Source organism: Sciurus vulgaris (genome assembly GCF_902686455.1).
Source record: "Sciurus vulgaris genome assembly, chromosome: 3".
NCBI classification, from domain to species: domain Eukaryota; kingdom Metazoa; phylum Chordata; class Mammalia; order Rodentia; family Sciuridae; genus Sciurus; species Sciurus vulgaris.
In genome coordinates this window covers 20,271,489-20,407,215 of record NC_136463.1, presented here as the reverse complement: position 1 = coordinate 20,407,215, position 135,727 = coordinate 20,271,489, and the positions used below count along the sequence as shown (strand labels likewise).

General features: G+C 41.5%; 4 protein-coding genes across 16 annotated transcripts; 3 read left to right on the top strand and 1 right to left on the bottom strand.

Moving 5' to 3' along the window:
* The first annotated feature begins 1,130 nt into the window (after window positions 1–1,130).
* Window positions 1,131–6,280, top strand: RND2 (Rho family GTPase 2). Of its 2 annotated transcripts, XM_079135222.1 has the most exons (6): window positions 1,131–1,328; window positions 1,817–1,904; window positions 2,990–3,099; window positions 3,780–3,914; window positions 4,126–4,370; window positions 4,792–6,280. In XM_079135222.1, the coding sequence occupies exons 1-6, from the start codon at window positions 1,227–1,229 to the stop codon at window positions 4,808–4,810; spliced, it is 699 nt and encodes a 232-aa protein (XP_078991348.1). In that variant the 5' UTR covers window positions 1,131–1,226; the 3' UTR covers window positions 4,811–6,280. The 2 variants fall into 2 exon arrangements, with proteins under 2 accessions (XP_078991348.1, XP_078991349.1); XM_079135223.1 differs by having other exon boundaries at window positions 1,133–1,328; window positions 4,126–6,280.
* A 9,884-nt stretch (window positions 6,281–16,164) lies between these two features.
* On the bottom strand, window positions 16,165–82,879 carry BRCA1 (BRCA1 DNA repair associated). Its single transcript, XM_079133471.1, is given in 25 exon segments — window positions 16,165–17,580; window positions 17,582–17,691; window positions 19,285–19,345; window positions 19,907–19,980; window positions 21,724–21,778; window positions 25,831–25,914; window positions 29,440–29,480; window positions 29,973–30,050; window positions 31,893–31,980; window positions 34,479–34,789; window positions 36,345–36,523; window positions 38,587–38,710; window positions 46,312–46,483; window positions 51,919–52,007; window positions 55,717–55,833; window positions 56,961–57,040; window positions 58,853–58,898; window positions 59,838–59,943; window positions 61,750–61,889; window positions 62,838–62,926; window positions 63,936–64,013; window positions 72,512–72,565; window positions 80,594–80,692; window positions 81,085–81,176; window positions 82,054–82,879. Coding segments are annotated over 23 exon segments (2,307 nt in total). The 5' UTR covers window positions 80,689–80,692; window positions 81,085–81,176; window positions 82,054–82,879; the 3' UTR covers window positions 16,165–17,544.
* Window positions 82,880–87,055: 4,176 nt separating this feature from the next.
* On the top strand, window positions 87,056–110,180 carry NBR1 (NBR1 autophagy cargo receptor). The gene is given in 20 exon segments (XM_079133488.1): window positions 87,056–87,166; window positions 89,054–89,092; window positions 89,094–89,116; window positions 92,828–93,065; window positions 93,598–93,675; window positions 94,466–94,680; window positions 95,300–95,467; window positions 96,322–96,531; window positions 97,937–98,096; window positions 98,200–98,490; window positions 99,264–99,407; window positions 99,888–99,963; window positions 100,481–100,591; window positions 100,832–100,996; window positions 101,441–101,518; window positions 102,842–103,241; window positions 104,022–104,113; window positions 105,172–105,227; window positions 105,840–105,947; window positions 108,648–110,180. Coding segments are annotated over 20 exon segments (2,928 nt in total). The 5' UTR covers window positions 87,056–87,064; the 3' UTR covers window positions 108,822–110,180.
* A 372-nt stretch (window positions 110,181–110,552) lies between these two features.
* On the top strand, window positions 110,553–129,386 carry TMEM106A (transmembrane protein 106A). Of its 12 annotated transcripts, none has more exons than XM_079134705.1 (10): window positions 110,571–110,688; window positions 110,815–110,958; window positions 112,649–112,877; window positions 113,387–113,450; window positions 115,529–115,682; window positions 116,910–117,050; window positions 117,158–117,201; window positions 117,625–117,678; window positions 126,754–126,911; window positions 128,585–129,374. In XM_079134705.1, the coding sequence occupies exons 3-10, from the start codon at window positions 112,670–112,672 to the stop codon at window positions 128,623–128,625; spliced, it is 864 nt and encodes a 287-aa protein (XP_078990831.1). In that variant the 5' UTR covers window positions 110,571–110,688; window positions 110,815–110,958; window positions 112,649–112,669; the 3' UTR covers window positions 128,626–129,374. The 12 variants fall into 12 exon arrangements, 10 of the variants coding, with proteins under 10 accessions (XP_078990830.1, XP_078990831.1, XP_078990834.1 ...); XR_013762947.1 differs by lacking the exon at window positions 110,571–110,688 and adding an exon at window positions 124,341–124,395 and having other exon boundaries at window positions 110,695–110,958; window positions 126,766–126,911; window positions 127,166–129,386; XM_079134704.1 differs by lacking the exon at window positions 110,815–110,958 and having other exon boundaries at window positions 110,553–110,688.
* Window positions 129,387–135,727: the final 6,341 nt, after the last annotated feature.

Here is a 135,727-nt window from a genome sequence, read left to right as displayed (position 1 = left end):
GTACCAAACTTTTAAAACTTCCTGACTTTCGGGCTAGGGATATGGCTCAGTTGGTAGAGTGCTTGCCTAGCATGCATAAGGCCCTGCGTTCTAAATCCCGGCACCAAAAGGGGGAAAAAACAAACAAACAAAAAAAAAAAAACAACAACTTTCTGACTTCGGTGGTTAACACTGTAACACTGTGCATTTCCCCTTCTGTAAAATGGTGATGGTGCCGCGTGGTCTAATTATATTTATAGGGTTATTTAGAACAAGTAAAATTAAATCGAGTATCCTCGATTTAAGGAAGCACTTTTAAAAGATAAACGATGACATGCAGATGCAAAACAGGGGCTTGATTATTGTTAGAATTTGAGTCAAGGCTGAATTGACGTTTGGGCTTGGCTCTAGCCCCAGCAGTTCACTCTGGTAGTTCATTTTCCTCTTCTTCCTCCCTTTCTCCTTCTCCCCAAGCATCCACCAGAGGACGCAGCTTCCCCAAAACTTTCCACTTAGCGCTTGGCTTGAGGAACTCAGTCCACGTTTCCCTGCTAGTCCAGGTCCGCCGTTAAGTCACTACAGCCCCAGACCCGGCCACCCGTCGCCATGGGGACGGAAAGCTATGATGTCACTACCATCGGGTGGGTGTGTAGGAGTCTATACTCCCATTTCTCCCAAATTCCCTGCCAGGACACCAGTGGAGGAGGGAGACGAAACTAGACTTTTTCCTTCCCCTGTCATCTCGCGCCCCCAGTGTTCAGGAAGTGGATGGCTGCCACCGCGCGTATCCGCACTGGCACACCTGCGTGCACGCGTGGGTCCCAGCCTCGTGCGTGTGACGCTCTCACCCTACCCCTCAGAACTTCGCTCGAACTCCGCACCGCCCCCATGCCCAGGGACGTCAAATAAGCGGTGTCTCGGCCAGCCTCAAACCCTCAGGGGCCTCTTAGACCACACCAGCGCTCCAGAATCTAACTCTGGGACCCGGGTTCCCCAGGCTCCTCCCAGATCCTCTGGGCCCCGCCCCTCGAATGCGCGGGCGGGAGGCGGGGCTGGGGGCGCGGCCCCCAGGCTAGGGGCGGGGCGGAGGGGGCCGCAGCCCCGGGCGGGGGCTCCGCGCGGGCCCGCGAGATGCCGGTGTCGGCGGCCCGGGCGGCTGCAGCTGCAGCGGCGGGGGAGGTGGCGGTAGAGGCGGCGGCGCGGCCCAAGAGGGGGGCGGCGTGGGGGGCCGGCGCGTAGCCGGGACTATGGAGGGGCAGAGCGGCCGCTGCAAGATCGTGGTGGTGGGGGACGCAGAGTGCGGCAAGACGGCGCTGCTGCAGGTGTTCGCCAAGGACGCCTACCCTGGGGTAAGGAATCTGGCTTTTTGAGAGGGGGGCTCTAAGGCCGCCGGGGATGGATGACAGGGGCCCGAGGGACGGATGAAAACGGGTGCCAAGGTAACCAGGGACAAGAGAGAGGGACTTGGAGAGGGGGAGGAGACGTTGGGGGCTCTGAAAGGACTGCAGAGGATTGGAATGGAAGGAATTAGGGATCATAGCGAGATGGATGGGGTTTGGGAGAACCAGAGGATCCGTGAGGGCGCGCAGTGGTGGTGGGGGGATGTCAGGGTTCTGGGTATCTGAGAAGAGAACTAAGGGCTGAAGGGATCCGGAAGGGGTCTGGAAGCCTACCAGAGATTCGGTAGCGACAGCAGCTCCCGGGATTTCCCCTTTGCCCAACCCCAGACCAACTTCTGTCCAGGGACTGGGCTGGAGCCGGTGTGAAAGGGAGGAGGGCATTTGTCTGGGGTGAGGATTGGAGAGAGAATTTCATCTTGACCCATCCGTATCTGCAGAGTTATGTCCCCACCGTGTTTGAGAACTACACCGCCAGCTTCGAGATCGACAAACGCCGCATTGAGCTCAACATGTGGGATACTTCAGGTAGCCAAGTCCCTCGGGTCACCCTGACTTCTGAGGCCCCCACCCTGACCTCTCCCTTGAATAGATCCTTAGATTCCAGGTCATCCCAGCCCATCCATCCAATTCTAGGAGAAAGGAATATCAAATTTCTGCTTAAAGTCAGGGAAACTGAGACACAGCTTGCCCAGCCTAACAGAAACGGTGTCCTGAAGGAGAAAGCCTAATATCCAAGTCTCTTAGCTACCTTCTGCCTACCTAGGAAAGTTGGCTCTTATTTTGGAACAAGTGTTCTTAGGAACTAAGCATAGGAGATATGCTTAGAATTTCTTCTGGGGATAAAGGGAAGTGATTTCTCTGAGCTGAACTAGAGAAATTTGAGATCCATTCCCAAGAGAATGGAAGAGCCCTTTCCCTGCCCCTGCTCCTCACCTTCCCCACAAAATGGGAACGGTTTTTATTTTAGCACAGTTCCCTGGAAGGCTTTAGAAGATGACTGTCAAGGGTTAATGTATAGCTCAGTGGTAGAGCACTTGCCTAGCATGTGGGAGGCCCTGGGTTCCACTGCAAAAAAAAAAAAGTGTGACAAAACAAGCCTAGAAAGTACATTGAGAATTTTGTGAGAATGCTGATAGGTTTCCTGAGCTTCTCAAAGGGGTCTGAAACTCAAAACGATTAAGAATTATTACTGTTAGATGGGTGCAGTGGCACATGCCTATAATCCCAGCTACTCAGGAGCTTGAGACAGGAAGATAACAAATTTGAGGCCAGCCTTGGTAACTTAGACCTTGTCTCAAAATAAAAAGGGCTGAGGATCAAGCCCCATAGTAGAGCACCCCTGGGTTCAGTTCCCAGTAATTAGGGGTGGGTGGAAGGAAAAGAATTATTACTCTTAGAGAAACCCAGAGATGTTTCCCACCATCTCACTTCCCCTCTGCTTGCTACCCTCCTTGGAGAAATACCAGAATTCTGTGATGGATATTAATGATTGCTGTTTTCCATTTTCTGCTCCCAGTATCCTTTAACCAAAATTTCTCAAGTCTCCCATTCCCTCCCAGGCCTGCCACTCACCTAGGCCCCTTGTCTGTCCCTTCACTGTCTTCCCTCAGGTTCCTCTTACTATGATAACGTGCGGCCTCTGGCCTATCCTGATTCCGATGCTGTGCTCATCTGCTTTGACATTAGTCGGCCAGAAACACTGGACAGTGTCCTTAAGAAGGTGGGAGCCTGGGGAAGCAGCGTAGCTAGACTGAGGGGACTAGACAGTATGGTCCTGAGGAAGAAGTGATAGCTAGGGCTTGGCCATCACCTGGATAGTGGGTGAAGCTCTCACCCCTCTCTACTCTCCTACCCTGTCCCTTCCTGAAAATCAGTCCTCACAGCTGAGAACAATAGCTGGAGAATATGGGGAGAGCAGAGAGAAGTAGTCAGGGATTCCCTACCTGCTTTCCCCACCTTCTTGGGTTTGGGAGCCCCAGATGAAGGTAATGGGAACGCTGATCCTGAAGCTCAGGATAGCTCTGAGGCCTCTTCTTCAGGCTCCAAATTCCATGAGAAAAGCCCATGGTGAATGAACTGAAGTCAGCTAGCAGCACCAGGTCCCAGTCAAGGGAGGGTGGGGTTGGTAAGGTTCCAGGCTGGCAGACGCTTCTTGGCCCTTGAGGGCAGAGGAGGGCCCCATCCCCACAGCCCCATCCAGCCCTCTTCACTCTCTCCTTCCATGATACTAATTGTGCTATCAACCCAAGCCCAACATTCCCAGGTCCTTTCTCACATGGGGGAGTCCAGAGGGATACCTGGTTTTTGCATGCTGTGAGGAAGGGCATCCACCGGTGTGGAGCAGGGGTTCTCCCTGTGCCTTCCTTTATCCCTTCATAACTATTTTCTTCTTCAAAATAGTGGCAGGGGGAGACTCAGGAGTTTTGCCCCAATGCCAAGGTTGTACTGGTTGGCTGTAAACTGGACATGCGGACGGACCTGGCCACACTGAGGGAGCTGTCCAAGCAGAGACTTATCCCTGTTACACATGAGCAGGTGGGACTTCGACCTCTAACCTAATCCTAAACCTCTCACCTCTGCCCCTTTCTGCCTCTGAAACATCCTACCTGGCTCATCATTTTGCCCTGGCCTCTGACCCTTGACCCTCCCCCCAGCACTGACCTGCAACCTCAGCCCACAGCATCCATGCCCTTTGCTGAGCTGCAGTCTAAGTCCTATAACTTTCCTCTCTGCACTTCTTTTCCAGGGCACTGTGCTGGCCAAGCAGGTGGGGGCTGTGTCCTACGTTGAGTGTTCCTCCCGGTCCTCTGAGCGCAGCGTCAGGGATGTCTTCCATGTGGCCACAGTGGCCTCCCTTGGCCGTGGCCATAGGCAGCTACGCCGTACTGACTCACGCCGGGGACTGCAGCGGTCCACTCAGCTGTCAGGACGGCCAGACCGAGGGAATGAGGGCGAGATACACAAAGATCGTGCCAAGAGCTGCAACCTCATGTGAGGGGCTGTGATGGGGAGTGTGAGGAGGGGTGGTGAGGGGCACAATTGTTCCCCTGCCTGCACCCGGGCTTCCTGACCTCCTGACCCTGGCTGGGAGGTCAGGACAGGTAGACTGAGACGTTTTCCTGGTCAAGAGAGCTGGAGGGCAGAAGGATGTTACCATTCCCCACATCTTTATCCCCCCTCCTTTCCTCTGGAAGTTGAGGGAGCTAACAGGATGGGCATGTGGGGCATGAACTGGGATAGGGCAGGTGGGCATTAGGGAAGATGGCATCAAGCAATGAGTTTGGTTGAGACCCTATATAAAGGGTACCTTCCCTCCCCACCCCTGGTCCTTATATCCTCCTAGTCCTGTCTTTCTTCCCTAAGGAAAGTGTCCATTTTATGATTTTTTTTTTCTCTCCTCTCACTTCTACAGCTGTTCTCACACATTCTAACCTCCAGGCAACATGCACTACATTATAAAGCGAGGAGAAGCCCTTCCCCCATCAGCCCACTGATCCTAGCTCCCACCCACCTTCCCTCAACAGTCCCCAAATAAAGCCCATGTCCATGGAAAACGGCTGTGGCTTTAGTTTCGTTGCTTTCTCAAAAAACAATCTCCTAGTCTCTAGCAGCAAAGAGGGAAAGTCAATCACTGCGGGGGACTTTCCTGTCCATGCCCATAGGTGGAGCAGAGGAAAAGGTCATTGAGTTGAATCAGATGTGTCCTTTTAGGAGCCAGAGGTCGGGGAATGAGGTATCTCGGGACTCTTTATTCCAGTTAATGAGGCAGACAATCCTCGGGCCATTGGGGGGGTGTCTTGGAGTGGACTTGTGCAATTACTTAGCATTACTTAGCCCAGTTGGGGCTGCCACTAACATGGAGGGGGTCCTACTAAGTGGTGCAGGCCTCTTGCTCACCATCTCCACCCATGACTTGGAGCCTATGATGGGGGTCACAGGGTTGGGAGGGCATCAAGAGCCTCCATGTTACGTAAGTTGACCCTGTATAAAGTTTCCCTAAAAGTTACTTATTTGATTCTGGGGTCTCCCTAAAGGCAGGGATTCTACATTCCATCCTGACCTCCTTAATGTTTATAGGGGAGCATCAGCTGTGAGTTTGGGGTCACCCCCACACTATCCACTAGAGAAGGAACACCAGTGGAGAGAATGGCCAGAGCACTTGTTGTCCGGAAGGACAGTGCTGGTCTGTTTTCTCTGGAGTCTGGTTTCAGATTGTCCTGTATTCCTTCCCTGGCTCTGGTCCCACTGGCCTCTTTTCAGTGACATTATCCCCCAGAAACCATCCCTGACCTCCCCTCCTCCCCCAGCCCTAATCCCAGCCAATTCTCCCAGACATATTGGGAAAGAACACAGACCTTACCCTCCCAATCTGCCGGAATCCTACCTTCATTCATAGCCCATTCCTCTCTAGGCATTAAGCAAATGCACATGACACCCCATGGGTCACGTGGACTTAGGAAGACTGAACCAGTCTTTGAGTTTCTGAAGGCCAGTCCAGTGGGGAGGAGAGGAACCTTAGGTGTGAAAGTGCCTTGGTGAAGGGGGAAGGGACGTCTATGTAAGAACTGGTTGCTGCAAGAGGTCCTCGTCCTGAGCCAGGTCTTCAGGGTTGAAGTTTGCCAGGTGGGGAAGGGTTAGGAAAGTCTCTGGGCAGAGGGAACAGCAGGTGCAAATGTGGAGAAGAGAATGAGCATGGCATGGTGAGGCTCCCCTGACAGCAAGAGCAAAAGACAAGCCTGGAAAGGTCCATGAGGTGGCTGCACAGCCAAGGGAACCAGGACTACACTCTGAGGATGTGAGGAGCTGCCAGGGATTTGAAGCAGAGTGAAGTGATCAGACTTGTTTTTTTGGATAGATGGTTATCTGGATGAGATGGTGAGGGTTAGGGGTTTGGGCTCTGAGGAAGGTCCCAGACTTAGGAAGGGAAATCCCTACCGACTCCCTGGCTCACCAGACCCTCCTGTTGGACTCCTGTTCTAATTCACCTCAGCCAATTTCAAGGATTCTAGGATAACTTCAAGGGCACTGGACATCCCACCCCCTGAACTGAGATCCGGTTAGGGGCTGACTTTGAGAACCTCCTCAAGGACTCCAAGTCCTGGGCTGAGGGTGCTGGAGAAGGCCGGGGCTCTCAGGCCTAGCTAGGTGGGTCTCTGTCTGTTCCAGAGGACTGAACCCTTCGCCTTATGGGACCAGCCATAAAAATCAATTGGGAGTTTTGACTGGTCCTTCTCCACTTTGGACTGCTCAGTACAAAGCAGGCTCAAGCCTGCGGCTGCCAGAGTACAGTGTTGTAACCCCCCTTTTCCCCAGCCTCCCTCCCCTGCCATTTGCGCTCAGGGAATGCAAATGCATTTCAATATCCGCCTAAAGCAAACATAATTAGGAAGATAAATCAGTTGGAGGAGCCCCCAAAGTTTAATACATTTCCAATACCACCCAGAATGGATTTTGGTCCCCTCTTCAGGTCTGGGTTGACAGATGTTTTATTTCCGGGGAGGAGGTTGTACCTCTGGGCTGGGGAGCCCAGTGGAAGGGAGGAGGGAATGGGGCTATTCCTTGATCCTCAAAGGCCCCCACCGGCTGGGAAGGGGACCTTATAGCCACCCCCACCTCAGAGGCAGGAGTCAGACTCAGCTTCCTCCTCTGCAGCTGTTTCCCCCACAAATTAGACACCCATTTGAGAAACAATGTAGCCTCGTTAATCATTTAATGAAATAAACAACTAATCATGCTGTGATGCAGCCAATGTTTTTTAACCTCAGCAATCAGCTTGCTCAGGGGAGGCGGGGAAGGGAAGAGGTGGGGAAACTCAGGCTAACCTCCACACACTGCAACTGGTAAGGCAGCACCTGTCTGCACCTCAGATTTCATATTTAGAAAGGGGGCTGATCACATCTACTTCATTGTGCTGTTGAAGAAGATTCCAGAGAGGAGAAAGAATGAGAGAAAAGCTTTGACCTTTTGACAGAACCTGAGCTGTTGTTAACCTTTATAACCAAGATGGTTGTGCAGGTTTGAATTGGGCCTAAGGGAGTGAGGAAAGGCTCTCTTCCCATACTCTACTCTTTTCCCCAGGAAGGGGTTCAATTCTTTGTTCTAGTAGTTTCTGTACAACTTTGGCTCCTCTCCTGCCTCTATACTTCCAGCCAGGTTCCCAGGTCTCCCTTCATCTCTAGTCAAACCCTTCCTGCTTTCCTCAAGGCTGAGGTTAAAGCTAAGAGAGAGAAGGTTCCAGGTCTGGAGGAGTGGAGTGATTCCCAAGCAGCTCTCCCCCAGTAGCCAGAGACAAGAAAGTCATGTACACAAGTGCTCCTCCCCCAAAGAAAATGCCTCTGCTGTTGACTCCTAAATAACAGATGTCTGTCTGCATATTAATGAGATTGGACGAATAATTGGTGAGTTTTTCATTCAGTGTCAGAGTGAACCCGGAGGCCTTATGTTCATGCACAGACACCCACTCACCCCCCCCCCCCCAAACACACACACTCTCCTCTTCCCCCAGAGCACAATGAAACAGACTCAGACGCTGGCAGCCTTGACCCACAAAGGGGAGGGGCAGATGGGAACAGGGAGGGGGTGTTATCAGGAGGGAGACACCCAAGGTCTGTCAGGTTTCTGTCTTGATCACTGCCTCCCCACTGAACCCCAGGGGTGAAAACTTACATTTGTGAGGTTTCATCACTCTAGAAAAGGGGCCCAGGGGAAGGTAGGAGTCAGAGTAGGAGAGGGTTTGGGGGAAGGCAGTCACTGCCTAGAGAACAACACAGCAGTGGCCTCCTTTACAAGATTCTGCCTCACTTAAGCCCTGGAATCAACAGATCCCTTACACTGCCTTAGACCTGTGCTAGGGTGTGAGAAGGTGAAAGAACAGAGGTTTGGAAGTCAGTTAACATTTATTAGCTGGGTGCCTTTGCAAAAGTTAGTCAACCTCTCTGAGCCTCATTCTCCTTGTTTCTAAGAACATCTACCTTACATTGAAAGGATGAAATGAAATGTGCCACATGCCTGGTTTACAATAGGCTCCAACCATACTTGTTCTTTCCCCACCTATCCCCAACAAAACAGATCCAAGACAGTTTCCAAATCGCTGCCTCTCCTGCCAGACCCACCCTTGTTAGGGCAGAGATTAATTAGGAGTTTAGTAATTATTCTGGCTGCCTGGACAACAGACAGAGGCAGGAACAGATAGATTAGATAGGGAGACAGCAGAGAGGAAGATGGAAACCAATGCACAGAACAGAAAAGACCACAGATGTAGAACCAGCAGACGGGAAGAGGGGATGTACTGCAGCAGTAAAGGGAGCCTTGGAGTCTAGAATCTGGACTCTGGAAGCCCCAGTTCTGCTATGAACTTGCTGTTTGACCTTAGGCAAGTCTTATATCCCCTCTTAGCACCTCAGTTCCCTCTTCTGTCAAATGTCTGGTTTGGTTTACTCTCCAAGGTTCCCTCTCATTGTGTGAGAACAAGAGTCCCAGTGGCCTGGGAAGGGCAGGAGGTGACTGCCCACCCCCCACCAACACTATGGCCCATCAGTCACTTGTGCTCTGTCTCCTCTCTCCCTTGGTAAATGATCTGCTGCGCCAGCAAACAACTGTCCATTGTGTCCTAATGAGGGACAAGCAGGGAAAACCAATCACTTATGATGCAAATGAGCTGACGGCTGTGGCCTCCTCACATTCACTGAGTGCCTCTCTTCTGCCCAGAGCCCAGCGCTGCCCCAGTGTGGCCTTTCTCCAGAGCCCCAGTTCCCATCTGGACCTGGTGGAGGAGGGGGAAGCCCAGCCTGGACCTTGCATTGTTGCTCATTGTCACTCCCTGCAAAGAGCTCTGACCCTCAAAGCCTCAGAGGGAGGTTCGGTGCCCCTGTTTTTTTTTTTTTCTTCAATTGGGTGAGGGCTGGAAGTGTAGCTCAGTAGTAAGCAATTGCCTACCATGCACAAGGCCCTGGGCTTGAACCCTAGCACACACACACACGCCCTCAAAATACTGAATAAATAAAATGTATTAGTTTTTAAAAATTTGGGTGCAATGGAGCACATCTGTAATCCCAGTTACTTGGCAGACTGAGGCAGGATTGCAAGTTCGAGGCCAGTCTGAGCAATTTAGTGAGACCCTGTCTTAAAATAAAAATTGAAAAAAAGGGACTGGGGATTGTAGCCCAGTGACTCAGCCCTTCCAAGTCACTGGGTTCAATCCTCGGTACTGCAAAATAAGTAAAAATAAATAAAAATTTGAATGAAATTCATATAATGCATTGTTAAGTTATATACAATTCATTGGTGTTTAGTGCATTCACAAAGTGGTGAGACCAATACCTCTGGACTCAGGTTTTATGACCCTCTGGCTCCTGTAGGACAGGAAAGCTAGAGGCCTCAGCAGAGTAAAGGAGTAATAGAGGCTGGTGGTGGGGTAAAGGTGGAGAAAAGCCCAGAGCTGGCCTGAGTTGGAGGATGATTCCCTGTGTTCTAGGATGCCACAAGCTAGGGAAAGTTTGGCCTTTGGTGGGAGGTGGAGATCACACCCTTGGTCAGCACTGCCCTGAGGTCACATCTTTAGGAAATGAATTTCTAGGAGGATCATTTCCCTCTCAATTTCCTTGGCATTTAGTTGGATACCAAAGGTAGCTTCTGCACAGATCTTGGTTTCCATAGCTTTGGGAACTTCTGAGAGGTTTGGGATGATCCCATCAACAGGCCTCTCATTAGGGCTGTGGAGGACCCTGAGCCCCACAAACCCTATGTCTCCAGAGAAACCCCACTCCCTCACCAGGCTCCAGGGCTTGCCAAGGGAAGATTTTCTACTTATGTGGCATGTGTACTAGCTTATCTGTGTCCTACAGCCTAACACCTGGGAAGACCCTTCTAAATTGTAACTTGAGTTTCTTTTGCTAATATACACTACCATTTGCTTTTATGTAGTTTTCAAGAAAAGATGGCAAAACATCTGCTTACCTTTGGATTCATTCCCTTTCCCCTCATGTAGGATGTGTGAAATGCTTTAAAAAACCTTTCTAGAATTATCGAGCGCCAAGTACTACAGGATTGCAAAGAAAAGCTTTCTTTGACCCTCTCTAGCCTCCCCTCTTTCCCTGCTGGAGTCCCAGACATAGTCCAGACAATGTAATGAGGGCATTTCCATCTGTAGTCTGATGAATAGGGACTCCAGGGCTGGTTACTTCCAGGTCTGCCACCAACTCATAAACTGACCCTTTTGACAAAGCCCTGGGCCTCAGTTTTATCATCTGTAAAGTAGGGATAGCAATCTACCCTAGTGAGGAGAGATGATGACTGTGTTAGTGATGGCAGCAGTAGTCTGTCTGCTTTGAGTGTCCAGCCTGGAGAAGGCCTCACTGATGTGTAGGGGAAGTCGATGTTCTGTCTGGGTAGGTGTTGATTTGATTAATTAAAGAGGTCAGGTTTCATCACAGTCAAAAAACAAACAAAAAACAGGTCAAAAAAATCAGAGGAAATTCATAGGCATGGGTTTGGAAGAGGAAGACATTTCAATTCCTTACATTTTTTGTGGGCCAGGAGCCAAGGTACAAACCTGTAATCCCAGTGACTCCAGAGGCTGAGATTGAAGGATTGCAAATTCAAGGCCAGACCCAGCAATTTAATGAGGCCCTAAGCAATTTAGTGAGACACTGTCTCAAAATAAAAAAATAAAAATGGCTGGGACTTAGTTCAGTAGTAAAGCACCCTGAGTTCAATTCCCAGTACCAAAATAAATAAATAATATTGGAGTGAATCACGGTCCTAAAAAATTGGTGGGAAGGATTGAAAAGAATTAGCATTCCCAATGGTAAAACTGGCTTTCCAAAATTCTTAGGGCTGAGGAGATAGCTCAGTGGGTAGAGTGTTTGCCTCGCAAGCACAAGGCCCTGGGTTCAATCCCCAGCACCGCAAAGGAAAAAAAAAAAAAAAAAAAAAATTCTTGAGGGTGGGTCTTGCAGTTGGGTAAGTCCTTCAGTTCATGGAGCCCATTCATTCATTCTTTAACTCATCCCCTTAACAAATACTCATTGAGTGCTTAATAATATCTGCCAGGTACAGAGCTGGGTTATGATAAAGACAAAATGGTACTAACTTGTTGATAAGGAATTATCAAGGAAAGCATCTCAAAGTAAAACTTCTGAGGTATTCTAAATGTGGGGGAAAACCTGGGGAAGGTTTTTGGAAGAGGGGTTGGGCAGGTATTGATTGGCAGAGATGACAGATCAGTACTTACCTAGTAGAAAATATAAGAAAAAAATTCTTAAATTTATTTTACGGTACAGGGGATTGAACAATGATGCTTTTACCAAGCCGCCCCCGCCCCCGCTTTTTTTTGGGGTGCTGGGGATCGAACCCAGGGCTTTATGCTTGCAAGGCAAGCACTCTACCGACTGAGCTATCTCCCCAGCTCCCAAGCCCTTTTTAAGACAGAGTCTCTCTAAGTTGTCCAGGCTGGCCTCAAACTTGTGACCCTTCTTCCTCAGCCTCCTGAGTTGTGTGGGTTATAGGCAGGTGCCACCACATCTGGCAGTAAGAGTAAAATCTATGGGTTGCTACATGTAGAGGCCACCATGTCTAAAAGGGACATCAAAAAGGGAGAGGCTGGTTTTGGGATGGAAGATTGGGTAGGTAGAAAGAGTTCAAGAAAGGTACCTTAGAGGACATTCCCATCCCTTCTTTGGATTAGTTTCTCCTTCCTCCAACTCTGGCAGCTCAGAGTTCTTCTATGGTCCTTCATCATCTCCTGGCTTCTTTTTCACTTGGCCAAATCCTACCCTACCCAAGCCTTAAGGTGAAAGATATGCTTAATAAAGAAAGCTTGCTGATTCACTGAGGTCTGTTCCCCACTTCGGTTATTTTTGCTTTCATAAGGCCCAGTTGAGAGACCTCCTCCTAAAGTTCACCTAGAGTGGCCAAAGTCATTACACAATCCTCAAGGATTTTTCGTTCGTTTGTTTTTTGGTGGTACTGGGAGCTGGACTCCAAAGAGCCTCTTACCAGAACTCTGCAAAGGTCTTCCGTTGCTTTCTAGGCACATTTATTGAATAGCAAGCAACTTCGAAGTCAGAAATTAATCTTTTCTACAACGAAGTGCACATACATAAACACAGAGGCTACCACAGAACCAGGCACATAGTCTTCCTCAATCATTGACCTGTTATTCACTGCCTCCAGCTTCCTAGCACAAGGCACTGGAAAGAGCAAGGACCTCAGCTTCACATATCTTTATTTGAATCTATCCCTTCCTTTTTTTGTGACCTTAAGCAAGTTGCTTGACCCCTTTTCTTTTTAAAAATATTTTTAGTTGTAGATGAACACAATACTTTTATTTTTTAATGTGGTGTTGAGAATTGAACCCAGTGCCTCACATGAGTTAGGCAAGTGCTCTCCACTGAACCCCAACCCCAATCCTTGCTTGACCTCTTGAAGCTTCATTTCCCTCATTTATATGTGGGGAATAGGTGCATGGCACTTAGTAGGAGTGTGGCAATTTTTCTGTGGTGCTGGGGATCAAACCCAGGATTTACATTTCCAGTCTACAAATGATAATTATCAATGATTCTCATTGCTGTTGCTCCTGTGATTGGATGGTCCACAGGATTTCCATTTTCCTTTTAAGTCAGTCACCGTTCCCTCCTATTGACCTCCTTGTGTTTTGTCTTCCCTGGGTCTTTGCTGTCACCAGTCTAGAGTTTGCTTGCATTTCTCCCTCTGGGTGGGCTTTCTCTACTCTTGGAGAGCTGAGCTGCTGCTGACTCTCACAGGGTATGAGCTCCCCATGCCTCGGCACCATCAGTCAATAAAGATAAATTACAAAATCATTTGTTTTATTTGTTCTTATTACCTTGAGGGCTGTCTGAAATTGCCTTGCTTTTGAAAGCCACATTTGCATATCTCTATGCTAGAGTCAAAGGCTGCAGCTGTGGTTTCACTGCAATTTAAATATTAATAAAACCTCATAAACCTCTAGCTGTTTTTTTTTTTTTTTTTTTTAAAGTAGTCAGGCCCTTCTGCTCCTAAGTTGCTAATATAATTTAATCTTTGTCCTTTGCTTTGTATTTGCTTAAAGGGCCATTTTGGAGTTAACTGAAGCCAGCTGCTGTAACCTTGTAGATAAGAACCACTTACCATTCTCAACAGACCCAAGATTCACCACTTCTGGAGACAAAAGAAGGGACCACAAACATTTTATGCCAACTGCCCGTGCCTTACACTCAGTCCAAAGTTCTGAGACTTGAGTCTGCTACAGAATCATAGGTTGGCTGGGTCCCATCCCCAGTTTCTAATTCAGCAGGTCTGGGTGAGGCCAGGAAACTGGCACACTTAACAAGTTACTAGGTGAGGCTATTGCTCACATGGAGGAGCATAGAGGCCATGCTTTGGGAACTACGGCACTCAGCTGCATTTTTAGCTACCATATCATTTTGGGTCCTGGAAACTAGGTCTTCAAAGTTCATGTTCCCAGGTACCGCAATGTTGGGGAAATGTTTAGATCTTAATTCCTTCCAGCCCTTTGAATCATGGCTTAGATTCCCCTCATCATCCTGATGCACAGGATCAGCACCTTCTATACTTCGCCAACCCCTGCTCTCTGCAGGAGCTGGCTGTTTCCAGCTCTCCTTAATTTTCTATTTGCCCAGATTCATTTCTTTAATTTTCTCCTTGTTAAAGGCAAATTTACAGACTGTTAATAGGAGTGAGGCCTCACTGAAGTATGGTGAAGAGGTCCCCAGCTCAGCCATTTATAAGTGAGCCCCCACATTCCCTGGGTAGCAGGCCCTTTTCTCTCAGGCTTCTTTCATCAGATCTGTAGTCCCCCCTCACCCTGCTCTTCTCTGTGCCATCTGCTTCTGGGGCTGTCCTTATCAGTTCCTCACAGCCCTTGCAAGATACATTGTGGGCAGCTTGGCTCCTTCCACTGACCACCCTAACACTGATTCTTTTCTTTTTCTCTTGCATGTTTTTGAGCTGATACTTTGTTGATGATGCTGGTTGCATTTTTTTTAGGAAGGAGATAATCTGCTGGAGCTCTTCTCCAGCCCCCCTCCCTGTGCCTGCGCGATAATCCTCCTCCTTCCTTTTCAGCTTCTTTGCAGTTCATTTTGTGAAATGAGATAAAAGGCAGCATAGGAACTAGTTCCCAAGTGCTGCTGTGCCCAGAGAGGGCTAGAGATTGTGGGGTGGAAACACAGAAGGACATCTTACAGTCAGAAGTCAAAGGAACAAGATTTATTCCAGCATCAGATAGGACTCAAACTGGGCCAGGCATTCTGAGGACAGGGCCAGAAGTTGAATTCTGGGAAAGATTTTGCAGAGCATGAATCAGATAGGGTATACAGTTGTTAGAAAACCTTGAGAGATAATTATAAAAGACTTAAATGTTTTAGTCAAATCTGCTTTCATTCAGTATTCCTGGAAAGGCAGGAATGTACAAGATGGATGTTGCTTTTTCTATTAACCCATCAGGTGATGGGGGCAGCAAGCTGAGGCCTTAGCTCATCTCCAAGGCTCAGTGAGTCATGACTAGTCCCTGGAAATGAGACATGGTGGGATAGAAGACTGGACCAATTGTACTTCTGCTTGCTTCTCAACTGCCTTTACTGCTAACCCTGAGAACCATCAATTCCCTGAGAGGAAGACAGGGAGCTGGCACTGGTCCAGGGAAGTCGTGCTGTAGGTGAGGCTAAATTGGAAGGCTTTGATAACTGAAAAATATAGTCAGAAGCTGGGAGGCTGAATGGGAGTAGAAATGGTAGCCACGATCCAATCCCATAAGTCTCTGCCTGACATGGGGTTGCTTTTACTGTTTCCCACTATGGCCCCCAAATGAAGCAAGTGCCAATTCCCTGTACAACCTGCTCCTTTTCCAAAATTTCCTTAAGACTTGTACCAATGTCTTCTGTCTTGGGATCCTGACTAATGCAGGTGGAAAGCTAAATGATAGGATGGAAAGGCAAGTTCAAATCTCCATAGTCATTTACTAGCTGTGTGAACTTTTGAGCAAATCTTATAAATAAGGAGCTTGAACCTCGGTTCCCATTTTTCAAAAGAGGTGATAAATATCCACTTTACAAGGCTGTGAAGAGGACGAACAGCTAAAATATAATAATGGCAGTTAGCTCCATTTTTTTTTTTTCTTTCCTCACCCTCCCAAAACAGCAGTATTGAATTGTGTGGTGACTTTATTTTCTTTGCTTCAAAGAGGATTCCAATCTCTGAATAGTGTAAGGGCCAGGAAATGATGAACAGTGTTATCTGTGGATTAAGCATGTTAAATAGAAGTGGTAGGCAGAATTCTAAAGATGTCCTCTCTCAATTGCTGTCTCCTGGTTATTTAATCCAACACTCACCTAGATAATGCTGTGAAAGGACTTTGTAGCTACTAAAGTAATGGACATCAAGACAGAGAGATCACCCTGGATTACCTAGTGGGTGCAACTTAATCACTCGAGCCTTTAAAAACAGAGAACCATCTTCAGCAGGAGTCAGAAACATGGAATAGTCAAAGAGATACAGTATAGAATAACTTGCACAGCCAAGGCTGGTTTTGAAGATGGAGGCATGTGGTTAGGAGCCTAGGAATAAGGATGGCCTCCAGAAGCGAAGAATGACCCTTGGTCATCAGTTAGCAAGGTAATAAGGATCTCAGTCCTGCACCCACAAGGAACAATTTGGCCAACAACATGAGTGAGCAGACTCAACCCCAGAGCCACTAGAAAGGAACACAGTTTTGCCAATACCTTGGTTTTGGATTGAACCAAGAGTCTTATACACATGAAGCTTGTACTCTGCTACTGAGCTAAATCTCCAGCCTTCTGACTTACAGAACTGTGAAATAATAAAACAGAGGTTGTTCTGATGTGGTGGCTGAGGCAAGAGGATCACAAGTTTAAGGTCAGCCTTGGCAACTCAGCAAGACCCTGTGTAAACACACACACACACACACACACACACACACACACACACACTTACATAAACAGATATTATTGTAAGCTACTGCATTTGTGACAATTTGTTGTGGCAGCAACAGAAAAATACAAAAGGCCCTTTAGCTGCCCCAAGATGCTGAAGCACAGTGAAAAGACTAAGAAAGCCTGCAGGTGTAAGCCCCAAGAACACTCTTGGTGTTTGTAACCAAGTTTATTTGCAGTGTTAACAGCACAACATTTACAAAACATATTTTGTATAATCAAGTCTGCACTGCCCTTGCACACTGGGGGGCAAGGGAAGACCTAGTCCTTCCAACAGATATAAACAGTTTTGGATAATGAGTATATGAAAAACACTTTCTTTTCCTTCAGCAAGCAAAATTATTTATGAAGTTGTATGGTTCAGCAATAGAGAGGAAAGGGAAAAAAATTACCTCAAAGAAAGCAACAGCTCCTTTCCTGGTGGGATCCGTCATTTTACAGATATGAAATATTCATATCAAAGATCTTATATTTTAAGAGGAATGGATTATATACTGGAGCAATAACAATGAACTTTTTTTTATTGCTAATGGGGAATTAGTGGACTTTCTCTGGACACTGGTGCTTGAAAATATTGTTTCAAAGCACATTCTTTATAAATCTAGCAACTTATACTCTAGACTTTTGGAGATCTCCTCTAATTGACTCCCAAATTTCATATTCATATTCATTATCTGCCTCTGAATTTCTTCCCCAATGCTCCACTCCAACATTTAAGAGCTACTCAAGGACTGTTCTGATTTTAAGTTGTATCACAGATTCCAAGAACTCTCCTTCCAGTGAAGGGCCTAATTCTTGGCCTTTATGATCATAGGGTTTTAGAGAAACAAACTTGGGGTGACCAGCTATCCTCTTGAGGCCAAGCCACTCTATGCCTCCAGTTCTAAGTCAACAAGTCTAGTACTAGGAACTGGCTGATTAAAAATGAATCAGTATCATGCCTAACTGATGGAATTTAAATGGTTTTAAATTCTCAGGTCAAAATCTGCTACAATTTGGTGCTCATGACAGATTTCAAAGGGACACTAGAAACAGAAAATCTTTAAGAGAACCTCACATAGCCAGAAGTTCTTTTCAGGCTGACGTACATAAATATTTCATAATCAGGACTGTGGAAAGACTCAAGAGTAAGAGGAGTTCCTTGGGTCTAAAGTGGAAAGGCCATTTCTTAAGCTTATCTTTGGGGTCCTGTGGTTCTAGACACATGGTTGGCTGCAGTCAGCAGTGGCTGGGTGGGATCTGTGGTATCAGGTAGGTATCCAGCTCCTGGCACTGGTAGAGGGCTACACTGTCCAACACCCACTCTCGGGTCACCACAGGTGCCTTACACATCTGCCCAATCGCTGGGGACAGAACACAAGTAGATTAGTGTCAATTCATTCTCTCAGAGCAAATTTTAATCAATCTACTCTGGAGACTTGGTTATATGAGTTCGTAGGGTTAATCATGTAGGAGCCAACTGCTGCACACAAGCAGTGCTTCAGGACATACCTCCTTGTTCAGAAACCTGAGGAATGACTGCTGGTGAAAGCCAGCCTCTGGCAATTCTATTAGCATGGGCTACAATCTGGTAAAGGAAAAGTCACCAGAAAGAGCAAAACAGTATTGCAATTTAAAGATTAGAAAAATGTCTTTTGTTTTAATTTTATTTATTTATTTAGGTACTGGGGATAGAACCCAGAGGTGCTTTACCACTAAGCTACATTCCCAGAACTTTAAGTATTTTTAAAATATTTTGAGATATGGCCTAAGTTGCAGGCCTCAAACTTGTGATCCTCCTGTCTCAGCCTCCCAAGTCACTGGGATTATAGGCATCTGCTACCACCTGACATAATGTGAAAAAATATCTTAAGTAAAAAAACAAAATATGATGATGCACATGATCAGATTTGTGTGAAGTGTATACATGTACATGGGCCTGAAAGAATTTTGTGGTGATCAACTTCAAGTGCTGGGTTTTGTGGTGATCGACTTCAAGTGCTAATTATTTTGTTTTTGTGCTAGATTATGTTTTCTGTGAGGAACACTGATATTTAACCCTGCCCAACCCTTCAACACTGGGTCCAGAAATGTATGCCTATAATCCCAGCAACACAGGAAGCTAAGGCAGGAGGATCACAAGTTCAAGGCCAGCTTGGGCAATGTAGTGAGACCCCTGTCTCAAAATAATAATGCCCCCTCCCTGAAAATACCCTGTCCCTCATGCAAAAAGTTCATATATTACTTTTCTTTTTTTTTGGGTGCTGGGGATTGAACCCAGGGCCTTGTGCTTGCAAGGCAAGCACTCTACCGACTGAGCTATCTCCCCATCCCCTTACTTTTCTAATATAGAACTAAACAAGAACAATGTTAAAAAGACATTTATTTATTTATTTACAGTACTGGGGATTTGAAACCAGTGCTGCCAAAAAAAAAAAAAAAAAAAAAGTGCTCTTTAAATGAGCTACATCCCCAACCCTTTTATTTTTTATTTTCAGACAGGGTCTTGCTAAGTTTCTAAGGCTGGTTTTGAACTTTTGCCTCAGTTTCCCAAGTCACTGGGATTATAGGCATGTACCACTACACCTGGCTAAAGACATTTTAACTATTCATTCTTTCAATAATTTGTTTTTTTTTTTTTTGGTACTGGACATTGAACTCAGGGGCACTTGACCACTGAGTCACACCCCCAGCCCTATTTTCTATTTTATTTAGAGACAGGGTCTCACTGAGTTGCTTTGCACAGTGCTTTTGCTGAGGCTGGCTTTGAACTCGAGATCTTCCTGCTTTAGCCTTCCAAGTCACTGGGATTATAGCTGGGATTATAGGTGTGGGCCACGGAGCCTTGCTCTTTCAATAAATATTTAAAGTGTGTGAGTACTATGCTACTCAAGCACCAAGTGAACCAAACCCATTCAACAAACCCCATATAACATAGGAACATGCAGACACCTTACCATGAAAGCCACTGTCCTCTGTCCAGGCATCTGGCTGCACAACCACAATTGGCTGAGCATCCTGCATCCCCAGGAAGAAAAAAAGTGTTGAGGGTGTCAGAGCAGGGCTTTTAAAATAGTCAATGTTACCTTTTTTTTTTTTTTTTCTGTCTTGGTACTAGGGATTGAACTGATAGGAGCTTAACCATTAAACCATATCCCCAGTCCTTTTTATTTTTTGAGATAGGGTCTCACTAAGTTGCTGAGGCTGGCCTTGAACTCATGATCCTCCTGCCTCAGCTCCTGAGTCACAGGGATCACAGATGTGTGCTGTCACTGCCACTTCACCATTTCTTAATTTCTGAAGCAGAATACATTGGAGGCAGCCACAAAAAAGAGGGGGAAGGGCCCATGGCAAAAAGGGGAGGGATGACGCCTCCTCTCAGTGTATTATTAAATACTCGTAGTTCCCAAGTCCTTACTTGGGTCTCACAGATGGAGTCTTTTGGCACAGGCACCTGGTCAGAGAAGGCTCCTGAGGCTACATTTTAGGGAATTATGGGACTGCTGGGTACCGGACTTGCTCAATTGCAAGACAGAATGAAGACTGTGTCCTCCCTCTGACTGGGCTTCAAATACTTACTGTGCCAAGGGTGAGTGATGAAAGTTCCTTTACCACAGAAGCCCCACACAATTGCACCATCCACTCCAGTTGATCTAAACAGGGAAGTTAATCTAAAATTACCATGATGATCTGCATATATAACCCTCTACCACACATCCCTGGAGGAAGGTTTACAGCAAGACATTTTAGTGGGAGATTTCCAATCTCTGCCCCAAAGAACAGAAAGACTGTAAAGGATTCTAAGTTCATTTGCCACTGATATGCTGCCACCTACTCTGGCTATCCATTTCTATAAGGCCACTTGGTAGATAAAGTTTTATAATCTTTCAAAAAAAAAAAAATGCTTTGAAAGAAAAGAAGAATCCAAGACCTAATTTCCATTAATTTGCTAAATTGCTAGATAAGATACTGTGTGAAAAAATATCCACCTTTCTTCCATTCCTGCATCCTAATTCTGCGTTGGTAATTGATAATCACGGCCACTGAGAGAACCATACTTGGTGGTAATTACTGTAAATGTCAAGAGACAGGAAAATAATTCATCCAGTGAAAAAAATATACGTCATCTTGGTCAGGGACTCAGTGTATCAGTGGGGAAAGGCTACAAGCTGAGCTGGAATCAACATACTCAGGGCAACAGAAATTAGAAGAGATTGCAGAGATGTTCCACTTGCACCTGGAGAATCAGTAAACCAATGGGTGTCTTCTGGGTCCCCTTGGACTTGCTTTGCACAAGTCACCCATGGAGGAGTTCTTCCCCACCAGCTGATTTCTGAGAACTGCTGAGGTATTTCTGCCTATCTTACTGAACTGAAGCTAACTAACTCAACCCCCAAATAATACCTGCTAGAGACACCTGCTTTTCACTATACCAAAGTAAAAAAATATGCCTTCAACAAACACTTGGAAATTTCATAAAAATCCAAGCAATAATCCAAGAAGGAAGCAAAATTACACGGCCAGTATCCCTTGTAGCCACTCATCTGCCAGTCACCAAATGCTAAAGACTTCTCACGAGCAAGAGGACCTGAACTCCCGGGGCAGAAATGGGGCATAGGAAGCAAAGGTGAGTAGTCTTTGTTTTGAAAAGAAAGAACAAAATCTATATATACACAAGGGCCTTGGTGTCATAGAATACCAGATTTGAGCCCCACAGCAGTCCTAATCATAACATCACATTCAATGTCAAATGTAATTAGAAAATACTCATCAAGAGTCTGCCCCGGCTCTGGGCCTGTGCATCGCCCCAGATCCACAGGGCTTATGCAACTGCTGTGCTTTCTTCTCTGTACTAAATGAAGATGGTTTAGGAAGAGTGGAACTCTTCCTTGACATTTACAAGCCCAAAGTATCTTTTTCCTAACATATTATCTCTACCTTTTTCTTAGTGCCTTTTTCTTTGTGCCTTTTTTAATGGGCAAAAACAGCAACTTTACCCCATTTTTGTGTCCTAAATTCTAACTTCTCACTGCCCTTATGTTCTTGAAAAGGGGCACAAGGCCTAGCTGTTTGCCCTAAGATGACATTTAGGGGCTCTTTTGCTTGGAGCAGGGCAAACAGAATAAACTCCAGAATATCTCAACGATCTGAAGGACTCCCATAGTGTGATCTTTTTACAAAAATTTATATGTATTTTTAGTTGTTGATGGATCTTTAATTTTATTCATCTACCTATATGTGGTGCTGAGAATTGAACCCAGTGCCTCACACATGCTAGGCAAGCACTCTACCGCTGAGCCACAATCCCAGGCCCCACAGTGTGATCTTGCCTGTAGTATCCCACTATGTAAGAAAGAAGCTGGAGCTGGAGGTCTGTATTTCTTCTAAGCTCTCACCTGTGGGCATGTTAGTAAAAGGTCCATAGCAACAGATTTCTAGGCCCCTGAAGATCTGCAAGGAGAGAAAGAGGGATAAGGGATGGAGAGAAACATGGTTATAACTGAGTACAGGCTTTTATAAAAAACCCTGACTTGGGCTGGGGAGATAGCTCAGTTGGTAAAGTGCTTGCCTTACAAGCACAGGGCCCTGGGTTCAATCCCCAGCACCGCAAAAAAAAAAAAAAAAAGAAAGAAAGAAAAAACAAAACAAAAAAAACCACACTAACTCAAAAAAGTAGTTTTCTTTTCTTTACTACCAGACAACTTCTTCATTTTTGTGGGTGATAATGGGGATCAAACCCAGGACCTTGTGCATGCTAGGCAATTGTTCTACCACTGAGTTATATCCCTGGCCCTTATTTTGACACAGGATCTTGTTAAGTCGCTCAGGCTGGCCTCAAATTTGCAATCCTTCTGCCTCAGTCTCCTGAGTAACTAGGATTACAGTAAGAGCCACCAAGTCTGGCAATACCTGAGAATTTCTGCTGCTATGTCTCAGAGACAATCAGTCCAATGTTCTGAACACTGATAGATTTAAGTCTTTTTTGATGTATATATGTAGTTGGTATACATTCTATATAATCACTCTTTGTCATTCCAGGGCTAAAGCATCTCACCTTGTTACCAATCAGGCCCAGGCTTTTCCTTGATGAACTTTGCTGAGGATCTTACTTCTTTTAAGAGATTGAGCAGAAAAAGAAAAACATTTTTCTTTCTTTCTTTTTTTGGGGTGGAACTGGAGTTTGCACCCAGGGGTGCTTTACCACTGAGCTACATCCCCAAGTCTTTTTATTTTTTTGAGACAGGGTCTTGCTAAGTTGCCCAGGCTGGTCTGGAACCTGTGATCCTCTTGCTTTAGCCTCCCAAGTATCTAGGATTATAAACATCATATGATATCATGCCTGGCCTAGTACTTTTTAAATATATATATATATATTTTAATTATTTGTTCTTTTTAGATATACATGACAGTAGAGTATATTCCTTCCTTATATTTAATAAGACCTGGATGGTAACAGACTCAAAGCTATTGGTTGAAGTTTGACATTTATCTGGAGTGGTACAGCACTAACCATGAAACCAGTCAGCATAGAGGTCTTTATGTTTACATGCTTCTTTTCTCCTGACTTTCTTCTGATCCCCAAACATCTCTTCCTCCTTAACTCTCCTCTGAGAATGGTCATTGCATCTTATTTAGTCTATGCAGTTCTTAATCTGGAAGTGAGGACTGGTTTTGTTCTCCTCGCTGAGCTGGTCACACTGCCTGGTTTTCTGAAGACAAACCACACACTTCTCCTAGGGGTACTTTCACTTACAAGTGCTTGGCAGTGCTAACCAAAGAACTTTCAACATTCAGGAAATGTTCTACATCTGTGCTAATAAGGTAGCCACAAGTCATGTGATTGCTAAGCACTTAAAATGTGGTTAGGGTGAGTGAGCACCTGAATTTCATATTTCAGTTTTAATCTAAACAGTGCTATGTGGCTGGTGGCAACTATGTTGGACAGTATAAATTCATGGGCACAGGTTCTTAGAAAAGGACTTGGGTAATGTTTAAAGGAAACCTAGAGTTTGGGGAATAAGTGAGTGGTAGTACGTTTGCCTACCACGTGTGAGGCCTCAAGTCTGATCCTCAGCACCGCACACAGAAAAACAAAAGAAAACAAAGAAAACCCCCCATAAATCTGTGTTAGTTGGATGGATAAATACACATTCTTTATTTTATTTTTTGCAATGCTAAGAGAGGAACTCAGGGCTTCTTGCATGTTAGGGAAGTGCCCTACCACCACTGAGTTACATTCCCAGACTGTATTTGTGTGTGTGTGTGTGTGTGTGTATTTTTTTTTTTTTTTTTTTTTTTTTTTTTTTGGACAGGGGTCTCACTATGTTGCCCAGGATGTTCACAAACCCTTGGGCTCAAGTGATTTTCCAGCCTCAGCCTGCCCAGGAGCTGGGACTTCAGAAATGTACCACTATGCCCAGCAGGTGGATATTTTTTTAAAACATATTATTTTGGACAAGTCTCATTGTCTTGACCCTCTTCCTATCTCCCATTCCACTAAAAAAGAAAATTGCCTAGGCCTCAAATTTACCTGGCCTCTAAGGGACAGGGATAGAGAAAAATCAGGAAGCTATAAACATAGAAATGTGCCCCCTTTCCCATGCACACACTTTACAGTCAGAGGAAAAAGAAAAGACAGCAGGACAAGTCTGTTTCTGTTTTAAGTGACAGCTTCCATCTGTACCATTCTTCCTATCTGCATGAATAAAATGCATCCCCAACCTGTTGATAGGACATAGATGCTCATAATGCTAAGAGTTCTCTCCAGGCAGCCAGTTGGAGCCAAATACTACCATGAAAAGTACAAAAAATTAGGAATTTTTACATCCAAGCTGACACTGATGAGAACGCTTAGTTATGAGATAAGGGATTTGAAGCTTTACCTCTACAAATACATTTCTCTTCTAGAGGAAAATACTAGATGACATTTAGTATCTTTAGAATGTCATTACTGTGGACAGGCATCCCCCCCCAGCCCTACAGTGGTTCCAGGGGCACTGTACCACTGAGCTATATCGCGGACCTTTTTGAGACAATGTCTTGCTAACTTGCCTAGGGTGGTCTAGAACTTGGGATCCTCCTGCCACCCAAGTTAGTCGGATTACAGCAACGAACTGCCAAGCCCAGCCATGGCATCTCAAAGGCAAGAAAATTCTCAAAGTACTAGAATTTCCTTTGAAGGTGGGTGGAATCTGGTGCTAATTCTGCCTTGAATCAAATGGAGTAAAAACAAATGGCTGGCTCTCACAGCACTCCCCTGGGGGGAAGGCAGAGGCAGAAGTAGGGCAAGTGCTTTTCCTGGCATCTGCAACAGTTACTTGATAGGCTCTGAGGGTGACGATGGACTGATCCCAAGGGTTCAGAACTACAGGTTTGATTTATGATCGTCTCCCAAAGCAGTTTTCCTTAGAAAACTATCTCTACTGGTTGTTGCTTAAGTTTCTATAAAAGGATAGAAGGTACTCCTAACAGGAATGTTCTGAAATGCCCTGTGGTATTTTTTTCCTTGAGAAAAGAAGAAAAGAACACCAGGAACACAGCACTTAGTCAGGAACCTGAGAAAGCAGCTGGCTCTGGTCGGGCAGACAAGCATGAGATCTTGCTTAGACTTCTCCCCTGGCTACATCATCTGCTACAATATTATCTGGAGAAAGCTACTTAGTCTCCCTGGGCCTCACTTGCACTATGGTTTGAATAATCTATTTTTCTCCTCTATGAAGCCTACTATAACTTTCCAAGAAGCCATGGCATTGTCGTCTAGACTTGGAACTAGAATGATTGGGTTCAATTTCCAGTTTCATTACTAACTAACTAGCTGTGTGACCTTGGACTACCTACTCAAACTCTCCGAGCTCTTCTCATAGGTAAAATAGGTAATAGTAGAACATATTTCATAAGGTTGTTGTAAAATTGTTAATTAGTCAAAATGTAGTTGAGGATTTAGAGCAGTCCCTTACATATGGTGAATATTATATAAATGTCAGCTGTTGTTGATTCTTAACCACTTCCTCTTCTGTGCTTCAGTAGAGGGTCCTCTGTAACCCCTGCTCATAGTACTTACTACACTGCTTTAAGAAAGACACCAAGGGGCTGGGGAGATAGCTCAGTCGGTAGAGTGCTTGCCTTGCATGCATAAGGCCCTGGTTTCGATCCCCAGCACCGCCAAAAAAAAAAAAAAAAAAAAGATACCAAGGTAGAGTGGAAAGATTCACACCTCTATAAAATCCTAGCTCTGCCATATATAAGCTGGAATTTGAAGCCCAGGTTGGGATCTAAATTATACAGCCTCCCTAAGCCTTTGTGTTCTGTCATTTGTACAATAGAAACAACATATTTGCCTTGTTGGGCTGGGAGAACTAAGAAGAGCCTGTGTGAAACAGCTGAGCTAGCGCTCCAGCAGTGTTATGCAAGGTGCCTAACCAGATGAAGACCACCACCACCACGCTGGCTGGAATGCAGAGCTGTGGGGTGGGGTTTTGTCAACAGGAGGCAAGGGGCTTTACCTTTCTGCCTTGGGATTCTCTTGCTCGCTTTGGACCTTGGTGGTTTCTTCCATTGACTACATCTCCTCTGACTTCAAAATCATGCTGAAAGAAACCAAACACAAACCATCAAGATCAGAGAAAGAGAAGCCTCCTTCAGTGGAAATGAAATGAACATGAACATGACTGTTTAAGGAATTCAGAACTGCCAGAGTTTTGACCAAAAATAAATAAGTAAAGTCATTCTTTTTGGTGGATTCGATGAAATGACCAGGATCTCAGCTGCTGAAATCAATTCATTGAAGCAAATCTTTATATGCAGAAATTAACAATTGGCTTTTCACCTCACTGGGACTTAAAGTATTTTAATTTTCAACATCTATCTCCTCTTAAAACATTCACTTAGCATTTAGATTAAGCTGCTAAAATAAGTTGTTACAAAGATAACTGGAGAATTCCTAATCTCTTAAATCAATTGTATATTACCATCTAAAGAAATAAGGGCTTTTCAGATTTCCATTGAGAGATTTAAACGGTTAATGAAGCTAAAATGATAAAGTATATATTTAATAGAGTGAAGAAAGTTACAGGTTTTTCATAATCATTATTTTGGTTGGTCAAGGAAGCGAGAATAAAGAATAATGGGTTTGGGGAGTTTAGAATTATGGGGAGAAATCTGGGAGGAATGCTTAGAAATAATTCTGGGGCTAGGGAATAAAGGACAGTGGTAGAGTACTTGCCTAGCATGCATGAGGCCCTGGTTCCATCCCCAGAACCACACATGCATGCTCAACACACAAATTCTGACTGAAACTCAGATTATGGGGAAGACTGAATGTATTGCTGAGAGTATTACAAAGAAAAATAAAGGCAAGATTGTAATCACAGGCTATTACTAAGAGAAACATTTAAGGGAAATGACATTTCCTAGTCATTTGAATAAGAATCTAGTGATGAATTTGTCATTTATTTGAGGATAACTACCATGTTTATTATAATTATAAACAGAACATGTTTATAGTTCTGATTGCACCCCTGAGCTTCTTATAATGAGTCCGACTGCTTACTTAACCACTCTTTCCAGATGTCTAGTATAAATCTCAAAAATCTACTCATTTAAAAGAATTCTTGATCCCATGCCTGTCCTCCCTCTTCCCAATGTGCTCCTCCCTCATGTCTTTTCAACTATAATATTACTAACATCCACTCTGGTATTCAGGCCCCAAACCCAAGAATTACCTCATTGCTTCCTCTTTACTTCATCTTCTAAATTTAATCCATTAGCAGGTCCTAGGCTTTATACATATCCCAAACCAGATTTTTCTTACCTTCTCATTATTCTTCCTTCTTTATTTATTTATTTTAAAATTCATTTTTATTGTAAACAAATGGGATACATCTTGTTTCTCTGTTTGTACATGAAGTAGAGGCATACCATTTGTGTAATCATACATTTACCTAGGGTAATAGTTTTTGATTCATTGTTATTTTTTTCCCTCCCCCCCACCCCTCCCACCCCTCCCACCCCTCTATAGAGTCCCTCCTTCCTCCATTCTTGCCCCCTTCCCACCCCCTATATGTGTCATCATCCGCTTATCAGATCATTCGTCCTTTGGTTTTTGGAGATTGGCTTATCTCACTTAATATATTCTCCAACTGCATCCATTTGCCTGTGAATGCCATAATTTTATTATTTTTTATGGCTGAGTAATATTCCATGATGTGTGTGTGTGTGTGTGTGTGTGTGTGTGTATATATACACACCACAGTTTCTTTATACATTCATCAATTGAGGGGCACCTTCTCATTATTCTTTTTTTTTTTTTTTTGCAGTGCTGGGGATCGAACCCAGGGCTTTGTGCTTGCAAGACAAGCACTCTACCAACTGAGCTATCTCCCCAGCCCACCTTCTCGTTATTCTAAGAATAAAATTAAAATTCCTTACCATGGCTTGTACCCAAATTTACCTGATCTGGTCCTTGTCTAACCTCTGACCTGTACATGTAATTCACTAATTATTACTCTCCAGTGACACTGGTTTTCTCTTTTTTTTTCCTCCCTCCCTCCCTCTCCTGCCTGCCCTCTTTCTTTCTTTTTTTTTTTTTTTTTTTTTTCAGTGTTAGGGATTGAACCCAGAGCCTTGTGCTTGCAAGGCAAGTACTCTACCAACTGACCTATATCCCCAGCCCCTTTCTTTCTTGTTTGTGGTGCTGGCCACTGAACTTAGGGCCTTGTACATGCTAGGTAAGTGCTCTACCACTGAGCCACATTCCCAGTCCATGGTGTATTTTTCTTTTCTTTAATAAACTCAGTTCATGCCTACCTCAAGACCTTTATGTTTTCTGTTCCTCTGCCTTTAACAGTTGTCCTCTTTATTTTTTCAAAGATAATTCTTACTTTTCATTTAGGGCTCAGCTCAATCTTTTCAGAAAGGGTTTCCCTGGCCCTATCCCCAGCTAACTGGTAGTCTATAGTTCTTCAGAGCATTTCTTACGTCCCACCACCCCTACCCAGGGTACTGGGGATTGAACCCAGGGTGTTATTTATCATTGAACTACATCCCCAAACCCTCTTTTTTTATTTTTTTTATTTTTTTTTATTTTGAGACAAGGTCTTGGTAGGTGGTTAAGGTTGGCTTTGAACTTGTGATCCTCCTGCCTCAGCTTCCCAAGTAACTGGGATTACAGGTGTGTGCCACCTTAAATTCATCTTTATTGAGTATCTTCCTTCAATAGAACATAAATCATACCAGAGCAGGAAACTTGGCTGGTTTTATTTACTGCTGTATTCCTAGTGCTTGGCACATAGTAGGCTCCCAATTACTATTTACTGAATGAAAGTTAAAGCCAACAAAAATGTCACTTAATTAATTATAAATATACTGAATAGCACATAATACCTTAAAACTGCTTTTGCTAATTTTATTTTGCCTGATCTATTGTCACCAACAGCTCTTGGCTGTTCTAAAATTATTCCTCCTCCTGCACTTTATCTTATTTACCTCTCACTATTCTCAGTATCATAAACAGCAACATCTCTTTGAAGAAATCTGATTTCTAAGGAGACACATTTGCATATTAATACAAAGTCTTTCTTTAACAATGGTGAAGAACTAGTTTTCTAGAAAGGTATACACATAAAAGACCTATCCCCACCTTGTTCCTATGAATCCTTTCTTTGTTTTATAAATTCCTTTCCCTTTCCCTCAAAGAAATGACTATTTCTTTTGAAATCTAAAATAAATGAGTGAGAACACAGAATTTCCTGGTTTGTTCTAGGTCTCTCTTTTTGTGTGATACTGGAATGAACCCAGGGCCTCACATACACTAGGCAAGTGCTCTACCACAGCTACATGCCCCAGACAGTTTCATTTTTTGTTTTGAGACAGTCTTGCTAAAGTGTCCAGGTTGCCCTTGAACTTGAGATCCTCCTGCCTCAGCCTCCTGAGTAGCTGGGATTATAGGGATGCATCACCACACAGGCTTCTGCATCACTCCTGATGATCTCCATTGTCAAGGAAAATCTATGGAAAGTGCTGCACTAATGGAAGGAAGCAAATAAATTTTTCTTAACTGTGTGACTCAATGGCATCAAATGTCTCTTAATTAGTTTGTAACATCAAATACATACCTCATCTAGCATCCTTCTTTCTTTAATAGACTGGGTCACCCCTAAAGAGATCACAGAAAAAACAGGTTACATAGAGAAGAACACCATCCTTTTGTGAAGGCAGAGAGTTAAACGAATCACAAAAGAGCACAGGAAGAAGGTTCTCTTGCTCTGAAGCCATAGTCCTTTAATGAGGTTTATGGTGGAAATTTCCTCCTGGAGACACAGTTGATGCTTAATTTAAACATTGAAAAAGTACCTGCTGCACATGGAGTTCTGCCCACTATTAAATAAATCCCTACTTCATATGCCAACATTGCTAGGAGCAGATTAGGTCCTATTAGTTATAAAAGAAATCCAATTTCCCAACATCCCCAGCTTATCTGGACAAAGCAATATGCATTAAAGATAAAGCTAGTTTTGTGTTACCATTAAAGAGCTTTTTGGTAAGTCAGACGCAGCAACAGCAAAAACCTCAGGTGTTAAAATGTTAGTTGTAAAAATGCAATTCTGAAGTGTTAAAGGAAGGAGGGGAGAAGTTGTATTGTACTTACAGAAATAGCTAACTACCCATTTTCCTCCTGCAATTCCAAGAAAATATTTCAGTGTCCGTTCACACACAAACTCAGCATCTGCAAAAAGAAAAACCTCTGTAGGATTAGAAGAAAACAAAATCAGAAAGTACACCTAAGAAGTGAAAGAGCCCAGCTCCTGCTCTCAAGATCAATCTGGATTGATGGTTCCCACACCCCAGGAGATAGCATCAAAGGCTGGAAGCATCACTAATTATCACCAGTAGATGTGGATCTTTGGAGGCCTGAAGAAGAAGATAGGTAAGACCAGAGGAAATATCTGTCCATCTTCTAGATGCCAAGGTTAGCTAAAGAGCTCCACTGTTGTGTTCAGGGAATTATCCATGTCAGCAGGTGGTGATTAATGTAGATAGAGAAAATCTACTTTACTGGATGGTACTGGATGGTAATATGTGAAAGAAGAAAACATTGTTGAAATCCTAACTTTGAAATGTCAATTTCAATTGCTGTTCCAGTACTCTAACGGGCTGAAATTGAAGTAGCTTTTGTGAGAAAGTTTCACGAATGGATTTCAATGAAACTTTGCCTATCATCTGCCCTCCTCATACCCACTTTGCTACCCAGATGTGGTAGTTCCACCATGCACAGTTCGTCTGTTATAACAAACTGTTTCGATTTCCATGAATTGAGCTGTCCCTATGCACGCAGTGTTAGGCTGCAACTGAATTGCCTTTTCTGAGCAAATGCATGACTGGATTTCCAAATGTCAATGTGACAAATTTTCACCCACATAACTTTTAACTGGGGAATCCTAGTCCCCTTGTATTCCCCTGAGAGGGACAGAAAAATATAGTCTCTTCATAGCTTTTCTATTTCCTATATAAGTATTTCTGAAAGCAATAACAGAAAAATCACTTCTATTTATTTCCTAGTGTTTAAAAGACCCTTTATGGGCTGGGGATATAGCTCAGTTGGTAGAGTTCTTGCCTCACAAGCATAAGGTCCTGGGTTCAATCCCTAGCACTGCAAAAACAAACAAAAAGAAAAGACCCTTTTGAAGAACTAAAAAAACAAGAAAAAGTCATTTAGTTTTAAACAAGCAAAATGTATTTGACTAAATGCTAAACACAGCAGGCCATCTTCAAGTGGTAGCAGTGGCCATTCTCCCTCACAGAATTCCTCATTATTTTTGAAGACTTCTGTTTTCATTTTTCCTTTTCTTTTCTCTTTTTTTTTTTTTTTTGTTTATGATGTGGGGATCAAACCCAAGGGTGCTCCACTTCTGAGATACATCACCAGCTGTGCTTTTACATTTTATTTTTGAGATAGGGTCTTGCCATGTTGCTCTTACTAGACTTGAATTTGTGATCCTCCTGCCTCAGCCTCCCACATGCTAGAATTACAGGCATGTACCACTGCACCTTGTTGGAAGCTTCTTCTTCTTCTTCTTCTTTTTTTTAAACTCCCGTGGGAATGAACCCAGGTGCACTTTACCACTGAAGTACACCCCAGCTCTTAAAATGCCCTGGCTGGCCTTGAATTTGTCATCCTTCTGGCTCCAGTCTTGTAACTAGGATTACAAGTGTGTGCTACCATGGCCTGGTTCTTATTCCTGTTGCTTCATGTGGTTTATGTAGCAGATGCAACATATTCTGTAAAGGTTCTTAGGACAGCACAGTGGTGCACACCCGTAATTCCATATACTTGTGTTGGAGGCTAGGGCAGGAGAATTGCAAGTTCAAGGTAAGCCTCAGCAACTTAGTGAGATCCTGTCTCAAAACAAAAATAAATAAATAAAAAGGGCTAGAGATGTAGCTTAACAGTGGAAGGGTTAACAGCTTAACAGTGGAAGCTACTAGGTTCAATCCCCAGTATCACACAATGAAAAGAAGGAAAGAAGGAAGAAAGGAGGGAAGGAAGATAGGTTGGTTCTTGGTATACCTGTTTTCATAACAACATGAGTAGTCTCTTCAGTAATTAGATTAGTTAAAATGATATGGTGTTTTCTGGCAAACTTGTGTACAAGCATCTGAAATCAAATCAAATAAAATCAAATGCTGTTTTATAATAAATTACATCCAGTACATGAATTAGAGTATTAATTATCTTAGCTTTGAATCTCCATTTTTCTCAGACATTTTTAAAAATCGTAACATGAAGTACTGAAATGAATAATTTAATAAACATTATGTACACAACAGAGCAAAACATTCTAATATAGTATAACAGTGCTAGCAGACATGGAATTAAACCAAAAATTCAAAATAATATAAATTTTATCATTACTAGTAGATATCATTTGATTTCCTAAGGTAGTTTCTTTATATAGTGACACTCTACTATAATTTAGATTTATTATTTATTATTATTTAGATTTATTTATAATTTAGCTTTTGCTTTATGAACTGAGTGGTAACTAGCCTATAGAGAAAGTTATGCTACAGATAAATGTAGCTAAAAACTAAAGAGTTGATTCTGATAGCTAAAAACCACTCAGTGAAGATGTTTCTAAAGGTCAGTACAAAAACCATCAATTCTCTCTAAGGAGGATTAGAAGGGATTCATTCTTTCCAAAAGAAATTTGGAGTCCTCTAGCTATTATCTATCAACCAAATAAAAATCAATAGGCAGTGAAAGAAATTAACCAGAACCATCATGAGAGCAGCTGACATAATTAGTAGCTACTGTTTGGCAAATAACTTTGTTTACCAAGGGCCATCATTTACTAGCCATCACCACCCACTCCAATATTTATGTGCTGTACAATAGTGTAACGGAGGTTAGGCCATCTTTCTTCCATGCTGCCTCACTCCATACTGCCATGGGGCACTAAAAAAGGCAGGCTAGAGAAGTTAATGACATCCGCCTCCTTTTGCCACTGCCCTCTGCCAGGATCATTAGCAATTCTGAACTGATTAATTGCTGAAATCTCAGCCTTGAAACAGTGTTCAGTTAGAAGAGCAACTGCTGAAAAGATCATCTTAATACAGGCTTCAGAATTAATCATGTGTAATACAGTCAGTAGCTTTCATCATAAATTTATCACACTTCAGCAAGTCTGAAAAGAGCTCGAAGTTTTCCTTTTTGCTTGTTTAAAAACAGCATGTACCCGAGCCACTATAGTTTAATCTGTAGCTTAGAGTTGCCCAAGGCAAAAAAAGATTAGATCATTTTAGGCATCTCTGAAAATCTGAACTCTCAAAATAAAGGAATAAGGAATGCTAATTTTCAATAGATAAATGGGAATTCTAGATGTGTGGGTAAGTGATCAAGAGCCATTTAATCAGATATACCATAAGAATTTTCAAAGCCAATCGCTGGCCTGGACATGGGCTGTGAAATGAGAACATTAACAGTTGCCACCTTGCATTTAAATATTGTTATCTATCAGGGCAGACACAGGTTGCTTCTTTACTCTTTTAGTAGTGGGATGCATCAGGCCAGAAAAGGTTACTGAGTCACTACACATGGAGAAGTTAGGATGAGAAATGGTCTTGTTCTAAGAAGGATATATTAAGAAAGATACTTCAGAATGACTTGGTTGTCTCTCAGTGTGTAATACATGGTACCAACTATTGAATCAAATTGATAGTCTGATGTGTTATCTTTTTTTTTTGAAACTAAGGATTGAACCCAGGGGTGCTTAACCCTTTTAAAATTTTTTTATTTTGGGACAGGGTCTTGCTAAGTTGCTTAAGGCCTCACTAAATTGCTGAGGCTGGCTTTGAACTCGCAAGCCTCAGCCTTCTAAGTCATTGGGATTACAGTCATGTACTATCATGCCGGTCTTATCTTGTCTCAAAGAAATTCATTCAATTATTTTTATTATGAAGTGATACCAATGCCAATTAAAGGGAAAGTAAATTTCCCAGGATGCCTGAAATCTATAAGAAACCTAACTAAGAAAAATGAGATTTCAGGGGTCTTAATATGTTAGTGGGTATTTTCTACAATGTGAAACAATTCCCATTTCTGGCACAAGGGGTCCAAGGAGATGCCAAAATTCTAATAGCAAAGGGTGTTGTAGGGCAGAAATGACAGGGCTACTGAATAGCTGTCTTAGAAGCCAGGATCTGGGAAAATGCCACTGTCAAGCAGTATGCTTGGAATCAGTCTGGATTTAGTTAAACATGCTGGTAAGTTCAGTCAGATGCAAACCAAGGAAGGAAAAAAGATGCCTCCCAGAAGCAGAGCTATACCTACTGGCATTATTAAGTAAAAAGAAAATTCTAATTCTAAAGTTTTATATCATATTCAAAGCAAGTCTTTTCTGCTAATATTTAATAATTCCTTTTCTCAAGTAAATATATGAAAAATACAAATACCGTAGCTTTATCTAGATGCAAATTTTCAGAAATTGGGAGTGGAAATTAAATTACATATAATTCTGCTTAGTGTCTAAATTTCTTCTTACAGATTATTCATTGCTAGTACCTATATAACTATATCAACTATTTAAACTATCGAACTACTTGTAGTATGCTGTTAAATCCTAGTTATACAGAAATACATACAGGTAACACTCACAAATTCTTTGGGGGTCAAGCCTGATACCACCATGGATATTCTCTGATTGGCACTTTCTGTTGGAGATGTGAATTCTGGCTTCTCCCTGCTTGCACTTTCTTCCCTTGCATTACACCCAGCAGTACTATTAGTGTGAGCAACAGCTGGACTGTTAGCAGACTGTCCAACTTGAAAATGGGATAATTTCAATGCAGACGTTGAAGCTGGTGCACTGCAAATATGAACTGCCTCTGGGGCTTTGTCTTCAGGGGGATCAGATTCAGGGTTATTAGAGAAGAGGCTGATTCCAGATTCCAGGTAAGGGGTTCCCTCTGAAAGAACAGGAGAAGTTTAATTTATAAGACAATGAATCTTGAATTACAAGATTCCAGTGCTGGCTAAGAATTAAAGCTGAAGTTAGGTTAAGAGCAGAAACAGGTACACTATATACTATACACTGTTGGTGCAAGTGCAGTGGCTTAATAATATGTCATTATGTAGCAAAAGTCTTAACACTTTCAGTCAACACTGACTCACACTTTCAGTCAACAATTCTAATTTTAGAAATGTATCCTAAGGAAATAAGAGATATATGCATAGTTTAGTCATAGGGATGTTCACTGCAACACTGTTTAAAATAGTTTAATTTTAGAAATAATCTCATGTCCAATATGAGATTAAATAAATTGTGATACATTTAGTTACTCTTTACCTATTAGGGTTGGATAAAATGTTGATATACAATAAAATGAAGAAATGTTTCTAATATATTAAAGATGCTAGCCAAAATGTTATTTATTTTGAGTGTATTTTATTTTTATTGATTGAGACAAGATCTTAGTATGTTGCCCAGGCTGGCCTTGAACTCCTGGGCTCAAGTGATCCTTCTCCCTCAGCCCCCCAAATAGCTGGGACTACAGGTCTATACCATAGTACCTGGTTTCTGACTATATTTTAAAAGTAAAATTTTAAGTAAAGTGATTAAAAAACCAGCAATGTTTCATTGTAAACAGATAGAATCACAGGTAATTTTAAAATCACTAACTTTTTAAATTTTCTATGTTGTCCAAATTGTGGACAATGAACATATAGCACTTTTGTAAGGAAGGAGAAAAAGGTTAAAAATTAGGACAAAGACTTAATTTTCCTTCTTTCACTTATAGTGACACCATTACCTTTTCCATTTAATAAATTAACAGATATTATTACCAAATTAAGAACAGTAGAGACACCATCCCTGAAACATTTCAGAAAGTGTCACTCAGTCAGGATTAAGCAGTTAAGTAAATGGTATGAGATTCTTAAAATGACCCTAATGAACTTGGCCAAATGCCACATTTGATGCCAAATACAGACTTCGATAATAATGTGTTTTTGAGGATTAATTAAAAACTTTCAATACTGATTAAAACTTTGATTTACAAGCCATCAAATATACTATCCATTAAAAGAGATTTATAAAGTATAAAACATATGGTTATTGATAATTCATTAATTCATAAATAAAGAGTTTGAATTGGGATTCCATCCCTTTTTCAATAAAGGATAGGTGTAAAACTTTACTCTAGGGCCTTGGAATTTTTATCTAACAGTTGAAGTAAAATATTTAGAGCACACCAAGACTCTTTCATCCTTAAAACTGTTAGTTTGACCAATATAAACAGATTAAAAGATACAATAATATTCAAATAAACCTGGATTAACACTCACCATTTTTCAAAATTAGGCTTAAGTATAACAGAAGCATCCATGATAGATTAATATATCTGCGAGTTGTACCACTGTGCCTGGCTTATATCTATATTACTGATTAACCAGAACACCTTCATATAAGATTCAGAATAAAATAAAAAGTGTTTATTCCCATTAGAATATATGAAATATTACCTAGATCTTGCCTTGGCAAGTAAGACTGCTCCATTAAATCATTTGGCTCAGACTTTTTCAGTTCTTGCTCCTCCACATCAACAATCTTAATGAGCTCCTCTTGAGAGGGGCAGTTTCTGTTTTGACTATGTGCAGACCACCTATTATCTACCACCTGGGATTTAGAAGTGGGAGAAGACCTGGAAAGATGGATGAAAGAAGGAAAACATCACCACCAATTCTGAAAGGACTAATCATAATTCCTAGGCAGCCAAAGCATAAGTGAAATAGTTCACTGTCAGAGAAATAAGGAATGACTAGTAAAAAGTTCACATGACCGCCTAGAAGCCTGGATTCATGCTGCCTGCCAAAATGCCATGGCTGACATATAACATCTTCCCTTAGGGGTTAGTCTAAGGCAGTATATTTCCTAGCTGTTGAAAAGCATGTCAGCAATTTTTATCAAATTATCCACCACCACTCACTCAAATTCTAGATACTATTCCATTTGAGCCCAAATGGATGTGTTAGAATCAGACATTTTATGAAGATAGAAATTTGATTAATGTTGACATCTCTATACTCATATTTCTACCTACTTTGGGCAGAATTTACAGAATCATTCTTATGACCTGCCTTTTCAATGTCCAAAATCATTCTAAAGACAAAGAGCTAGTTATTATGGCCAGGGATATACCTCTGTGGTAGAGGGCTTGTCTAATATATATGAGGCCCTGGGTTCAATCTGTCATCAAAAAACAACAAAACAAAACAAAACAAAAAATCGACCAACCACTAAATATTGTTAGAAATGCATATGTAACCATAAGCAGTTAGTCTACTCTTTCAGGTGTTTAGGACTTTGCAAAATAATTATCAATAGGTTTAAGGGGCTCAGACATTAATTATTCAACTCAAACACTTAATTACTGGCTTTTTACTAAGAGTTAGGCATTAAAACCAGACCCTGTAGACTGAAGATGAGCAATAACTGAATTGCTGCTTTTAAGTAGTCTAGTAGAGGGAGGAAGTTCAATAAATGTGTAGGTTCTATGATAAAAGTCATTATCTATTTATTTAGTGTGAATATTAAGTGGACAGTTAGCTCAATTGGTAAAGCACATCAATGAGGACAATACTCCTAAATATGGCTTTCATGCCTACAGAAACCAGATCTTTTCATTATTCATCACACCATTATGCTCTAGCCTCAAAAATATATCCTGTTAGAAGCCAGATATGGTTATGCACACCTGTAATCCTAGGGACTCAGAAGGCTGAGGCAGGAAGATTGCAAGTTTGAGGTTAGCCTCAGCAACTTGGCGAGACCCTCAGCAACTTAGTAAGACCTGGTCTTAAAACAAAACAAAAAAGACTGGGGATGTATCTCACTAGTAAATCACCCATAGGTTTAATCCCTAGGACCTCAGTTAAGCCCAAGGGGCTTGGAAAATATGATGTGGCTAGATTACCGACAACCTGTCATCATTCCCAAAGTTAAGTAATAAATAAATAAATACACAAAGACACACAGTAGGAATTCAATAAACATGAATTCCTTTTACTTTCTAGAGTGGTAAGATATGTGACCCAAATGTTGAGTATTTTTGAAAATATAAAGTGTTATGCAGTCTTATGTCAACAATGTTTTGAATACACATCCTTTAATCATATTCTAAATATTTCCTGAGGTAAATCAATAGGCAAACTTTTTCTAGAAAGTCAAACACTTCAATCAGAGAAAGGGTTGCCTTGGGGAAGTCTACCATCATCCTGCAGGCTCACTCAGGTTTTAGTTCTACTTTGGTTTTTTTGTTTTATTTTTGTGGTGCTGGGCATTGAACCCAGCGGTGCTCTGCCACTGAGCAACATCCCCAGTTCTTTTTATTTTATTTTGAGACAGGGTCTTGCTAAGTTGCCCAGACTAGTCTCAAACTTGCAACCTTCCTGCCTCAGTCTCCCAAGTAGCAGGGATTACAGGTATGTCCCACCAGGCCAGTCTAGGTTTTAATTCTAGTATATTGTATTCTGACCTTCAAATAACTGCACACATCTCATGTGCACCCTATGCATTGCAGAAGTCCTAAAAGCCTATACAATTAAATAAAGGAAGTGTTCTAGAGCAATGAGAGGTTATAAATGCCTGTCTACAAGAAAAAACAAAACAAAAACAAAATAAAACTGCAAAGTAGGGGGGAAGATTAACATTAAAAGTGTAATAAGTAAATATGTTACTTCAATAACACAACTTGACATTGCTTACCTTTTCAGTTCCAATTCTTTATTTTCACTAATGGATCTATCTGGAGATACCTGGAACTTGTCAGGAGAAAGCCTTTTTGGATGCTGACTTACAGAACATTCATTACTTTTCTCTGAAGTTAACACTGTTTAAACGAAATGAGAATGCAAAGAAATCTATTTTACTTCTTCATCCTGATAGGGATAATTCAGGTGAGGATATATATATTTTAAAATTTATTTTTGGTACCAGGGATTGAACCCAGGGGCACTTAACTACTGAGCTACATCCCCAGTCCTTTTTTATTTTTTATTTTGAGACAGGGTCTCACTAAGTTGCTTAGGGCCTCACTAAGATACTGAGGCTAGCCTTGACCTTGCAATCCTCCCGGCTCCGCCTCTGGAGTCTTAAGGATTACAGGTGTGCACCACCATATCTGCCAAGATATTTATTTATTATTTTTATTTATTAGTTGTCAATGGATCTTTTATTTTACTTATTTATTTATATGCAGTGCTGAGCATCAAAACCCAGGGTTTCACACATGCCAGGCAAGCACTCTACCACTGAGCCACAACTCCAGCCCGACGGATATTTATTTTTTAAAAGCAGCAATCTGTGCTAGGTGTGGTGGCTCAGTAATCCCAGCAACTCAGGAGAACTGTAAATTTGAGGCCAACCCAGGCAATTTAGTGAGACCCTGTCTCAAAAAATAAGAAGGAGGGGTTGGGGTTGTGGCTCAGTGGTAGAGCGCTTGCCTAGCATGTGTGAGGCACTGAGTTCGATTCTCAGCACTATGTACAAATAAATAAAATAAAGGTCCATTGACAACTACAAAAATATTAAAAAAAAAAAAAAAAAAAAAAAAAAAGGAGCAGGGCACAGTGGCACATACCTGTAATCCCAGTTGCTCAGGAGGCTGAGGCAGGATTGAGAGTTCAAAGCCAGCCTCAGCAAATTATGAGGCCCTAAGCAACTCAGTGAGACCCTGCCTCTAAATAAAGTACAACAAAGGGCTGGGATGTGGCTCAGTAGTTAAGAGACCCTGGGTTCAATACCTGGTACCAAAAAATAAAAAAATAAAAAGGGCTGGGGATGTAGCTTAGTGGTGGAGCATCCCTGAGTTCAATTCTCAGTACTGCAATTAAAAAGAAATAAAAGTGGGGTTGGGGTTGTGGCTCAATGGTAGAGCACTTGCCTAGAATGTGTGAGGCACTGGGTTCGGTTCTCAGCACCACATATAAATAAATGAATAAAATAAAGGTATATCAACATCTAAAAAATATTAAAAAAGAAAGAAAAGCAGCAATCTGTGAATATCAAATTGGATGTATTGTCCTGGCCAGATCTGGGGATCAAAAGTAGGGGCATTCTACCATTGAGCTACATCCTCAGCCCTTATAATTTTTATTTTGAGACAGACTCTCTTAAATTGCCCAGGATGGCCTTGAACTTGCAATCCTCTTGCCTCAGTCTCTCACGTCAGTGGGATTACAAGTGTTGCCACCTTGTCCTGCTCCAAATTGTTCTTAAATATTGGTCAGAATTTTACAGGTATAAGTGATACAAGATAGATGCTAGCACCAAATAGAACTAAACAATTAAAAAATAAATGAAGTCGAGCTGGGGAGATAGCTAGATAGCTCAGCTGGTAAAGTGCATGGCTTACAAGCACAGGGCCCTGGGTTTGATCTCCAGTTCCAAAAAAAAAAAGAAGTCAGGTGTGGTAGTGCATGTCTGTAATCCCAGTTACTCTGGAATCTGAGGCAGGAGGATTGCAAATTCAAGGTCAGTCTGGGCAACTTAATAAGACACTGTTTCTTTTCTTTCTTTCTTTTTTGGTACCAGAGATTGAACCCAGGGGTACTTAACCACTGAGCCACAACCCCAGCCCTTTTTTTTTTTTCAGTTTTTATTTTGAGACAGGGTCTCACTAAATTGCTTAAGGCCTCGCTAAGTTGCTGAGGCTGGCTTTGAAAATATCCCAATTCTCCTGCCTCAGCCTCCCAAGCTGCTGCTGGGATTACAGGCATGCGCCACTGTGACTGGCAACAACACGTTGTTTGAATGAACAAATGAATGAGAAAATAAATAAAAATGATAACAGAAAGAATATGACTACAGATGATCAACAGAGGCAAGGCTAGAAAAACCATATATTTCTATATTTTGGCCCTAAATGATAAGAAAATAGGAATACATGTATTTTTATCTCTGCAGCAAACTAAATTATACCCAAACCCCTCAGGAAATAAAAAGCACTAGAAAGCACAAAGCACATTTCCTTTTCCATCCCCACTGCCTATACATCAAGTCTGTGTGGGATGGGGGTTTCAGCTTTTTTGCATGTGTTGGGGAGTTAGATGAGTAAGAAAAAACAGGTCACATTGTGCCTCACATGACAATAACAATAATGACAATAACAAAAATGACAATAACAAAAACCAACCCCTCAAACAAATAAGTTGAAAAAATAAACAAATACACAAACAATACAAGATGCTAGCTGGGCATAGTGGAGCACGCCTGTAATCCCAGTGACTCAGGAGACTGAAGCAGGAGGATCAGAAGTCTGAGGCTGCCTGGGCAACTAACTTAGTGAGAGACACTGTCTCAAAATTAAAAGGGCTAGGGATGTAGCTCAGTGGTAGAGTTGCCTCTGGGTTCAATCCCTAGTACAAAAAAATACCACTCCCTGCAAAAAAAAAAAAAAACCCAAAACCCCAAGGTGTTAGTGGAGAAGGAATCTTGATGTGACATAAGGAACTAATGAAATGGCATAAGAAGGGAAAAAACATAACAGACCTAAGGCAAAGTTCTGGTATGTTAGTACATTTTATTAATTCCTCCAAATGTATTATTGTGTCACTGCCTTCTAGGAAGGGGCTTAAAGGCAAAACTATTTAAAGAGAAAACATTACAAATGTCTTCTATTGTTGGGAGTGGTGGTGCACACCTATAATCCCAGTGACTCAGAAGGCCAGCTTCAGCAGCTTAACCAACTCAGAAGCCCTAACCAACTCAGTGAAACCCTTTCTCAAAATAAAAAAATAAAAAAGAGTGCTTGCCTTGCAAGCACAAGGCTCTGGGTTGGATCCCCAGCACCCAAAAAATAAAAAATAAAAAAAATAAAATAAAATAAAAAATAATAAAAAGGGCTGGGGAGGTAGCGCAGTAGTAAAGTGTTCCTGGATTTGATCCCCAGTACAAAAAAAAGTGTTTATCCATTAAAAAGTCACTGATCACTATAATTAATGTTGAGTTTTTAACAGAAAAGCTAAAATTCACAAATTGAGACAAATTTTAATAAAAGGTTCTATTAATCAAACTTTTTTAAGACAGTGGGTAGCCTGGGGGGAAATAATCAGTGATTTTCTGAGTTAATCTTCAAATACATCATTTATTGTTTCCTTTATGCCCAACTTTCCTGTAACTGTGAGTTTCAAGGAACACAAGAACTCTGCCTAAATCCACCAGCTGCTGAAATAAGTAGGTCCTACCCATAAACTAACCAAAAATATGGGTGTCCTTTATCTCTCCAATACAGAGTGATAATTGATAAAAGGCAGGGTGCAGCTTCCAAAGAATCAAACCAAGGTAAAGGGTGAAAAAGAAGGAAAAAAAGGAAAGGAAGGAGGAAGCTTCACACACAAACACAGCTTCTAAAAAAGCAACTCAAAGCCAGTGTTGTGGCATACATTTGTAATCCAAGCAACACAGGGGGCTGAGGCATGAGGATTGCAAGTTTAAGGTCAGTCTTAGCCATTCAGTGGAACCCTGTCTCAAAAGAAATATAAAAAGGGATGTAGTTCAGTGGTAGAGCTTTTGTGTAACATGTACCCAGTCCTGAGTTCAACCCACAGCACAGCCAAAAAAACAAAACAAATCACCAGAACATTTACCATAAGCTAACTAGATTTAGGAGTCAATAACTCAACAGAATCTAAGGAAAAAAAAACAAACACAGAACAAAACTTTTCTCTCTTCTTTTTCCTTAATCCCATTTAATTCTCTGAACAGCATGCCCAATCCACACCTTACAATATCACGATCTACTTGCTGACTAGCTGAGGAAAGTATAAATGTATGGATCCAGAGCTCAGGTTCCAGAACTGTGTAGAAATCCCAATGCCCTTTTTCTGTGGTGCTGGGGATTGAATCCAAGTTCACTTTACTACTGAGTTACATCCCCCAGTCCTGTTTTTATTTTGAGACAGTTGGTAAAGTTGCTAAGGGTTTCACTAAGTTGCTGAAGCTCTTGCTGAGTTGCTGAGATTACAGGTATATGCCAATATGCCCGGCCCTTTTTATTTTTTAATTTTGAGACAGGGTTTCAATAAGTTGTCAAGGTTAATCTTGAACTTGAGATCCATCTGCCTCAACTTCCTGAGCAGCTGGCTCTGAAACCCCCTTAAATCATTCTTTCATCTGGGATCTTAATATGCTACATTCTTTTTTTTTTTTTTTTTTTTGAGGAGGGGTACTGGGAATTGAACACAGGGGCACTTGGTCACTGAGCCACATCCCCGGCTCTATTTTGTATTTTTATTTAGAGACAGGGTCTCACTGAGTTGCTTAGCACCTTGCTTTTGCTGAGGTTGGCTTTGAACTCGCAATCCTCCTACCTCAGCCTCCCAAGTCTCTGGGATTACAGGTAGGCACCACTGCCCCTAGCTGTTACATTCTTTATGGGTAGGGAATTTGGGATGGATCAAACATTTAGTAAATTTACTGACTGTCCACTGTGTGCTAAGCATTGAAAGAAAAAGAAAAAACAAACAACAACAAAAACCCTTTAAAAAAGTATATAACCCACCTATCCAACTAATTCAGAATTCTCAAGGAAGAAGCCTAGAAATTCTTTTTTTTTCTTTTTTCTTTTTGATACCAGGGATTGAACCCAGAGGTGCTTAATCACTGAACCACATCCCCAGCCCTTTTTAAATATTTTATTTAGAAACAGGGTCTCACTAAGTTGCTGAGGCTGGCTTTGAACTCTTGATCCTCCTACCTCAGACTCCCAAACCACTAGGATTACAGGCTTGTACCACTACGTCAGTTAAGAAGCCTGGAAATTCTTAAAAGTTGCTTCCAGGAATGAAATATGTTGGAGGACAGAAGAGCTCAGGCATATCTGAAAAATTACTTGCACTATAATGGGCCATGTTCTCATAAATGCTAATATTTGCTACTTGAAAAATAGGAAATCCAGGAGGGGAACAGAAGCACCTGGTAAGAAACAGTTCCCAAATATTATTGGAAATGACCCTTGGATAAACAGTAAAAAGATCTATGCTGAAGAGGGGGTGTTATAATCTTTAAGACCATTGGGTCAGCACGGTGGTACACGCCAACAATCCCAGAGACTTGGGAGGATGAGGTAGAAGGATCACAAGTTTGAGACCAGTCTTAGTAACTCAGTAACTTGTTGAGACTCTGTCTTGAAATAAAAAAATAGCCAGTGCAGTGGCATACACCTGTAATACCAAAAGCTCAGGAAGCAGAGACAGGAGGATCAAGAGTTCAAAACCAGCCTCAGAAAAAGCGAGGTGCTATGCAACTCAGTGGGACCCTGTCTCTAAATAAAACACAAAACAGGGCTGGGGATGTGGCTCAGTGGCCAAGTGCCCCTGAGTTCAATCCCCAGTACCCACCCCCCAAAAATAAATAAATAAATATAATAAAAAATAAAAGGACTGGGGATGTGGCTTAGTGGTAAAAGGCCCCTGGGTTCAATTCCCAGTACCAAAAGCAAATAAACAAACAAACCAGATCTTGCCAGGCATAGTGACACACTTATAATCCAAAAAAACTCAGAGGCCGAGTCACAGGAGGATTGCATGTTCAGGGCAATTTAGTGAGACCCTATCTCAAAACAAAACAAAACAAAAACAAAAACAAAAAAAGGGGATGGGGTGCTGAGCTGGGGATGTAGTTCAGTGGTAGAGCACTTGTTCAGTATACGTGAGGCCCTGCGTTCCATTCCCAGCATGAAAAAGGTACAAAATAAAACAACTCAAAATGGTCGGGGATGTATCTCAGTGGAAGACCTATGGATTCAATTGCTAGTAACACACACACACACACACACACACACAGAGTAATTAACTATTTGACAAAAATACCATGGGAATGCAAGATAACATTAGGGAGAAACTAAAATTGTGTGAAGAATATGCAGGAACACTGCACTATCACTCCAATTTTTTTATAATTTATTTATTCAAGGGTATTTTAAAATAAAAAATCTACTTAAAAGTCATGAGTACAGCAGAAGGTAAACAAGTCTTTTTCCTAGGTTAATAAATTTGAGTTTCAGTTAGACCCACATTATCTGAAGGAAGAAAAGGTTCAAGACATGAGTTGATACCAAGTTGATACTTCAAAATGTTTTCCAGGGGCGGGGTTGTGGCTCAGTGGTAGAGTGCTTGCCTAGTATGTGTGAGGCACTGGGTTTGTTCTCAGCACTGCATATAAATAAATAAAAATAAAGGTCCATTGATGACTAAAAAAATATTTTAAAAAAGGTATTGTGTCCATCTACAACTGAAAAAATATTAAAGCAAAAATGTTTTTCAAATGAAGCCACAAAGAAACAGCTTTGTTTGTTTCACAAAGAAACATTTTTATCTGCAGATCTCCAGAAAAAAGTGAACACACATATATGCCAAAATGAGATAGTAGATTTACACAGATATTCAAAGCCAGACAATAACATTTCATATCTTGGGCATTTGAAATGAAAGTCCAGTCTGTTTTCAGAATGAAGACAGCGAGAGTATCCTAAAGAAAAGAACTCTATTAGGAATGGGACTCTGAGCTTCATTATCTGGGAGAACTAAATGAAGATCCAGTTACAAAGAAAGCATTTAAGGAAATACATTTTGAAGCACTGCCATAGCAACAGAGTTTCTAGCTTCCCATGCATGAGCTAATGTTTCTTTCTGAACATAAAAATACTGCAAGGCACACTTGCGGACCAAGGACACTGTCCTGAATAGACTTGAGTTCCTAGAAAGACGCTAAAAGAAGGCCTTCAGGCCCCTGTGGAAAGGAATGCTGGAGAAGGGACTTCAACACTAAGTCAGCCAGGGATCTCTGAAATAGCTGTGAAGAGTACTTAGGGAGGGCTCACCACCCTTGCTCGTTCTTAAGTACCAAGCTCCCCAGTGAGTTCCCTAACAAGTCTCTCTTCTCTGTGTCAGTGTTTGTCCCTATTTAAAAGCTTGCCTCAATTCCTAGTAACAAAAACAAAATACCCCAGAAAAATCCAGAAAACCAAAACCTGCCTGATGTGTTATCTGAAGTAGAGGAGGTCTCTTCTTATAAATCAGAAAGCACATAAATGTCTTTGTATTCTGACAAAGTGCTATAAAGAGTATGTCTGAGTTTCCCCCCCCTCATAGCTTTCTGACATTATGGGGTTACCTTTTGCAAATCTCCACCATTATACTCAGCTTCCAAGAGCAAGAACTATATTGTCTGTCTCCTATGGGCTCTCCATAGCATCTCCTCTTTAAAGACACTGACATGAATGAATGTCTTGGGTTCATCTGAAGGACATATAAGTTGAAACAGGGACTAGAACCAAGGCTCCCAGATCATCCTTGGAGTGACACAGTAAATATGAGGTGAACAAAGAGCATAAAATGTTGGAATTAAGTCCTCACTTTTCAGAAGGAGATAAAGGCTTAGGGAATGGAAGAACTTTGCTTAAGATACTGGCACTTGGCCAATATTACAGACCTTCACCTGAAGGGTTTTGTTCCGGATCTGGCAGGTCCTCAGGGGCACAAGAATCAGCTATGAGGGAAGGGGAGTTGCCAGAAGACTGGCTCCCATGCTGTTCTAGCACTGCTTCCAGTTGGGCCATTTCCTGCTGGAGCTTTATCAGGTTATCTTGCATGGTATCCCTCTGCTGCAAAAACAAGAAAGTTATACACTTTGAAAAACTTGCCATAAAGTGAAAATAGGTCACACCAATTAATTTTAACATGGAAGTGAAATCACCTAGTATGGAATTATGAGTTCTGGCTGAACACCTTTTATTTGAACCATATTCGTGCAAATTAATGCCCTTGAAATTATTTCAGGATGATATTAGAAGGGGGAAAATTCTCCAATTCTCACAAATAGACTTACTTTATTGTGATGCCCTTTTATTTTCTTTTAAAGCAAGAGAGTGAAGGCTGAGGTATATAGCTCAGTGTTAGAGTATTTGCCTAGCCATGTGTGAGGCTCTGGATTTAATTGCTAGCACCACAAAAAGCAAAAATATAAAATAAAATAAAGGCTGGGAGTAAAAAAAATAATTAAGGTACTTAAGCACTATTGATATTTAAAATTAGCATGAATCTGATAAGATTTTACACAGGCTGTTTCTAAGATTTGGTATTGTGAGATTCATAAGACTTTAAAATTAGTCCCCATAAATATCTTGATTTTTAAAAAAGCTGATGTAATATTGAATATTTCCTTTGGCATTTTTGAAAACACCATCAATAATCTTGCCTATATTATTAGCTTATGAAGATTCTTCTTTTTCTGGGATTCTTGACTTTTTAGTTTCTAACTGAAAAGGTAAATTCATTAACTTAGCTATTTGTTCCCTTCATTCAACAACTACTGTGCCACGCACTGCCCTAATGCTGGCGATGTAGCCCTCATGATGCTACCATTCTAGATTGGGAAAGGATACCTATAGCTCATTTTAGAAAGTGCTACTAGAGGGCTGGGGTTGTGGCTTAGTGGTAGAGCACTCGTCTAGCATGTGTGAAGCACTAGGTTCAATTCTCAGCACCACATATAAATAAATAAAAATGAAGGTTCATCACAACTAAAAAATTATTAAAAAAAAAAAAAAAAAAAGGTGCTGCTAGAAGAAAGCATCCAACAAAAAGAGCCCTAAGAAAGCCTGCAAGGACAGTTAACTGTTTTCAATTCAAGATAATGGGTTCTCTTTGCTTATGAGGCTCCTGTTGTTTATTGCTCCATTTCAAGAAGCAATCTGTGATGTCTAAAGTATTCGATAAGCAAAGAATTTGGGTACATAAGGAGTTTTCCAAAACATACATTTCTTCATCACTTTCCGAAGGAACACTGATGGTTGTTGGCAAGCTGGGGGAGTGTAAACACAGACTGTTTCACCCTCTGTTTCTTTTTTCTTCTTTTGATCCTTGAAAATGACTTTGCCCTCTACTAAAAACAAGCCACCTTCTTTTTCCTGCTACATTGGGTTCATAGTTTGCAGGAGGTTTTTATGATACAAAATGTATTTCTAGCTTCACAAAGGTTTCCACTGCTGCCCTGAGACTGCTTTGTTGCCAACATCTGCAGCAACGCCATTGCCACCACGTGGTATTCCTGAGTACTTACATCACTGATGAAACCCTAGCCAAGGCCTTGCCTCAGTAAACGCAGAATAAAATCTGTACAGAGATGCCTGACCAATGCTTCAGAAGCTAATTAGTGAGCAGGGCCACAACCATCGCATCTATTCTTTAGGTAGCTAATAAATCAGAAACAAACAAACAGTAATGGGAGTATTAAAGTTAGATAACTTTCCTTCGGGTTTTCTCAAAGAAATTACCTTATAACTTAGATAAATTTCCCTATTGGCAAATGGCCAAATACATTAGGGAGAACAAACCCAAACAGGTTACCAAGTCTTCTTGCTTCTAATTCTGAAATATCTCCTTAGTAAGCTCTACTCTTCTTTTATCCCTATACTATTCTACTTTTAACACAGCTACATTACTGCAGAAGTTCCCTAAAAGCTATGTACATCATGTCTCTTCCTTCTTTCTATGAGGACCTTTTAGTGGTATACTACTGCTCAGATGATTAGTTAATACTTTCTTAACACTATATAACTATTAGTCATTATTGTCCTCAGGATAAAGTTCAAATTCTTCAAAAGGCCCTTCACACCCTGATTTTCTCTTATTTCTAACATTTCCCATATGCCTCACAAGGACAATTTTGTGCTTCCTGGACATTTTCATGTCTCTCAACCTTTGCCTCAAATGCTGCCTCTTTTTTTCCACTTGGAAAAATTCTTATCTTTCAAGGGCCAGCTCAAGTATCTCCTTTGGAAGTTCTCACCAATAATCTATCCATCATGAACAGAGGACCCCCATTATGTGGACTGTACTAATATTAGTATTAACAAGTGGGACACATGAACTATTTGATGGAAAGCATTGTCCCTTGAACAGATACTATTGAAACCAAATTAGACATTCTCTATCTTCTACCTACTTCTTGGTTCTTGATAAACAGAGGAAAGATCCCAATTTTTCTTTTTCTTTTTTGTGGGGATTGAATTCAGGGATGTTCTACCACTAAGCTACATCTCAGCCCTTTTTATTTTTTGAGAGAGGGTTTTGCTAGGTTGCCCAGGTCTCAAATCAGTGATCCTCCTGCCTCAGCCTCGAAGTAGCTGAGATTACAGGCATGTGCCACCATGCCTGGCCTGTCTGTGCTACTCCAGATTTAAGTTAATCTTAAATCTGATGTATGCTCTGTTTTGAGTAGATGTTTGATAAAAGAAACTTTGTGGGCTGGGGATATAACTCGGTAGAGTGCTTGCCTTGCATGTACAAGGATCTGGGTTCAATCTCCAGTACCAAAAAACAAAACAAAACAAAACAAAACAAAAACTTTGTAAAATATATCCTGAACAAACAGATCTATCTCTGAGAATAATATCAGGGATATAAAAAAGAAAGGAATAGTTTACTGAATGTCAAATATAACACAAAATGGCTAAGGTAGATGGAATAAAAAACTGGAACCTAAAACTTTAAAATACAAGGGAAATAATTAGTTGACAGGTATTACCGACAGAGCTCCAAATCCATATTCAGAAAGGATCTGGGGAATTACAAATAGAGAAAAGGTCACTTAAGTATTTTCATCAATTGAATCACTATGGCAATCCTGCAGAACTGAATACTGGTGACAACTCAAGCACCAAACAGGTAGTCATCTCAAAAGATTTCTTCCCTGATTCCAAGGGGCTTCAGGTCTAGAGAGATTTACCTGTACAAAAAACAGGCGGTAGGAGACATGTCCTTTCTGTCTCTGTTCCTCACAGCAATGCTAATATTGGAAGATTTTAAAATTGGATACTATCCAGTGTTGGCAAAAGTATAGGAAAATGGGAACCATCAAATACCACAGAGGCTGGAGAAGCACAAATTGGTTTAATCTTCCTTTCTTTCTCTCTCTCTTTCTTTTCCCGCCCCCCACCCGCTTCTGGTACCAGGGTTTGACCCAGGGGTGCTTAACCAATGAGGCACATCCCTACCCCCTTTTATTTGAGACAGGGTCTCACTAAATTGTTGAGTCTGGCTTTGAACTTGTGATCCTTCTGCCTCAGTCTCCCAAGCCACTGGGATTACAGGCATGCACCATGTGCCCAGCTTGGTTTAATCTTTCTAAAGGACAATTTAACAATATATATTAAAGGTAAAAAAAAAAAAAAAACCTAGTTCCAGGAATTTATACCAAGGAAATCATCAGAGATGTGGACAAATATTTAAATATGAGGATGACACCATAGTGTTATACGTAACAGCAAACTGTGACTCTTACCCTGAAATCCTCAGCATTCAGCAATAGATCAAATAAACCATAATATACCCATAGGATAAAAATGCTCTATAGCAATTAAAACTAAAGGCACTGAAGAATTTTAATGACACAGTAAAAATTAAACTACAAGTATGTAGAATATTATCTAAATGTTTTTTAAAGATAAGGCATAGAGGCCAGGGGCACAGCTCAGTGGCAGTGTGTTCAGTATACACAAGGCCCTGGGTTCAACGTCCAGCACCAAAAACAATTAAAGATAAGGTATACATAAACACCCCTGTACACCAAGAAAGAAGACTCGATGAATATATATCAATGAGTTAATGTTAACCATCTCTGGGTAGTTTGTAAAATTTATCTAATTTACCATATTTTTTTTAAAGTTGTAGATGAACACAATACCTTTATTTTATTTATTTATTTTTATGTGGTGCTGAGGATCAAATCCAATGCCTCACATGTGCTAGGCAAGCACTTTACCACTGAACTACAATCCCAGCCCCTAATTTACCATATTAACCATTTTGAACAATACAGTTCAGTGACATTAAATATTTTCACAATGTTGTGTAACCATCACCAATATCTCCAAATCTTATCATCAGCACCCCTAATGAAATATGTATCCATTAAATAAGGAACTCCACTCCCTCCTCCCCCAGATCTCTGGTAACCATTATTCTACCTTCCATTTGTATAAATCTGATTATTCTAGGTACCTTATATAAGGGGAATTATGCAATATTTGTCCTTTGGAATATAAATTTCAATTAATGTTTTCAAGGTTAATCCATGGATGATTCTTGTTTATCTGTAGTCTCCTAGTTTTCTATGATGTGCACACACGACTATGAGAATATCAAGTTTTTTTTTCCCCCCTAGTTTCACCTAATTTTGCACTTCTGAAAGCTCAGAAAAGAACATCATTTACTCTCTGGCAGCTTAAAGTATACTTATGATCTTGGGGAGAAAAGAAGCCACAGCAAGATGATTCAAAAGGATCCCTATAGTTCATTTTAAGAATATGCTATGCTTATTGGGTGGTGTGGGTGGTGCATGCCTATTAATATATCAGCTAGGAAGGCTGAGGCAGAAGCATCACAAGTTCAAGGGCAGCCTCAGCAACTTCCTAAGACCCTGTTTCAAAATAAATAAAAAGGGCTGGAGATGTAGCTCAGTAATAGAGAGCCCCTGGGTTCAATCCCCAGTACCAGAAAAAAAAAAAAAAAAAAAAGTAACCAAATTATTGACCTTAACTACTAGGTCCAAAATTGTGACCTTTTGTTGTTGTTGTTAAAGATGATTTGCAGGCACTAAAGAAAACACAACTAATGGATTTCACACAAAAGACATAAACAGAAAGAAAAAGGCACAAAACAGTGGAATATTAAATGGTCTCTAGTAGGAAGAGTGCCCTATAGGCTCCAATTAAGCACCAAGAAAATCATATCTCTCTCTTGATACCAAAGTGCTTTTGTATGTTTTGTTAGAGGGCACGTAGTTTTCAAGGTTCAGCTTATTTATTAAATTTAGTATTTAGTTCTGCAGAGAACTAGATGGTGTGTGTATGTGTACATGACATAAAAGGTAGTGTGAGTTTCACAGAGTGTTTATAATCTGATTTGGGGAAACAAAGCATCATATTTGTTATGCCATTAATTCAAAGGAAGGTATCAGCAGACTCAAGAATGTGGACACATACCACTAAATTCAAAGGATACCATGTACACATAAGTACCCATGCCTTTTTTTTACCTGAGTGGTTAAAATATCACTCTGTGAGGACAGCCCTGAGCAATCTTCAGAAAGGACTGTTTCACTCTCATACCCAGATGCTGCTTCACCTTAAACGATAATAAAAACAGAGGTTCAGATGTAAAAACAGGCTGTAAAAACTGCAACTTGCTGTTAACTGTTTCTTCCCATTGGCAGGACTGGTTTCACCTTCATATTACACAAAATGATTAACCTCCTTTTTTACCAGGACTTCCTCTTACATCTCTTAACAATAAAAACTGGAAGCAAGTCCACCAACAAATAGGACAGTAAAGCTCTTTCAATCAGCGAAGACATGATAGTTGGGTGAAGGACTTCTGACTTAAGGAAAAGAGTCTTAGGAGGAACATGTTTCAAGTTTAATTTTAACTATACTTGGAAACTCATAAAATGTGCTCCCCCCAAAGGCATAAACATTGAGCTCATTTTATAAAATAGGCAGAGGCAAACACAAAAATCTGGTTCTAATACCTAAGTCTGAATCCACACTCTGCTCTTCTTGTTGATTATCTTCTTCTAGGCCAGTTTCCCTTTCTTCATCATTTGAAATCAATTCGTTGTCACTCAGCACAACCTCCTGGTTTTCAGACTGATGTTTCATTTGTTTGGAAAGAGGATCAAACATCAAGAAGGGGTCCTGGGAATTTGTATTTGCTGTCAAGTCTGGTGCACTGCACTGGGAAGAAAACAAGCTACCAGAGTATTTTGCTTCCTCACTAAGGTGTTGTTCCTGGGATGCCTTTTCCAGTATCACCTCATTATTGCAGTCAATTAAACTATTCTTCAATGATACCAGGTTTTCCTCTGTTTTCCTAGACAGATAGTCTGTCACAATAGTACTATGTCTGGTAGACTGAGGTGTTTTGGTGACTTTACCAAACAGTAAGTGTTGGAAGCAGGGAAGCTCTTCATCCTCACTACAGATGCTCTCTTCTGAGGACTCTAATTTCGTGGCCCCTTTTTGATGACTCTGAGCCAAAGATGTATGGGCTAAAGGGCTTGGGCTCCTGCGAAACTCTCCTCTCTGGATACTCTTACTAAAAACAGCTGATCTTTCCTTAATGCCACCTTCAACAAAGCTGGTATTTTCCTGTATTTCATCATCATCTAACAGGTCATCAGGAGTCTCAGAACAAACCTGAGTAACATGACTATTTCCCATAGGTTGTTCTAAGTCATCTGAAATGAGACATGGAGAGAAATCTATATTAACAACTTGAACTACTTCATCTTCTCCTTGTCTTTTTATTTCAGGGTATTTACAATTACTTAGAAGATTTTGTTTACAGGCTTCAGGTTGCATAAGACCTAATCTAAGCACAGCATTTAATTTGGGCCCTCTGTTTCTACCTAGTTCTGATTGAATGTTTTCACCACTGGAACCTACTTCATTAATACTGGAGCCTACTTCATTAGTACTAGAGCCTGCTTCATTAATACTGTCTGAGTTTGCTTCTTTAAAAGCACTTTGTCCAACATTATTTTGGCTAATTGTGCTTACTGTACTTTGAATGATTCTCTTATATTCCACTGCTTTGTCAGGTGACCCTGAATGTTTCTCAAACTTTTCTTCTGATAGGTTTTTCTTACATTTAGAGTTAACAGATGACCTGATGGTAGAAATGGATGGCATATGATATGGGTTTTGTGAAATTCCATGCTTATCTGCAGTAATGAGTTTAGTTTCATTGCCTCTGAACTGAAATGAAGGACACATTCTAGAGACTTCAGTAATATTATATTGGGCATCACGATCTAGCTTATTTTTCTGACAAACCACAGGAAAGCCCATAGTGGCATTAAGTGCTTGTACATGCCTAATTTTAGACTCTTTTTTCTTTCCCCAATTTTCTTCTTTTTGTTTACATTCAATGGTCACTTCTGGGCTTTGTTTCCGTAAGGACTTAGAGGGGGTATAGATGACTGCACATTCCTTTTCTAGATTTCCTTGATTTGAAAACAGAGCAAATGACTGACGCTTCGAAACTTGGAATGTATTCTCTAAATACTGAGTATCAAGTTCACTTTCTTCCATTTCTACGTTTGTCTCCTGAATGTGGTTAACTTCACATCTCAATGAATCCTTGAAACTCTCTGGGTCATTTCTAGTATCTTTAAAAAGACCATGGATAAATTCCTTGGGGTTTTCGATTGCCACATACTGAGTAACATGTTGATTTGATGCTGTTCTTGCTTTTCCAAAGGTGTTAGCTTCCAGTAATGAGATACTGTCCTGAGTGCCATAATCAGTATCAGGTACCAATGAAATACTGGTACTCTCTGCAGATCTTTCAGTTTGCAAAACCCTTTCTCCACTTAACACCATATCTTTGGGGTCTTTGGTATCATTAGATTTCAAGTTCTCTTCTGTTTCGTCTTCCTGAAGGTTAGGATTGACAAATTCTTCAACTTTACTAGAACTTGAGCAGTTAGTAAAAAGACCAGATATGCCTTTTAACTTCAGTCCTGGGAAAGCATTATTGGTATGTCTCTTATTTATTTGTTCATTTAGCTTGTTACTCTTCCTGACTTCGGTTGCAGGTTCTACATCTTCCATGAGTTGAAGCTTTCTGCCATGCCTGACTTGCATTTGGTTGGAATTTCTTGTCTTTATTTCTTCACTGCTAGTAAAACTATCAATTTGTAATTCAGTGTGATGAGGTGGACTTGTATTTCTATTAACTACTGGTTCAAGCAGGTGAATGTGCCTAGTAGAGGATTTCCTCCTCAGCCTATTTTTCTTAGGTGCTTTTGAATTGTGGATATTTAATTCTAGTTCCATATTGCTTATACTGCTGCTTATAGGTTCAGCTTTAGTTCTGAAAGCAGACTCTTTTTCCAATGATTCTACTGGGTTAGCATTTTTCTCTTTCTGAACATAATCAACTTTTGTTTCATTCTCTTGACCGCTATTAGTAATATTCATTACTTGATCATTCTGTTCCATTTGGTCAGTTCCCTGATTCATCTTTTCAGGAGTCTTTTGAACAACTGCCAAATCTGCTTTCTTGATAAAATCCTCAGGGTGAAGGCATGATGTAGTTCTCCTTTTACGCTTTAATTTATTTGTGAGGGGACGCTCTTGTGTTATTTGTGGTTCTGTGGCAAATGCTCCTATAATTAGATTTTCAGTTATATGGCTCAAGTTAGGGAGGCTTGCCTTCCTCCGATAGGTTTTCCCAAATATTTTATCTTCAATATTACTCTCGACTGCTTTGGAGCAGACTCTTTCACATTTAGATATCAAAGCATTATGTGGATCAGTGGCCAACAAGTCTATTTTCTCTGAAGAACCAGAAAATCCATCTACTTCATTTGGAATTTCTAATACACCAGCTACTTCAGCATTTGATTCAGAACCCCCATCATCTGGGTCATCAGAAGTTAACATTTCGTCACTTCTGGAAAACCACTCATTAACTTTCCGAATGCTGCTATTTAGTGTTATCCAAGGAACATCTTGGCTATCTCTAGAATTCTCAGAGCATGGAGGTTTCTGTTTACTTGGTTCTTTTCTCTCATATTGGGGATCGGCATTCAGATCTACCTTTTTCTCTGTGCTTGGAGTTTGCCTATCATTACAGGTTTCCTTACTTTTAGCCCATCTGCTCTGTTGGCTCCTTGCGAAGCCAGGCTGTTTGCTTTTATTACAGAATTCAGCCTTTTCTACATTTATTCTGTCTTTAGTGAGTAATAAACTGCTGTTCTCATGCTGTAATGAGCTGGCACGAGTATTTGTGCCACATGGCTCCACATGCAAGTTTGAAACAGAAATACCCTGATACTTTTCTGGATGCCTCTCAGTTGCATGCTTCTCAATGATGTTCAGATCTTTATTACTGGATTGATGATGTTCAATATTTGCTATGTCCTTTTCAGAAAACGCACAAGCAGCTGAAAATATATAAAAATAACACAGTGCTTAAAAACTGAATTATTACGAAAAAATATATACTTAATACAACTTGGGAATGGAAATCAAGCAACTAGTTTTAGAGAGATTAACCTCATCAACTACCAAATATGCTGAAAATGTAACTCATACTCTTTCAGGTAATTTCTATTTGCCTAGATTCTTATGATTCCCACTCAAGCTAATTTCAGAATTTTTCCTGTGCATAAACCACATCTCCTAATCCCCCAATCATTTAATTCAACAATTGAATTAAATCAAGTCTATCTGGTCATCAGACACCCAGTACTCTGTTCTATCTATAGACTCATATTCCCTACACTTAGAACCAAGTTGGAAAAGAACTGAAATCAAATATATCAATTAAAAAGTAAAAGGCAGCCAGGCATGCTGAGGCAGGAGGATGGCAACTTTGAGGTCAGCCTCAGCAAAATAGCAAGACCCTGTCTTTAAAAAAAAAAAAAAAAAAAAAAAGGTCTGGGGAGGTATGTCAGTGGTAAAGCACCCCTGAGTTTAATCCCTAGTAACCCTCCCCTGCAAAAAATAAAAATAAAAATAAAAGGCAACAGCCAGGGACAGTGGTACACATCTGTTATCTCAGCTACTTAGGAGGCTGAGGGAAGAGAATAACAACTTCAAGAGCAGCCTCAGCAGCTTAGCAAGACCCATCTCAAAATTAAAAATAAAAAGAGCTGGGGATATAGCTCAGTTGTAGAGCACCCCTGAGTTCAATCCTTAAAACAAAAAACACACATAACAACACAACAAAAAAGGTAAAGAACTAAAGCAGTTATATAGGATTTTTTTTTTTTTTTTTTTTGCAGTGCTGGGGATCGAACCCAGGGCCCTGTGCTTGTAAGGCAAGCACTTTACCAACTGAGCTATATCCCCAGCCTTATAGGATATTATTGTAATCACACCAGCCTAGTACTATTGAGATACTTCAAGCTATATCATCACATCTGAGAAAGAAAAATCATTCTAACTCTGCCAAAGAGATGCTGTGAATTATAAACGTCCCAAATGTTCTTCACAATAAACTAATTACAGTACTCTATCTACTCACTCTATCTTCAGTGTCTGTTAAGTTGGGAAGATTTGCCATTACCCTTATTTGCAGAATCCACACTGTGAGTTTCAGCCTTGGCTCCTTGAGTGGTGATTTGCAACAATTCTTGGTCTCTCACACTATAGGGAAAACACAGAAGCCCTAATGAGAAACATTAGTTATATGTTCATACAACTGTCAAATGAGCAAGATCAAATATTTTAACTACTCTAGGAGGGGTGTAAGTAGCTGACCAATTTGATTCACTTTGTGATACCTGGTCTGTGCTTTAAGTAAACTCTATTCAAAATGAAATGGTCATAGACTGAGAACATACAGTCACAAATATCAAGCAGCAAGACAAAACACTACATTATGAAGATGCAAACGAAAGACACAATTTACATGACTGCCAAAAGATAGTTTTAAAAAAATGCTTAGTTGGTATGGTGGCGCACGCCTGTAATTCCAGAGGCTCAGGAGGCTGAGGCAGGAGGATCACAAGTTCAAAGCCAGCCTCAGCAATTTTGAAAAGCCCTAAGCAATGTAGTGAGACCCTGTCTTAAAGCAATGTAGTGAGACCCTGTAGTAAAGTGGTAAAGCGCCTTTTGAGTCATTCCCTAGTAACCCCTTCTTCTCCCCACCACAAAAAAAAAGAGAAAGAAAGAAAGGAAGACTGACTGGGATATAGCTCAGTGGTTAAGTACCTCCCGGTTCAATTCCCAGTACCCAAAATAAAAGAATATCTTTGCTGCAGTGACACATGCCTATAAACTCAGCCTTAAGAGGACAGCAAATTCAAGGCCAGTCTTAGCAACTTAGCAAGACTTCTCAAAATTAAAAGTAGAAAAGAACTGGAGGTGTAGCTCAGTGGTACAGCACCTATTTTAATTCTCAGTATCAAAAGGAAAAAAAAAAGGGGGATTAAAAAACTGTCTTTTTTTTTTTCTTTTTTGGTACAAGGGATTGAACACAGGCACTTAACCAGAGCCACATCCCCAGTCCTTTTTATTTTTTTATTTTGAGACAGGGGCCTCAAGTTGCTGAGGGTCTCCCTAAATTGCTGAGGCTGGCCTTGAATTTGCAATCCTCCTGCCTCAGCCTCCTGAGTCACTGGGACTAAAGGTGTGTGTCACCACACCCAGCTAAAAAAAGTGTGTCTTAATGAGAAGGCAGAAGCAAAAAACATGTAAATAAAGGAAGCACTAGGACAGCAGACATCCCAATGAAATAACTACCACTTTGCTTCATTGCTTTCTTTGCTTCTTTTCTGGTCAAAAACCATGTCCTTCCAATTTCAAGATTGGGAAAAAGTCATTTGCAAACAAAAACTGATTGATAATGACACCATGATAATTCAGATCAGATATCTTTTTTTTTTTTTTTTTTTTTTTTGCGGTGCTGGGAATCGAACCCAGGGCCTTGTGCTTACAAGGCAAGCGCTCTACTGACTGAGCTATCTCCCCAGCCCAGATCAGATATCTTAATCAGGGTTAAACGATACTTTTTAAGGCAGGTAACCCAACTAGGGGCCACTTATGAATTATTGTGTTATTTATGTAGATAAAGTTTGGGAATAGGTGAAATAAAAGAACTGAGGAAAGAAAGAAAACTACAAATAAAATCCTCTAATAATTCTATCAGTCACAATTACCACTGGGTCAATCAATACTACTGTATATGGGGAACTCAGCTAGAAAATAACCATCTGCTAAAAGCAAGTTTGTACAGAGGTTCACTGTTATCTTAAAGTTCTTTGGACATTACTCATAAATAAATTTTAAAAACACAAACAATATTTCCTCAGGTATAAAATGAGGGGATGAAATAAGATGATCTCTGAAGTTTCTTCCAAGGACTTGATTCAAATCTAGGGAAACACCAATCTTTAATGTTAAATATGAAAAAAAAAAAAAAAACAGCTTCATAGACAAAGGCTCTTTTTGACTCACCTGCAATAATTTGCCTTATTAACTGTATCTTCAGAAGAATCAGATCCTAAAAATATCCACCAAAACCCCCCAAAAACAAATCAGTCAAGCTTTTTTTATTAAAAGGGTAAAATCTGAAAAATGTACTTGTTGCAAAACAGATACTCATTCACCTAGAAATATTTACTGAGCATCTATTACATGGCAAGCAAGATAGACATGTCATGTGATACAGAGAAGTGGTTGAAAATACAGGTTCTGAAGTTTATTTCCTAGGTTTCAATTCATGGATTTGCCACTTAACTAGCTTTACTAATTTAGCAATATTTAACCTTTGTGACTAATTTACTCATCTGTAAAATAAGTATAAATATTTGCAACCTCATAAGTGTGACATGCATTTTAAATGAGTTATAAAAGAAAAACCAACAGTGCCTGGGATACAAGTAAGTGGTCCTAAATATTAACTACTGTAATTATTTTTAAGACACAACACCTATTGCCCATGAATTTATTATCTTATGGGTGGGAGACATATGGGTAATTTCAATGAAATCCAGTAAGTGTTAAGGAAACACGACAGTTTTGGGGAGCTCAAGAGAGGACCACCCTTCCCAATTCTAAGAGAAAAGGCAATTAGACCTTTTTGAACTCTTAAGTTTAGTTCTTAAATGGCTTACTAATCTGGTACAATTTATTTTGGATTCCTCTAAATGATGTAGAAACCCATCATGTTCCTTCTAACTGCTATTTTCCATTTTTCCAAAATTGATTTACACAAGCTTATAACAATTCTTTCACTCTCTTTATAAAGTAAGACTCTTTGAGGTGGAAACTGCATCTTTTACATTATTTATAACTCACCATAGGGCCCATAAAATTATTTTATTTTCACTTCCAAAAGTTCCCTGTCACATGTATAAATTATTACCAAGGTTTTTGGTAATACTACAGGAAAAGTAATCTAGCAACTATTACTCTACACTTAAGAAATCTGAATCCTTACCCAATTCAATGTAGACAGATTTACTTTGAGGTTGTATCTGCTGCTTTGTCCTCAGAGATTTCATGATTCCAAGGTTAGAGAGTTGGACACTAAGACTGGTTTCCTGCTAAGCAGTACAGTAAAGAATGGTCAACCAATCGCTGGCCAGTTCAGTGCTTTTTTATCCTAAAGAGAAACTTGAGACCATGGGCAAAACAAATCCACCATAATCAGATAACTATAAAATTTATGATACCTGGGGGAAAAAAACCTGGCAAACCACTCACTAAAATGTCAGGGTTATTTGTGATTTAGATATTTTTTCTCTCCTTCTGTTGTTTAAAAATGTCCCAAACTGATTATGTAATATTATGTACATTTTTAAAGTATTAAAATAGTGTATTTTGCTGGGTATAATGGGATTACTTGCCTGTAATTTCAGCTCAAAATAGTATATTTGGAAGCTAATACTTGATATATACTTATGAAAGCATTTGATAAAAGGATTGGCAACTAAGAGAAATTTTAAAAAGAGAGAAATGATGATAATAAAAACCCAGCATACCTAAGAACGAATTTAGTAATAAAATATTTAAAAAGTTTTAACATTGCTTTTTTGGACTGGGGATTGAACCCAGGGGCACTTGACCACTGAGCTACAAACCCAGTTCTTTTAATATTTTATTTTGGGACAGGACCTACACTAAGTTGCCTAGGCTGGCCTTGAACCTGTCATTTTCCTCTCCAAATCAATGGGATTACAGGTGTCTGCCACTGAGCCCAATCCAACATAACTTTTTGTGTGTGTGGGGGGGGGGGAAGGGCAGGTTACTGGGGATTGAACCCAGGGATGCATAACCATTGAGCCACATCCCCAGCACTTTTTAAAAAATTTTAATTTTGAGACAGGGTTTTACCAAGTTGCCGAATCTGACCTTGAATTTACAATCTCCTGCCTCAGCCTCCCAAATCACTGGGATTACAGATATGCACCACCACACCTGGCCCAATGTTACTTTGAATGAAGCTTTCCTGCTTCCTATATTGCCCTTCTTTCAAAAAATGAATGCTAGTACCATAAGAACTATTATTTTGAAGATCTCCATTATGCATTCACATATGATTAACATCAAAGCAAATCACTAAATTTTTTTGATGATTACACCTTTAAATTGAAGTTTGTTTTGTGTTTTTTGGTACTGGCAATTGAATCCAGGGGCATTCTACCAGAGTTACACTCCCAGCCCTTGTTTGAGATATGGGAATTGAACCCAGGACCTCACACATGCTAGGCAAGCACTTTGTTCCTGAAATACATCCCTAACACCTCCAGCCCTTTTAAAAATTTCTGAGACAGGGTCTTGCTAGGTTGCTCAGCTAGACCTCAAACTAGATCCTCCTGCCTTAGCCTCCCAAGTAGCTTAGAATAGCCATGCCTGGCTTGAAGAAATTTTCAAAAGCTTAAATAGCAACTTTGTGGCTATTTTTGACAAGCATCAGAGCTAATAAAGCTCCAAAGTAGGGGAAGTGCCTATAATGTCTCTCTTGACATACCAGTCACCCTGACCTTTCCAAATTCCTTTAACTTGTATTGATTAGAACACTTGTCCAACCACTTAATTTACCATGTTCCTTTTTCTTCTTTTTTTTTCCAGTACTGGGGATTGAATTTAGGAGCACTCTCCCACTGAGCTACATCCCCAGTCCTTTTTATTCTGAGACAGAGTCTCACTGAACTGCCAAGGCTGAATTCCAACTTGTGATCCTCCTGCCTCAGCCTCTTGAGTAGCAGTGATAATAGGTATGGGCCACCATGCCCAGCCCATCTTCCTTTCTTTAGTGATCCTTCATATAATTCCATGAACATCTAGGTCATTCATTAACTCATATCATTTAATAGAGATGTTAGCAGAATAAATGAAAGTGGCTTTACCAAGGTAGGATTTTCAGGTTCACTTTCTCGAAGTCTTTTGGCACGATTTCGGTAGCCCATACTTTGGATGATAGAAATCTCCTCCTTTAAATGCTCAGGAGAGTTATTTTCCTTTTTTGGAAGGTTATAACTGTTGGCAACTGTAAATTATAAGGGAATACATTATTTTCTTTTTTTCTGAAGTGCTGGAGAGGAAACCCAGGTCTCACACATGTTAAGAAAGCACTCTAGGGCTGGGATTATAGCTCAGTCATAGAGCACCTGCCTAGAATTTGGGAAGCACTGGGTTCCATCCTCAGCACCACATACAAATAAATAAACAAAATACAGTTGTTAAAAAAAAAAAAAAAAAAAAGCACTCTACCACTAAGCTATCTCTCTAGCCTGGAGCACATTATTTTTTCAGTTAGAAAAAAAACATTAATTTTTTAAAAAATATATACATTTTTAGTTGCATATGGACACAATGCCTTTATTTATTTTATGTGGTGCTGATGATCAAACCCAGTGCTTCACATGTGCTAGGCAAGTGCTCTACCACCGAGTTACAACTCCAGGCCAAAACATATATTAATTTTCATTATAGAAACCAAGAAAAATCCTGTGAGTACTTTGTTGTGTTAAGGCAATGCATTAAAACTACCTATAATATTTTTTAAAAATCAACTTTGGAAACTCTACTCCTAGGAAACAAATACACAGAGACTGTCAAAGTAATTTCTGTTCCTTCTTGTTCACCTCAAACTAACAAATTTGCCTATTAATATCATATTTTCACTGAATATGAGAGAGCACCAATGTTAGCTAAACCATTATTTTCTGGGTCACTAAAAGAACATTAAACAATGACACACTATCAATAGTAAAAATGTTCCCAATTTCACAGATGTTAAGATGTGAAAGATGTGCGTATCGGGATTAATAAAATAAGGTCTGAGATTAATGGGAGTAATTTAAAATACAGATTTACAGATATAGAACTAAAATTAACCTAGACCAAGAAGGTCTTATTTATTCACAGAAAATAATTATGCAAACTTCTTAAGTATTTAAGGACAGCACTGCCTATGGGGTTATACAACACTTACACTGCAATCCTGTGTCAAGTTCAAAAGCATGAATGATTTTCAATAGCTCTTCAACAAGTTGACTAAATCTTGTACTTTCTTGTAGGCTTCTGGAATTAAATTGTTTGAGAGGCACACTTAGCAAGTGATTATCAACTTTTTAAGAACACTAACATAAGGAAAGAATATAAATAAACTAATATATGATTATAACTGTTTTCTAGAAAACCATGTTCAAAGACTAGGGCTATTAGTGACATTACACTAAAATTAACATATCATTGACATCAGAATATACTGTGTGGCAGTATTAATTTTTTTTCTTTTTAATTTTTTTTTGGTACTGAGGACTGAATGCAGCAGTACTTTACCACTGAGTCACATCCCCAGCCCTTTTTATTTTTATTTTGAGACAGGGTCTTGTTAAATTGCTTAGGGTCTCACTAAGTTGCTGAGGTTGGTTTTGAACTTCAGATCCTCCTGCCTCAGATTCTCAAGTCACTGGGATTACAGACATTCGTCACTACACCCAGTCAATTCTTTCATTCTTTTAAATATCTGAGCACCTACAACATTCCAGACATTAGAGAAACATTATGAATCAAGAGAAACAAAATCACTGTCTTAACAGAACTTCCACTGTGGCAGGAGAAACACACAATATATAAATACATGTGTGCAAGTAAATGATTAGGTAGAAATAAATGGAAAAAAGAAAAATAAAAGCAGGATTATCGGACAATTGGGGCAGGATTGTGAACCTGTACTTTAGATAATACTGCAAGTCCTTGCATTATTCAGAAACATTAGAAAAAGGCAGTAAGTCGTCTCCGGCCATACCATTGCCCAATCTCATCTGATGTTGGAAGCTTATCAGGATTGGGCCTGGTCAGTATTTAGATGGCAAAATAAAGGTATTAACTTGCTCTGTAAGGCAGATGTCCCATAAAACTTTCAGGAAAATAACTTTAGAAATAATTTATTGTCTGCTAAACACACTTTTAAACATTTTTCTACTAATGAATAGTTTTATATGAACACTAGCTAAGTTATTAAAGAATTTTTGCTTTTTCTTGCAATTGTTGCTTCCAACTTCCCATTGTTACACAAATTATATACCTTTTGGTTATATCATTCTTACACAAAGGACACTGCGAAGGCCCTTTCTTCTGGTTGAGAAGTTTCAGCATACAAAATCTATAAATTACAAAGAAAGAAAAGAACAATTCAAATTGCTTTCTTTTGTGGAGAGAACATTCAAAAGGCAAACAGCCATGAAAAGATAATCTCATAACTGCCCTGAAGAATCATTTAAAAGGTAATGACAGGTGAATTACAACCAATGGTTACCTCTAATTGTTTTTAGATATTATATAAGCAGAAAACTAAACTATGTAAGAAATGATCTATGAAAACTGAACTTACCTGCATATGGCTTACTGTTATGACCAAATAAAACTTAGTAAAAGTTAATATGGCATATTTAATGATATATTCATAATTATTTCATGTTGCATTATCAGACATAAATGGTAGGTAGTTCATGTAAAATGATTATAATTCATTAAAGAATTCAGCACCTTGGGTTGGGGATGTAGCTCAGTGGTAGTGGTAACTAAGCTATATGCTCAGCCCACATGCACTGACCTTTCTTTTTTTAACAGATTTCATTCACTTTATTTTTCTTGTATAAAAACCTTATGCTGCAGTCACAGCTGGAGTTGGGTCCTCTGCACCCACTCTAGTGCAGGTTTTAAAAACCACACTCTGGTATGAGTTTTATAAGATGGTCGGTGAATTCCTGATAGGGAGACTTGGTGAATACAGTCTTTTCCAGAGATCAGGGGTCAGGTAGCTGTATGTCCTAGAAAAATGTACTGCCCTCTCTTAATCCACACAACAACCCTAAAAAATGGTCTCCATTTTACAACAGAGACTTGTTGCAGATCACAGTAATCGAGTGGTGAAGGTGATACTGGATCCAGGACTGAACTGGAACAAAGCCCATGATCTATCTAACAGAGACAGTAAATGTAGATAGGTCTGATGAAGACTTGGTCCTTCTCTACCTATAAAGATGCTTCAACTACCATGTTGCGCTCAATAATGACTCTATAGTTTGGAGATGAGGATGTTAGACAGCTACCTAGAGCCAGGCACAGCAGCATACCCTATAATCCCAGCAACTTGGAAGGCTGAGGCAGGAGGATTGCAAGTTCAAAGCCAGCCTCAGCAACTTAGTGAGTGCCTGTCTCAAGATAAAAAATAAAAAGGGTGGGGTGTAGCTCAGTGGTAGAGTACCACTGAGTTTAATTCCCAGCACTACCCAAAACAAATAAAAACTGAACACAGCCAGGCTCAGTGGGGCACGCCTGTAAGTCAGTGGCTTGGAAGGCCAAGTCAGGAGGATCATGAGTTTAAAGCTGGCCTCAGCAACAGCGAGATGCTAAGCAATTCAGTGAGACCCTGTCTCTAAAGAAAATACAAAATAGAGCTGGGGATGTGGCTCAGCGGTTGAGTGCCCCTGAATTCAATCCCTGGTACCCACCCCTCCACAAAAAAGGACACAGCCTCCCACTCCTGTGAAGATGCAAATACCTGCACTACAGTATAATGTGGGTCATGGAACAGCGATGTATTACCTTGACAATGGTACAATCGAACAATTCACAGTAAGGGTAGGAAGGAAATTCATCATAGTACTGAGAGTACAGTGACAAATATTCGGCCTTCCAGTCTGTACAATAATATAAACAATGTAAGGGAACTAGGTATGCTGAAATACACTGAGACAAGGACTCTAATCTATCTTTACATTAGAGAAAGAGCACATAAACTAAACTCAAAAGAGAAAATGAACTGTATATGACATGAAAAGACTGAGCTTTTAAAAAATATTGACAGATCAACAGAACACTGGCATATCCTTCAGGGCTTAGAAAAAAGAATTCATTAAATTCTGTTTTAGAGCTCTAGGGAGTCTACATGATGCACCAATTAAAGAAAAACACATATATAAGTTTTACATAAGGTTCTCAGTGAAAAGGTCTGAGGCAAGTTTTGGCCTTTTTGGTTTGCTAAAGTCCAAAGGTTAAAGAAATGGCAATGAATCTTTTAGGTAAATGCAGTGTATTTTCTTAAGGGTGATTTTAGCAAATGGAAAACAGCAAATCACAGTGCTATAAACAAATTCTGGGGATTTTTCAGAGTACTCATTTTGTGGCACATCTACTCCAAGCAGTTTAATAATGTTGAAGAAACTCATCTAATTTTGTTAATGCTTATCCAAGTCTATCCTGGCAGAAAATGCTAAATTAATAGTTCTTAAGTTAACAAAATAATGATAGGTTGATTTCTGGCTATATTGTTTATACTGGGTACTTGGGATTCCTACTCTTATATCTGCCTTGTCAACAGAGAGGAGATTGTGGACCAATATATCCTCTAGGAAAGTAAATAAAGATCCTGTGAGATCCATAGCTTAGTATCTCAGAACTCATTTGTGACTGGTTCCACCAAATTTTGTCCATTTCAACAATAAGACTTTGTTTTCTTCTCTTTCTTTTTTCTTTTCTTTTCTCTCTTCTGTTCTGTTCTTTTCTTTTTGGTATAGGTGATTAAATCCAGGGATGTTTTACCACTGAACTTTATACCCAGTCCTGTTTTATCTTGAGACAGGGTCTCACTGAAGTTATTTAGAGCCTTGCTGTATTGTGGAGGCTGGTCTTGAACTTGTGATCTTTTTGTCTCAGCCTCCTGAGTTGCTGGGATTATAAGCGTACAACACTGTGCTTGGCAAGGCTTTGTTTTCTTGAACAAACCTGTTTCTTGTACTTTAGTTCCAACAATTACAGATCTATCTTGAACTCTTCATTTGAGAGATTTGCCTAGATTTTCTGCTTGGTATCCCAGTCCCATGGATGGAGGTTTTGTCTCCTAGGGACAAGAATCTTACTCTTAACCCTCAGTGTCCTGTGGTTAGATCTCTGCTATTGAATTTCTTCTCATTTCTGCTGCTAGATTCCTGAGAGACCCTTCTATATACATTGCTATCTCTTGCCTATTTTTGGATCTCTCCTGACATACCAAACCCATTACTAGACTCCAAAATTCTCTGAAATCATAATCTAATGTATCTGGCCATTAAACCTGCGTGACACTGACTCACCACTTATCTAGATTTCCACAGTCGCTCAACATCATGACATGCCTTACTTGGTCTATCTGCTCTTTAGAACTTACCACCCCTAGTCTATTTCATCTTACTGTACACCAAAAAAATGTACAAGGTCTCATCATTCCAGAGCACTGCTTCTCAAACTTTAATGTACATAAGAAACCAGAGTAGCCTGGGCAATATTGTGACCTTGTCTCAAACAAATAAATATAAAAAAATCTCCTTGGGCATCTTGTCAAAATGAAGATTCTGCCCAGCATGGTGGCACACATCTATAATCCCAGTGGCTCAGAGGCAGGAGGATAGGGAGTTCAAACCCAGTCTCAGCAGTGAGGCTCTAAGCATCTAGTGAGATCATGTCTCAAAATAAAATATAAAAAAGGGCTGGGGATGTGGCTCAGTGGTTAAGCGTCCCTGGGTTCAATCCCTGGTACCCCTCCACAAAAAAAGGTTCTGATTCAGTAGGTTTAGGGCAGGGCTAAGATTCTAGCAGGCTTTAAGTGATGCTACTGCTGTTGACACAGAAGGCTTACTTTGAATAGTATGTTCCTAGAGGTGAACTGTTGAATATAGTAGCCATTACATGTATGGCTACTGAGCACTAACAGTGTGGCTAGTCTCAGCTAAGGTGTATTCAAACAAAGTAAAAAGGCAGGTTTTGGAAACAATCGAAAAATAAAAAAGAAATGTCAAATATCTCATTAGTACATATATAAATATATTTTGTGGTACGGGGATTGAACCCAGTGGTGTTCTACTGCTAAGTTACATCTGTAGGCTTTTTATTTTGAGATATGTCTAAGTTGCTGAGGTCACCCTGTGGGTGGTAGAGACTTGCTAACCATGTCCAAGGCCCTGGGTTCAATCTGAAGTACCACAAACAAACAAACAAACAACAAAAACCTCCAGGGTTTAAGTTGTTGAGGCTGAACTTAAACTTGCAAATCTTTTGCCTCAGGCTTCCAAGTCACTGGGATTAAGGGCATGTGCCACCATTCCTGGTTCCATTAATATTCTCTACATTGATTATAGTTTGAAATGATAAAATTTTAGTCACAATTGGGTTAGATAATATATTACATAAATATATAATTTAAGTTAATTTTACCTATTTTGTTTTACTTTTAAAAATGTGGTTACTAGTCAGGTATGGGCACACGCCTGAATCTCAATAACTCGGGAGGGTGAGGCAGGAGGATCACAAGTTCAAGGTAAGTCTCAGCAACTTAGTGAGGTGCTTGGCAACTTAACAGGATCCTGCCTCAAGATAAAAAATAAAAAGTCTGGGGAGGCAGTTCAGTGATAAAATGCCCCTGGGTTTAATCCATAGTACCCCCCCCATGGGTTTACTAGAAAATTTAAGTTACATTTATGATTCACATGGGGTTCTAGATCTTCTAGAAAGTATTACACATTTCATTCACTGTTTGGAAACTTCAAGTCAATGCATGCATGCCCTAGGTAATTTTTTTTCTCAGATTAGTACTATTATCTTTTGGGTATATTTCATTAAATATTTCAGAACTCTATAGTTACCCAGGACAATAAAACTGTTTTAGTTAGCAATCAGGGTTCACCCACAAAAAATTCAATTAGCATAATTAATGCTTAGGGGTATTTTCCCCAGCTCTCTCATTATATAGATCAAGATATTATATAGATTGTAAAGGTATTATAGAAGGGAGTTCACATGGGCATTGTATTAGTCCACTTGTGTTATTTCTATGACAAAATATCTGAGGTTAGGTAATATTAGAAAGAAAAGAAGTTCATTTTGCTCACAGTTCAAGAGGTCCAAGGCTTTTATTGATGGCCTATTTGCTGGCAGTTTAGTGCAGTGAATCACATGGCAAGATATGGGGAGTACCATGTGTGCCCTTGGTCTTTTGTTATAAACTTACCAGTATTTGGTAAAGGGTATTCCACTCTCATGACCTTATATAAAACTAATCACCTCCTAAAGGCAAGCCCTGCCCCGACCTCTAAACATTATAGGTTGAGTTTCCAGCCTCTTAGTACCTTACAATGGGGGTTAAATTTCAACACATGAACGCTTTGGGGACACATTCAAACCATATCCAAACCAAAACAGATATTATATTGGACTTTTAATCTAGTCTATCATTCAAAACACAACATAAAAGACATGGCTATTCTCCTACTGCTTAACATAGTCTATATTAGGAATTTCAAGCCTTCTTCACTCTCAATTACTTAAAAATACCAACTGTAGCTGGGTGCAGTGGCACACAACTGCAATCCCAGGGGCTCAGGACGAGGAGACAGGAGGACAAGTTCAAAGCCAGCCTCAGCAATGTCAAGGCACTAAGCAACTCAGTGAGACCCTGTCTCTAAATAAAATATAAAATAGGGCTGGGGATGTGGCTCAGTCGTTGAGTGCCCCGGAGTTCAATCCCCAGTGCCCCCCACAAAAAAACGCCAACTGCCACCTCTAACCCTCTCAATCTAAACAGTTGTCTTCCTCTCCAACTCTGCCAAGCTCAACCACTTTACTCCTTCCACCCCACCTCAAAAGCTTCCTGTAGGGCTGGGGAGATAGCTCAGTTGGTAAAGTGCTTGCCTTGCAAGCACAAGGCCACGGGTTCGATTCCCAGCACCACAAAAAAAAAAAAAAAAAAAAAAAGGGCTTCCTGTAGAATCACTCTCCTTTTCATTTATTACTGCTTATAAGTAATAACCCCCTCTCTTTTTTGTATCCATTTTCCATTTCAGATCCATTCTGTCTCTCCTTGGACCTTCTTTCTTAATGTCTTTTCCTCCCTGACGGATCCTTCCTCTCGCAACACAAATCCTATAAACATATGCAAAATTAGATACGTTTTTTCTTAGACATATCCTATTTTCTTCTTTTCCTATCTTTGTTCATCTTCTTCTTTTCCTATCTTTGTTCATATTATTTCCTCTGGTTGCAATTTTATTTTTCTACAAGCTCTTTCAAAGTAACTAATGTTTCTAATTTAGTCCATCTTCCCTCCCTTCCTTTTTTGTGGTACCAGGGATTGAACCCAGAGACTCATGCATACTAGACAAGTGCTCTACCACTGAGCCACATCCCAGTCATTTTTATTTTATTTTGAGATGGGCTTTCACTAAGTTGCACAGGGTTGGCAGTGAATTTATGATCCTCTTGCCTCAGCTTCCTGAGTAGCCTGGATTACAGGCACGCCTTACCTGCCTGGCTCTTCTTTTTTTCTTTGATTTTGGCAGGAGGCCGTGTTGGATTGAACCCAAGATCTCACACACACTAAGCATGTGCTCTACCATTGAACTATGCCCTCTGCCCCTAATTTAACTTTTTCTTAACTCACTGTAATATTATATTCAGTATTCATTAATCAAGATGACCAGAAAGCATACGGTATATATCAGAAAGATTCTCATCAAGAAACAAGGGAAGTCACAACATTTAAAAGGCTAATCTTAAATTGGTGTAGTGGGGCATATCCATAACCAGCTATTCAGTGTCATGAGGGAGGAAGATCACAAGTTCGAGGCCAGCCTCCACAATTTTGCAAGATTCTGTCTCAAAATACAAAAATAGAAAAGGTTAGGGGTGCTCAGTGGTAGAGCATTTACACAGCATTTGTGAGAACCTGGGTTCAGTCCCTAGAACCACAAAAACAAAAGATTAACCTTCCGTTTTCGGTATATGGGTCAGTGATATAATGCTGGCCCAACTATATAGGAGGCCTTGGATCCAAAAATCCAGTCCCATTAAAAAGGAAGAAAACAAAGGTTAATCTTCAGTTATTTTTAAACTTTTAAAAACTAGGACTTTATTATTTTGTTTCACAAATCTGTAAAGAAACTGGGCTGAAGAATCACAAGAAATTGTTGGAAACAGATCTAAACCAATGGGGTAACATAGGAAAGGAGTAAAAAGACAGTGGAAATGAACTTCTGGGTCTTTGTTGGGATAAAAGAAAGAAAGAATAAGATAGAATTCAGAGGAAGGAAAACACCAGCCAACTGGCAGACTTGTACTCAGAGGGTATGCCTCCAAAGGGAACAGGTTTCTTACAGCTTCAGCCAGCACTCATTATCCTTAGAGCAGCACCTGTTCCCTTTTTTAGATTATGGAAACATCCTAAGACTGATCAAAATTATGGACTGTCTTCCCAGAAAAAGTACATGCTCAAAGTTTTTAATATAATTGAAATTAAAATTGAATATAATTTTAGGAAATTCATGAAGATTATTCATGAACAAATTAAGAAGTCTTGAATTTAAAAAGTCCAGAAATGATATATAGAAAATTAGTAATTGTGGTCAACTCTGGGGAGGGAAGCAGGAGGCGGGATTCTTGGGTGGGAGGAAAACAATACTGTGTATCATGTACCTTTTTGTATTAATAAACTCATTACTGGGTACATGGCTTGTTTTTCAACTAAAAGAGAAAAAGTACTTTAAAGTAGCTGACATTCAGGGTAAGACTCAATCAATAGCTTAACATCAAGAAAAAGAGAAAGTAACCTTATTTCACTAAATTACCTACTCTACCTTTTCTGAAATCCTTCAATTAAGAGACATTTTCATTTCAAAGAGCAAGAGCCTTAAATATGTAAATACAGTCATCCCTCAATATGGGAGGATATTGGTTTCAAGATTCTTCCAAGGACACCAAAAATCTCCTAGTGCTTGGGTCCCTTATAGGAAATGCTATAGTATTTGCATATAAACACATACACCTTAAGTCATCTCTAGATGGCTTAACATTTAATATAATGTAAATGCTGTGTAAAGTTACTATAATGTATCATTTAGAGACTGATGAAAAGGTCTGTAAGTGTTCAATGCAGACATTTTTTTTTCTGAATATTTTGACCCATGGCTGGATGAATCCAAGCATACAGAGCCTACAGATTTGGAGGGCAGATGGAAGGCTGACTGTGTAACTTAAATCACTGATATGGATGAATTTCAGGCTAAATATAAACTAATATCAGATCCCTTCCTATCTTTACAAAGGTGATAAAAGCAGGCAAGCACTGAACCTCAGAAGACGGAAAACAGAAGGGCATGCAGAAATGAACAGAAAGAAGAAACTGGGAAAGCTGAAACACAATTTACTGCTTGTAGTCTGCTTTATCCTTGGACACAAAAACCAAACAGTTGTTCAAAGTGATTTTACATCACTTCTTATACACAGATAATCTATGTAGGAACTATGGCTACAACCAATTTTTTAAAAAAATATTTTTGTAGCTGTCAATGGACCTTTATTTTATTTATTTATGTGTGGTACTGAGAATAGAACCCAGTGCCTCACACATGCTAGGCGAATGCTCTACCATTGAGCTACAACCCCAGTCGTGGTTACAACCAATTTAGGATGATTTTCCTAAGTATTCTCTGAGGAAGAAGGAATACAATTGAGTTTTATGTTTCACTTAATTGATGAAGCTAAAGATTCTATGAACTTAGATGTTCCCTGTGTTATAAAGAATAAACATAAAAGCAATAATGGAGCCACACACAAAAGAACACCCAAACTTACTTGCAAAATATGTGGTCACACTTTGTGGAAACAGGTTCTTTGATCAATTCCAGACTAGAGGGGTAGGGGGAAAAACAAGAGAAAATAAATAAGGCTCAATAATTTATTTAAAAATAAATAACTTTGGGAGGGGTGGGGGGAAGGGAAAAAATAACAGAATGAATCAAACACATTACCCTATGTAAATTTATGATTACACAAATGGTATGCCTTTACACCATGTACAAACAGAGAAACAACATATATCCCATTTGTTTACAATAAAAATAAATAAATAACTTTTAGTAAAGAAGTTCAACTTTAAGCAGCTATAAATGAATCAAAGTATGATTTTAAGTTCATTCAATCCTTATTAAATGTCTACTGTGCTAGGAGCTAAGAAAGAGCAGAAAATATGACCCTTACCTTTACTGAGCTTTCAGACATTAAAACAGAATTATATTGATTTAATACTCTATATAAAAGTGTTAGCACTGAAAAAAACATTAGCTGATAATTCTTCACATTAATATCTTTTCACTGACATACATTTTTGAACTATTATTTTGAGTGCATCCTATAACCTAATTAAACTCTAAACTCCATAAAGACAAAAATCCCTGCTTATACTAGTTTTCCCTTACTCCCAATTTCACTTTCTGAAGTCTTGGTTACCTACAATCACTGCACCAAAATATTAAATAAAAAACTCCAGAAATAAACAGTAAGTCTTAAATTGCATGCTGTCCTGAGAAACATGATGAAATCTCACTTCATCTCTCCTGGACCATAAATCATCTCTTTGCCTAGTATATTCAGGTTGTACTTGCTACCTGCTGTTAATCATTTAATAGAAGTCTTGTTTATTGTTTTGAATGTCATGGTATGAAAGTGCTTGTATTCAGGTAAGCTTTATTTGATTTAATATGGTCCCAAAGCACAAGAATAGTGATGCTGGCATTTTGGATATACCAAAGTAAAGCCAAAGAGTGCTTTCAGTGGAAAAGTGAAAGTTTATCTTAGGATTGTATGTGTAGGGGAAAAAAAAGTGTATAAATAGGGTTCAGTATATCCAGGTACCCACTAGGGATCTTGAAATGCATCCCACGTGGATATGGGTACTACCCATATATATGGGTACTACCCATATATATGGATATACTATCCAAATATATGGTAGTACCATATATTTCTGTTGGATTCCCTCATAAAATGTTTTTGGTATGTGATTGTTTTTATAACTCAGTGTGGAAATTTTTGAGCATTTACAGAAGTAAAATAGTAAAATGAACTCCAGGTACATCAACTGATTTCAACAAATGGCCAATCTTGTTTTATCCATACCTGCCTCCACCTCAGATTATCTTAAAACAAATCCCAGTCATCGTATCATTTCCTCTATAAACATTTTAACTATAGCCTCAAAAAAGACATTTTTTTTTAGCATGATCATGAAACCATTATTACTTCTAAAAAGAATTGCCTTCATATCATTTAATATATAAGTAATGTTCCAAGTGGCTTCGCTGTCTCATAAAAATTATTTTTAATAGTTAAATATGTTTAAATCAGGACCCAAAAAGATTCATATATTGCATTTGGTTGATATGTCTTAAGTCTCCACTCTACCACTGAGCTACATCCTCAACCCCTTTACATTTTTTTAAATTTTAAGATAAGTTCTTCCTAAGTTGCTTAGACTGACCCTGAATTTGTGATCCTCCTGCTTAAGTATCCCAAATCAATGGGATTATAGGCCTATATCACTGTGTCTATCGCCTTAAGTCTCTTTTAATCTACAGATTTTTCCCTCATGTTGGTTCAACATTAGCACAGTAAAATAATAATAAGTAAATAAGTAAGTAAGATCATCAGACCTGCAGAATGTCCCATATTCTGGGTTTTGCTGATTATAACTCTATGGTGTTATTTAACATGTTCCTTTAGCCTCTTTATTTTCTATAAAGTGCAATGATAGCTCAATCAAAGTTAGATTCAACTGTTGGGCAAGAACACTTTACAGATGTACTGTATACTTCTATTACATCACTTCTGAAGGGTCATGTTTGATTTTTCATTACTTGGTTAAAAACAATGTTGGACTGGGGTTGTAGCTCAAGGCAGAGTGCATTGAGCTACAATGTGGAGCACTGGATTTGATCCTCAGCATCACATAAAAATAGATAGATTTAAAAAAATAAAAAGTAGGAGCTGAAGGAGAGCACTCCTTCAAGGAGTGCTCTTGGAGAGCACTCGCCTAGCATGTGGAAGGGCCGTGGTTGGAATCCCCGGTGCCTCAGAGGAAAAAAGAAAAACAACAACAGCAACCAAAAAAACCTCTTTGGGCTGGGGATATAGCTCAGTTGGTAAAGTGCTTGCCTCGCAAACACAAGGCCCTGGGTTCAATCCCCAGCACCACACACACACACACAAAAAGTAATATAGTTGGATGTGGCAGTACCTGCCTGTAATCTCAGTAACTGGGGAGTTTGAGGCAGGAAGATTGCAAGTTCAATCTTAGCGAGATCCTTTCTCAAAATAAAAATAAAAAAAAAAGGGTTGGGGATAGATTACCTCTGGGTTAAATCTCTAGCATCACACCCACAAAACCAAAGTAACTAATACTCACTGAAGGAAATTCCCATCCCTATCTATCTATCCACAAAATTTCAATGCCTTTCTAAGATTAATTTATCAAGTAATACAACAAACATGTATTGAGTACCTACCAGGTTTTGGAGATGGAAATACAGCAATAAACAAAATAAAGACTTCCCTCATAAAGCTTATATTCTAGTTGTGGTAAGCAGCTGACAAATAAACAGGAACAGATGGGAAAAATGTTAAAGAGAAAAATAAAGTGAGACAAAGGGGACACAGTGTGATGTGTGTGTAATGGGGGTATATAGGTACACTAAAAAAGTGACAATGGAGGACAGCTGAATAATGTGATAAAACAAGCTATATAACAATTGTGGGTAGAACATCCCAGCAGAGGGAGCAAAGATAAACTCTGAGCAGGATCATGCCTGGTGTTTGTGCAGACAGCAGGTAGGCCAGGGTGCTAGGATAAAATTCGGGGAATGTAGGAAAACCAGAGAGAGGTAGCTGGGAGCCTAAGCAGGTAGGAATCTGTTAGCTATTTTAAGTTTTTAGATTCAGACTGAATGAGAGCTTTAGAAACTGATTTTTGGTGGTCAAGTCTAAACAGGACATTAAAGAAGTGGTAACCTGGTCATTTGAGCAGAATGTGGTTCTTTTCATTAAATGTTCAACTTTTTAGAAAACAGCCACAAGAAAAGCTGGGACACAATAGCCTGTTGTAAAGGGTTTGGTAATACAACTCTAGTACTCATGGGGTTTCTGACGCAGCACAGGGCAATAAAAAATACTGGCCAAATTTAGAAGACTAGGTTTCCAATATCAGTTTTCTCTTTATCTCTTTTTGTCTTTACAGTCCTGAGGGTTGAACACAGGACCTTGCACATGTTAGACAAATCTCTACCACTGAACTACATCCCTAAGCCCAGTACTCTTTTTTCATAAGCACCTTACCCTCAGGCCAAGTACTCTACATGAATCTCAGTTTCCTTCTGTCAACCACCCTTTCAATCTTCTGGGGCTATTATGAGAATAAAATTAATTTTACTTGGGCAAATGCTTCACAACGTGAGGTGGCTTGTACAAAGTCAGTATTATTGAGATCAAATATGATTTTAAAAAGGAAAAACAAAAACAAAAAACACCAATTTGTTACTAAATTACTGTATCTGGAATAAGCTAGATACGAAAGAAATTTTAAGTAAGAGAGAAATTGGACTTAGCTATAATACCAGATGGCTTACATTCTCACCACTGACTCAATTCTGAAATAATTATATTTCAGTATGGTAATTATAATCCAAGCTATACAAACATAGTGTAAACACAAACTCTGAACAGATGAAAACTCCAATATGTAAAAAGGTAATTGCTGTTGAAAACCAAACAGGGGTGAAAAGGAAAAAAAATTTAAACCTTCCCCTTCTCAGTCATGATGAAAGTTAAATGTTTACTATAAAGGTGATTCAAATATTTTACTTTTTTCAAACCAAGCACTATTTGAGCCTATTGTATATTTGCATTTTGAAGGTACTAGAAAAAGAAGCTAGGTTTAGGTTTGAAATACAACACCAAGGTATTTTATTTTATTTTTTTTTACAGTACTGGGGATTGAACCCAGGAGTGTTTTAACACTGAGTTACACCTTCAGCCCTTTTTATTCTTTATTTTGAGACAAGGTCTTGCTACACTGCCAAGGCTGGCCTTGAACTTAGCATCTTCCTAGCTCAGCCTCCTGAGTAGTTAGGATTATAGGTGTGTACCAGCGTACCTGACCGACTACACATCTTAGCAAATTCTTCTGCAAGTCAAAAATTTTATGTACTCGCATGTAAAGTTAGAAAAAGCAATCAGTTTTCATAAAAAACTGGCAAGTGAATTGGGTATAGTATCACAATAAGTACAGATAGTAGAAGGGTTGATACAGGAGGACTATTTGAACCTAGGAGTTCCAGTGGGCAACAAAGCAAGAACCCTTCATATACAAAAACAAACAAACAAACAAAAAAAAAAAACCCAAAAAAAGACATAAATGTAAACTGTACTATTCTAAGCTCTGTCAAAAAACAAAAGTTGGGATCAGAGGCAGTAGTACAAGGTTTTTTGGTTTGTTTTTTTTTTTTTGGCCCAGGGATTGAACCCAGGGTTGCTTAACTACTGAGCCACATCCCCAACACTTTTTATATTTTATTCAGAGACAGGTTCTCACTGAGTTCCTTAGGATGGCTTTGAATCTGCAATCCTTTTGCCTCAACCTCCTGAGCCAGAAGGCTTATAGGTATGCACCACTGCACCCAGTAGTAGTCCCAAGTCCTTAATTTCAGCTACTCGGGAGGCTGAGGGAGGAGAATCATGAGGTCATGGTCAGCCCTGGCAACTTCACAAGATACTGTCTCAAAAGAAAGAAGGCCAGGCACAGTGGAGCAAGACTGTAATCCCAGTGGTTAAGGAGGGTCATGAGTTCAAAGCCAACTTCAGCAACTTAGCAAGACCCTGTCTCTAAATTTAAAAAATTAAAATAAATAAATAAGGGCTGGAGATGTGACTCAGTGGTTAAGCACCCTTGGGTTCAATCCCCAATACTGGGGATGTAACTCCCAGTGACAGAATGCATGAGGCCCAGGGTTCAATCCCCGCCACCATAAAAAAATAATAAAGAAGTGAAGCAGGGGGCTGGGTTGTGGCTCAGAGGTAGAGAGCTTGCCTGGCATGTGTGAGGCACTGGGTTCAATTCTCAGCACCACATATAAATAAATAAATAAAATAAAGGTTCACTGACAACTGGAAAAAATATTAAAACAAAAAAAAGCAGTGAAGTAGGTACAGTTCTTATTCTAGAACTTATGGCACAAATGAGCTTAAAGTTTAACAATGACTATAATGAACAAAATTGTTTAAAACCAATTAAATTTAGCCTTAAGTCTATAATTGAAAAAACGGGAAAAAAAGCTGGAAAATATACAACAGTTGACTGAAAATAAAAATTTACCAATAACTCTCATTCTTGTATCTTCAACTTTTATGAATAAGTTTTTAAACTGATGGTTTAACTTGTCAGAATGAGAAAGAACATTATGTTTTTTACGACTGAGACCCATGAGAATATAAAATAAATGGACCCAAATGCCACATTATTGAAGACTTTTGATCACTATGATTATCATGTATAAGTTTTGTGATTTTTTCAAAGGCAGTTTTTTCTCTACAATGTTATTTCCTGCTTTCCTGGTTCTGATATTTCAAGTTAGGCTGTAAATTTTGTTTACCTATTATTTTTGTTTAACTGAAATGTTGAGAGGTAGGAAGAGGGTGACTACTTATAAATCATGTTATTTCTCTGAAAACACAACTTGCATTTTCTTTAATCTTATTAACTTGACCCCAAGTATGAAAAACAACTCTCATGAAGCACAAAAGCAAATTTACTTGAATTTTCCCTTCTTCATTGAGAGTGAGGGACAATAGGTGCAACTTTTTAAAAAAATCTTTCTTCCTTAGAGACAGGGTTTTGCTAAGTTGCTGAGGTCTCACTAAATTGCTGAGGTTGGCTTCAAACTTGTGAGCTTCTAGCCTCAGCCTCCTGAGTTGCTGGGATTACAGGTGCTTGCCACCATGCCTGGCCCAATTTATTTTCTGATTGCTACCCTCTACTAACCATCACCATATTTTAAAAATAATGGGGCTTAGTATGTAAGAAATCCTGGGTTCCAATCCCCAGCACCAAGAAAAAAATAAAAATAAACTATCAAAGAATCAGGGTTGATGTTGTAGTTCAGTGGTAGAGCACTTGCCCAGCATGAGTGAGGCACTGGGTTCAATTCTCAGCACCACATATAAATAAATGAATAAAATAAAAGTCCATCAACATCTTAAAAAAAAAAAAAAAACTATCAAAGAATCAATTTAGTTTATCATTTAATTTAGCTTATTGAGTGGCTTCTATATCCTAAGTACTATTCTAACTACTGAAGATAAAGAATTAAACAAAACAAACAAAAACTTCTGTCCTCATAGAGTTTATATTCTGTAAAGAGATGAATAAATCATACATAATGTCAGATAGTTACAGAGAAAAATAAAACAGGAAAGGGAGGTGAGGGGCACGTTGGGGGTATTATCATTCTAAACAGGACTGCCTGGAGATGTTTTTTGAAAAGGTAGTATATGAAACGACATTTTTAACCCACGCAATTATCAGGGGAAGGAAATTCTAGGCAGAGGTTCAACAGAAGTTCAACAGCTCAGAGGCAGAATATGACACCTATGAAGAATAGTTAAAAGACCAAAGTCAGAAGTCTGAAAGACCAGAGGAGAGAGTGGAGGCAATAATTCTAATTCTTCTAATTTTCCTTTTTGCCTTTTCACCAATGGAGACTGAGATATGGATTTCTATGTATTTTATAGATTTAAGAAAAACTAGACTCAGTTTATGATGGTGTTTCTTAACCTGTGTTGTATCATGGGTCCCCTTCTCAGAGTAATGCTTTAATGTTTTTTTTTTTAATTTTTTTTTTTCTGCAGAGCTGGAGATCAAATTCAGGGCCTAGAGAATGCTAGGCGAGTGCACTACCACTGACCAATACCCCCAGCCCTGAGTAATGCTTTTATGCATAAAAATTTTAAAATAAAAAAAAATTACACAAAAATCTAATCCTGCAAGAACTCCAGAATATACATGAAGGAACTTTCTGTGATAATGGCAGGGTTCTATATCTTGATTACAAATTGGTTTACAGATATATATATACTTTTTTCCCCACTAGTACTGGAGATCAAACCCAGTGCCTTGAGTATGTTACGTAAGTGCTCTATCACTGAGCCACATCCCCAGCCCTAGATATATCATTTGTCAAAACTCACTGCCTTGCACGCCTAACAATTCTGTATTTTACTGTATATAAATTTTACCTCAATTAAGAATAATCCAGCCCTCTCTTCATTTTATAGACAGAGAAAAACAAAAACTCAGAGTCAGATCTGCTAAAAGCTTCATAGACTTTCAGTTTTGTTTTACAGCACTGGGGATTGAACCCGGGGTACTCTACCACTAAGCTATATCCCCAGGTCCTTTTATTTTTAATTTGCAGACAGGGTCTTGAAGGTTGGCCCCATACTTTGTGTGCCATGAGGCTTCTGCCACTTGAAGTTTTCTTATTTAAATGGACTGGGTCAGTTTTAATCAATTACCTCAGAGACATCAAGCATTTTTTATTTTATTTTTGTTATTAACTGTGTCCCTTCCAAGCAATCAAGCTGGTTTTGGAGGTTCAAGAAAAGCCTAAGTACCATTTAATCCAAAACAGATAACTGCTCCAATACAGAACTGATCCAGACAGTCTGTGAACTGAAGAAAAAAGGATCTGACTTAAGCACTCTGATCTTAATAGATTTATTATATATATATTTTTCCTCCCTACCATGCAAGGTCAATTCTACTCATTTGCCAAGGAGATAATCATATAAAGAAGAATCGCAAATTAATAAACTCTTCTGTTGACTTACCAAATTGGACACTCTAAGATTTTCTGCATAGCATTAAGGACATTTTGTACTTCTTCAACACGAACTGCTGATAAATCCATTTCTTTCTGTTCCATTGAACTTTGACACATAAAATACAAAACATATATATATATATATATATAAACCACTTTAGAAGGTTTATAAGAACAGCATCTTAAGTATCATTTCTAAATAAAAGAAACTTAAGATTGGGGTGCTTTATAATTATTCCAACCACAGACCGCATGACAAAGCCTTTATTCAAAAAAATTTTAGCAGTTGTTTTTTGTAATTAGACTATTTGAATTCTCAATTCACTCATACATAGCCTCCAACCTCTTCCTTTGGTCTTTTCCATTTTCCAAGAAAAGGAATGCCACGGTGGAGTGACGGAACGGGTATGAGGTGGTACTGTCAGTTTTTGCCATCATCGTGGCTGTTTTCTTTTTCTTGCTTTAAACCAAAAACAAACAGGGCGTAATAGCGCATACCTGTTGCCCCAATTTCTCCGAAAGCAGAGGCAGGAGGATCTCTTGAACCCAGGGGTTCAGGGGTCTTCCTGGGCAACAGAAAGAGACTCCATCTGTTAAACAACAAACACCCCAAACCAACACCAACAATGAAACCAATACAAACCAACCTTTCCCTACTCCACCTGCACTCATTTCAGAATATTCCACAAACATCCCAGCCAGCAGCGTCTGTTACTGATAGCCCCGCCAGCCTTTATGTACTTCCTTCTAGTTCCATCAAAAACGCACATGAATCCAGTGGGCTTTTTGCTTTGGTACTGGTCATGGAAACCCAGGGGCGCTTTACCATTGACATACATCCCCAGACCTTTTTATTTTTTAATTTTGATACAGGGTCTCGCTAAATTGCTGAAGCTGGCCTGGAACTTGCGATCCTCCTCCTCAGACTCCGAAATTGCTGGGGTCACAGACCGACTGTCGCGCCTCGCTGGATCTAGTTTGTTGTTTTTTTTTCCCCCCGGTGCTGGGGATTGAACCCAGGGACTTGTGCTTGCAAGGCAAGCACTCTACCAACTGAGCTATTTCCCCAGCCCCTGGATCTAGATCTTACAGAGTTCTCTTCCGCAAAATCCTATCTGCTCCTTTCCTCAAGGTCCCCTCCTCACATTCACCAGCCAGTGTTCTTACACTCCTGGTGTCCCCCTCAAGGCACATTCCAGTTCCTACCACCAGGATTTCCACTCCAACACATTGTGACGCCTTCCTATCCTCAGAGCGCCCCCTGCAATCCACAAACGTCCCCTCTCAGGATACCGCTTAGATTCACACCATCTTAGGCCCTTCAGGATCCATCCGCCTCATCCCCCACCTGGATAAACACCTTCTTGCTCTCCCTTAGGAGACCGCTATCCTTACACCAACCTCCCGCCTGCCATCATGAACACTCTTTGGGCCCCTCTCCCGTACCCGGGGCTGTTCCATCTTTACCCAGAGCGGAGTGTCCGAGTTTCCCGGGCCCAGGGGCCCAGATATATGAGAAAGCTCCCGGGATTCTCTATCCAGAAAGTCTCGATGAACTCACGCTGCGCAGTCGCAGTTTCAATTTATCTGTAATTCCCGCGCTTTCTGTCGCCAAGGAAACCGGCCTCTGCAGCCCAGAGATAGCCTCTCAGAATGCAAGAGCAAGACACGTTAGCGGAAGGGCGGGGCATAAAAAGGCCGAGAGTCTTTCGGGGCTCGGGATTGGTCAACCATTCTTTCCCTGCATGACGTAATGAGCGAGAGACGGAAGAGAAAGAATTGAGTCTTCTATTACGCGCCCGTCTGCTTGCCTCTAAGCTTCCAGTTGTGCTGCATTACGTCACAGTGATTACGGTGCAAGTGTTGGAATCGTCATATAAGTCCCGAATAAGAGCGCAACATAGTACCCAAAGCAGTTGCAAGAAGAGGCTCCATTGCCCCCTCCCCCCGCCTTCCACTGCAATGGAAGTCTTCAGTTTAGGTAAATAAAAGGATAGTGGGGTTGGGGGTAGGAGGACTGCGATTTCCAGCATGCATTGCGGAACGAAAGGCCTTCGCCACAGTGTTTCTTGGAAACTGTAGTCTCATGAAGAGGAGCTTCCGACACCGGAAGCGGACACGACTCTTAAGGCAACCCTGTCGGTAGATTGGAGATCTCTTCGCGGTTATGTACATCAACAACTATGGATTGGAGTGTTGTGTTTTTCGCGTCTTGCGATCGGAGACTAGGCTAAAAGTTAGAAAGACTACAATTCCCATCAGCCCCGCGAGTCTCGGCAAGTAGTTCTGTAAGGTCAGTGAACTGAGGGAAAACGGGACGCCCGCTCCTCCTAGGAATGGGAAATTCGCCTAGGCCCACGTCTGCGCACTTGTAGTTCCGCCCCTCCGGCCCAGTGTTTGTTATTGTTGTGCGGTTCAGGCTTGTTCTGCCCCGCCCCCGCCAGCGCAGCTTCAACCAATCAGTAGGGTAATAATTTTGAGGGACAAATTGTAAGAGCCAATCATCTTGTTGGAAACTCAGAGAAACAGAGGACTAGGCCCTGTCTCTATCCGCCATGTTAGATTCACCCCGCAGGGATAACAGCAGGCCTAGCAGCGAACGGTCCTTGCACTGGCCTCTGGCAGGCGCCCCCCCGGGGCGGTGAGCTGGTAAGGAAGCTGATGCGGTTACCTTGGTGTGGGGTCACGTCGCACCAGGAGGGCTTGGGAAAGTTCAGAGGAGAATCTTGAAAAGAGGAGCGACTTTTTCCGTGCTTAGGGCAGCTAATCTTTTCAGTGACCAGGCGAGAGAGCCATTCGTGCTCTGAGGGATCGTGAGGGTGGATACTGCTGGAGGTATGGAGAGCCCGTGACTCAGAACACCGGGTTTCTTCCGAAGGAAGACCGAGATTCCCCGGAAAGAGCCTAGGCAAAGAAAATGAGAGTCCTAAGGGGGTGGTGACACTGTCTTAAGGACACCTAATGCTAGGAAACGATAACTGGAACACAGGGATTAAGTCTGCAAGAGAGAAATGGCACTACCCATACATCATCTTCATCCCATCCTCCCTGTTTTGAGACCCTCTTAAAGAGACCTTGGTCTGAGACTTTTGGTATTGGAAAGGCACTGTTTTTCCTTTTTGTCAAATCCTAGCTTTCAGGTCACACATTTTAAAGTCTCAATAGCTAGTACAGGCTTCTGGTGAAGACAGTAATCAAAGCTCAGGTTCTCAGGTCGGCTTCATTAAAGGTATTTGTTGAAGCTGGAAAAAATCTGCATAGAGAAAAAGCTGATTTGTGCCAAGTGAAGGTGAGTCAGTAGCATGAACTTATAATAATGCCAATTATGAAAGCTGAAGTCCTTGGACCCAGCTACCAGATTCTACTGGCTTTAAGCCTACAGGAACAGATGGGACTAACTATAGCTTTGGTATTTCCACAAGTTCAAGATTAATGCTCTTGCTGAAAGAATTCTGAAATGTAAGCAAGAGTTGGGCAGGGATTTTTGCTGTTTTTGTGGTTCTGAGGATGAATCCAGGGCCTGGCTCAAGCTAGGCAAGTCTACCACTAAACTACATCTCCAAGCCCTCTATAAATTTTTATTTTGAGACAGACTCTTACTAAGTTGTCCAGGCTAGCCTGGAACTTGGATCGTCCTGCCTCAGCCTCCAGAGTAGCTGAGATTACAGGCATGTGTCACCACATCCCGGAATAGGCAGTTCTTTATGAAGACCTGGATGTTGTCCAGTTGAACTAGAATCTCTGACTTCCTGTTTTCTCCTGTTGGCAAACCAGCTGGGTGAGTTCCAAAGTATCCAACTAATTTCCAATTGTGTAACTTGAGAAAAGGGAAGGGTTGATTAGTTTCCTTCCAGATTTTCAAAAGTGTAGAAGAATGTTTCTTTTCTTGTGGGGTGGGGTGGGGTACTGGGGATTGAACCAGGGTACTTTGCACTGAGCTATATTCCCAGCCCTTTTTATTTTTGAGATAGGGCCTTGATAAGTTGCTTAGGGCCTAAGTCACTGAGGCTGGCCCCATACTTCAGATCCTTTTGCCTCAGCATCCTGAGTTACTGGGATTATAGGTATGAACCACCATTCCTGGTGGGAAGAATGTTATTGCATTGTAAATGAGAATGTATTTCAGAACGTCACTTTTGACAGACTGAATCAATCACTTCATTCCCCTCATTTTTTGCACAAAGTCTGGGAATTTGACAGGGATTCTGACCAATCTTGAGGACTCCAGGAATTTCATGTAATGTGAATAAATACTTGATGTCAGCAGGAGTGGGACTAGAGACTAGTATTTTGGCAGTGAATTTAACTTTAGGTGAAGACAAAGAATGGGAATTTTTTTTTTTTTTTTTTTTTTTTGCAGTGCTGGGGATTGAACCCAGGGCCTCATGCTTGAGGGATAAGCACTCTACCAAGTGAGCTATATCCCCAGCTGGAAAAAAAAAAAATTTAAAATTTTTTTTTGTAGTTGTGTATGGACAGAATGCCTGTATTTCATTTATTTTTATGTGGTGCTAAGGATCAAACCCAGTGCCTCACATATGCTAGACAAGCACTCTGCCACTGAGTTACAGCCCCAGCCCATGAATGGGAAACATTTTATCGGTTTAAAAAAAATCTGTGTTTTTCAGAGAGTTCAGGATTCTCAAAATGATAACCTCAATTGTATTGTTTACCAGGGCAGTGCTTTATACTGTGGGAAAACTACTATTTTAATGCCGTAAGGACTGGCTTACTATAATAATAACTGTATTTTAATAATATTTTCAAAGAGCTTGCACACACTTTTTGTATTTGTGCTAAGAATTAAACCCATGCCTTTGCCCATGTTAGTACTTCCCTATCATTAGTTATACCACAGCACCACCACCCCCATTTTTTTTTAATCCCTACAATAAAATCATGAGGTAGGTAAAGCAGAGATATTAGTTCTGTTATACAGATTAAATAACTGAAGTTCAGAAGTGAACAGACTGTTCACAGTTAAATGACTTGTGTATTGTGCCAGAGTTGTATCTATAACCCAAAGTCTTCCTGCCCCTTGGTGGAAACTTCCAGGACTTAATCTTGTTCATCTCATATCTCCTGTGCTCAGAGCAGAATTCGGCTCTGTGTAGCTGCAGATTAAAAATGGGATGAGCTGGGCCTGGGCGCATAGGTCTGTAATCCCAGCTACTTAGGAGGCTGAGGCAGGAGAATCACAAGTTCGAGGCCAACCTCAGCAGTTTCGTAGACCCTAAGCAACTTGGTGAGACCCTTTCTCAAATTTAAAATAAAGAGGGCTGGGATGTAACTCAGTGGTAAAGCACTCCTGGATTAAATCCCCAGTTCCAAAATATATACGTACACACACATACATGTTGTTTAGACACACACACATACATGTATGTGTGTGTGTCTAAACAACCATGATACCATTATCATGCCTAAGAAGTTAACAATTCCTTAATCTAGTATCTACTCTGGTCCCAAAAAAAATTGTTTTTCTTGAGACAGGGTCTTGCTAAGTTGCTTAAGGCCGATAAAGTGCAGTAAATCCTGAGAGATTTTACAAATGCTACATGATTTCTGTGGGTGTAGTCAAAATTTAAATACCAAGCAGACTTTGTTGTTGTTGAGATGGAGTCTCACTATGTTAACCAGGCTGACTTCTCCTCGGTGAAGCAGTTCTGCCTCAGCCTCCTAAGTAACTGGGACAACAGGCTTATGCCACTGCACCTGGCTTGACTTTTTAATGTAGAAGTTCCCAATAACTAAATTGTTCTGTTTTATTTAAGTAAAAGTCTTTATGGCATAGTTTGGCCACTAATTATTTCTTGGAAGAAACAATTCTGGTCTGGGGTTGTGGCTCAGAGAGAGAGCATTTGCCTTACATTGAGGTACTGGGTTCAATCCTCAGGACCACATAAAAATAAATAAATAAAGATATTTAAAAATTTTTATATATTTTTTTTGCTGATACTAGAGATTGAACCCAAAGACACTGCCCCTGAGCTATATCCTTACCCTCCCTAGGTGCTGAAATCACAGGCATGGACCACTGTGCCCAGCTGGAACAAATGAGATTTGGTTTAAAGGACCTACTAGAGCCAGGCCCAGGTGCAGTGGCACACACTTGTAATCCAAATTATAGAGGAGGCTGGGGGCAAGAGGATCACAAGTTCCAGGCCAGCCTCAGCAACTTAGTGAGGCCCCAGCAGCTTGGTGAGAACCTGTCTCAAAATTAAAAGGGCTGGGGATGTGGCTCAGTGGTAAAGCCCCCTTCAGTTCAACCCCCAGTACCATAAAAAAAAAGCACCTATTATAAATTTCCCAAGAATAAGGACATTGTTTCTCTTATTCACTGCTGTGTCTCAAGCCTAATCGATATTAGATCCTCACAGGTATTTGTCAAATGTTTGTTCAGTTTATAGAACCTTTCTAACCTGTATGTTTTTCCTTCTCATTCTTTCGCCCACTCTCTCAACTTTAGCCCCACAGGATGGAACCACAGGTTACTCTAAATGTGACTTTTAAAAAGGAAACTCAAAGCTTTCTGGTTTCAGATCCAGAAAATACAACTTGGGCTGATGTTGAAGCTATGGTGAGTATTACTTTATTTTGTTTCTCAGTGGTTTATATTTTTTCCAAAGGTAGCTATTTTTAGCAGTATTATTTCATGGCTGTTAAATCTGTCCTATTTACCATTTCTGGACCTTTTGGAAAATTGTGTTTGACAGGGATTCAGTATTTGTATAGAAGTTATGCCCTGATAAAGGGAACAAACAACTTAATTCCTTTTGAAGAGTTTACAAAGTGAAGGTAAAATTACTTTTATTTCAATGAGATAGGAGTTGGAAAACCTATTTATTTAGAAAGTCTGAGGAATTGACCCTGCCCAACCAGGCCTCAGAGGAATGTCTTTTGCCTGAGAGCAGATATGTAACTGTTGTTTGTCCACTACCAAGAATATAACTTGTGTTTTGCAAGAGCCTATTGATTGCTTTTATTGCCAGGTCAGAGGTTGGGTATCTAAAGTTGACCAGAAAAAACTCCCACAAGTGCTTAGACAACAATTTACCTGTCCCTTTTTCGCTTGGGCTTTTCCTTGTCTTCTGTTGCCCTGTGTACTCTTCTGATTTTGTTGGGTTTGCAGTGGTGAATGTTTTACTCTTATGTGCCTTTGTTTATCTAATGAAACCCTGGGGTAAAAGCCTGCCTTTATAAACTGGGCACAGTGTGGCACACCTATAGTCCCAGCTATTCAGGAGGCTGAGACAAGAGGATCACAAGTTTGAGGCTAGCCTGGGCAACTTAGACCCTGCCAAAATAAAAAAAAGTGCTCTGGTTTTTGTTTTGTCGTTTTTTTATTTTTGTTATTGTTGTTGTTTTTCTCTCTGTTCTCATGCATTGATTTCTTATTGCTTTAATTTGCATTGTTCTGACTACTGCCATTTATTTGTTAGCTATTCTTCTGATTTCCTCTTCCTGAATTTTCGGTATAATTTTACCCATTTTTACATGGCCTTTTTTTTTATTTTTATTTTTATTTTTATTTTTGTAGTACCAGGGATTGAACCCAGGACTACATGCATGCTAAGGAAGTGCTGAACCACTGAGCTATATCCCCAGCCCTGCCAGCCCTTTTCTTTAGTATTATTTTAAGATGGTCCTTCTGAGATACCCAGGCTGTCCTTGAATGTGGGATCCTCTTGCCTCAGCCTCCTGAGAGGAGTTAGGATTATAGGGGTGCACCATGGTCGCTAGCTTGAGTTGTTAATCTTATTATTAGCAGTTTTGCTTATGCCCTCTATGTGTTATGGATATTAACCTTTTGTCTATAACCAGTTACAAATATTTTTTCCAGTCTATTGTTTATCTTTTGACATCATGATTTTTTTTTTTTTTTTTTTAACCATATAAAATGTTTAATTTTGAGGCTGGGCTTGTGGCCCAGTGGTAGAGCTCTTGCCTGGCATACATGAGTCCCTGGGTTCGATCCTCAGCACCACATAAAAATAATATAAAGGTATTGTATCCACCTCCAAAACACAAATTTTTTTTTTTTTTCAGTGCTGGGGATTGAACCCAGGGCCTTGTGCTTGCAAGGCAGGCACTCTACCAACTGAGCTATACCACCAGCCCAAACAAAATTTTTTTTAAAAAATTATTTAATTTTTACAGGGCATGTTACACACACCTGTAAGCCTAGTGACTCAGGAGGCTAAGGCAGGAGGATCACAGATTCAAAGCCAGCCTCAGCAAACAACAATAACAACAACAAAAAAGGGATGGGAATGTAGCTCAGTGGTTAGAATACTCCTGGTTCAATCCGCAGTAACTTTTTTTTTTTTTTTTTTTTTTTTTAGTTTACAAATGTTTAGTTGTATATAGGGAAAAGTGCCCACCCTTTCCTTTATGACTTCTGGGTTTCTGTTACTAAACGACTTTTTGATGTCTGGATCATATAGCATTTGTTTTTCATTTGCAGGTAAAAGTTTCATTTGACCTGAATACTATTCAAATAAAATTACCTAGATGAAGAAATGAAAAGGTAAATTATACTATAACCCTCTTGCTAGGTATTCATAATAGGGATTCTTATTTCTCCATCATGGTATGGGGTTTGAAAAGTCAAGAATAGTGTTTATCTCATCTTGTGCGTGGTTTTTAAATATTTTTGATGATTGCATGTTCTAAGAAGGCGTGTAGCATCTCAGATGGAGTTGAAAAATAGGAAAAACAACATTAAAGAAGAATATCAGAAATTAAAATTATTGTAACAATCTTAGGTTCAAGTATAGAACAAGCTGCCATTTCGTTTATAATAAAAATAACAATGACTGACCTTTATTGAGTAGTTACATTGTATCAAACTATCAATAATACTATGTATTAGGTACACTATTATCATCTCTATTTTACCCATGAGGGAAATGGAGGCACAGAGAGGTTTAGTTTTAATTTTCTCACAGGCACAAAAAAGCTTGGAAGTAGTGGAGTATGGGTTCAGTTTATATCTTCTGACCTTCAGAGCCCAGGATAAGAACCAATACATAATGTTGCCTCTTGATGTACCTACCTGAAATAAAGGAAAAGACACAGTACTTAAAAGATAAATCCCTTAATTATTATTCATGAATAATACTGGAAAAACTGAACCCCCAACCTGAGATTTTTGTGTCTGTCCTGTTCCTAGTAAGAGAAATACTCAATTGATGACACTTTAAAATTCACTGTTCCTTTTTTCTTCTCTTTACAGGTATCCATTACAGTCAAGGTGAGTCCCTGGGAGAGGATATTTTCAGTTTTACTTAAATGCCTTAATCTGTTCAATTGAAGCATTGAGGGTTTCCACTTATACTCAGTCTTGCTATAATATTCATTTTAGAATAAAATGTGGTTATACTATAAATTGACATTGCACTCAGTCATCCACTAGCATTAGTTACATAGGGTTTTGTGTTTGTTTTTTTGCAGTGATGGGGGTCAAACCCAGGGTCTCATGAATCCTAGGCAAGCTCTCTACCACTGAACTACCTCCCCAGCCCTGGGTTTTTATTGTATATCATTTTTTGTACATAAGATGGTGCCTTTGAATAGCTTTAATGCAAAGTTCTCTTGTATTTAAGATGCTAATATCCAGGCATGGTGGTGCATAGCTATAATCCCAGCTATTCAAGAGGCTGAGGCAGGAGGATCACAAGTTTGAGGCCAGTCTGTGTAACTTGGTGAGAACCTGTCTCAAAATAAAAACAAAAAAGACCGGGGATGTAACTCAGTAGTAGAGGCCCCTGCATTTCCCCAGTACTGCCAAAAAAGAGAAAATAAATTTTTTTAATAAAGAAGATAGTAAACTAAGATTTCTTAAAAGACTTGTCTGTACTTTTTTTAAAAATAAATTCTATTGTGTATATCTAATGTATATAACATAGTATTATGAGATACATTCACATACTAAAATTATTATAGCAAAACAAATTAACATATCTATCCTCTCACATAGTTATCTATCCTCTGCCACCCCATGGCAAGAGCCACTGTAATCTATTCCTTTAGCAAAAATCCTTAATATGATCAACTATTATTAACATAGTCCTCATGTTGTACATTAGATCTTCAGAATTGACTATATTGAATATCACTGGTTTTTGTTTTGTTTTTTTTTTTTTTTTTTTTGTCCTTTTAGGAGAATATGAAGAAGCACTTAAGGTAATGGTTATTTAACCTTGTTTTCAAATAATTTTAAACAGATTGATTAAAACTTTAATTTCATTAGAAACTAGTAAATAAAAATACTGTGAAAACTATTTTTAGGGAGACTATGGTCAGAAGGGCATGCCTCTCAGCAAAAGGCAACTCCAAATAAAAAGTTTCTTCCAGAGCTGGGGCTGTAAATCAGTGGCAGAGCACTTACTAGGATGTGTGAAGCACTGGGCTCAATCCTGAGTACCACATAAAAATAAACAAGGGACTGGGGCTGTAGCTCAGTGGCAGAGCACTTGCCTAGCATGTGTGAGGCACTGGGCTCGATCCTTAGCACCACATAAAAATAAACAAATAAAGGCATCTGTCTGTCTACAACTACAAAAAAAAAATTTTTTTTAAGTTTCTTCCAGTTATTGTCTTATCTCATTGCTGGTCTTGGTGCCATTATCCTGTCATTTAAAAATGCAGAGAAGCTGGGCATAGTGTCATGCACCTATAGTCCTAGCCTGAGGCAGGAAGACCACGTGAGCTCAGCTTGGACAACATAGGGAGACCTTGTCTTTAACAAGTAAAAAAACAACAAAAATCCAGGTACATAGTCCTATGATTTTTGTTTTGTTTTGGGGGTTGAATCCTGGACTTCTCACATACTAGACAAGTGATCTACTACTGAGCTATACCACCAGACCAACTTGATGTTTTGATACACTATATTGTGAAATTATTATCACAGTTTAGCTAATTAACATATCCATCACCTCACATAGTTACCCATGAAGTGCTTTTTTAAATGAAATCTTAAGTGTAAGGTAGAAATACTGATTTAAAAAAAAAAAAAAAACAGTTAGGACCTGGACTTAGTGGCACATCTCTGTGATCCCAGCTGTTCAGGAGGCTGAGGCAAAAAGATCCCACAAGTTCAAGTCCAGCCTGGGCAACTTAATGATACCCTGTCTCAAAATAAGAACAAAAAGTGCTAGCTCAGTGGTAGAGCACTTGCCTAGCTTACCCGAAGCCCTTAGTACATTGACCAGTGTACTAAAGTCCAATCCTTAGTACATTGACCCCCTGCACACCAAAAAAAAAGAAGGAAAAAAAAGAAGTTACTGGTGACAGTGAGGTGGGGGGTACGTAGAACCGCATTGACATGCTCCTAAACTCTTAAAGATGTGACCACTTAAGGCTTGCTTTCCAATATATTATTGTTAGTAGAAAAGTAAATGATTCATTATGGGACATAGTTTTAAATTCCTCCAGTTTTGTTAGTCTAGGATTGACATTTTTGGAAAATAGAGATGAAAATTCAAAGATGGAGTGTTATATAAAAATCAGTTGAAAATCAGGCATTGTAAGTAATCTCAGCAACTAAGAAGAGTTAAGGCAAGAGGATTGCAAACTCAGGGCCAACCTTGGCAATTTAATGAGACCCTGTCTGAAATTAAAAAATGAAAAGGACTGAGAATGATGTAGCTCAGAGGCAAAGTGCCTCTAGATTCAATCCCTAGTACAAAAAAAAAAAAAAAAAAAGGAATAATTCAGTTAATGAAAAATCTCACCAAGTTGCTACACTAAAAACTTACTGTTTGGGTTTAACAACAAAACTACTCATAGTTAATAATCTTGGCAAGGAAACAGCAGAACAGATAGTAACGTATAGGTTGAGTAACACTTATCCAAAAATTAAGTGTTGGAATTTTCTTTTTCTTTTTGTATATATGCATATACTTAATGAGATATCTTGGCGACCAAAGTCTAAACTTTAAATTTAATTATATTTCACATACACCTTATACACAGCCTGATAATAATTTTTTACAATATTCCTAGTATACCAGCATTTTGACTTTAACTCATCATATGAGGTCAGATGTAGCATTTCCCACTTGTGGCACCATGCCAGTACACATAAAATTTTGGATTTGGTAACATTTCATAATTTTCAGATTGGGGAATGCTTGATTTATATTTATTTAGTAATGCAAACAAAAATCACCCAGTTCTCTAGCATAATTTACCACACTTCTATTCATGTGTTTTGAAATTTCCTCCGGGAAAGGAAAATCATACAATGTGTTTTGTTTTATAATATATGCTCTCAGATGGCAGTTAAGCAGGGAAACCAACTGCAGATGCAAGTCCATGAAGGGCATCATGATGTTGATGAAACTCCACTCCCAGTTGTAGCAGAAAAACGAGTAGCTGCCAGGACAGGGAGGAAGCCACTTGCACATTATTCTTCACTGGTGAGAGTCTTGGGATCAGACATGAAGACCCCAGAGGAGCCTGCAGCCCAGGTATGAAGAGATGAACCTGCCTATCCAATTCTCTCACCTTACATCGTATTTTCTTTTATATAAGATTTGAGAAAAAAAAAAAAAAGATTTGGGTATTCTCCAAAAATGTGGGAGTTGGCAAGGTGTGGTGGCACATATCCATATTCCCAGCAACTCGAGGCTGAGGCAAGAGGATTGCAAGTTCAAAACCAACCTCAGCAACTTAGCAAGACCCTGTCTCAGAACAAAAAAATAAGGGCTAGCGATGTGACTCAGTGGTTAAACAATACTGGGTTCAATCCCCAGTACCAAAAAAAAAAAAGTGGAAGTTATTGTGACCATCTGTCTGACTTTTTGAAACTGCTTGGTTTGCTTCTGGAAAAGGGGGAACAGAGTAGGTTAGAGGCTTTATTTCCTTTTGTACTCCTTTACGCTGTAACTTTTTAAAACCTTATGCATCTGTAATTTGACAAATTCAAAATAGTACACATCAGGGCAGTTAATTTAAATAGAAAAGGTAACCTTCAAGGTCTTGAATTGTGTTTTCATATAGCCATTTCCACTTACTCCATGTGACAAAGACCAGCCTCAAGACAAGCCCCCAGACTGGTTCACAAGCTACCTGGAAACAGTGAGTGTTCTCTCTGGATTGGGTTTTAGCAACACTGTTGGCCCAGGTGCAATGTGCAACAAATAGAAAGCTGAACCCAGATGGCTGCTGCCTCTGGTGCAGGTGAATCTTTAAGAGTGGTAGTTAGTGATTTCCAAACTTGGCACATGTAATCAGTAACACACTAACCTTTGCCAGGTGTGGTAGTGCACACCTATAATCCCAGCAACTCAGGAGGCTAAGGCGGGAGAATCCCAAGTTCAAAGCCAGTGTCAGAAATTTAGTGAGGCCCTAAACAATTTAGTAGAGACCCTGTCTCAAAAAAAAAAAAAAAAAAAAAATACTGGGGATGTAGCTTAGTGGTTAAGTGCCCCAGTATCCCCCCACAAAAAAAAAAAAGAAAAAAAGCAATAACCTTTGTATTGAGATATTAGTAAAAGAGGACATCTTAATTCTAATCATATAAGGAAAGGAGACAGGGCTGGGGATATAGCTTAGTTGGTAGAGTGCTTGTTACTATGCACAAGGCCCTGGGTTCAATCCCCAGTACCACCAAAAAATAAATAAATAAATAAGGGAGGGAAACAAATCTCTGTGCTTGAGAAGGAAGAAGCTAAAAATTTATTCATGAAAAGGATTTGCTATTTTCTTTGAACTAAGAATGGACCTTTTGTTACATTTCTGTTTATTTCATTCTGTAGCTATTAGGTGTTTATTATGTTCTTATACCATAGATGGTGATCTGTTGATATTGTTATAATACTTCCAATATTGGAACTGAGTTTTCCCCACCTTCTGCTCTGTATTCTAGTTCAGAGAGCAAGTGGTTAAAGAAACAGTTGAGAAGCTTGAACAGAAATTACATGAGAAGCTTGTCCTCCATAACCCACCTCTGGGTTCCTGTCCCTCAGAAGTCTCAATGCCTATTTCAGAGGAAACACTATTTCTGCCAGAAAACCAGTTCAGCTGGCATATTGCTTGCAGTAACTGCCAAAGGAGGATCATTGGTGTGCGCTACCAGTGTAGGTAAGCAGTTGCTTCGGCATAGCTAGGGGTTGATAGACCTTAAAGCAGTGACTTCCTAGCATCCTGAGTAGGTAAAGGAAAATTAGGTGTCTGAGCATTAGATGTTATAGCTCTGGATTGGAAGCACAAGCTACTTTTCACACATGTGTTTTGTGGGTTGAGGGATAATTATTCCAATTGCTGTGTTCAGATACATATTTGGATTAACAGGGCCAGACAAAATTATGTTCCCCAAAACAAAATTAGATTACTAGGGCTGGGGATGCAACTCAGTTGGTAGAGTGCTTGCCTTGCAAGCACAAGGCCCTGGGTGTTCAATCCCTAGCACCACAAAAAAAAAAAAAAAATTACCAAATTAGATTACTAAGGATAATTCCCCTCTGGATCCAAATGCTTTCATATCTTGCTTCCTCCCATAGATTGTCCCACAGAAATGGATACAAGTTAAATGTTTTTGTCCTCATTTTATTAATGAGGAACATTAAGACTTGGTATGGTCAGGTGACACGCTCAGATTACCACCAAGCTGGTAATGGAACAAATACAGAAGTCTGATCTTCACCTCCCTACCTGGGGTACCTATTATGCCATTCTGTACTCTGCCATTCTTTTTCCCAAGCCTCTGCCCATCTTACAACATCTGTGAAGATTGTGAAGCAGGACCATATGCCCATGATACTAACCATATCCTACTGAAGTTGCGGAGACCTGTTGTGAGTTCCTCTGAACCATTTTCTCAGTCAAAGTACTCTACTCCTCGTCTTCCTGCTGCTCTGGAACAAGTCAGGTAAAACCATATAGTTGGAGGTAAATGTTCTCTGTTTGGCTTCTTGGTGCTGGCAACACAAAATGCTAGTGATTAAAAAAATCTGGGGCTGCAGTTGTAGCTCAGTGGTAGAGTGCTTGCCTAGCATGTGAGACACTGGGTTCAATCTTCACCACATAAAAATAAATAAATAAAATAAAGGTATAAAAAATACAATAACATAAAATAAAAAAAAAAAAAAAATTCTGAGCCAGGTATGGTGGCACATGCCTGAAATTCCTGAGTCTTAGAATGCGGAGACAGGCAGATCACGGATTCAAAGCCAGCCTTAGCAATTTAGCAAGACCCTATCTCAAAATAAAAATGAAAAGAGTTGGGGATGTGACTCAGTGGTTATGCTCCTCTAGGTTCAATCCCTGGTATAAAAAAATAATCTAGTGAACTGGTATGGTGGCACACTCCTGTAATCCTAGTCACTTGGGAGGCTAAATCAGGAAGATTACAAGTTTGAGGCCAGCCCTAGCAATTTAGTTGAGACCCTGTCTCAAAAAGGGCTGGCATGTGGCTTAGCAAGTAGTAAAGAGCCCTGGGGTTCAATTACCAGTACTCAAAAAACAAACAAACAAAAAAGTGGTGATAATATATAGTGTCACAGAACTATAGATGGTCTCCTTATTTCAACTCCTTTTCATTGATGTGCTATAATGAAGGCAGCTATCCAAAGGTAATATAGTGGAAATAACTGTAAAAGAATTTAAGAAACTAAACTAGACATTGACACTGATGCCTGCAGTTGGCTTCAAATTGCTTTGAGATTTGTTTGTGAGTGCTTTTTTGTTTTTGTTTTTTAAAAATGTTCATTTATTATCTCACAGGCTCCAGAAACAGGTTGATAAGAATTTTCTTAAAGCAGAAAAGCAGAGATTGCGAGCTGAGAAGAAACAGCGTAAAGCAGAGGTTAAAGAACTTAAAAAGCAGCTTAAACTTCACAGGAAGATTCATCTTTGGAATTCCATCCATGGACTGCAGAGCCCCAAGTCTTCTTTGGGCCGATCTGAGAGCTTGTTGCAGTCTAACACCCTGATGTAAGCCTAGGGCCATGGTGGGGATCAAGAACTTCAGTTCCAGCTCTCTAAAACTGTGACTTCAGCTTTATTTACTTATTATTTTATTCTTTCAAGTTAGGGGTTTCTCTGGGTTGCCTAGTCTGATCTTGAACTCCTGGGCTCAAGCAATCCTCCTGCCTCAGCTTCTCAAGTTACTGAGGTTACAGACATGTGCCACTGTGCTTGGCTAGCCATCTTCTGTCTTATCCATTGGCAGCTCCTAATATCCACACCCTTAAAATTTCCCATTCTTTGGACAGGGGGTGTAGCTCAATGGCTGAGCATTTGCCTAGCATGTGCAAGGCCCTAGATTCAATTCCAGTTCCTCAAGAAATAATAACTTCCCATTCTCTGATCCTAGCTTGATTAAAGGGTGGTTTAATGATTATTTTTAACATTTGCTTTGCTGCCTTCAGAAAGAAAGACAGAAACTAGTAAGGCTCAGAACTGGGGTGGTTGTGATCGCTTTTTTGTGGAGGCAGTATAGATTTGAAGCAAAAGGAAAAAGTGTTTTAAGAGCCTTACATTCCAGTTGTTTTTATGAACCCTTTTAATTGTCCTCATCATGTTTTGGTTTATGGGTTAGGGGCTATAGCATAGCAGTAGAGTGCTTGCTTATTAGCATTCCTGAGGCTTGGTATTTGATCCTCAGTGCCACCAAAAAAAAAAAAAAAAGAAAGGACAGTTTTTTGTTGTTTTGTTTGTATGGTACTAGGGTTAAACCCAAGAGTATTTTACCACTGAGCTATATCCCCAAGTTCTTTTTATCTTTCATTTTGTGACAGGGTTTTGCTTAGTTGCTTACAGTCTCACTGAGTTGCCCAGCTGAACTTGAATTTGCAGTACTCCTACCTCAGTCTCCCAAGTTGCTGGGATTGCAGGTGTGCACCACCATGCCCAGTAGCACTTTATTATTATTATTTTTGGGGGGTGGGAAGTATTAGGGATATAATGCAGGGGCACTTCACCACTGAGCCACATCTCCAGCCCTTTTTTATCTTTTATTTTGAGACAGAATGTCACTAAGTTGCTGAGACTGGCTTTGAACTCGCAATTCTTCTGACTTAGCCTCCCAAGTCACTGGAATTATAGGCATGTGCCACTGTGCCTTGCTCAGTATTTTTTTTTTTTTTTTAATATTTTTTAGTTGCCAGTTGATCTTTATTTTATTCATTTATATGTGGTGCTGAGAATCGAACCCAGTGCTTCACACATGCTGGGCAAGCACTCTACCACTGAGCCACAACCCCAGCACTCAGTATTATTTTTAAGGCAAATGCATTAGTACATCCTCAAGAGTCAGTCAGCTTCAAGAGTCAGTATGAGATATTCCTAAGCCATCACAGCCAACAGCACGTTACTAAGCATCTGAATTTGTCTTCAGGCTTCCTTTACAACCCTGTGCCCCAGTTATGCCAACACTCAGTGCAGCATTTGTGGATGAGAATCTGCCTGATGGGACTCACCTTCAGCCAGGAACCAAGTTTATAAAACACTGGAGGATGAAAAACACAGGAAATGTAAAGTGGAGTGCAGACACAAAGGTATTTTTTTTTTTTTTCCCCACAAAAAGTGAAGATGAGGTAATTTGAAATGCCATAGTGTTCAGCTAACAAGCTTTCTTTCTCTCGTCACTGTTCTTTTCAGCTCAAGTTCATGTGGGGAAACTTGACTTTGGCTTCTACAGAAAAGAAGGATGTTTTGGTTCCCTGCCTAAAGGCAGGCCATGTGGGAGTTGTGTCTGTGGAGTTCATTGCCCCAACCTTGGAGGGAACATATACTTCCCATTGGCGTCTTTCTCACAAAGGCCAGCAGTTTGGGCCTCGAGTCTGGTGCAGTATCATAGTGGATCCTTTCCCTTCTGCAGAGAGCCCTGATAACATTGAAAGGGGCCTGGTCAGCTCAAGCAAAGCTGATGATCTCACCTGCCAGCAAGAGGTGAGGATTGATAGACTTTGGTTCAGTATGCCAAGGTATTTTTTCAAAAGTTAGGGAGCGTATGAATTAAACTAAAATAAGGGGTTGGGGAGATAGCTCAGTTGGTAGAGTACTTGCCTTGCAAGCACAAGGCCGTGAGTTCGATCCCCAGCACCACCAAAAAAAAAAACAAAAAACCCTCACTCATAGCTGATTGTTCTTTCAGAAATCACAAAAGGTTAGTGTGTTGGGCATCTTTCTGATATAACAAAATACCTAAGATAATTAACTTAAAAAGAGAAAGGTTTTGGGGCTGAGGATATAGTTAAGTTGGTAGAATGCTTACCTGGAATGCACAAGGTCCCTGGGTTTAGACTCCAGCACGACAAAAAAAAAGAGACAGAGATGGTCTTTTTGTGGGTTTGCTTTTTGTTTTGATACTGGGAATTGAACCCAGGGATGCTTTACCACTGAGCTACATTCCCAGCCGTTTTTATTTTTTATTTTGAGATAGGGTCTTATTAAGTTGTGGAAGTTGGCTTTGAACTTGGAATCTTCCTCCTTCAGCCTCCTGAGTCACTGGAATTATGGGCAGTTGCCATCGTACCTGACCCTCTACTATTTTAATTCTAAAATTATCAGTTTTATTTTTAATGTAGTTCTTGTGTGTGTATGAGTTTCTTGGCAGTGTTATTTGTTTCTGTTTTTGTTTTTTTTAGGGGGAGGCATTGTGAGCCTGCTGCTGATGTGCTTTTGAGGGCCTAAATTTGTCCCAAATGGTTTGATCCTTATAGGTTCTTCTGGCTAAAGAAGAAATTCCAGTGGGTAAAGTGACTGAGCAGACAGAAGGAACAGGAACCTGCATCGTACAGAAGACAAAAAATGTTTCCAGCGAGAGAGAGCTCTACATTCCATCTGTGGACCTTCTGACTGCACAGGTAGAAGATTCAGCACTTTGAGGGCAAGGGACAAAAAAGAGCACCTTGAGGAAAGTTTTTAACCTGTTGCAGAGAAGGAAGTATAGTCATAGGTGGTTCACAGGCAAATGTATTTAAAAGGAAGAGATCACACATGGAAGTGAGTTTCTAAACTGAGTTTTCTCTAATTGACTTGGGAACTCAGTCCTGTGCTTCACCATAACTTCCCTTTAGTTGCCTCTTTATTTTAGCCTGTCTGGGCTAAATGCACCCACGGTGTTTTCTCTGATTCTTGCTGTTTGGTCATTTGAACATCTAGTTCCCATTAACTTTTCTTGTTTTCACTTGACTAAGGAGAGGCATGAATTTGAACACTTGAATTCAGGATGGTCTGCAAATGAACTACATGTCCCATCAAAACAAAACAGCTCTAGGGTGCACTACAAGCAGCCTAACATGTTCTGTATTTTTTTTTTTTTTTTTTTTTTTTTTTTTAAATAGGACCTGCTATCTTTTGAGCTGTTGGATATAAACATTGTTCAGGAGTTGGAGAGAGTACCTCACAACACACCTGTGGGTAAGACCTTCACTCAGTTCATCTTGGTTATGTTATTATCAGGCACAAAGGTACTATACACAAAGGTACTATAGCCTATGCTCTGGTGGTTGGTGTTTTATTCTGAGGAAATGGATGGCAAGGATTTCTCCCAGAATGTGATCATAAAGCTGCACCCATGGGTCCATTTTCCTTCTTTTCCCATTGTCTGTCAGAAGCAACATGAAAGTTTGTGCAGGGCTTCCCCACCATAGAAGGACCCTTTTCTCTGTTTTCCTTCCTTTCTTCCTTTACATTTCATGATTTTGTGTCTTGGCTGTAGTCTTGCAGGCCAAGTAACTGGTTATGATCCTTTCCAAATTGGTTGAACTGTCTGAGGTAGTTGCACACCTGTTGATCTACAGGTGTTGAAGCATATCTGGTTTTATTTTAGCCCTGCAGGAGGCAAGAAACCTATGAACTGCTACTTCTGGACACTGATTGTTTATGATGTGATGCTTTTTCTCAGTTGATGGTTCTCCTGTCTTCAATTCTCCAGATATGACTCCCTGCATGTCTCCTCTGCCACATGACAGTCCTTTAATAGAGAAGCCAGGCTTGGGGCAGATACAGGAAGAAAGTGAAGGGGCGGGATTTAAAGCACTTCCTGGTAAGGGGTTAAGTATCTGTAATGTATTTGCAGCCACCCTTTCCATACCACATCCATTTCTAACTATTTCTTACTAACCTTACCTTAGCATGTAAATGGGTGTCCCAGAGCATCTCACTGGTCTCCCTACATGGCACAGAGAGCAGCTATTCCTTGACCTAGTCTTAGCATGAATAATGAATAATAAAAGGCCTCAAATCTTGAAACACTAGGTGCAGACGAGGTTTATGTCTCTTTCAGATTCCACAGTACCTGCAAAGAGGAAAGCGGAGAACATTGCTTCAGTGGAGGAAGCAGAAGAAGACCTGAGTGGGACCCAGTTTGTGTGTGAGACTGTAATCCGATCCCTTACCTTGGATGCTGCCCCAGACCACAACCCACCTTGCAGACAGAAGTCCCTGCAAAGTAAGTCTCCCTGCATTTCCACCAGCTAACAGGGTGACACCTGAATTGTGATTGCCAGACCTGAACAGTTAGAAGTGCTCTTCTTCACTGAGAGGTGAGGAGGCATGATCTTTGTTAGAAACTATTCACCTTTATTCTTTTGACTACACCTGCTACCTGACTCTTCTCATTAGAGAATCAGGAGCAAAGAAGCCACTCTAGTTAGGTGCCATTGCACACACCTGTAATCCCAGCTATTCTAGAGGCTTAGGCAGGAGGATCCCAAGTTCAAGGCCAGCCTGGGCATAGCAAGACTCCAACTCAAAATAAATATTAGAACTGGGGATGTAGCTCAGTGGTAGATCACTTGCATAGCATGTACAGAGTTCTGGGTTCAGTCTTCAGTACACCACACAAAAAAAAAAGATGAAGAAGATGCCCTAACTCATTTCTGCACCTTCTCAGGGACAGAATTACAACTGCATACCACAGAGGAACAGCAGCCAGTTGTTTTGCCTGGATTCTGCAGAAAGGAGTCTTCCTGTAAGTTGACAGAGCCTCCTCAGCAGAGACCCCTCTTGGCAACTGAGTTGTCTGCTTTCTCCAAGAGCAAAATAGTCAGAAATAGTGAGAAGCAGCAGTACCAAACTTAAGTTTCTCAGGATTAAATCCTGCTGTAATACTCTGTAATGGAAAATTCTAGATATCAGATAAGTAGAGCCAATAGTATGTATTTTAAGAACTGTTCAAAAATTCAAATTCTGGTGCATAAAAATAATATAGAGCCAGGAGGACATAAGTTCGAGGCTGGCCTGGGCAACTTATTGAGATTCAGTCTCAAGATTAAAAAGGTGGAGGTGGGGGCACTGGGGATGTAGCTCAATGGTAGTGTGCCCTTGGTTTAATCCCAAGTACCACCAAAAAGAAAAAAAGGAAAATCTCTATTATAATGAAATTTGATCTATACTTTTAAATTTGACTTGTCTCACTTTTGTTTAAAGTATACACATATATTATGTATATTTATGCTTTTTTTAGACATGTAAATGTGTAACAAAAAGCCCTAGAAGGACTTAGATCAAAATGTTCATTATTATTCTAACAGGATTTTGGGTATCTTTTTTATGTCCTTTTTCCTTCCTCCATGTCCCAATTTTTTCCCTCTGAGTATGCATCACTTTTACAGAGAAGGAAAGCAGTCATACAGCCTTGCACCTGATGTTTTCTCTTTGTACCACTGGTAGCTAATGTATCCAGGTTTTTTTTGTTTTATTTCGTTATTTTTTTTTTTATTTAGTTTTGTTACCAGAGAGTGAACCAGGGGTTTCCAACCACTGAGACACAGCTCTTTTACTCTTTGAGACAGGGTCTCACTAAGTTGCTTAAGGCCGACTCAGCCTCCTGAGCCTCTGGGATTACAAGCATGTATTACTACACCCAGTTAGTGTGTCCATTTTGATTTCAACCCTGCCTCAGTATATTAACCATCATACGAAGAGGAAAAAGGATGGGTTCTTCTCCTTTTCAGATTTGTATTGCTGGGCTGAAGGTAGAGCGCTTGCCTAGCACGCATGAGACCCTGGTTTCAATCCCCAGTACAGCAAAAAAGAAAGATTTGTATTGCTTGTCAGGAGCCTGGATGTTTGTGCCCACCTTGTTTTTGTGAGCTTTGGTTCTTTTGGGTTTTGCATAGCCTTTAAACTTAGAATACAGCCTTGGCTCCAGTAGCAGCCCTTCCCTTTGGTTCTTCCCTCTCCTGTGGCATTTGTAATTCTAGCTCATGATCCACAAAACTTTACCAAGTAAGGATAGCACCAGAGGCTGCTCTTAGAATTCTACATTCAATTGATTACTTTCATCCTTTAGTGAAGTTTGCCTTGCCTGAAGAAGGACCACTTGGAGATGAGAGGGAGGAGATTGTCATGGAGGAGGAGGAAGAGGAGGAACTCAAAGATGAAGTTCAGAGTCAGTCCTCTACTTCCTCAGAGGATTATATCATCATCCTACCTGAGTGTTTTGATACCAGCCGCCCCCTGGGGGACTCCATGTACAGCTCTGCGCTCTCACAGCCAGGCCTGGAGCGAGGGGCTGAAGGCGAGCCTGGGGTTGAGGCTGGACAGGAACCAGCAGAGGCTGAGGAGAGACTTCCTGGAGAGGAGAACCAGCCACAGGAGCACTGCATCAGTGACATCCTCACAACCTCACAGACTCTGGAAACAGTGCCCCTAATCCCAGAGGTAGTGGGCCTCCCACCACCACTGCCCAGGTACCATTCACACCTGCCTCATCCGGGGTGTTCTTTAGAGATGAAATAGAGTGGGAGGAGACAAATTAATCTCAAATCCTGTTCTTTCATCTGTTTGGGAAAAGACTGTTTCCCATAGTGAAGTCTGAATCTAGATGAATAAAAGTTGTATTTTCCAGTATTCATGGATTTGGAGTTTAAAGAAATACTTGTTTTAGTCAACCTTTAGTTATCTGAGTATAGTTTGTCTACTTATTTTTTGATAATTGAGAACCGTTTTTAAACACAAACATCTCTGGACCTTCCCTTATTCTATTGATTCATGGGTAAAGGCAGCAGAAATTCATTCATACATTAACCCAAAACATCATTAGGAAGTTAAGACTGTTATGGAAAAAAACACTACAAAACCAGATAGAAATTATTTAATTTTCTACTGAATCTGAATCATTGCTTGCTCCTAATAGTATAAAAGTGGTGGAGACTTGACTGTAAATTTAAACCATTCTCCCAGGAAGCTAGACATTTCCCTTTATTTACACCACTTGAAGTAGTGGGGAAGTAACCAGACTGAAGCCATCTTTCTAGCTTAACTGTGGTTAAACAGGAAAACCAGGAGTAGAATGCAGCCCTCCTGATGGGATTGCTAAGTTCTCACGTGTGATCTGGATCAAAAATGTAAACATGCTATAAAGAATTTGGCTGTGCTGTGTTTACATTTCTCCATCATTACCATAGATGGTTTTGTTTTTCATGAATAGATGTTTTTAACTTATTTGGAATATTGTATCTTTCTGAAAGGAGCCCTCCTTGTGTACAACATGGTTCCCCAGGAATGGATTTACCAGTTACCATACCAGAAGTTTCTTCAGTCCCTGACCAGATCAGAGGAGGTAATGCATAGCTTGAATTTCATCTCTTTCTTCGTTCCTTTCTAATGGAAGCCAGGTATAAATAGGCTCTCCATCTTCACGATTCTTGGCAGTTTTTAGAAACTTGCCTTTTCCCTCTTTCTGCACTCTTCCCTCATACTCTCTTATTTCTATTCTCTAGCTAAATATTTATTAAATGAGACCTGATAGAGGTAGGCATTGTGCTGTAGTGGACAGCACAGTTTGGAATCAGGCTAGTGTAGGTTCCAACTCCAGTTTCACCTTTCCTGACTGTGACCTTGTGGAAGTCCAATTGGTTTATAATGCCTGTGGGTCTGTTTCCTTACCTACAAAATCAGGATGATAGAACTCAATGTGGTGGCATAGAACTGATGTGGGAGGATTTCTTGAGCTCATATATCCAAGACATACCTGGGTGCCAGGTGTAGTGATACACAGCATAATCCCAGTGACTCAGGAGGCTGAGGCAGGAGGATCACAAGTTCGAGGCCAACTTCAGCAACGTAGTGAGACTCAAAACAATTTAGCAAGACCCCGTGTCAAATAAAAAATGAGAAGGGCTCGGGGGTGTGACCCAGTAATTTAGCACCCCTGAGTTTAATTTCTGGTCTATAAGTAAATAATAAAAAAAATACCTACTTGGGCAACAGAGCGAAATATACCATTTCCCCCTGCCTCCTCCTAAAAAAATCTGGACAAATAGCACTGTGAAGTTGTGAGTAGATTCTCAAAATCACTTCTTACTGTTCCCCAAAAGGTCAAATGTAAAAGTATTTGAAAACTAATGTATTGGTATGATAAGATTGTACACTTAATTTTTCAGGTTCAGTAAACAGTCACCTTACATTTCTGGATAATTTCTGTGTATCGCCTTACATTTCTGGATAGTTTCTCTGTGTCACTTCTCTAAACAGAACTTCCAAAATCTTCACAAAAAAAAGAGAGAGATTTCAAACATGGAACAGATTGCCACCCACCTCTATAATAGCTGTGATATGAGTAGGATACACTAGGTGCTTATGGATGCTGCGTCTAACCAACAGCTCTTTTGCTTTTAGAGCCCAGAGGCTCATCAGGACTTGTAAACAGCAGACAGAAGAGCTATGACCACTCAGGTAATGACCTTGTGCAGTCTCTGCTTCAGAAGCAGGTGGATATCCTAGTATTGCTTCTGCTTTAAACAGCCTCTCAGAGCATGTGCTCATCTTCAGAGAGAAGAGCCCTCATTTTTTCTTGTTCTGATTTCACCTAAGACTTCTGAGCAACACTGGACAGAGGGCTACAGCTGATATTTAAGTGTTTTCACATTCCAGACAAAAAAGGAGTATCTTAAGTTCATCTCACCCTTAGTGCTAGAGAAGGCAGGAAGGTTAAGCCAGTGTGCATCTTAGTGATTTTTTTAATAGACACACTTGCCTCTCTGAGATGAGCAGTCAGTACCCCAGCGTGTCTGTGACTACATTAATTTTCCACTAGGACTGAAAGCTGTCATGATAACCAGAGTGGTATGATTCCTGCAGTGCCCATACCTCGTACCTGTAGAGCTGGGCCCTACATCAAACCAAGATAGCTAGAAAACTGAAGAAATAATCACATTCTTTTTTTACATCTGATTTTTTTTTCCTCTTAAGGAAATTTCATTTTCTTTCAAGGATTAGCACCCAGATTATCTTGTAAGAAGGTAATGGTTCATTGTATTTGGGGAGATAATTTGGTTTTCCTCTACAGGAACCACCATGGGAGCAGCATTGCTGGAGGACTGGTGAAAGGGGCTTTGTCTGTTGCTGCCTCTGCATACAAGGCCCTATTTTCTGGGCCACCAGTCACTGCACAGGTTAGTGTCTGTTTTATTTTCCTGAAACTCAACTCACAAATCACCAATGAAAATGATGACATATCTGGATTGGCTAGTAACTTGACATTATGGAAAGAGCATAGGCTTTAGATTTAGTCTTTGGTTAACACACAACTCTGCTACTTCCTAGATATATGATTTTAGTCAAGTTGTTTTAGGGAGGAAAGGAGAAGGACCTAGTGTTTGTTGAGATCTGCATGTCCAGGTGTTGACACTACAAGATGAATAAGACACTGGTTCTTGCCCAAAGATCATGGGAAACAAGGGAGGTAAATGCATTTATAGTATGGGGTAAGATATTATGCTGGTGCAGTCAGACAGATGAAACACCTCAACCTAGTAGGACCAATGGCTTCCTGGTAGATAATACATGAACTGAGTCCTAAAGGATAAAGCAAGTGTTTGCCAAGAAAGGGTGAATAGAGTATTGTAAGCCAGGCGTGATGGACGCCTGTAAATCCAGCTACACAGTAGGCTGATGCAAGAGAATCACAAGTTCAAGTCAAGCCTGGGCAATTCAGCAAGACTTGTCTCTTTAAAAAAAAAAAAAAAAGGTATTGTAGACAAAGAGAATAAGCTAGTAAGAAAGACTTGGAAATATTAGTGTAGAGGGTGTTTTGGTCTGAGAAGAGGAAGAGGAAGAAGAGGAAAGCTCAACAGTAGGTTAAGGGGTTGGATTTTATTTTTTTAAAACTAATGAAGAGCCATAGAAAGTTTTTAAGGAAGTGATTTAACATGATCATATTTGTTCTCAGTGAGATTACTCTGCTATACTCTGGAGGCTTGGATGAAGCCAGTAAAGAAATCCATATGAAAACCCTTGTATGTAGCTGGAAAGGAAGACTAGAACTAATTAAAGACATAAATGGCAGAACTTGGTGACCATGATTAAGTGACTAAAAAAGAAGTCAAGGACAAATCCCAAGTCTCTGTGTTACACACACAGTTCATAGTACCATGCATTAAGAGAGGCTATGCAGGCAGGATATATTTGAGTAAGAAAAGAGGTCAGTTTTGAGTAGGGTTGTGTTTGAGGCATATTCTAGTAAAAATAAAAATAACCAGAGTAAGTACAGTTGGATAAATACATCTGAATCACAGGGGAGATTTGGCTTGGTGCTAAAGTTTGAGAATCTTCTTGCGTACAGGTTGTAGTATGGGCCATGTGGATGGATGAGATTATCCAGGACGAATGGGGAAGGCAAGAAGGAACATTAAGGATCAGGGAAAAGAAGAGCCTGCAAAGAAGACAAAACTAGAAAGAAAACAAGAATTCTCTACTGGAACTTAGGAGGTTTTAATGAGAGGGATGTATTCAACGGTGTTAGCTGCTGCAGAGAGGTGCAAACCAGAGATGAGGAATTTTGAGAGTTCAAGTTTGCCTCACTTTCCAATAGCTTGGCTACAAAGAGAAAAACAGGGCAGCAGTGCTGGGCATGGTAGTGCATGCTTGTAATTCCAGCCATTGGAGGCTGAGGCAGGAGGATCATAAATTCAAGGCCAACCTCAGCAACTTAGCAAGACCCTGGCACAAAATTTCAAAAAGGGCTGTATATGTAGCTCAGTGGTGGTAAGGCACCCCTGGGTTCAAGCCTCAATGCTGGGAAGGGAAAAAAAAAAAAAAGGGCAAATGCCAGAAGGAGACATTTGTAAAGATGAGTGAGACTTGAGATGGGCAAGCCAGAAGTGAAAGGGGTTAACAATAAAAATAAGAAGATAATTAATGAAGAAATATTTCTGAAGTGGTAAGAGGTAAAGAGATACAAAGCAAAGTATATGTGGAAAGATTAAACCTGGAAAAGAGGATTGATAGTCTATCCTGAAATAAGAGGAAGAAGGGAACATTGGAATTAGGTGTAGAGGAAAATCATCAGAGACTGCTCAACATGTTTACATACTTTCAACAGTCGTACAAATAGAGGTATGATGTGTCTACATTTCATAAATTCAGGGATTGACACTCAGCCTAATTGGTGAGTAAATGGTAGAGTGGGGATTTGGGCCTAAGCCTCTCTGCCTCCAAAGTCAGTCATCTTTCTGCTCTGCAGCCCCTGCATCCCCAATCTGTAAAGTAGAAATAATAACAGAGCAGCCATTGTTAGGAGGATTTAAGAAAGTAATTTTGGCTACAACAGGGCTCGGTTTAAAGAGGGAAGTAGTGAATGTTAGCTTCCTCATAACTTGAACCACTTTATTTTGAAGGAAAAAAAGTCAAAAATGCTACCCAGGAAATAATTTCTCAAGCAGTTTTTGTCTAGATCCTGTGCATATCAGACAGACCATCTTCCTGTAACAGTCTCTTTCCCTGCTCATATTTGCTTCATCATCACAATAACCTTCATGTTTATAGTGCCTCTAAGGCTTGTTTTCTACTTCTACCTCATCTGTCCAAAGAATGCTTCTTTCTGAACGTCCTCTCTGAAGCCTTCTCCTAATTCTAAGGACAGTTCATCATCTCCCAGCTTTGCCCTCTCTGGATACTGACAGACCTAATTTGAAGCATTCCCCCTCAGCTCAAAAGACCCATTAATATGTCAGGTGGACAGGAATGTTATAGCCTTGCATCTAGTTTCTTTGCATTTTGAATAAATTTGGAAAGACTAGTATGAAAAGATAATAAAAATTTGCAGGATAAACAAATTATACAGAAAATGTTGTCTACTTTTCTTGTCTGCACAGCCAATAGTTTCTGAAGACCAGACAGCAGCCATGATGGCCCATCTCTTTGAAATGGGGTTCTGTGACAGGCAGCTGAACCTAAGGCTATTGAAGAAACACAATTACAACATCCTGCAGGTTGTGACAGAACTCCTTCAGGTCAACAACAATGACTGGTATAGCCACCGCTATTGAGGAGTGACCTTGTATTAAATAACTGCCTGCTGCTCAGAGATGATCTTTATTCTTTCATTGGGGTTTGGGGTAAAAGCCCTTGCTTGTTTTTTAATCTGATGAATCTGTATAGAGACCATCATTGAATTGTCAAGACAATACCCATTTCAATATATTTTGGAGCAAATCAAAGTCTAGAACTTAAATTTTCACTTTAGGAATTGGATGAATAGTAGGAAGCCAGTTTTTCAATTGATTGGGATAAAATTCCCTTCTCCATTTCAGTGCATTGAAGAGTGTAATTTGAACTTCCTATAGAGCCTTTTTTTTTTTTTTTTTCCCCCCTGCTTGTACTGAAGTTGAAGATTTTTGTTTGGTTCATGTGAATGTTTTTAATGGGGATATCTGTTGTCAGTTTTTTAAACTGGAAGTTGTTTTCAAGAACTATTCTTATAATTTCTGTAACCAACCCCAAGCCTCAGTAACTATGTGGCATTGAAAGGACACAAGCATGATAGAAATATTGCTACTCTTCCTTTCTCAAGGAGAAAGTTATTTCCCTGCAAGAATTATTAGTAAATGACACTGTTGCTTTCTGAGGACCACATTGGTGTGTTTGAGTATACACCTTTCAGGAATCTCATGAAAGGAGGGAAGAGTGTGCTAGTTAATCCACCAGCACCTAGTGAGCAGTGTCTATTGTAGTAATTTTGCATATATTTTTCTTTTATTTAAGAGAAAAAAGTAGTGTGAAATATTTTGCTAGTCTTATAGGGAAGGAAACTACCCCCTGTGTTACTTAAAGGGAAAAGTCAGTTTAACAGTTACCTTTTTCTTAATGTCAGGACAGATCTTATTTTACAGTAGAATAAGGGAAGTGGAAACAGGTGGAAGGCAGGTGCCTGTGTTAATCTCGGTAAAGTTCAGGATTGGTCAAGTGGGTGTGGTGGGGCAAATAGGATATGCTGATGACTTCTTGAATGTTTGAAATTCTTTCAAAGGTTATCTAAAACAGGAAGTAGTGGTTGGTGTTTAGCAAAACCTAGATGGGGCAAACTCACTGAAAAAGTTTGATTTAACCCCAGGGTGAGTGGGAAAGAGCTTGCTCCCAGGGACCCAGGTGCTCATTCTGTTTATAGAAGGGAGTCATGGGAACAGTTAGAGAAGGAAGAGGTAACAAAACGCTAAAGATTTTTCATGAAAATGACTTCCTGAAAAGGAAAAATCTGAACCCCAACTCTAAGGGGTAAGGATAGTGAAAATAGTATTATTTAACCTGGTTGATATTTATAATGAATGGCAATTTTAATTAGTCATGATGATGTTTATTTACAGTATAACTCTTGAATGCTACTTAATAAACCAGAATTCAGACTACAAGCCAACCAGGCTCTTCATTATTTAAAACGTTTTCATCTGGGCTTCTGGGTAGAAGGCCAGACAGCGAGAGAGCGAGGGAGCGGCAGGGTGTGGGTAATTGGATTGATTTGGGGCAGGACCTACCTTGACATTCTGGGTCCTGCAGTAGGGGTCCCGGAGGGTCCGTGGGTCGGGTTCTCCGGCCGGTTGTTCTTGTACACAGCCACTCAAAAGAATGGTGAAATAAATGTTCATTGAAACTCCTGTCTCTATTAGCTGGTTCTTGGGGAAGCAGCGCCATACCCTCCGGGGACCTTTGAACAGCAGAGACCACCCCCCGCCTCCTCGTGGAGGGGGCGGGGTTCTGGGGCGGGGCTGGAGGGGAGGGGTGGGGCTTCCCGATGCACCAAGTCGAAGCTTGCGGTGGGGAATCGGTTCCCTCACTTTCGATTCCGTAGGCAGCCGTTTCTGTGCATCCCTCTGCGAGTAAGGCGCTCTCGGGACTCTCCTCTGTTTTCCCCTTTTGGAGGTAAGGACCTTTTGTACCTCCTGCTCGGCCATCGTACACGCGGGTACTAAACTCGATTAAAGGTGTCTAGTAGAATTTGAAGCCCTCCTTCAATGAAATCCAACCTTTTCCTTCCGCGCTCACCAGCCAGGTCATGGCAGAGCCCGGAGTTGGGTGGGAAACAGCTTGACCCTTCCGGGGAGGCAAAGACCCCCATCTCCCCAAAGGCATGATCCAGAAAACTCATCTTCTTGCCACTGAAAGGAATCGCGGATCCCATACCTGAACCAGGTGAGGCTCCTTTTATTTTAGTCCCAGAAGATCAGTGACTCAACTTGCCCAACTCATCCTGACACCACTCTTGGGTGGTCTCTTTTTTTTTTTTTTTTTTTGGGGGGGGGGGCTCCACATTTAGTCTTGATCTCCTAATAAAGGGCAGACCCTGGCATGACTAAGGGATTCCCCTGGCTATCCTTTCTACCCCACCTCAGAAAGCAATGCGGAAGACACTTCTGCTCCCACCTGGGATATTTTTAGACTGGGTTCTTACACCTGTGACCTGTAGCTTCCTTTCTCATTTAAAGAGCAGCTGCCTTCCTGTTAAGCCAGCAACGCCCAGGAAGACTTCCTCAGACCTTGACCTTTCTGTCCTAGTGCTCTTGGAGGCCTTTTTAGAATAATTGGGGAAGATGAAGGAACTTTCAGATTGCTGCCCTCCCCACCTCAAGCTTTATCCAGCTTCCTTTAAAGTGAATGACAGCTCAGCAACTTTGCGAGAAAAAAAAAAAAAATGCTGTACCATTCTCTTGTGGAAGTTCCTTAAAATGAAATAACTTCTGCTTTTTTTTAAAATTTTTTACAGACTGCATTTTGATTCATTGTACACAAATGGGGTACATCATTTCATTTGTGTGGTTGTGCACGACGTAGATTCATACCATTCGTGTAATTATTCATATACATAGGGTAATGATGTCTGTCTCATTCCACCATTTTTCATACCTCCTCCCTCTCATTTCCCTCTACATAATCTACAGTTTCTCCATTCTTCTCCATTATATATCATCCACTTATCAGGGAAAACATTCAGCCTTTGTTTTTTGGGGGGATTGGCTTATTTCACTTAGCATGATATTCTCCAATTCCATCCATTTATCTGCAAATGCCATAATATTATTTATTATGGCTGAATAATACTCCAGTGTGTATATATATCACAGTTTCTTTATCCATTCATCTGTTGAAGGGCATCTAGGTTGGTTCCATAATCTAGCTATTGTGAATTGAGCTGCCATAAACATTGATGTGGCTGCAGTACTGTAGTATGCTAATTTTAAGTCCTTTGGGTATTAACTGAGGAGTGGGATAACTGGGTCAAAGGGTGGTAACTTATGCTTTTCTTTGGTTTCTTCTTTTTGTAGGCAGATTGATGTCTCTTAATAATGAAAGGAATTGCAAGGCACTGAAATTTCCAATTTGAGAGTCCTGAATAACTGCTCAAGTCTTTCTTAGGTTTCAACTTGCTTAGATTATGGTAGGGCTCCTTACCAATCTTGTTTTATTTTTGTTGTTGTTTGGTTTTGGGTTTTTGTTTTTTTTTTTTTTCCGGTGGGGCAGGGGTACTGGAGATTGAACCTAGGGGCACTTAACACTGAGCCACTCCCCCAACCCTTTTTATGTTTTTTTTGTTGTTGTTTTGTTTTTTTGAGACAGCATCTCACACTAAGTTGCTGATGCTGGCCTCAAACTTGTGATCCTCCTGCATCACACTCTAGAGCTGGAATTACATGCCTGGCTCTTTGCTAATCTTGAGAACTTAAAACCAGAATTATGGGGTTGGGGATGTAGCTCAATGGTAGAGCGCTTGCCTAATGTGTAAGGCCATGGGTTTGATCTCCAGCTCCACCAAAAAACAAACAAAAGACCTATCTGGTGTCAGTGATAAGAACTTTAATACTGAAATTTGTTCTTTTCTCATTAGTGAAAAATCACCCCTTGAACAATGGGTGAGATGTTTTCACAACTGGGCTGTCAGAAAGATGAAATCAAATCAATCCTGCCCCCCAATTCAGCCATTGGTGGCAAGGCTGCCAGCTACTCCAGCATTGGTAGCAGTAAGTCTTTTTGTTCCTGTGTGCCTTGTAAAGGGGCTGCTGGTGCCAACTTTGTGACCTGCCCTACCTGCCAAGGCAGTGGGGAAATCCCCCGAGGTGAGTGGACAAAAGCTCTGAAGATAGCTAGAATCCAGGAAGAGCTCTTGGCTAGCTAGCCTGAGCCAGCCCCCTTGAGTCTCCTTGAAGGGTTGAATCTGCTCCCAGCTTGGTGCTGCCCACTAGCCTTTGGCTCCCTGCAGAGACCTCCCTTCCTATGTTCCTTGTATTCTGCCCCTAGAGGTGGGTTCTAGCCACTCCACTCCCCAAGCATCACTCTGTCTTAGGATTCAGGAAGTGAACAAATGACCTCTCCAAAGAAGGTACACATTTCTGATTCACTCTCAGATAGTCTTTATACCTACTTTATTGGAAATCTCACCTCCTAGTTCAAAACTGAGCTGGCTATTTCAGTAGCACAGCCCAACCTTCCAGTCCTGCTCTAGTGCTGCAGGCTGCAGGCGTCTGACACTGCTGTATAGAGTGGAGGAAGGGTGCTTTTAGAAGGCTGGCCCAGGAAACATTTGTCATGACATATCTTGGCCCTCCCTCTCATCATCTTTCTACAGAGCTGGAGAAGCAGCTGGTGGCCCTCATCCCCTATGGGGACCAGAGGCTGAAGCCCAGACACACGTAAGCATCCTTTCTCCCCTGTCTCCACAGGTCATCACCCCTGAGGGCTGCTTTACCAGTTGGTGTCCCCATTTTGATCCCTTCTAATTTTTTCCCATTAGTTCTTCCCCAGGAAGTCTGAACCTCCCTGAGCTTAAACTAGCTCCTTGTCTCCAAGGATTTTCCTGGTTTAAGAATGTTAAGTGGGGGCTGGGGAGATAGCTCAGTCGGTAGAGTGCTTGCCTTGTAAGCACAAGGCCCTGAGTACGATCCCCAGCACCAAAAAAAAAAAAGGAATGATAAGTATTGGGGCGATTGTAGCTTAGTGATAAGAGCGCTTGCCTAGCATGTGTGAGGTACTTGGTTTGATCCTCAGCACTGTATATAAATAAATAAAATAAAGGTCCATCAGCAATTAAAAATGTATGTTTAAAAAAAGGATAAGTGGCCAGGCACAGTGGTGCATGCCAGTAATCCCAGTGGCTTGAGAGCCCAAGGCAGGAGTATTGAGTTCAAAGCCAGCCTCAGCAACAACAAGGCACTAAGCAACTCAGTGAAACCCTGTCTCTAAATCAAAATAGGGTTGGGGATGTGGCTCAGTGCCCCTGAGTTCAATCCCCAGCACCACCCAAATAAATAAATAAATAAATAATGATAATGTTATCTATATGTTAATTATTGTATACACTGTATCATATTGAAGCATCACATTGTACCCATAAATATGTACAATTATTTGTCAATCAGAAAATTCACAGACTAGGGATATGGCTCAATGGTAGAACACTTGCCTAGCATGTGCAAGGCCCTAGATTTGATCCTCAGCACTGCAAAAATATTTTTAAAAAATAAAAACAAACTAGGCACAGTAGAGCATGCCTATAATTCCAGTGATTTGGGAAGTTGGAACAAGGAGGATTGCAAGTTCAAAGCCAGCCCCCAAAACTTTAGCAAAACCTTGTCTCAAAATGAAAAGATCTGGGGGTATGGATCCATGGTACAGTGCCCTGGGTTCAATCCCTAATATCTAGAAAATAAAAACAGGGGATATGGTTCACTGGTAGAACACTTGTCTAGCATGTGTTGATTTCAATTGCCAATACAGCAAAAAATAATAGTAATAAAACTCTCCCGCCTCCACACTCACTCACACAAAATGAGCATAGCAGATATTGTCTGAGGCCACTTCCTACCTTTCCTGGAGCATCACTGCTTTCAAGAAACATGGTCCTTTGTCCAAAATGGAAAGAACTTCTTGATTCTGCAGATCCTTCTGGGAAGGAGGGGGTGAACCTGGCTGCCATTGGTTTGCAAATTGATTTGGGGAAGTTGTTGTCCTAAGAGCTTCTCTTGCCCTGGCAGTTTTTAGACCTGCTTCTTGTTTTTTTTTTCCCCCAGTAGAGCTAGAAATCCAGCTGCTTGCCTATTCTGGAACAATTCAAAACCTCAGAAGTGGCCCTGGATTTCTTTGGCATGTTTGTGACCCTGTTTGTGATTGGGGTCTATTTGACATGGATCCCTGCAACCTCCTCCCAAGGCTCTCAGCTTCAGCCTGAGCTGCCACCCAGCCTTCCCACCATGACATCAGAATTACAAACTATCAATGCCCCTAAGAAGATACTAACAAAGTACTGTCTTTAATTATATGTTTTGAATTACATCCTGTTCTGAATATTAAGTTTAATTAAATATAAAAATCGGAACTCTCAAAAAATTGTGGACTTAGTTCTTCTAGTGATAATAACTAGCATTCATTGACCTTTTGCTATGTGCTTTTGCTCTGATTAGTATTTTTTCACATATTGTCCCATAGCAAATTTTATGACATAGGTACATTTATCTCCATTTTACAAAGAAACTGTGAATTCTGGAAGGTAAGTGGGCTGCTCAGTGTTATTGGGTCAGTGGGGACAGGAGGGAATGGAAGCCAGGTTGCCTTCGTCCCAGTGCTGTGCTCCTTACTACCCATGCTGAACCACATCTGGAGAGCTAAATATACAGTTGTGGTGGGGGGGAGCCTTGTGTCTGGAGAGGAGTCTGAGAACCCCAGGTTTCCTTGGTGTTTACACTCCTCCATCCTGTGTGCTGCTTTCCCACAGGAAGCTCTCTGTGTTCCTGGCAGTGTTCATCTGCCTGCTGACTTCCTCCTCTATCATCTTTTTCCTGTTTCCCCGGTCCATCGCCGTGCAGCCAGCAGGCCTCAACTCCTCCACCGTGGCCTTTGATGAGACTGATATCCACCTGAACATGACGGTGTGTAAGTGGGTGCCCTGCTCTGCCCACCTTTTCCAGCAGTACTTCCCTGCAGCCTTTGTCTAGTGTTGTAAGTTAGGTGTGGATAGTCAGGGATCTTGTGGCACTCAGAGGAGATAAGTATGGAATAATGTGCTCTCTGATAACCGATTGTGTAGGATTGGAACCCCTCCAGTCAAGGATCAGAATCCAGACCAGATAAGTAAATCATAGTGTGTAAGGAGTTGGGGGTGTCAGCCCTAAGACACCTGATGAACAGGACAGAATGGAAAGGACCCATATAAGATGGAACTGGATCCTGAGCCAGTGTGTGTGTGTGGTTTTTTTGTTTGTTTGTTTGTTTTGTTTTTTGTTGTTGTTCATTCGTTTTGAAATGGGGGTCTCACTATGTTGCCCAGGCTGGTCCAAACAGTCCTACCTCAGCCTCCTGAGTAGGTGGGACTACAGATACGTGCCACACACCCAGCTCAATGTAGCTTCTTTTTTTATTATTTTTCTTATTTTGAGACAAGGTTTGTCTAGGTTGCTCAGTATTTGCTAAGTTGTTGATTCTGGCCTCAAGCTTGCCATCCTCCTGCCTCGGCCTCCTATGTCACTGGGATTATAGGCATGTGCCAACCCACCTGGCTCAGTGAAACTTCTTAAAGGTGACCCCTCAGCCAGGTACAGTGGTGCACATGTGTGATCCCAGTGGCTACGGAGGCTGAAGTAGGAGCATTTAAAGTAAAAAGGCAGCCTTAGCAACTTAGGCCCTGTCTCTAAATAAAATACAAGAAAGGGCTGGGGATGAGGCTTAGTGGTTAAGCACCCCTGGATTCACTCCCCAGTACCAAAAGGAAAAAAAATGACCTCTCCCCATTAAGAGCCCATTGGATATCCAGGCACAGTGGACATGCCTATAATCCTGGCAACTCGGGAGGCTGAGGCAGGAGGATCGCAAGTTCAAGGCCAGCTTCAGCATCTAAGTGGTGCCCTAAGCAACTTAGTGAGGTGCTGTCTCAAATAAAAAGGTCTGGGGATGTGGCTCAATTGTTAAATGCCCCTGGGTTCAATTTCCAATATCAAAAAAGAAAAGAAAAGCCCCCTGAAGGGGATCTCGGTACTGATTCTCTACTCCTGAGGTCCATCATGGTAGGGTGGGACTGGCCCAAAGCCAGAAACTGTTTGGCTTCTCACTTCCAAAGATGATCCACCCTTACCCTCCCTTTTCCTTGTCTTCATTCCCAGAGCATCTTGAATATCTCCAATACCAACTACTACCCCATCACTGTGACCAAGCTGACCATCGAAGTTCTGCACCTGTCCCTTGTGGTAGGACAGGTTTCCAACAGCCTCCTCCTACACATTGGCCCTTTGGCCAGTGAACAGGTGACTTCCCTGTCCCCTGCCAGCTCTGCCCCAGATGTTTGGATGTGTGTGGTGTTGGGAAGGGGACAGCCTAAGGTGAGGCTAACCTGGTGCCATTTGGTTAACAGGTGTTTTATGCAGTAGCCAGCAAGATATGGGATGAAAACACATAGTGAGTACCTCTTAACCTCTTTTCCCATGGTCTCTTGTGTGGCTTGGAAACCCACTGGGTTTTCTGATTGTTCAGCAGTGTCTGGCCTATCCCCTTGTGGCTAGAACTTAAATGTACAAGGACTCAAGGTCATAGCTTCTGCCTGTTCTACCCAGATTAGAATGAAAAACAGGTTGGAATTTGGTTAATCTTTCCAATATGTGACCTTGCCTCTTTGGTCTGAATCACTGAAGAAAAGGAGTGTTTTGTTTTCTGCTGAGGGCAGGCCAGAATGTACCTGGGCTAGGAACTAGGCATGGAGTGATACTGCAATCCAGGGCCATGTGGCCCCTCATGGGAGATTAGGTAGCTGGGACTTGCAGGTCTCCAAGCTTCCTGAGAGGCCATTCAGTATGAAAAGTGACCCCATGTTCTCTTTCTCAGCAAAATCTGTACCTGGCTGAAAATCAAAGTCCACCATGTACTTTTGCACATCCAGTAAGTAGAGCTTGGAGCTCTGGTGTCTCCATTCCCACTTTTTTTTTTTTTTTTTTTTTTGGGTGGCGGGGGAGGGTACCAGGTAACCAGGTATTGTACTCTGAGGCACTCAACCACTGAGCCACATCCCCAGCCCTAATTTGTATTTTATTTAGAGACAGGATCTCAATGAGTTGCTTAGTGCCACGCTTTTGCTGAGACTGGCTTTGAACTCGAGATCTTCCTGCCTCAGCCTCCCAAGCCACTGGGATTATAGGCGTGTGCCACTGAGCTACACTGTCCCGTCCCACTTCTGACTTCACTCTCACCCCAGCTTTATCTCCTGGGGGCGGGAAAGACTCATTGCAGCTGTTCCTGTGAATATCTACCTCTGGGGAATAGCAAGTCCAGGCCTTTCTCTGGTTCTCTCCTTGCTTATAAGTTATTGGTGTGAGGGCCGGGGTTTTTGGAAGTTCCTAGAACTCAGGTGGGACAACTGTCCTTGGTGCCTTGGCACAGCAGGGAACAAAAAGAAGGAGGAGGGAGGCCTGAGAGAACCAAACCTCCCCAGATAGCAGAACAGGGTCAGACCTGTCCTTTTCCTCCCAGACATGACAACAAGGCCTGCTTCCTCTCCAGGGGCACCCTGACCTGGTCCCACCTGAGCCATTCAGAGCAGCTGGTCTTTGAGAGCTATGAATATGTGGACTGCCGGGGAAACATGTCAGTGCCACACCTGCTGATCCCTCACCCACCCTGACCTGCCTGTTGTCCCTGAACTCCAGGCACCTGCAAGCCTGGACCACAACTCCATGGTGCCCCAAGAAGGACTGCAGTGACTTCCAAAGGAAGAGCCCTCTTTTCATCCCTCCCCCGCTCCTTCAGCACAGGGAGCTTTCTGTAATGTTAATTTCATACACACATCCCCCTCTGATTGCTAAGGTTCTTTCAGGGACTAGCTCAGCTCCTGCCCTTGGGGGAGTTTGACTTCTCTGGGGAATTCCTTGGAGTCCACTGACTGGCACCTGCCCTTTCTGTGCTGAGCATGTTGGCTGCGCAGCTCCACTGGGACTTCTCCCCCTGTCTGAATGTGGGAAAAGCTGTAGTTTTATCTGGCTTTTAAAACATTGACCCTTTTTAGGTTCTTCACCCAGTGATAAGAAAGTGACTTGGGGACATCCAATGCTATCTACAAGGCCTTTAGATGTTCCCCTGTGCCTCTCTGCTTTAGTCATGTGACAAAGTGATGGCGATGGCCGCTTCTCTCTGGTAACTTGTCCCCTGCCCATCTAACAGTAAGATTAGCCAGGGACCTTTGACCCTCTCTGTCCTTCCTGGTTAGTGAACTTGTCCCTAGTTCCTAGGAAGAAAAAGCTGTTCCGCATCTAAAGCTTTTCCTGTAAATAAAACAGTTTTATTTCATGGCAGAAGCTAAAGTAATAGGGGAGGGGAGGGAGGCACCTGGCAACCCCTGAGTCTACACAAGAAAGATAGTTAAAGCCAGAATCATTTCTAAAGGTGTTTATTAAGGAGTTTTTCTAAGCCCACAAGCCTGAGTCTATGAGTGGACACAGGCGGTTCAAACTGGGCCCAGCTTCTGTCTTGTGAAAGACTGCAGGAGGTGATGCTGTCAGTGTCCAAAGCTCCTGGGCTCTGTTCCACTCCCTCCTGTGCCCCAGACAGCCTCTGCTCTCTAGGCTTTGACACAAGGAGCCCTTCTACTGGGACCAGGCTAGACCCTCCCTTTCCTGTCACTCAGCTGGAGCCAAGCCCCAGGTAATTCCCAGGTTCCCACAGGGCTTCATTCAGGTAGAGGTGATTTTTGTAGTTGAACAAAGCAGGAAAGTATTCTCTAAATATGGCTAGGCCTTTCAGGTGGAGTGACAAACCTAGGCAGTGGAGAAAGCTGAATTTGAAGGTAGGTGGATGGAGGGGAGACTGTGGTAACAACTAGCAAACTAGCTGGGGCTATGAGGGGAGGAAGGACTCTCCCGACACTAAGCTCACACCTGAGGACCTGGGGTCAAGCTCGTGCCAACAAGAGCACAGAAGTCCAGGAGGCCAGCCTGAAGCTGCTATGTGTAGGTAGTCAAATGTAAAAGATTTATATTGTATTCAATAAATTATATTCAAGTGTGTGTGTGTGTCCTTAAAGTCTCCTGGGAGTGAGGGAGCTGTGGACACATATCACAAACTATGTCTTAATGTTCCAGTGAGCATCAAGGCTGCTAAGAACATGTCCTACTTTTCTGGCTTGAGAGAGATTACTCACAGCAGTTCATTCTCTCCCTTTTCCTCTCATTTTGTATCTCTAAGCTCTCTCCCAAGTTTAGTTTCCTATTCTGTGCCTTTCCTTTCATCCCAACGCCCAGCTGCTCCCCTCAGGAAACATTCCTGGGTTACACTGAGACAGGGCTCCTTCAGTCTAACCCAGAGGTGATGCTGAATGGGCTACAGTGAAATGACCCCTCTGAGCTGCATGTAGTGGTGCAGGCCTGTAATCCCAGCAACTTGGGAGGCTGAGGCAGGAGGATCATAAATTCAAAGGCTAGCCTCAGCAATTTAGCAAGACTGTCTCAAAACTTTAAAAGAAGGGGTGGGAATGTAGCACAATGGTAAAGTGTTCCTGGGTTCAATTCCCAGCGTGTGTGTGCGCGCATGACACACACACACACACAAAAAAAATATGGTTTTTCAGATCCGGAATGTGATTGAAGTGACTGAGACAGCTTTTCTCAAAATGGAAGTTGCTGAAACGCAGGTGGGACAGCTGTCCCTGGTGCCTTGGCACAGCAGGAAACAAAAGGAAGGGGGAGGAAGGCCTGAGAGAACCAAACCTCCCCAGATAGCAGAATAGGGTCAGACCTGTCCTTTTCCTCCCAGACATGACAACAAGGCCTGCTTCCTCTCCAGGGGCACCCTGACCTGGTCCCACCTGAGCCATTCAGAGCAGCTGGTCTTTGAGAGCTATGAATATGTGGACTGCCGGGGAAACATGTCAGTGCCACACCTGCTGATCCCTCACCCACCCTGACCTGCCTGTTGTCCCTGAACTCCAGGCACCTGCAAGCCTGGACCACAACTCCATGGTGCCCCAAGAAGGACTGCAGTGACTTCCAAAGGAAGAGCCCTCTTTTCATCCCTCCCCCGCTCCTTCAGCACAGGGAGCTTTCTGTAATGTTAATTTCATACACACATCCCCCTCTGATTGCTAAGGTTCTTTCAGGGACCAGCATCGGATCCTGACCTTGGTGGGTCTTGAGGGAAGTCTGACGTCTCTGGGGGAAGACTTGCATCTTCCTGACACCTGGGGTCCCCAGCCCTGCCCTCTCTCCTACTTTGGCTGATAAGGGAGGGATGCCTGGGGTTTTTGGAGCCTCCTGGTTTTCTTGCTACCTGTAAAGACTGAGACCCAGAAAGGGAGAGGCCTTAGAATTTCAATAGGAAATCCCTCCCCCTTCCCAGGGCTAGGTGTCCCCTGTCTCTCTTTCTTCCGAGTTCTTCGCTCCACCATTGATCATTTAACAGCTGAATGCCCGCTGTGGGCCAGACACTGCACAAGGCTTGGATGTCCCTGCCTGCCACCTCTGTCTGCTGCTGCTCCAGGCCTGCTCTGGCATTACATAGCCCTGACTTCCTTTTGATTCTGTCTTTAGGCATGGGCTTGCGGGAAGGAGTGGTGGCTCCAGAGATGAGCTTAAACTGGAGGCCCCAACAGACAACACTGGGGAATAAGGGTCAGTAGGAGGTGGAGACTTGGGCCCAAGACCAAGTTCTCCCTTTGACTTTGTCTCAAGAAGCAAGAAACTGCCTTTCTCTCTCTTCCATCCTCTACATCCCAGTCTCAGAAAACTGACCAGTCTCTTGATTCTTTTCAGAAAGATCACACTTTACTCCTAGCTAGTCTCCTCTTCCAGAGTGGATGGCTTTTGAAGTGGAATGGGTAATAAGGTACGATTGCTTTTTTGGTTTATGGCGATGAACAGTGGAATCTTGAAGTCTGTGCCTGGATCACCACTGCTGGATATAATTAATTGACTGAGAAAAGGGAGAGACAGGAAGCAAACAAGTTAGCAGTTCCTGGGTATGCTGCCATCAGGACACTGTGTGAAGCACTTTGAGGTTAGAGGAATCAAAAGTGAAATGCAGCACTGGGGAGATAGCTCAGTTGGTAGAGTGCTTGTCTCACAAGCACAGGGCCCTGGGTTCAATCCCCAGCACTGAAAAAAAAAAAAAAAAAAAAAATGCAGCAGCCTCGTTCACATCCTAAACTTCTCAGGTTGTCTCATCCTTTGTACCTGTATCAGAGACCTTTCTAAAGTTTGCGCCTTTTTATGTTCATTTAGAGTTACTATTCTAGCTGGGCACAGGGGCACACAACTCTAATCCCAGTGACTCAGGAAGCTGAGGCAGGAGGATCATGAGTTCAAAGCCAGCCTTAGTGAGGCCCTAAGCAACTCAGTAAGACCCTGTCTCTATATAAAACACAAAAAAGACTGGGGATGTGGCTCAGTGGTTGAGTGCCCCTGGGTTCTATCCCTGGTACCAAAAAAAAAGGTTACCATTCAAATAGTGAGAATGAATGGCTATGTCACTAATTTAAAGAAAAAAATATTACTGTCCTGGGTTTGATGACCTATATTGAGCCAGACTCAGGTGAGTGCTTTTGATGCTATCTCCTTTAATTGCCACATTCAGTCCTCATGACAACTCTCTAGAGGTGGTATTGGTCTCATCTTATGTATGAGGCTCAGAGCTCAAATCATGCTGTGAGGGAGTGGTGATCCTGAGACTCAGCCTCTGACTTGGCCTCTATCCCAACCAGCTTTAAAACAGCCCCTGGTCGGGTGTGGTGACACACACCTATAATCCCAGCAGTTTAGGAGTCTGAGACAGAAGGATTGTAAATTTAAGGCCAACCTTAGCAACTCAGCAAGGCCCTAAGCAATTTAGTGAGACCCTGTCTCTAAATAAAATATAAAAAGGGCTGCAGATGTGGCTCAGTGGTCAAGCACCCCTGTATTCAATCCTCAGTACCAAACAAACAAACAAAAGCAGTCTCTTGCCTGGTGTGATGGCTCACTGCTATAATCCCAGTATCTTGGGAGGATAGCAAATTCAAGGCCAGCCTCAGCTTCTTTGGTACCTGTCTTTCCAAACAGATTGTTCAACTCCTCCTTTTATGCTTAGGGCTAGTAACAGGTCTTACCCAGACTTTTTTTGTTTTAATATTTGTTTTAGTTATATAGATGGACACTATTTTATTTTTATGTGGTGCTGAGGATCGAACCCAGTGCCTCATATGTGCTAGGCAAGTGCTCAACCACTGAGCCACAATCCCAGCCCTACCCAGACATTTTTATGGGGCAAGGAATGGAGAAATTGGCCATTCAGAGTAACTTTAGATAATTCTAGTTCCCTTCCCCACCTCCTGCTAAGGAGTCCTCTGTGGACTGCACACACACAAGGGCACCTTCAAACACTCAGCCAGAACCTCTCTGCCCCTTGCACTCTGTCCCACCTTGAAACGTGAATATCCAGGGTGTTTGTTAAGGCTAGAAAGGCAGGAGTTCATGAGACCTGGTGGTAAAACAAGCACAAGTTACTCGTCTGAATGTTTCTATTTTCTTTTTCTGGTAGTATCACTAAACTACACATCCACACACCCAGTCCTTTGTTTTTTGTTTTTGTTTTTTTACTTTGAGACAGGGTCTCACTAAAGTTGCTGAGGCTGGCCTTTCTCAGCCTCCCCAGAAGCTGGGATTACAGGGATGCTCCACTGTGCCCAGATCACCCAGCAGTTTCCCAGGATAGAACACATCAGGACCGGATTTCTTATCATATCTAGGTGCCCAGGTACAAGGCTGGGGAGCAGGGAGAGACCCCTCCCTGGGGCAAAACACATTCTGAACCCACCCTGAAGATTCCCATCTAGGAAGCCATGCTGTGGTTACCTATGACAGATCTCACAGGGCTCCATGCATCTTCTGAGAAGCCTACAACTCACATCCCACCCCTCTGACCATCCCCATCTCTTCTGTCATCTTCACCCTGGAAGAGAGGCTGACACCTTCTCCACCACCCTCTGCAGATGCTGACAGGCTTCTTTGTAGCCCTAGGTTGATAGGAACACCCAAAGGCAGTGGCCACTGAGGTAGTAAAGGCTGAGGGTGCTCAGGAGGGTCAGACAAGGTGTGGTGGCAGAAAGGGATTCTGGACTATGGGGCCGGGGCAGGATGCAGGGGTTCTCTCCTCACCACCTCTCGTCCCGTGAGCTCACTTACCAGGACCTGAGAGGTTTTTCGGTCCATCCTGGAATCTGTTATTTATATAGAATTGCCCTCCAGCTTGTTGAACCCCCAGTGAGTCAAGCTGGGGTCCTTGCCTTTGCGAATCCTGGAGGCTGGACAGAAAATTGCACTGAGTAAGAGGGTCCTGATCGCTTCGTTGCACTGGTTGTGGCTGTGGTGGCGGCTGCTGTGGCAGAGGCTGTGCTTGTGGTGGCGGCTGCTGTACTGGTGGCAGAGGCTGTGCTTGTGGTGGCGGCTGCTGTACTGGTGGCAGAGGCTGCATTGGTGTTTTTGGCTGCGTTGGTGGCTTCGTCTGAACTGATGGCTGGTGTGGCTGTGCGGGTGGGGCCACAGGCTCCTTCGACTCCTGATATGTTTGGAATTTTTTCTCAGATTGGTATTCCTCCGCTTGGTGTTTCTTCAGTTGCTGACAAGAAGCCCCAGCCAGGTGGTATCCTCCCCCCTCCCCCCCTGTCACCCAGCTGCTTTAGGGATTTCAGACAGTGGGGCAAGCAAACAGAGGCCAGGGTGGTCAGAAGCATCTCTGTTCCCTGCAGTTGGAGGCTGAATCTGGGGTGTAGGCTGTCACCCGCCACAAAACCCAAGAATTATTTCCGGGGACTGTGCTGCCGCAGCACAGCCACTGCCCAGGAGGTAGCACTGTCTGAGCATCTGCGTCCTGGCTTCTAGCCAGGCACTGAAAGCAGTTTTCACTGAGAGGACAAAGAATAAATCCTTACATAGATTTTTTTTTTGGGGGGTGGGGGGGTGGGGGCGGGGAGTACCCAGGGGTGCTTAACCCTGGGTACTGAGCGACATCCCCAGCCCTTTTTTGTATTTTATTTAGAGACAGGGTCTCGCTGAGTTGCTTAGGGCCTCGCTAAATTGCTGAGGTTGGCTTGGAACTCGCGATCCTCCTGCCTCAACCTGCTGAGCCGCTGGGATTACAGGTGTGTGCCACCGTGCCCGGCCAAGTCCTTACTTTGAAACACCACTGTCCAATAAACACAATGTATGCCACGTGTGTAATTTTACACTTTCTAATAGCCACACATGCTAACAGGAGACACAGATGAAAAAATTTCATACATATGTATGTGCATAATATATATATGTATAACACACACACACACACACACACACCCCGCACCCCTCCCCCTGTGCTGGGGATTAAACCCAGTGCACTCTACCACTGAGCTACATCTACATCCCTTTTTCTTTCTTTCTTCAAATTTTGAGACTGTTTCCAGAATTACTCAGGATGTTCCTGACCTTGCAATCCACCTATCTCAGCCTCAGAAACTGGAATTAGCAGGATAACACCAGGTCCTGATAATTTTAATATATTTTATATAACCAAATACATCCCAAACTGTGATCAATATGAAATTAATATTTCGGCCACATGCACTGGCACATGATTGTCATCCCACTGGCTTGGGAGACTGAGACAGGAGGATCCGGAGTTCAAAGCCAGCAACTTAGTGAGGCCCTAAGCAACCTAGCAAGACCCTGTTTCTAAATAAAATACAAAAAGGGCTAGGGATGTGGCTCAGTAATTAAGCACCCCAGCATTCAATTCCGGTACCAAAAAAAATAATATTATTTTATATTCTCTGTTTTCATACTGTCTTCAAATCCAGTGTACATTTTACACTTTTTTTTTTTTTCCAGTGCTAGGGATTGAACACAGGGCCTGATGCTTTCAAGGCAAGTACCCTACCAACTCAGATATATCCCCAGCCCCAAAATATGACCATTTTATACTTTTTAAAAATTTTTTGTAGCTGTAGATGGACAAAATGCCTTTATTTCATTTGTTTATTTTTATGTGGTGCTAAGGATCAAACTCAGTGCCTCACACATGCCAGGCAAGTGCTCTGCCACTGAGCTACAGCCCCAGCCCGCATTTTACACTTAATAGCACATCTTCATTTGAACATTAAATTGTCACCAAATATAGTTGATATATACTTCTTTTTTTTAATTTTCCTTCTGATCTTTATTTAGATTTCATAAAATTTACAGTTGAAAAAGTAGATTTAGGGGCTGGGGTTGTGACTCAGTGGTAGGGTGCTCACCTAGCACGTGTGAGGCACTGGGTTTGATCCTCAGCACATAAAAATAAATAAATAAAGGTATTGTCTCTACAACTAAAAAAATTATTAAAAAGTAGATTTAGCAAGCACAAGGCCCTGGGTTCGATCCCCAGCACCCCCCCTCCAAAAAAAAAGTAGATTTAGACACCCAAGTTACACCAAACACTTCTCAAATTTTCCTAATATGTAAGTTGAATATTTGTTCTAATTTTATATTTAAATTAATTAAATTTATATAAAATATTAAACTCACTTCTTCATTCTCACTAGCCACATCGCAGTAGCTCAACAGCACACAGGCTGGTTAGCTACTATACTGGACAGCCCAGCTTTAAAACCTTCCAGGTCATGCCGAGTGCAGTGCCACATGCCTGTGGTTCCAGTGACTTGGGAGGCTGAGGCAGGAGGACTGGACATTCAAAGCTAGCCTCAGCAAAGTTTGTGAGACCCTAAGTAAGTTAGCAAGACCTTGCTTTGAAAATTAAAAAAAAGGGCTGAGAATGTGGCTCAGTGGTAAAGAACCTCTCAGTTCAATTCCCAGTATCAAAACAAACACCCTCTCAGGTTTAGTACCCTGTCCCCACCAGCCTACAACAGCAAAACTGAGCCAGGTGATAGTTCACTACTACCACCATAGTTTCTCTGAGAGAACTCTAAATGACCTCGCTTCCCTCCTACCCCAGCAAGCAACATTCACCAGACAGCAGCCTTCTTCCTAGGGGATTGTCTTCCTGCTCCATGGAGAACCCTGATGGACCTGGTCCTTCCCATGCACCTGTTCCTGCTGCTGCTGCTGCTGCTGCTGCTGAGCCATCAGCCACCTCCTCCGGTCCAAAGCCATCTGCCGGCGCCGGGCTTCCCAGTGGTAGGCACTAGCCATGATGGTGGGATGGTGGAAGCCCCAACAGGGGGTGGGGGCAGACAGAGCCCAGGACACTGCCCCCACCCCCTCTGTCACCTCCCACCCCAAATGCACTGCCTGTGACCACAATCACCTCACAATGTGGCCACTGCCAGGGCAACTGGGCAGGCTGCCCTCTGCCTTGTTGGGGTTGGGGGTTGTCCTTCTCAAGGCTCCTAGAAAACACCTTAAAGTCTGCTAGATACTTTTCTCTCCAGTGTCCTGAACAGAGAGAAGACACTTTCCCATCTTAGCTTGGAGTCTCAGTGGGCCCCAGCAACTTTTCTTTCTGGCTTCTTTCCCCCACTTCTCCTAGGATGTTTCCAGCAGCAGCAGCTGGCCCTCTGCTGACCCTCCTTCCCTCCAAAGTCTGAAATTACTTTTCCTCAGTTCTCTGTCTCCTCTCCCTCACTATCCCCCTCCCATGTCTGTGCTGCGTCAAGATAAAAGAAAATACAAAATCCAACTAACCTTCTTGGAAGGCTTGGAAGCAATCTTTGTATCAGATCAGTTCCAGAAGAAGCTGTTATTCCTAGTTGGGTAATGGAATTAGTTTGGGCTTTGGTATTAAACAGATTCAAATTCGATCCTGGCTGTATCATCTACTGGCTGAGGGGACTTAGGTAGGCCAGTCTTGGAGCCTTCCCTGTGAAGGTTATTTGTTGACCTCAGGAAATGCCTGGAAAGTATGAGTATGAGCCCACTATGAGGAGCTGGAAGGGACTTCAGAGCTCTGTTTTGGGTCCAGAGAGATACTGAATCTTTTTGAATCTTTTTCTCCTTTGGTAAACAGTTGCTAGTTCCTTCTCCCAGCACCAAGATGTGTTGTCTACAACAATAGGTTTATGAGAGTTGCCAGATGCAATAAAGGAAATTGAAGCTAGTGACTGGTCATTTATCTTCACAGCATGTTTATCTTCATGTAAACTAACTAAAAATATTGCAATGGAGAGCCAGGCAAGTGGAGTATGCCTGCAATTCCAGTTCCTCAAGAAACTGAGGTCACAAGTTTGAGACAAGACTGGGCAATTCAGTGAGACCTTATTTCAAAATAAAATAAAAAGGGTTGGGGAAGTAGCTTAGTGCTAGAGTGCTTGCCTAGCATGAGTGATGCCCTGGGTTTAATCCCTAGTATGGCAAAAAGGAAGAGAGAGAGAGAGAGAGAGAGAGAGAGAGAGAGAGAGAGAGAGAGAGAGAGAGAGAGAGAGAGAGAGAGAGAGAGAGAACATCTGTCGAGCAAAGGACTCAATAAATGGAGACTTTTATTATTATAGAATTTCACAATGTGTAAACATGTCATGGATTGTGAGAGGCATTATTGTTTTATATACCCCTAAGACACAAAGAAGAAAAATAGATTCCCACAGATGGCAGCACTGCTTTCTGGGGCATTAAAAAAGATGCATTGTTTTCTGACATATAAAAATGTGAAGAAAAAAAAAATAAAAGTGCATCTTTGAAGGGATAAAAATCAGACACCATCATGGAGTATAGCCACCTGATCTCTAGTGGCTCTGAACAGGAAGTCTGTGCTTTGAGCCTCATCTGTCTGTCACCTGGTGTCCTTGACTTTCCCTCTCCAGACCCTGGTTTTCTCATAGGACAGATAAGCACAACATGGATAAATTCCCTTCTAGCGTCCACTGCCCTTGCTGCTCTCTGCTGCCCCTACTGCTGAGAAAAGGGAATCTGGTCTTGATGACACAGCGCCCCAAGGAGTGGTGAAGCTCAAGTAGAAGCACAGGATGAGACCCCCAACCACCTTGGGCCTTAAGCATTGGACCAGGTTCCCCACGTTTGGCCCTCAGCACCCACGTTTCCACCTTCTTGAATCAGCACCCCACACAGCTGAGGTGGACTGGGTTCCATCCCCAGTACCTTGAGGGAAAAAAAAGTGCCTGCCATCATTGAGTGCCCACCGTGTGCCAGCAATCACTTCCAGCAAGTGTGCCAAAATAAAAAATACTGGGTACTTGACTCAGTAGTAAAATTCCCCTTGGGTCAATCCCCAGTCCCCAAAATTAAATAATTTCTTCTGAATTTTTGAAGTGTTCAGTACATTATTGTTATCCATAGTCGTCCTGCTCTGCAACAGCACATTTTTCGTACTTTTTTTTTTTAAGGACTCTCATTTTCATTTTACATGAGGCTCCAAAAATTATATAGGCGTTCATGGAGTTAGACAATAAATACTGTTGCATGACCGGAGTAATTATTTAGATAGCATATAGTTGCAGTCCTGTGTGAAAACACACACAAAAATAATACCAAGTGGGTATTATTCAAACTGGAAAAAAAAAACAAAACAAAACAATTATGGGCTGGTGTACCTTATGGCAGAGCACTTGCCTAGCATGTGTGAGGCACTACGTTCGATCCTAAAACCAAACACAAATACTCAAAAAATAAGTACCACATTAATTAAAAATATACTTTATACTCAGAAAAAGTATGTATATTTTTCATACGTAAACAGCTCTTAGCTGGGCGTGGTAGAACACATCACTAATCCCATAGACTCAGGAGGCTGAAGCAGGAGGATCTCAAGTTCAGGGCCAGACTCAGCAATTGAGCGAGGCCCTAAGCAACTGAGAACCTGCCTCAAAATAAAAAGTAAAAAAAGCTGGGGCTGTAGCTCAGTGGTCGGTTAGAACTAGGGGAAGAGGAAACGATGTCGGGCAGAGGCAGCTGTGGGGGACCAAGCCCAGGGCAGGGTTCATCTGTAGAAGCGCCAATGGACGCGGGCGCCGGAGCGGTGGGGAATCCGTCCCTCTGCCGTGCGGGGCTCGCCCTCACCGGACCCGCTAGCTGCCTTCTCCCGGCGGTCAGCCGCCAGCCTTGCGCCGTGCACACAGGACCCCTCCGGGCCGCCCTGACACGGAACAAGCCTCCCCGAGACGGGTCAGGTCCGAAGCTTGTCTTCCCCTCCGCCCGCAACGAACCGACGAAAAGCCATACGGTCTGGGCGTCTTTGGCCAGTGTCCGCAGCCGCACCCTGGGGAAAATCTGGGACGCTCAAGGTCGACAGCCCCCCTGGCAAACCCCTCTCGGGGCCCAGCCGCAGTCCCTTGGGCTTCCGGTTCGTCAGTGGGTTGGCACGGAGGAGGGCTCGCCGGCGGTAGCCACGCCTCCCCAGGGAAAGGCGGAGCATGCAAAATAGGGGAGTGCGCCTTAGCTACCTAACGCCGGAGCCTCCACGGAGAGTTCAAATTCCTCATTCCGAGTGGGGCGAATCGGGAATCTGCACGGGAGTCCTGTGGCATCCGCGTGAGCGAGAAGGAGGCAGAGGAAAGGAGACAAGGAGTGGGCGTGGGGTGCTCACCGCGAGTGCAATGTGAGCGAGCGCAGGACCGAGAGGGCGAGGGCGGGAGTGTCGGGTATCGCTTCTCGGCCTTTTGGCTAAGATCAAGTGTAGTATCTGTTCTTATCAGTTTAATATCTGATACGTCCTCTATCCGAGGACAATATATTAAATGGATTTTTGGAGCAGGGAGATGGAATAGGAGCTTGCTCCGTCCACTCCACGCATCGACCTGGTATTGCAGTACTTCCAGGAACGGTGCACCCCTCCCGGGGATATAAGCACTTAGTTTTAATGTTAGATTTTGGTCGTGTTGTTTGAGGCTTTCTTGTTTCTTTTCTTCATACCCCCCGCTTCTAGTGTTGTACTGGCTGAGCCATATAATTTCTTTGTTATCCGGCAGGCCGCTGTGATGTCTGCAGTTGTTATTCTGTTGGCTATTTGTAATCCGGAATTCATTCCTCATGGGGAGTTACTACGGAATCAACTTAGAGGCTCGAGATCACATCCTCACTCCCATTTTATACTCAGCGAACTAATGGTCTCGTTTCTTGATCTCTTTTCTCTCACTCTTCCGCCCCTCCCCCCCTTGTTTGTCTTGTACAGCTAACGGTTTTGTTTAAATTTCACTCTCTTCCCCAAGGACCTACTTTCTCTGTCTCTTCTCCAGGGAGGCCTGTTTTTTTTTTTTTTGGTGTGGTGCTGGGGATTTGAACCCAGGGTCTTCTGCTTGTGAGGCAAGCACTCTACCTACTGAGCTATATCCCCAGCCACGTTTGTTTTGTTTTTTTGTTTTTTGGTTTTTTGAAATCTTTTTCTCTCCCATAGGCCTCACTGCCCAGGGAGTAGGTGAGTCTTTGCTCTCTATTGCTGCTTTCTTGCCCTTTTCATTCTATGCTAAAAAGGAAACTTTACAGCACTGGCTTTCAGTCTTTTCTTTCACCCTCATGTCCCCTTTCTATCACACACCCAGGTTACTCCAGTGCAGTCCCCAAAGAATTGTCCTCATGTTTCCTGAGTACAAGGTCCACATAGGAAATTACTATTCTGTTGCAGTTCTGTGCTAAATTAAACTCTGAAACCCAATGCAGTGGCTCATACCTGTAATCCCAGCAACTCAGGAGGCTAAGGCAGGAGGATCCCAAGTTTGAGGCCAGCCCCAGGAATTTAACCAGGCCCTAAGCAACTTGGTGAGAGCCTGTCTCAAAAGCAAACAGCTGGGGATGTGAGTCAGTGGTAAAGGGCCTCTGGTTCAATTCCCCCAGACCTAAATAAATAAAAATAAATGAGTAGAAAAGATCCACCTGGAACCTGGGCACAAGGCATGGGCTATTCAACTCAGTTGTGTATTGCCCCTACCTGGGAAAAAGTTTTGTTCCATACAATGTTAAAGAAAAGTTGTATTCCTGATACTTGTACAAGATGGTGAGGCCAGCTGGTCAAGATTCAAGAGGGGCTGTGGTGGTAGATGGGTACAAGGACCACTGCACCGTGGGGTCTTGCAATGAGAGCCAGAGGATTGGACTAGAAAGGAGTAGTTGCTGCTTTCTGGTGGGCACGTGTATGTGTGTTTGTCACTGCCCGATATCTGAAGAAAAGCAGAGGAAAGGGTAAAGATTTCAGGGGCCTTTGCCTTCTTCTGAGGTCTTCCTTTTCCTTTTTCTTATTTATTTATTTAATTTGTACTGGGGATTGAACCCAGGGGCACTTAACCACCGAGCCACATCCCCAGTCCATTTTCTGTATTTACTTAGAGACGGGGTCTCACTAGTTGGCTGAGGCTGGCTTTGCACTTGACAATCCTGGGTTAACCGCCTGAGCTGCAGGGATTACAGGTGTGCATCACAGCGCCTGACTGAGGACTTCCTTTCTGACAGAGCTATTCCTACAGTTGGAAGTCCGGGATGGAAAATGCACCCTCCCCCACATTTTTGTGTGAGTAAAGTGAACATCATTTAAGCAGGAATTTAATGACATTTTCCGTACATTTACTGAGGTCCAAAGTATGCTGAAACAGGAGGAGGCTGCAGGGTGGGAAGATTATGAAACCGCCTTGCAGCATCCGTCTGGGGTGTGTCCACGTGGACGCCGCAAGTGCCTGAAATAAAGAAAAGTGGAAACTCCAAGAAGGAAAAGGGAATTGTAAGAGGGGACTAGGACAGGCTGGGGTTGGGGGTTCTTAAAAGCAGTTCCAGAGGTGACTGGAAATTTGAAGAAGGTGATGTGGAGGTCATCTCAACAGAGGAGCCAACAGTAGAATGGTTCTCTCTAGAAAACATAGCATGCTGAGGACTGAGATGACACGGACATGCAGGACTTGACATGCAGGCACCCAGGAAGCTATCAGAGGCAAGAGAAGATGAAGGTGATTCCTTCAGTGACCGTGTAGAAGGGGGGTAGTCAGCCTCCCAGGCAAAGCCCTTACCCAGTACCAAGGACAATTCCCAGTTACACCCTGTAGACACAAGGAAGGGGAGGTGCCCATAGACTCAGCAAGAATGTCAAGACTCAGAAGCAGGATTCAAGGCTTGGGTTCTGGGGCTTCCTGAGAAGCAGAATGGGGACTTGACTGGAATTAAGAAGTGTTTTGGGCACATGAGGCTTGGGGTCTAAAAGGCATTGAGCCCAACACTGGGGTTCCTCTGCCCTGCGGGACCTCTCCCTCCCTGCAGGCTCCTGAGAGAACCCACAACTTCCGTCTCCCCACTGCATCCTTGTAGAATATACCACCATTTAAGAAAATCAGCTGTGAACTGTGTTGACACCTGTTCTCACCTCATCCCTCCTGAAATTTGGAGCCCACTGTAAGGTCTTGCCATACATAGCTCGGTGTCAAACAATGAGGGCCAGGAAGGCCCTGTGGGTTTAGTCATTGCCTGTGAGCTTTGAGGGAATCCTGACACAGTGGACTAGAAGCCAGACTAAGGGACAGAGTGGCTGAGGAAAACCTACATGGACATCTCCTTCCTTCCTTCCTATCTCTCTCTCTCTCTCTCTCTCTCTTTTTTTGTACAAGGGATTGAACCCAGATGCACTTACCCATTGAGAGCCATATCCCCAGACCTTTTTATTTTTTTGAGACAGAGTCTCACTAAGTTGCTTAGGGCCTCACTAAAGCCGGCTTTGAACTTGTGATCCTCTTGCCTCAGTCTCCAAGTCTCTGGGATTACAGGGCCTGTGCCACCATACCTGGTCAGGTAGACATTTCTGTTGGGTTGCTGCCTCAAAATTCAGAAGCCATAAGAGAAAGACGTAATTTGACTATTTTTTAAAATCCATGGCAAAAATAGAAAATAGTACACACATGCAGATAATCAAAGAAAAATAAGTACCATATTCACAGAAAATGTTATTTCACAGATATGTAAAGAGCTCCTAGCTGGGCTTGGTAGAACATGCCTGTGATCCCAGAGACTCAGGAGGATGAGGCATGAGGTTTGCAAGTTCGAGACCAGCCTCAGCAACCTAGAGCCTAAGCAATTTTGTGTCTGAAAAGAGTTGGGTCGGGGTGGCTGTGGATGTGTCTTGGTGGTAAAGCACCTCTGGGTTCATTCCCACTAACAAAAAAGAAGAAGGAGAAGGAGGAGGAGGAGGAGGAGGAGGAGGAGGAGGAGGAGGAGGAGGAGGAGGAGGAGAAGAAGAAGAAGAAACCATCACCTAGAGATAAAAGTCCAAACACACAGTGGGAAAAATAACATGGGAAGAGCTAGGCACAGAGAGTTTACAAGAAAGAGAAAGTGGTTCTAAAGCAGTTATATAAAATTAAATAAAAACTCCACTGAAAGGCAAATTGTCCCTAAGGGATCTCGTGCCCTGCTGGTGAGAATGGGGAAACACGCACAGCTTCTCACTTCTCACTGTGCCCCTGGAGTCAGTGTCCTCTAACAGAAATTCCCAATTTTCTAGCATGGTGCTGCCGCACTGAAGAGGTCACGCGCACCCCGAGGAGGCCTCCCTAACATCCTGCGCTTATGCTGCCACCCCTTGAGGTGATCTGGTCTGGGCACCCGGGGTAATGACCTTACGTTAACCCTCAGCTGATTATGAAGCAGAAGGCGGAATCCTTAGTTTGCAATGAGAGATACTCCTTTCCAACAACGGTGCCCTCCTGCCTACAATCCCAAACGCCCCCTTCTGGGGAAAACCAAATCAGAGAGCAGAACTCGGCCTGATACACACGGAAATGAACAGAAATCACGGGATGGGGGAAGCGCGAAGACTGCCGCCAGGTGTGCCTGAGCGCGCTGTGCACGTCGCCTCATCAGACCCTCACACATTCATTCCGCAAACAGCCATTACACGCCAAGGCGAGTCAGGCTCTGCCCTGGGTGCTAAGAATAGAGCATAGAAGACAATCTCAACCCTCAAGGTCAAAAACAAATGATAAACCAGTCACATGAGTATATTTGTGACAGCCATGTGTCTATGTGTCTATATTTCTGTCTTGGAAACTTTTTCTTTTTTAGAGATGCTGTGGGTACCAAGGGCCACACACATGCTAGGCAAGCACTCGACCACTGAGCTACCTCCCCATCCCTATGTTTTCTATTTACATACCAAAAGATAATGAATGGTACGAAAAAAAGAAAGGCAGGCCAAGTGGGGCATGAAGTAGAATGCCCAGGACAGCCAGGGGGAGATTCTGCACAGCTCGGTAAATGGACATTACTACTGGTTTACAGATGAGCAGCAGCTTTCTCCAGGGAGCCCTTAAGAAATTCCTATAGGCTCGCATTGCCCTGAGTAGTTTCATAAGTAGCCGACTTAGAGAGGTATCACCATTTCCCCCACCGTACAGTTTTTTAAAAAGGCATGGGACACAGTGGCACATGCCTGTAATCCCAGAGACCTTGGGAGACTGAGGCATGAGGATTGCAAGTTCAGGTCAGCCTCAGCAACTTGGCGAGACCCAGTCTCAAAATAAAAAACATGGCTGCGGATGTGGCTCAGTGGTAAAAGTACCCTCAGTTCAATCCCCAGAATAGAAAGAAAGAAAGAAGAAAGAGAAAACAAAATGCGGGAAGAAACCCAACACCATGTAGTTAAAAGAAGCTTGGGTTCAAATTCTGATCTTGCTTCATATTAGCTGTGTGACCTTGGCCAATTGCTTCAGCTGTCTGACCTAAGCTCTCAGCCTGACAGTGCTGCTGCTAAAGACACGTGAGCCATGTGCGTCGTGTTAAATTTTACAGGAGGAACAGTTTTTGTGTTCGATTTAGGAAGATCTGATTTTTTGAATGTTGTCGGGAGTTACAGCAATATGTTAATTTTGGGGAGCCGGAGAGGTACTGGGGATGGAACCCAGGACCTGCTGCATGCTAGGCAAGCACTCTACCACTGAGCTACATGCTCAGCTGGACAGCAATATATTCATGAGTACCTAATTACTACCTTCAACAGATAAAGTCACAATATAGTAAATGCAAACAAGTACACTTAGAATGGGCTTAATTGCACAGAGACCCAGGCACCACTGTCC

Coding starts and splice junctions, on each gene's coding strand:
- RND2 (XM_079135222.1), top strand. CDS start 1,227: ATGGAGGGGCAGAGCGGCCGCTGCAAGATCGTGGTGGTGGGGGACGCA. Junction 1,905..2,989: donor CAACATGTGGGATACTTCAG/GTAGCCAAGTCC, acceptor GTCTTCCCTCAG/GTTCCTCTTACTATGATAAC. Junction 3,100..3,779: donor TGGACAGTGTCCTTAAGAAG/GTGGGAGCCTGG, acceptor TCTTCAAAATAG/TGGCAGGGGGAGACTCAGGA.
- TMEM106A (XM_079134704.1), top strand. CDS start 112,670: ATGGGTGAGATGTTTTCACAACTGGGCTGTCAGAAAGATGAAATCAAA. Junction 112,878..113,386: donor CAGTGGGGAAATCCCCCGAG/GTGAGTGGACAA, acceptor ATCTTTCTACAG/AGCTGGAGAAGCAGCTGGTG. Junction 115,683..116,909: donor ATATCCACCTGAACATGACG/GTGTGTAAGTGG, acceptor CTTCATTCCCAG/AGCATCTTGAATATCTCCAA.